This window comes from Hylobates moloch, unplaced genomic scaffold (assembly GCF_009828535.3).
Source record: "Hylobates moloch isolate HMO894 unplaced genomic scaffold, HMol_V3 SCAFFOLD_8, whole genome shotgun sequence".
In the NCBI taxonomy this organism is placed as follows: domain Eukaryota; kingdom Metazoa; phylum Chordata; class Mammalia; order Primates; family Hylobatidae; genus Hylobates; species Hylobates moloch.
Genome location: NW_026652283.1, coordinates 11,746,674 through 11,890,852, shown reverse-complemented (window position 1 = coordinate 11,890,852; position 144,179 = coordinate 11,746,674). Strand labels below are relative to the sequence as shown.

The window sequence follows — 144,179 nt, the reverse complement described above, 5'->3', positions numbered from 1 at the left end:
CCCCTTGCACCCCTTATTCCGTGTCTTTGCTTTCTCCTCCCTTGAATATGTCACCTCCAATCACCAAAGGCTCTTGAGCTTGTGCCCAGCCTCCTCACCCCAGAGGCACTGGGCTGCATTAACTGAGCTGAAATATGTAAGGTCACAGGAGCTGGTAATAATTAAAGAATACAGCAGACATCTGTGTCTTCAGACTAGAACACATATGTCTACTGTTCTTCATTTAAAACTAATAACAATGTCATGCTAATATAATTAATGCCTCATTTATTAGGTCTAGTGGGAAATAAGCTGTTCTACATAATTGATTCAGATTCCTGGAGCTTACAGTTTGGGGAATGAAGTCATTTAAACATTTTTAATTGTTATGGAAATCTTTCTAAATATATTATATTATTGTATTATTCTCCATTTTTCTAAAGTTTACTCAGCATAATTTATTACCTTCTATTAGGGCAGGACCATGTCTGTCATTACATACCCAGTGCCAGGTAGAGTATCCAGGCTTCCAATATATGTCTGTAAAAGAAATAATTATAACCTCCAATATTTAACTTTGATGAAGGAAAATAATGAACTCTTGGACTCATGAGTTCTGGAGAGCTGTTTGACCTTACCTCAAATTATTACATTTTCTGCATTCTTATTTGTGCTTTTGTAATTCTTCTGTCTCCTCCCTCACCATAAAACTGCTAACTTCTAGCTTCTGTTTCTAAAGTTTCCCCCTGCCCCATTAATATGCTGGTTCTAATCTGCTGTAGATCATAATTAAGCTTACTGGGTCATGCCTGAAATAAAAGTGAATAGTGTTGAAGAGATACAGAATCGTTTGAAGATTTTTTGATGTCCATGTTGGGGCCACCCAAAGGCCTTTTTTGCTTCCTGCTGGTTTCAGCTGTGTTTCAGATGGCTGTGTCTGCCATGTATGAATAATTACCAAATAAGTCAAATATTACTGCAAGAACTGCAGAAGAAATGCATAATAGATGCCTTCTGCATTGGTTAGAACATCTCACCATATGTCATCCAGGAAAAAGATTGCTTCTAATTATAGAATCCGACATCTAAATTAACCGGTTCCTCCACACTTGGGAGTCAAAGCCAACCAGGAATCCCAGCCCAGACAAGGGGGAGCCCCTGACACATCTAAAGGCTACAATATTCCTCAAAAGTCCAGGGTAAACTTCTCCCAGTATTCGGTAAATCTTCCATTTGCTGTTGCTTTGGATCCGACAGTAATTCCCTCCCAGGTTCCAGGAGTCTCCAAATTTATCACCATAATCAATCTAGTAGGATTGAGTGTCCCACAGTCCAATGAAATTGTAAGAATCTCTCCTTCATGCAAAAAGGATGCAATAATATATTCTGTCAAGCCACAAAGAGTTCAAAGAAGACAGCAATGGACTGGTCCAAAGTAGGGAGGGAAGAAGTAGAGAAATGAGATGGATTTAGAATTGGACCCACTGGTTCCCACCCTTGGTGTGGCCTCTAACACCACATTGGTTCCAATGCAAACTGGTTAAACCATGAATTTTCTTCCCCCTGCTTGGTCTGGTTTAGGGCCAGAGAGTTCTTTGTTGGTTGGAGTCAGGCAGGGCAGGGTCAGAAGGCAGAACTCTTAAGCTTCACCCCTGAGTCAGCAGCTGCCTCGCCAGATGACCTCAGACAGGTTGTCTGACCTCTTGGGGGTTCCAATTCAATATCTGTTAAACCAGCAATGAGTGTACCCCTCTGCTCATACCACGGTACAAGATTTGGTTAATTGGTATCTGGAAAAGCTTGTATCTTCGGATGAAAGGGTTTATAAGTTTTGAGCTCTGTTCTTAGCTGAGGTCTTTGTATAGTTGGGTTTTATGGCAATGAGGCTTCTATAATTTCCCTTTGGAGAGTTAATTCTATAAGCCTAAGAGTGTCATGGCAAATAGATGCATTTACAAACCTCTTCTATTTCCTTCTGACTGATTTTCCTTCTCATAGATGATCAACATAGACTCATTCAACTCTAAGAAAAATTCTTTGAATAATTTTAATTCTAAAAATATTTGGGGGCCGGGCGCAGTGGCACATGCCTATAATCCTGACACTTTGGGAAGCTGAGACAGGTGGATTGCCTGAGCTCAGGAGTTTGAGACCAGTCTGGGCAACATGGTGAAACCCCGTCTCTACCAAAACACAAAAAATAAGCCAGGTGTGGTGGCATGTACCTGTAGTTCCAGCTACTCAGGAGGCTGAGGCAGGAGAATCGTTTGAACCCAAGAGGCAGAGGTTGCAGTGAGCCAAGCTCGTGTCACTGCACTCCAGCCTGGGTGACAGAGCAAGACTTCATCTTAAAAAAAAAAATGGTATTAACTAAATTTTTCTAAATAAAATTGTGGATTAAACATAGTAGCAAATCTTGCTGGCTTAAAACATTTAATTTTGAATCATTTAGAAAAGATCATGTTTTTTAAAGTGAATAGATACCTTTTGAAATCATCTTTTTTAACAACTTAATTGGGATATAATTGACATACAATAATATACACTGTTTAAACTATACAATTTGAACAATTCTGACATACATAGACATCCATGCAACCATCAACATGTCAAGATAATGAACATATCCACTACACCTAAAACTGTTGGTGCACTTTTGTTAGGGCTCACTGTCTCCCTTCCTCCATGGTTTGTATTTTCTAGAATTCTAGGGAAATAGAATCATGAAGCATGTGCTCTCTCTCTTTTGTCCGGCTTCCTTCTTTTTTTTATTTTTTTTTTGAGACAGAGTCTCTGTCACCCAGGCTGGAGTGCAGTGGCATGATCTCGGCTCCCTGCAACTTCCGCCTCCCAAGTTGAAGCAACTCTCCTGCCTCAGCCTCCCGTGAGTAGCTGGAATTACAAGCAAGCACCACCATGCCCGGCTAATTTTTGTATTTTTAGTAGAGACAGGGTTTCACCATGTTGGCCAGGCTGGTCTCAAATTCCTGACCTCAAGTGATCCGCCCACCTCTGCCTCCCGAAGTGCTGGGATTACAGGCATGACCCACCGCGCCCGGCCAGGCTTCCTTCACTCCATATAATTATTTTGAGATTCACTCATGTTGTTGGGTGTATCATAGTTCCTTCCTTTTTATTGCTGACCAAGATTCCATTATGCAGATATTCCACAATGGTGTATCTATTCCCTTGTTGACAGACATTTAGGCTATTTCAGACACAGCCACTACACACACAGCTGCTGTGGACATTCATGTACTAGGCTCTATATGGATCTATCCTTTCATTTCTCTCAGGTAAATACTCAGGAGTGGAATGGCTGGGTCATATAGTACAGGAAGTCCTTGTTTAACATCACTGATAGCTTCTTGGAAATCGTGACTTTAAGCAAAACAACATATAACAAAATCAGTTTGAACATAGGCTAATTGATATACACCAGAGTTAAATTCCTACAGCATATTTCTGATCACAAAAACATCAACAAACTTTTAAATAAAGACAAAAGCAATTATAATATTAAACATTCAAATAAAAGTGGACACAGCATGGTGGCTTATGCCTGTAATCTCAACACTTTGGGAGGCCGAGGTGGGCAGATGTTGAGTCCAGGAATTCGAGAACAGCCTAGGCAACATGGCAAAACACTGTCTCTACAAAAAATACAAAAAAATTAGCTGGGTGTCGTGGCGCGTGCCTGTGGTCCCAGCTACTTGGGAGACTGAGGTGAGACAATCACTCGAGCTCGGGGAGTCGAGGTTGCAGTGAGCCACGATCATGCCACTGCACTGCAGCCTGAGCGACAGAGCAAGACCCTGTCTCAAAAAAATAAAATAAAATAAAAATGAGCTATGCATACATTTATGAAAGATTAATAAAAACAAGTAAGATAGTTATTTACCCAATTATTCCAGTTCACTGTCATGGGTGGCCAGAGCCTCTCCCAGCCTCTCAGGGCACAAGGCAGGCAAACATCCTGGACAGGAGGCCATTGCATCACAGGGCACACTCACTCACACACTCACACACACACAATCAGAATGGACAAATTAGACACGCCAATTCACCTAACATGCACAGCTCCGGGATGTGGAAGGAAACTGGAACACGTGGAGAAAATCCACACAGACAAGGGGAGAAGGAGTAAACTCCACACAGACAACAGCCCCAGCCAAGAAGCGATTATTTTTCCTCATCAGTAACATAACAAAACTACATTGAACGAAATGACATTATTCAAGGATGTGCTGTACAATATTCACTTTTTATTAGATCCAGAATAGTGTATTGTAGAAAGCATGACACATGTGAACCCTTATTTATAGTTCTTTGAACCCCTGCAAGTATTTATCATGGCAATAAAACATTGACACTTTCTTCTTCTTTCCTTATGTTGTGTTAATAATAGAAAGAATTTGCTTTTGTTTTGTGCAGTGCAATTGACAAAAATTCTTTTGCATTCCTTTTAACATGTCCTTATAAGTAATTTTTTCTTCTTCTGCTTCTCTGGTTCATTCCAACTGATTGTCTGCTAAACAACACTAATTAGCATTTCCAAGACTGGATGAGATAGTCTAGATGTGTTCTCAAAAGAAATATATATCCGTATTTCTTTTGTTCCCTTGTTTCTCAAATGGCAACATTGACCCTAGGTCATGCTCCCTTGCCAAAGGCTGCCTTGTCCCCTACCTCAAAAGTGAAACTGCAAAGTGTAGCCAGATCCTCCCTCTGACTGCTGTGCTCTGGGCTGCTGCCTTCTCTCTCTCTCCTTTCACATGTCCCCAGACTGATCGATCACTAATGCTGCAGTTGATATCTGGCAAATTGCACACCTTGACTCCAACGCTTTCACAGATAAGTCTTCACTAAAAAGATACAGAAACTGGTTTTTATATAATTCCCAAGCTCTGAATCACCTTATTATTCTGTCAAATAAAATTATGTGGGAGACATTGTTGAAGACAAAACTTGCGTTTTCACAGTTTTATGCAAAAAAGAACTTCGTTCAATTGTTGCAGAAAAATTTCGTGAGACTTTTAGAATCTTCACTCCGAAATCTCATTTTCTCCCCATCCCCTCTGCACTGCTTTCTCCTGCTTTCTTGCTGCCTCTTCTTCCTCCACTCTTCCAACTTCTTCTAAATTTTGGAGAAAATCATTCATCAAAGACTACAGCAGACAATTCTAAAAAGAGTCTTTGGCTTTGGGACAACAAAGTTAGGTTTTATCACTCCCTACACAAAAATATAATTTAATATGGATTTTTAAAATTAAAAATATAACTACCAAAACACTGAAAAAATTGAATTTTTAAAATAATATTGGGATGGGAGAAGTCATCCTAAGGAAGGTGCAAGCTCTAGAATCCATAAAGAAAATTATTGACAGATTGACTATGTAAATTTTGCAGTTCTGTGTGTGAATGATATCATAACAAAGTTAAAAGGTAAGTGCCAGATTTGAAGAAAATACTTGCAATATAAATAAAAAGGGACAATTACTACCCTTAACATATATATATAAAGCCCCCTACATTGAATTAAACTTTAAGATTTGTGCATTTTACTGTATATAAACATTACCATAAAAAATAAAAAGGACTGTAAACAAATATTGAATTCTGTTATTGATAAGAATCTGAAATAGTATACTGATATCTGCAACTTATTCTGAAATGCATAAAAAGAAGGTGGATTGATAAATGAATAAAAGGATGGACAGGTGAAAAGCTATGTGATAAAAGTCAAAACAGCAAAATGTTATTTATAAATTCTTGGTGGTGGATACATGGATGTTTACTATATATGCAATTCTTTTAATTTTTCTGTATGCTTAAAAATTCATCATAAAGTCTTGGAAAACAACCCCAAAAATTTAATAAGAAAATATGTACAATTCCTAAGAACAGTAAAAAAAAGCAAATGAACAGGCAATTTGAAATTTAAAAAAAAAAAACAAACAGACAGAAAGCAAGAGGCTCAATGTCACCTGGAATCAGCAAAAATTTGTGAAGTTTTATAACATCCACAAAAATATATACGAGAAAAAATATATGTGTAAGGATATTTATTGCTTTATTGTTCGAAATAGAAAAAGGAAAGAGAGAATAGGAATGATGCCATCCCAACAACCCTCCCTGGGAGAATGGTTAGGTAAAGGATATTATGCCTATGTTCCAGAACCCTCCACAGCAGCTAAAGAGGGAGATCATTCTGTATGTACTAACATGAAAGATCTCCAAGGTCTTTTTCAATGAAAAAATGAACACCACAGAATAAATTGTACACAATGACCATTTACGTGAAAGTAATAATAGAACCGAGTTGTGCAAATGCACAGGAAAAAAAATGTCCCAAAGCGCACATATTCAATCCATGAATTTGTCTCAGGAAAGAGTGAAATGGAGGGAGAGGAAGGAAGGCGGAAGGGACATTTAAGCTTCTGCTCTGTAGATTTCTATATTATTTGGACTTTTTACAGCAATCATGCAATAGTTTGCTAACTTTTTTAATTGTCTAAACTGACTCAAGATGCTAATAATGACTATTACCTAAATATCCCTAAAACACCCTGTGAAAATTGCAAAGTTCAGTCAAGAATCCACATTTTTCCTGCCTAACATTGAAAGCCTCAAGCCTTACAGACAAAACATCTGCTGATCTTTTACTGGATTTTTCTTTACTTTTCGTTTGAATGTCTCAGCAGTCATGTCTATAAGTCAAATGGTCACAAGCCTATAAATCATGTGAAAATTCTTTCTTCTCCCAACTTCATCCCCTTAGGGCTTAAACCAAATCTGGATGCAAGGTCTGGTCTTAATAGAAGCCCCATTGAGAGAAAAGTGTTCTTAGATATAATGGAATGCATTCTGAGCTAAATGCCAGGGATTATATGGGGTCAAGAAGGGGAGAATTTTACAAAAACACTGCAAGCCAAAGGAAAGAGGGAGGCAGAGATGAGAAGTAAGAAAATAACAGAAGGAAGGTAGCGGCAGAGGGAGAAGAGAGCAAGGAAAGGGTTTTGACTTAAGTTTGCCAGATTCTGACCCATGGAAGAATTCAGAAGGTATTTCACCACCCTGAGCACGCACATGCACACGCTCTTACAGCTCCATTCAGGAGACGAGACTTTGTGGAGGCAGACAGAACGGTAATTTTTCCTTCCCAGTGAGGATTCTAGCTAAATGATAAGCAGAAATGGAAAAACGAGTGGGAAGAGCTGAGTCGGGACACACTCTAGAAAATTATATGCAGGCGACAGACACGCTTCTTGCCTACGAAGACCCCCAGAGCAATTTACAAATGTATTTGCCCTGACTGGGGAGGAATTCGGCCTCTAATCACCCACTCCTTTTCCGGTGGGGAGGGACGGCTTACATCTGGGATCCATCAAAAATGCCTGTGTCCAGGCCGGGCGTGGTGGCTCACGCCTGTAATCCCAGCACTTTGGGAGGCCAAGATGGGTGGATCACCTGAGGTCAGCAGTTAGAGATCCGCCTGACCAACATGGCAAAACCCAGTCTCTACTAAAAATACAAAAATTAGCCAGGCGTGGTGGCTTGTGCCTGTAATCCCAGCTACTCAGGAGGCTGAGGCAGGAGAATCACTTAAACCTGGGAGGCAGAGGTTACAGTGAGCCAAGATGGCACCACTGCACTCCAGCCTGGGTGACAGAGCAAGATCCCATCAAAAAAACAGACTCCATCAAAAAAAAAAAAAAAAAAAAAAAAAGCCTGTTTCCAGGTAAGGATGTAACAGAAACAAGACCAAAAGACAGAGCATGCTTCTCACCACTTCTGCTAAAGGAAAACTCACCCAGTGCTTTTCAGGGAAGCAGGAGTTCCCTGCTCACTTGGGTCCTCATTTTACACCTTTAGCTCACTCGACACACATATACTACGACACACATTAGCTAGTGCCAGATACTATGCTGTGCTCCAGAAATGCAAAAACGAGTGGCATGTCCCTCTTCCCAAGCATGTTACCGTCTGATGGGTAAATATTTACAATACGATGGATATTTGTAAAAGGCACAGTAATGGCACAGAGTCAATAGTGATCAACTTCTGGAGACAGAAAGAGACAGTTCCAGTATCACAGAAGTTGAGTCCGAGCTGTGCTTTAAAAATGAGTAGGAGCTCTTCCAATCTGGGGAGTAGAAAAAAATAAATTAAAAAAAGAAAGAAAGAAAAATGAGTAGGAGCTCAAGAGAATGAGAAAACAAGCCACAGACTGAAAGAAAATGTTTGCAAAAGACATATCTTATAAAGGACTGTCATCCAAAATGCAGGCCGGGTGTGGTGGTTCATGCGTGTGATCCCAGCACTTTGGGAGGCCAAGGCAGGTGGATCATCTGAGGTCAAGAGTTCAAGACCAGCCTGGCCAACAAGGTGAACCCTCATCTCTACTAAAAATGCAAAAATTAGCTGGGCATGGTGGCAGATGCCTACAATCCCAGCTACTCGGGAGGCTGAGGCAGGAGAATCACTCGAACCCAGGAGGCAGAGGTTGCAGTGAGCAGAGATTGTGCCATTGCACTCCAGCCTGGGTGACAGAGCATATATATATATATATATATATACACACATATACATATACATCTGTATATATATGTATACATACAACTCTTCAAACTCAACAATTTGATTTTAAGATGGAGAAAAGATTTGAACAGACACCTCACCAAAGAAGATATACAGATGGCAAATAAGCGTATGACAAGGTGCTCAACATCATATGTCACTAGAGAATTGCAGATTAAAATAAGATACTACCATGCACTTATTATTTAATAGAATCGTCAAAATCCAAAACAGTGATAACATCAAGTGCTGACAAGAATGTGGAGCTAAAGAAACTCTCATTCATGGCTGGTGGAAATGCAAAACAGTACAACCACTTTGAAAGGCAGTTCAACGGTTTCTCAAAAAACAAAACATGCTCCTATCAAATGACTCAGCAACCATGTTCCTTGGTTGGTTTCAACCAAATGAGTTGAAAACTTATGTCCATGCCAAAACCTGCACACAGATGTTATGGCAGTTTTATTCATAATTGCCAAAACTTGGAAGCAACCAAAATGTCCTTCAGTTTTGTCCTTCAAAAACTGTTTTGCATTCAGACAATTGAATATTATTCAGGACTAAATAACAATGAGCTATTAAGCCATGAAAATACATGAAGGAAACTTAAATGCATGTTACTAAGTGAAAGAAGCTGCTCTGAAAAGGCTATGTACTATATGATTGCAACTACATGACATTTCAGAAAAGGCAAAACTATGGACATAATAAAAAGATCAGTGGTTGCCAGGGGTTGGAGGGAGGGATGAAGAGATGAAGCACAGAGGATTTGTAGGGCAGGGAAAGTACTCTGTCTCACTATAATAGTGGATACATGTTATTACACATGTGCCTAAACCCATAGAACGTACTACACCAAGAGGGAGCCCTAATGTAAACTAGGGACTTGGGGTGATACTCACGTGTTATTGTAGGTTCATCAATCATAACAAATGTATCACTCTGGCTTGGGATGCTGATAGTGAGGCTGAGGCAAGGGCTCAGAGGATATATCGGAACTCTGTGCTTTCTGCTCAATTTTGCTGTGAACCTAAAACTGCTCTAAAAACCAAAGTCTACTTTTTAAAATGAGTAGGAGGGCAGCACTGACTACCACGCATGCCAATGTGCGCTCAAATAAGGGCCCAGTAAAGTCAAGCCTTCTGTATTCCAGGTGAAGCACTCCCATAAACCAACACGATCTATTTCTAAAGATCATAATTCTATGGCCAGGCGCAGTGGCTCACGCCTGTAATCCCAGCACTTTGGGAGGCCGAGGCGGGCTGATGATGAGGTCAGGAGTCCAAGACCAGCCTGAACAACATGGTGAAACCCCGTCTCTACTAAAATTACAAAAATTAGCTGGGCGGGGTGGCACACGCCTCAGGAGGCTGAGGCAGGAGAATCGCTTGAACCTGGGAGGCGGAGGTTGCAGTGAGCCAAGATCACACCACTGCACTCCAGCCTGGGTGACAGAGCAAGATTCCATCTCAAAAAAGAAAAATCATAATTCTATTTGAGGAGTTCAGCAGGTAACCAAGGTTGGGGAAAGACAGATTATGAATGCAAAGCATTGAGCACAGAAAACGGTTATTGCTGTAAATCGCCAATGCATGTCAGCTGTTACTGTTACTCTCGGCCTCTTCCTCTTCATCATCATCATCAACAGCATTCCTAGAAAGTGGAACAACATGTCTAAGGCACAGAGACAGGAAATGCCGTGAAGCTGTTGAAAGTGCACAGAGAATGCCCTGTTGCTGGACACAGGAATTGTGATAGGAGCAGTAATGAGACAGGCTAGGTCTCTCAAAACCATGATTAATCCCAAAGAAATGCAGGCTTTATCCTGTAGATAAAAAGGGTACCAGTGGATAGTCTTAAGCAAGGAAGCAATGAGCTCAGATTTGCATTTCTGAACAACTGGGGCGGGGGCCAGCCTGAGGGTGCTGCCATTGTCCAAAATAGGAATGAGGCTGCTCTGGACCAAGTAGCTGGGCTAAGGTCGGCGGAAGGAGGGTAAGCTGGTAGAACTCATAGATTTTAGAGTCTGCTTAGATGCTGAAGTGAGGGAGGAGGAGAGAGAGAAGTCTAGAGTGACGTCTTGGTTTCTGGTTTTAGCAAATGAGATGGTGGGGACATGAAGGCAGTCACCTGTTCCGACAGGGCAATAAGGTGAGGAGGAGGAAACAGGAAAGAGCGCGTGAGTTCTCTGTCCATAAGACATCCTGGATGACCCAGGGCTTCCTGGAACCGTCGAAGATCAACACAGGCAGCATTTACGAAGCCCTGCCACTCTGCTGAGCCTTCCTGCTGCATTAGCTCATTTAATCCTTCCAACAACCATATAAAACAGATCTTGTTGTTGCTGTTGTTTTTATTCTTGTTTTACAGATGAGAAAACTGAGGCTTACAAACTTGCCAAAAGTCACACGGATAGTGGTGGGGGGCAAAGATCTAAACCTATGCATATCTTCCTGCAAAGCCCACATGCTCCAAATTAATCCACTCTACTGACTCCTTGGACGGCCATCACCTCCTGCCCTTTCTTCTTGGTGTGAACTAGAAACATGTGGCCTTGTCTCCCTAACAGACCCAGACCCCACTTGGGTACATAGCTTGGTGAGGCAGCCCACTCTTCCCTCAGCTGGGGACCCTTGGCAGGGTGCAACCTGCACCACTGTGCACTGGACAGTGTGAACTGACCTGGGAACTAAATAAGCCACCATGACAGGTAAGATTTTCCTTTAAAAAATAAAAAGTAGAGCTAGGGTAAAAATTAAGCCATGAAAAAATAAAAGAAGGATGTAGATTTGGTAAATTTGCCGTGGAAACCTTTGGGACTCAGAAATTTGCTTTCCTTAGCAATGTAGAGCAATGGCAATTGCTACAGCTAATTAACGGCTGTGACTTTTAGGAGAGCAGTTTCCAAATACCAGTCCTTGGACCAAGTGGTCCATGATGAAGTGTCACTGCAAGATAAACTGAGAAGCATAAGGGCAATGCAATGCCTGTTTCTGTGCCGGTAGGTAGAATACATACTACATCAATATGTACCTATCAGAATAATCTTCCTCATTGCCTTTCTTGGGAAGAAATACTCTAAGAGCTACTCCACTTTTAGTGTATTTTTTACATCTCAAGCAGCAACCCCAAAATTCTGGAACAACGATTGCAGTTAGCAAACCTCAATCAGTCATTTAACCAACATTCACTAAGCATCTACTCTCTGCCAGGCCCTGGGGACGTCCCAGTGAACAACACCAACCAACTTCCGCTCTTACAGAGAATCCCTAGTGGAAAAGGTGGGTACTGATGATGTCAGGAGAAGCACAGTGAAGGAAGAGCCCCAGGCATTAAGGGAGCAGATGACAGGCAACCTCACCTCACTGCTGGCATCTGGGAAGGCTTTTCTGGAAAAACAGCACTTACACTGAGACCTAAGAAAATGACTGGGAATTAGCTAAGTGAAGTGGCCCTAAGTGGCAGCAAAGGGTAGAGCAGTTTTGAGAAACTGAAGGAAGGCAGTGAGGCTGAAGGGCTGGTAGTCTGGCTACATTACAGAGGACTTCACTGGTTTACATCCAGATAGTCCATAGCTAAGAGAGGACAGTGCCCCCACTACAGGGCAAGCCATAACCAAACACATCACCTGTGTCTCCAGAGGATGCTGCTGTCTGTCTGCTGGCAGCGAGTCAGCAACCAATAAATGTCTGACTGCACACGATCAAGCCCTCGATAAGTAATCAGTGTTCAATGAGTAAGTTTCTGTCACCCCTGGCAAGGTTGAGTAAACAGGTCACTTAGCTGACTGCTCTGAGTTTCATTTCTTCTCATGTCTAAAATAAACAAGTTAGATTAAATATGCTGTAAGTTCCCTTCCAGGGCTAGCATTCCATCAGGATCAATCTATAACAGCTACCACTTATCGAGCATTTATAATTCAAAGTCACTGTGCTAAATATTGTATCTGTTTTATCAACAATCTTCATTACAGCCCCATTGGATAGGTATTATTACCACGGTTTTCTAGATGAGAAACTCTGAAACATAGAGTAAAAGTTCCAATGTCACACCTCATAGGTAGCAGATCCAGGAGTCAAACTCATCTCTACCCAATGCCCAAGCCACACTCTATCCACCAGTCCACACTACTATGAAGTCTCTTGTGATGTTTGATGATTCAGTCACTGAGTTCTATTTGCATTCTTCACCCTGGCATTGAAAGTCTCTATTCTCCCATTCTTTACCCTGGGTCAGATCAGACTGGCTTCCCAGTTGGTCCTATACACTCATTTCCCTGCAGCACTTTGCTTATGCTGCCCACCCTTGAAGCGCCCATCACCACCTCCCTCCCCTCAATGCAATGAAACCACATAAACAACTAGACAAATGACTGCTGGAAACTGAATGTTTGTGTCCCTCTAAAATCTATATGCTGAAATCCTAACCCCCAATATGATGGCAATAGCAGGTCAGGCCTTTAATAGGTGATTAGGTCTTGAATGGGATTAGTGCCCTTACAAAAAATAAATAAATAAATAAATAAATAAATAAATAAATAAATAAATAAAAACAGAAAGCTCCCTCACCCCTTCCACCGTGTGGTGACACAGTGAGAAGACAGCTGTCTTTGAACCAGAAAGTAAGCCCTCCCCAGACACAAAATCTTCTGGCTCCTTGATCTTGGACTTCCCATCCTCCAGAACTGTGAGAAATAAATTTCTGCTGTTTATAAGCCACGCAGGCTATGGTATTCTTTTACTGCTGCCTGAGTGCATCAAGACAATGATCCAGCAACAAAATATATGGTACAGGGTGAGACAAGCACATGGGAGTAGATGTTATAGAAGAAGATACTTGAAATCCAACAGAACCTGTGGAGCAGTCTCAGGTCAGCAGAGGAAGTGACAGGATAAAGGTCTCGGTGGGTAGGTCAACATGGAGGAGCTCCTGCAAGTGTGACAAGTGGCCCACATACAGCAGCACATCTGGGATAGAAGACACAAAGATCCAGGTATCATGCTGGCCAAGAGTGGCCTGGAACGTGGCAGCCGAATTCTTGGGATTGTGGGACTAGGTCAAGAACAAGGCAGGCATACATCCTGGGGAACTAGGAAAGAAACACCACAAAAGTGGAGTCCAGGATCTGGGCGTGGCCCCAAGGGACAAAGAAGGAGCATAATCACTGACACGGGGCTACCCCACACAAGCCAGGCTAGCAACATAAAGGCCGTGTTGCTTAAATGCCAAAATTGCCCAAACAGGAAGAGAGGTGGTCCCAGAAATTGGGATAGATTGGAGTTGATGATCTTCGACAGGGAGTCAGTGAGGTCATTAAATTTTCCTCAGCCTGCTTGGTTTCTAATCCTAGTCCAGATGCTTGCTGCTAGCTTGGGAACATTGAGCAAGTTGTTAGGAGAGAATTCTCCATAGGTCTCTCACATTTTTCCATGTTTTGTGAGAGAGGCACTGACTATCTTCTGTTCCAGATTACTTTTTCAAGGATGTTTGTACAGTAAGAAGCCTTGGAAGACACAGTAGAATTTTCCTTTGGAACAGAAGTCAAGCAGACTTACTGTCCATTATAAAAGAGTTGGGAAGCCAGGCATGGTGGCTCACACCTATAATCCTAGCATTTTGGGAGGCCAAGGCAAGAGGATCACTTGAGGTCAGGAGTTACAGACCAGCCTACGCAACATAGCAAAACCCCATCTCTACAATAATAAAAATAAGAAAGTTACAGGCATAGGGGTGCACACCTGTAGTCTCTGCTACTCAGGAGGCTGAGGTGGGAGGATCGCTTGAGCCTGGGAGGTCGAGGCTGCTGAGATCACACCACTGCACTCCGGTCTGGGCAATGGAGCGAGACCCCATCTCAAAAAAAAAAAAAGAGAGAGAGAGAGAGAGAAATGAAAGAACAAGAAAGAAAGAGAGAGAGAAAGAAAGAAAGAAAGAAAGAAAGAAAGAAAGAAAGAAAGAAAGAAAGAAAGAAAGAAGAAAGAAAGAGGAAAGAAAGAAAGAAAGAAGGAAAGAAAGAGGGAGGGAGGGAGGAAGGAAGGAAGAGAAAAAGAAAATAAGAGTTGGGTTCTGTAAGTTCTTAGAATGAACCCTGTTTCCTGAGCAGGTCTCATCTGGTCCACTTCGCATAGTTACTCAACAAATTGTCTTCCCTCCTTCTGTCACCTCTCTCAGAGGGATTATAAAAACAGCTCACTGTAAATGCTAATGTACTCCATTATAAGTAATTATTATTAATAATCCAAACCTTCTTCAAGGCCCTGCTCATCCCTTTGTCATCATGGTGACCTTTTCAAATACTCCAGGACAGAGATTAGTCACATCATTTATACATATTGTCAAAAATTTTATGCTTGCTTCTTGAGTGTTATTTTTAGCTCTCTGACTTGATGATTCATGTATGAGGGAGGCAGGGATCATATCTTTCACCTCTTCCGGATCAAGCATCTATGCTTAGCTTTATGGTGGGAACACACGAGATGCCAGTAAACACTTGTGTATGGACTGAATCTCATACATCACCATTCTACATACCTATTTCCAGGGGAAGCTTAAGAAAAGTCAATAGGAAAGAATGTTAATCATTTTTACTCAGTTTTACTGTCTCTATGATACAGGCTTTATATCGTGGAGAGGGGGCAGCCTGGTAAAAACTGTTTGTGGGATGGCAAGCCCATTGAACTTATCTGAGGCTGGTTTAGCAGTAAATGTGTTTGCAGGATATTTGCATCGAGTGTATTATTAAGCACAACTTAAGTATTTACGTATGCAAAGTCAACTGCAATAATTCATATTAGTTCTTTCCAGCAACTCATCATGTGTAACAGGCCATTTGCCCACCTACAGAAAACAGTCAGGGTCTAACCTCAGAAGCCACATCTTTGCCCCGTTCCTAGGATCCCTGAGCCACCAAGAATGTCATCTATTCCAAAAACATGTTAATGAAATTAAGGTCTAAGCTACTATGATCAGCAAGAAATAATTCTTGTGAGAAAAAGCAAAACTAAAGCAATAGGAACCAAAATCAGCTGATACTGCAAATGGTTATTATGCCATTGCCTGCATTTTTACAGATTGGCAGTAATACAAGCAGTTTATTTCCTCCTCCGAGATGTTTGGCCTGCAAGGTGAGAGAGATGCCTTGGTTATAGCCTCATGGTCTAACAGCTGTGATCCTCAGACATGTGGCTAACTAAGAGCTGAGGATGTTCTTCCAATGAGTTAGTCTAAAGATACTGATGTGTTTCTACAGAGACACTAACACAGATCCAAAATGCCACTGCCAATGGTATGATAGTCCAGAATGTAAATAAATCTATCATTTCAGGAACCTGCAAACAAGAATTTGTATAACCCCAGAAAGTACCCAAATGTGGAAGTATACCAATGCTAGAATCTGACAACATTTCCGCGCTTTCATCCCCTGTGAGCAGAAAGAATAGAGGAGGCCTTACAGGGGATCTCCCTGCCCTCTTATCTCCTGTGTTCTGGTCTAAATGTATATTAATATGTATATTACCCACTGTGTTCCTTAACTTGGATTTGCAAAAACACCACAGCTCTCAGGTCACATTGCAACCTGCAAAATTAATTGAACTCATGTATGTAATGCGTCTCATTCATTATAAGCACCCACTGAATGTTAATTCGCTTCTCTCTTTCCATCTCCCTTAAGAAACTAGAAATGAGGGATAAGAATGTGCCACCAAACCCAAGAGAGTGGTGACAGTGAGAGGCAACAGCCAGTTTCATTGAGTGCCACCTCCCTGCCTGCCAGCCATGCATTGAGCAGAGGACAAGAGGAACACCCATCGGTGCAGAGGACGAGGGCAGCAGGCAAGAGGAAAATCCAGTGGCAAGTGTTGCCACTGGAAATGGGAATCATATATATATGTGTGAGTGTGTGTGTGTTTGTGTGTGTGTGTATATATATATAAACATGATTATATAGACATACATATATATAGACATACATATATATATATGTATTTTTTTTTTTGAGATGAAGTCTCACTCTGTTGCCCAGGCTGGAGTACAGTGCCACGATCTCGGCTCACTGTAACCTCTGCCTTCCGGGTTCAAGCAATTCTTCTACCTTAGCCTCCCAAGTAGCTGGGATTACAGGTGCCCACCACCATGCCCGGCTAATTTTTTTATTTTTAGTAGAGACAGCGTTTTGCCACGTTGGCCAGGCTGGTCTCGAACTCCTGACCTCAAGTGATCCACCCACCTCGGCCTCCCAAAGTGCTGGGATTATAGGCATGAGCCACCACACCCAGCCCAGGAATGCATGTCTTTAAAAGCCTGTGTGGTGAACAGATCTGCCCTGATCAATGAACCCTAATCTTTCTGATTGATAGGTTCAGGTTATCTCTAGCAGATGGCACATCCTATTGAGACCGTTCACATGGGTGATCAGGAAATAAAATTTTGCCATCACTTTCTTTCACCAAAAATGAGGGATTTTCAATGCAATTGAGTGCTAGCGAGTTAGACTGAGTCAGCCTTGGACCATTCATAGCTGTGCATGTGCCAACCTCCAAATGACCCCCTATGTGGTCACTACAGTGCAGTCAGCCAGCCCAACCACGCAGCCCAGAACTGAGACTGCAGCAGATCTTTTGCACATCCTCAACTGATGAATGTTCCAGAGTTGATTAAAAATCAGGAACAATGGACTGATCTTTTCACAAGCCAACACATTACTGCTGCTGCTGTTTACACCTAAGAAGTGAAACTCTAACCTAGGTCAAGTCAGAAATTAAGCACAACTATGCCTAACAGCAGATATCAGACAGGTTGAGTATAAATAGATCTGAGATCTTCAGATGAAAGGCCCATTTCTCTCTGCTGCTGGTGGTGTTATTTTGTGGGGATCCAGTATGATTGCCCTCTCCCTCTTTTGTCCAAAGTGCTTTCCACTTTGCCCCATCTGAGAAAACAGAGCTGGAGGGGACCTTCAGACCAAGGCTTTGTCTCTGGTTTGCCAAGGGAGAGGGAAAGAAGGAACGGAAAGGAGATTCTGGGTTCAACTCTTCTGGTCACTGAAATTCAAAGATTACTTGGAATAAGCAAACCTCTTAAAACTGCTTCAATGATCCAGACAACGAGCATGTTTCATAATGGGCTGTATCGGGATGACTTGTTGTACCTGCCATGCAATTGTTAATGTTTTAATGAATGTTTTTGCTTCTTTTATTCGAGGGCCTTTGAATCTTTCAGGATGAAAGGCCTCAGGAGCCTGAAAGGCATTAATGACAGGCTTTAGGTGTTGTTCTCCTCCCCCAGAGACACCTGCAATCTAGAGGGCAGACGGTGACTTTTCAGCCTGAAGCACTCACGCAAGGTGCAGTTTTTGCTGCTCTGGAAAATATCCCCAAGAGTAACCAACAGCACCAAGAGAAAAGGGCAGGGAGAATAATAATGATAATATTTATAGCATGGGTTGAGATGTACCATGTTGCCAAATGCTGTTCTCAGTACTTTTAATTTGATCCTGTACGATTTTACATCTCCCAAAGGAGGAAACTGAGGCACCGAGGAATGAAGTAACTTGCTCAAATTTAAACATTGTTTAAGTGGGACAAGACAGGATTTGTATCCAAGTAGCCTGATTCTGGAAATGAAGCTCTTGACATAGCAAAAGAGACACAGGTATTGAATCATGCTCATTTCGTAAAGCCCTTGAGCAACTGAGATGTGAATAAAGCCCCCATACTGTTGCCCTTGTTCCTCCCCCTAATTCTGGTCTTGTCATTGATGAGCGCCAATCCCATCTGCTGTGCCCAAGAAAGTATATGAAAAGAAGCTCAAGGAAATGAGGGGGCTGAGCATCTACTCCCTGAGTCTAAGAAGCGGCTATGTCAGGTCAGGCTGAGAGACAGAAGAACTACAGGCTGAAGGAAGCTGCACCAAGCTCTGGCCAGACCCTGCAAAACACAGACCATAGGCAGCTCATGCAGAGGAGCAACCAGGCCAATGAAAGGTCAGAAAACTACCCCAAATAAGGGACTGCTGAAAGACCTAGAGATGTTTAGCCTGAATAAGAAAAGACTCAGGAGACGAGAGAGCTGTTCCCAAATAGCCCAGCTGTCCTCTTGGGAAGAGGGATAAGGCTTTCCCCGTCTGGTGATCCCAAGGGGAAGAAGTCACACAAAGGCAAAGATGCTAATTTCAGCAAATGCTCAGAGATATTCAAAGACAAATGAAGTTCTTGATCTCAGCAAAGTATTTAAGTACCATCTAGAAGCCTACTGGCATCCTCGTCAGTAACACACCTTTTCACTCTCAAAGGAGTCCTGGTTTGGGTCTCAATTACTGGTCACCAGAAAGAGGGTCCACAGCCCCTCAGCTCCCAAATGGCTTGTGTTGGCTTCACAACACTTCCAAGCTTGCAATTATTAAATTTGCATATACAAGACGTTTTGAGATAGCAATCTTTTTAAGGATTTGTAACTACATGGCTTATACTTTTTATCTACTTTTCATCATTTCCATTGTGATGATTGAACATATTCCTTCAAAGGTTTGCTCCATTTTCCTCTACCTATGAGCTGCATGCCAGCAGTGGAAACAAGCCCAGGAATGTTGTACGGAATGGAAAAGGCAGGAAAGCGCTGTTTGGCTTGGAATTCTGCGGCTGGGGCAGGCAGGGTGGAGGAGCGACAGAGCCTTCTGAACAGGGTGTTCTTTGGGGCGTAGGGGACCTGATGAAGGGATCTAAGTTCAAAACAAATGGGCAGCAACGGCAGGAGGGGCGTGAGAAGGGCCCAGGCTGGTGTCCCTGTGGGCCAGGTAGGAAACAGTGTCCAGGACACAGTTGTCCTTTCAGATTACAGCACTGTTCTGTTTTGCTAATTTATTTTTTGCATGCATCACATACCTCGTGGCTAAAACGGTAATTTTTTAGTTACAGTTTATAGGGATGGAGGAATTAAGAGAAAAAGCAAGCAAAAAAGAGAAAGAGAGAGAGGCTTGGAAGGGATCTCAGTAAAAGAAATCATCCAAGATGAAGTAATGCTGCCTCAGTTAAAGGAGTAGAGCAAGGATCTTTCAAGTTTCTTTCTAGTTTATGATTCTTTGATTATTCAGTCCAGTGCAGAATGGGAGTCTCTCTTGCCCGGCTCAGCTGAGGGACTTTAAATCATCTCGCCTCTTTGAGCTTCAGGGTCCACATGTGCTCACATGAAGTCTTTAGGATAGACATTTCCAAGGCCCCTACTTACTCTGAAGTTCAGTGATGCTGTGATTTAAGCTTAAAGGAGTTTGTAACTGCCCTGGAAACACCTTCCTCCGGGTAAAGCAATGAAATGGACAACGTGGCAAGAAGGGAATTTGTTCATGAGCTGCTTAAAGAGTTTGTAAATATTAATAGGAACACATATGATGAGAAATGTAAGCAAGGAAGCCCCTAGACTTTTCCAGGGGACCAACCACCTCTGTCTTTCTCTGTGTCTTATAGTTACCAACAGGAGGGGCAAAAGCAAGCTCAGATGCCCGTTGTCTTTTGGAAATCTCCCAGAAAAATGAGGTGGTGGGTGTAATGTTGAGAGCTGATGGTGTCCCCTTCCCGAGGGACCTGAGGAGGCATGGATAGGAGACCTATCTGGCATCAGCAACTGACTTTGTCACTAGGCAAGTCAGGCTTAAAGCTCCATGGGCCAGGTGTACCAGTTGCTTATCGTTCTTTTACCCCATACCATAAGTTAAAGTAGAGACACTCAAAGGAGAAATCTGGCAAAATGTGGAGTAGACAAGGGATGTGTCAGGGTAGAAATACTAGCAGAAGACCCAGAAAACACCAGGAACCCTGAACCACTAGGGGCTGGTTACCTTCCCAGGGGGAAATTCTGCTCTGGGGTCCTCAAAAGCACCCCACTCACAGCCAGCCATTTCCTAAATGCCTGCCAGTGCTCCCAGGGGCCCTGCGTGAAACAGTGGCTAGTCCGTGTGAACACACGAGTGTTGGAATGGGGGAATATATTCATGCACATCTCCTTTACTTCTGAAGGACAGACAGGTTTGCATCTGTGCTGTTTGGGGGCAATCGAAGCACAGTCTGTGCACTGGAGAACTAGGGCCACCAAGGGGCTCAGCCCCCAGAGTGCTCTGTACAGCCATCCCTCCTAGAAGCCAAGGAAGCATGTAAAGCTTTGAACACAGCTGATTGCCGTCTCTGAGGAAGGAAGCCACCAATAAAGACCAAGGCCCTAGCTGATGACATCATAATAGTATCTTCCATGTGTATCATGCCTGACCACGTGCATAGCTTGTCTGTATACTATCTCATCGGATGCTGATGACAACCCCGTGAAGTAAACGGAACTGATATTATCACTCCTGTTTTAAAAATAAAAAAACTGAAGCTCAAAGTGACCTAATGACATACTCAAGCTCCCACGGCTAGGGAGTGGCGAGGCATGGACTTCGGTGTCTAAATTAATGAAAGGCAGCACTTCAAAAGAGAACTAAAGGAGGCAGAACCAATCCTCTCTGCTTTATAGAATGTACTTTCATTCACGCCACTGTCGATGGACGCCCTGGGGAGAGAACCGCTCAAGCATTCCTTTGTAAGCGGCCCTGAATTCCTGGCAAATTATTAGGCTTTCTAGAGCCCGCTCCCCGTGTGCACCACACTCAGCTCCCCAGAACCATATTGGGTGGAAAAGTTTATAACAATCTCAGCTTTCCTCTGGCACCAATTAGTACTTAATATATTGAACACCCACTCAGTCCTCGCCAAGCCCTTCAGGGCTTTATGGCCACAGAGGAAATGCTGTCATTATGCTCAAGGAATTTACAGTCTCAGGAGGAAATAGAAGAAGATGCATATCAAGTTAACAGGACATAAAATGCTTCACCAAATTCCAGTACATGAAGTCTAAATATAGGTGTGCTATGTCCCCACCAAGGAAAACTCAATAGAGTTTGGTCATACTCCTACATCTGAAGCCAATCACTGGAACAAGCAATATTCACCTTGCTTACTGTCATTAGTAAATCAAAACACACTTGCATAGATTCAGACGCATGCTTTAATTTCGCAAGCCTTGCATGTTCTACTACTACTACAACTAATATACCGTATAATTCTTTTTCACCTTTTTTTTTTTTTTTCTGGAGTGCAGTGGCGCAATCTCGGCTCACTGCAAGCTCCGCCTCCCAGGTTCACGCCATTCTCCTGCCTCAGCCTCTCCAAGTAGCTGGGACTACAGGCGCCCGCCACCACGCCCGGCTAATTTTTTGTATTTTTTTTAGTAGAGACGGGGTTTCATCATGGTCTCGATCTCCTGACCTCGTGATCTGCCCACCTCTTTTTCACCTTTTAATTCCTTTTATATAAACATATAAACTGTGAACATTAATAATAATAGTTTCCATTAAATGTTTACTCTGTGCACATGTGAATGCTTTATAATTGTTATCTCATTAAATTCCCTCTAAGACTCTATGAAGTAGCTTTTATTATCCCCACTCTTTGCATATAGAAACTGAGGACTAAATGTATTCAAAATAGAGATTTTGAATAAATTTCCCCAAAGTCAGATAGCATAGAAGTGGAAAAGGCAGAATTTAAACCAAGATCGGTCTAAATCCAAAGCTCTTAAGAAGTTTATATTTCCTTATTTTAACCTTATGAGGTCTTTATGCAGTGAGTAGGGAAGGTTGTATCAATTCACTTTTTAAAGGGGCAACACCCAAAATGTTCCACGACTTACCCAAGAATTCTGCCACAAACTCTGCAACTCAGTTCTACTTACAATCCATCTCATCATCTTTCTAAGGTAACAGCAACTACTTGCATTTAGAGGAAAAGCAAGAGTGTCATAACTAGCCTTGAGACTGAAATGTAAACAGGAGTGAAATTTGTGCATTTTTTAATTGTTCTTTGCTTCATGGATAGTATCACAACCAAAGGTTAAAAACTCTACCTTTTCCTCAATAGAGAATGCAGATGGTTTGGAATCTTCAAAGCCACACTGGAAATGACCTACATTTGAGAAAAGTCCTGCCCTGGCCGCTTCTCAAAGCTGCATGATGCCAGAGGTGGTTGGATAATCGAGCAGACTCCCCTGAGCAATATCCAATTTGAAATAGCAGTTATGTCTGGGTCCCTGATGACTCAGCAGAGTCCAAACTCCATTGGAAATTCTCTCCATACATCCTGCCCACTCTGGGTTTGCCTCCATGGAGAGTCACCCTCTCTGAAACTCTGACATATTTGCTAATCACCATAGCAAGTTGGACAAAATGTGTATCTCAGCCATAGTACTCCCGCTCGCATGAATCCCCATAAAAACTGTGGTCCTGCTGTAATTGATCAGAAAGTCACATGTCACCATCAATAAAGCCACATCCTCAGGTTCCTCTTCAGTAAAATAATATTAATAGGACCTACCTTACTGCACCATGGAGATTAAATGAGACAATAAGCAAAAAAGTTTATAGCATAGTACCTGGTACATTTTAAGTAGTCCATAAATATTAGCCAGTCAACATTATATTATTATTATTATGGATGAGGAGTTGAAGTCTGTTCAATTTCATTAAGGAGAGTATGACTAATCAGAACACGCAATGGGATTTTTTTTTTTAAGTCTGAGTTGGATCCTTTCTCAGACTAACAACGCTTTAACAAAGAAAAGGCAAGAGGTAGAATTATTCATATGGTCACTCTGGGTCATGTTGTGGTCCATAATACTAGAATGGGTCAAGGAAAGAAGGTAAGGATGGGAACCACTTGCTTTTATCTATTAGAGGGAGGAGAGGTTTGCATGAAGAAGTTGTGTTTTTCATACTTGTGCTCCTTTATGCACTATATCTTTATGTGTTCAATTTTTCTATGTCATAAATTAAAACAAGAAGGCTCAGAGAGAACATGCCTTCCTGAAAGTATGCGTATGAGTTACTAGTAGAACTGGAATTGAAGCAATTTCCATTTTACCACTGTATTACTTTCCTAAGTCTGCTGTAATAAATTGCCACTAACTTCATGGCTCAAAGCAACAGAAATTTATTCTCTCAAAATTCTGGAGGCCAAGAGTCTACAATCTGTTTCCTTGGGCCAAAATCAAGGTATCAGCAGGACTGCACTTTCTCTGGAGGCTCAGGAGCAAATCCTTCCTTGCCTCTTCTGATGTCATGTGGCTGCCAGCATTCCTTGGCTTGTGGCTGCATCCTCTGCCTCCACAATCGTGTTGCCTGCTCCTCTTCGGTATGTGTCAAATCTCCCTCTGCCTCCCTCTCATAAGGATACATGTGATCATATTTAGGGCCCACCCTGATGATCCAGGATAATCTCCACCTCAAAATCCTTAACTTAATCACATCTGCAAAGTCCTTTTTTGGCAAATAAGATAACAGTCCCAGGATATGGATATCTTTTGGGTCAGGGGGTCGCAGGGAGTATTTTCAGCCTACCACAACCACTTTTTCTGCTAAACTCGTTATCCAGCTTTGCTTATACCTCTTTCACCAGATCCAAAAAAAGGAGATCTTGGAAATACTGCTGATTAGACTACACTCCTTGATTTTGAAGCGGTTTTTCCCCCAGACCTCCAGACAAAAATTCTGATGCTAGAACAATCTGGATTCATCCAATCCATTTCAGGTCAGCAAATGTTAACTGAGCATGCACCTGTGTTTCGGGCACTGTGGGAATTTCAGAGATGAGTGAGATATGTTCTCTGCCCCCAGGAATGAACCAGGTGGAACTAGAAAAAACAGCGTTCCACTGCCCTATATGAAAAATAAGAGGGTAAACAAGAAATCAACAGCAATGAACACCTGGAAGCCACAGTGGGACCTGAGCCTATAGTCCCAAAAGGATCTAATGTCAGATGTTCCAGATGTATTCACATTTACCCCTAGAAAATAGTTGAGAACTGTATAGGGGGTCCCTAGATGCTTTTAATATTGTCTTGATGTTGACATTTTTGAAGAATACAAATCCAACTTTTAAAAATGGAGTATTTACTCATTTTGAATTTGTATGATGATTTCTTGCATTTAGACTCAGGTTATACAGTCACTGCCTGAATACTACATAAATACATTGTGCTCTTCTCAGGAGACACACAATGGCCATCTGCCTCCTCAAGCTGAAGTCAATTTTAATTACCTGGTCAAGCTGTTATTAGATTTCTTGACTGTGTAAAGTGTTATCTCGGTTCCCTATTGTAGGGCTACTTTTTCCCTTACAACTAATAAGCAATCTGTGGGGAGACAGTTTAAGACCATGCAACTGGCCTGTTCCTCATTAAAATGTTCCTCTGTATTTAGCATCCATTGATGATCGTGTCTAAATTCATATTTAATAGAATAGTTGCAAAATCACAATTTTCCAACTTCAGCACACCCTCCGTATTCACCAGTCAGCTCCTTGCTTTATACAGTAAGCAAGAGTCTTCTCTTCTCATTCATTTATGTGTATATTTATCTGCCTATCTATTTATCATCCATATGGACTCACGAAGTCCTGTTTTTTTTCCAGTGGCTTATAATTCAATACTGTGTTTAATTATTTTGGTGCTTAAATTCTACCAGATTTAGCCAGTAGGAATCCCTTCAGGGGGCTGGAGTATCCCTGGGAAATGTCCCCATCATTTTTTCATAGGCATTTCTTTACTTTTTGGCATATCAAGATGTTCCAGGTTCATCTTCTACCTGCCCTATCCGGGCTCTGGAATTGGACATTTATTTGAGGAGCTCTGGTTCCTCTTAGTATTAGAGACCAAGATTTGAGTGCTAGTTTTTCATTGCTACTGGAGAGTCTTTCTTTCTAAGTCCTTTTAGTAAATAAAATTAGAAAAAAATACTCATTTATTTACACATATATATGCAAATATAATACACATATATACATAGACAAATATACATGCATACATGTTTATGTGTACATGCATGTATGTATATGTGTGTATTTCATATATAAATAGAAGAAATCATGACTTCATACCGATGCCCCTAATTCCAATCGAACCCATAGGTTCCTTCTTGCCTTCCTCCATTCCATATGTTGATGTTCCTTTCCCATAATGAGAACTCTGGCTCTCAACAGCATTTATTCATGTGCCCAATCCCACAATACATCCAAAATAGTTCCACAATTGTTTTGCAATCTACCCCAAGATGAATAAGGTATATACACTAAAAATAGTTCAGCAGACCAAGAATGAGTAATTAAATAGAATCAATAATAAAAAAATCGACAACCACAAAAAGCCCTGAACCAGATGGATTCACAGCCAAATTCTACCAGACATACAAAGAAGAGCTGGTACCAATCCTACTGAGACTACTCCAAAATATCAAGGAGGAGGGACTCCCCAGTAGCTCATTCTACAAAACCAGTATCATCCTGACACCCAAATCTGACAAAGACACAACAAAAAAAGAAAACTACAGACCAATATCCCTGATTAACATGGATACAAAAATCCTTAAAAAAAATACTAGCAAACTGAATCCAGCAGTACATCAAAAAGTTAATTCATCACAATCAAGTGGGCTTTATTCCTGGGATGCAAGGATGGCTCAACATACGCAAATCAATAAATGTGATACACCATGTAAACATACTTAAAAACAAAAAACATGTGATATGATCATCTCGATAAATTCAGAAAAAGCATTTGATAAAATCCAGCATCCCTTCATGATAAAAACCTTCAACAAACTAGGCATCGAAGGAACATACCTCAAAATAATAACAGCCACTTAAAACAAACCCACAGCCAACATAATACTGAATGGGAAACCCCTAAGAATGGGAACAAGACAAGAATATCCACTCTCACCATTCATATTCAACACATTAGTCGAAGTCCCAGTCAGAGCAATCAGGCAAGAGAAAGAAATAAAAGGCATCCAACTAGGAAAAGAAGTTGTCAAACTATCTCTTTGCTGATAATACGAAACTATACCCAGAAAACCTTAAAGATTCCACCAAAAATCTCCTAGTCTTGGTAAACTTCTGCAAAGTCTTAGGATATAAAATCAATGCACAGCCTGGGCGTGGTGACTCATGCCTGTAATCCCAACACTTTGGTAGGCTCAGGTGGGCAGATCACTTGAGGTCAGGAGTTCAAGACCAGCCTCGCCAACATGGTGAAACCCTGTATCTACTAAAAACACAAAAATGAGCCGGGCATGGTGGTGCATGCTTGTAATCCCAGCTACGTGCAGGAGGCCGAGGCAGGAGAATAGCTTGAACCCAGGAGGCACAGGTTGCAGTGAGCCGAGATCATGCCACTGCACTCCAGCCTGGGCGACAGAGCGAGACTCCATCTCAAAAAAAAAAAAAAATCAACGCACAAAAATCAGTAACATTTCTATACACTGATAACATTCAAATTGAGAACCAAATCAAAAAATCAAAAACACAATCCCATTTACAATAGCCATGCACACACACACACACACACACACACACAAATCTAGGAATACATCCAACCAAGGAGGTGAAAGAGCTCTACAAGGAGAATTATAGAACACTGCTAAAATAAATTATAGACAACATAAACAAATGGGAAAGCATGCAGTGCTCATGGATTGGAAGAATCAATATCATTAAAATCACCATACTGCCTAAAGCAGACTACAGATTCAATTCCCTATCAAACTACAACATTAATTTTTTCAGAATTAGAAAAAAACTTTTCAAACTTCACATGGAATTTAAAAAGGCCCAAATAGCCAAGGCAATCCTAAGCAAAAAGAATAAAGCCAGAGACATCATATTTCCCAACTTCAAACTATACTACAAGGCTACAGTAACCAAAACAGCATGGTACCTGGTACAAAACATGAACACATAGCAATGGAACAGAATAGAGACCCCTGAAACCAAGGTACATACCTACGACCAACTGATCTTCAACAAAGTCAACAGAATTAAACAATGGGGAAAGAATAACGTACTCAGTAAGTGGTGCTGGGAAACTGGCTAGCCATATGCAGAAGAATGAAACCAGACCCCTATTTCTCACCATATACAAAAATTAACTCAAGATGGATTAAAGACTTAAATGTAAGACCTCGAGCTATAAAAATCCTAGAAAACCTAGGAAGTACTCTTCTAGACATTGGACTAGGCAAATAATTTATGGCTAAGTCCTCAAAATCAAATGCCACAGAAACAAAAATTGACAATTGGGACCTAACCAAACTAAAGAGCTTCTGCACAGCAAAAGCAACTATCAACAGAGTAAACAGACAACCTACATAATGAGAGAAAATATTTGCAAACTATGCATCTGACAAACACCTAATATCCAGAATCTATAAGGAACTTCAACAAATCAACAAGAAAAAAAATAATAATAATCCCATTAAAAAGTGGGCAAAAGGCATGAACAGACACTTCTCAAAAGAAGACATACAAGCCACCAACCAACATATGAAAAAATTATAAAACACTAATTATCAGAGAGATGCAAATCAAAATCACAATGAGATACCATCTCACACCAATCAGAATGGCTACTACTAAAAAATCAAACAATAACAGATGTTGGCAAGGTTGTAGAGAAAAGAGAACGCCTATACACTGTTGCTGGGAATGCAAATTAGTTCAGCCCCTGTGGAAAGCAGTTTGGAAATTTCTCAAAGAACTAAAATTAGAGATACTATTCAACCCAGCAATCTCATTACTGGGTATACACTCAAAGGAAAATAAATCATTCTATCAAAACGACACCTGCACTTGTATGTTTTTTGGGTTTTTTTTTTTTTTTTTTTTTTTAAGAGAGTCTTGCTCTGATACCCAGGCTGGAATGTAGTGGCATGATCATAGCTCACTGCAGCCTCAAACTCTTGGGCTCAAGCCATCCTCCTTCAGCTTCTCATATAGCTGGGATTACAGGCAAGGGCCACTATGCACAGCTGACTTGAGGGGTTTGTTTATTTTTTTCAGAGAGAGAGTCTCACTTTTCTGCCCAGGCTGGTTTTGAACTCTTGGCTTCAAGCAATCCTCCTGCGTCAGCCTCCCAAAGTGCTAGGATTACAGCTGTGAGCCACCTCACTCAGCCGGTACTTATGTGTTTATCACAGCACTATTCACAATAGCAAACATATAGAATCAACCCAGGTGCCCATCAAGGGTGGGTTAGATTCTTAAAATGTGGTACATATACACCGTGGAATACTATTAATACACAGCCATAAACAAGAAGGAAATCATGTCCTTTGCAGCAACATGGATGCGGGTAGAGGCCATTATTCTAAGCAAGTTAATGCAGAAACAGAAAACGAAATACAGCATATTTATAAGTGGGAGCTAAACATCGGGTACACATGGACACAAAAATGGGAACAATAAACACTGGGAATCCTAAAGGGGGATAGGGAGAGAGGGCAGCAGGTATTGAAAAACTATCTATCAGCTGCCATGTTCACTTATGTTCACTACTTGAGTGAAGAAATCATTAGCAGCCCAAACCTCAGCATCACACAGTATACTCATGTAACAAGCCTGCACATGTACCCACTGAATCTAAAATAAAATAAATTTTTTACAGTTATAAATAAATAAAAAGCATTCAGGAGTTGTTTGCAATTCTCCCCCACTCAACTTTACCCAAGACTGACCGGTAGATAGTCAAGCACTGTATTCAAGAGTTCCTTGGATTTGTTCTTCCTTTTGTTTTTTCCCTTTCTGCGTGGTTATAGTATTTATCTGAAATATAACTGAGGTCACTTGTTTCCATTTGCTTTGGGTTTCAGGCTTTTCTTTTCCTTCTCAACTTGTTATAGTTTTATTTTCAAACATGTGGAACATTAACATGCTCCCAAAAGTCAAAACTATATCATAAAAACTTCTCAAAGAAGTGTTACTCCTTCCAGAATCATTTCCATTCCCTGCCTCCAGTAAATAACCAGCTTTATTGTTTTCTGGTTTATCCTTCCTGAATTTCGTTTGGTAACAATAAGCAGATAGATGTACATTTTGTTTCCCCTCTTTTCTTTTTTACACAAAAGATAGTATACTATATATTCTCTTATGTACTTAGCATTCCATATCAGTTCATAGGAATCTCCCTTGTTTGCTTTGTTTTTTATAGCTGCATAGTACCTCATTGTGTGTATGAACCATATTTAATTCCACCAATTTCCTGTTTAGGTAGTTTCCATATTTTACAATTACAAATATTTTGTAATGAATAGCCTATTGTTGGAGGTGTATCTTCAGAGTAAATTTCTGGAAGTAGGATTTCTGGGTGATGGGATGCACATGCAGTTGTGTTAGATATCAACAAATTCACCAAAGGGGTACACCATTTGGGATTCCCACCAGCAGTGAGAGCGTCTGTTCCCCACAGCATCATCAACAGATTGCACTGTCAAACTTTATAATTTTGTCAGTCTGATGGATGAGAAGTGATAATTCATTCTAGTTTTAAATTGCATTATGTTTACTATATGTGAAGTTGAACATTTTTTCATATATTTTAGGGTCGTTCATATGTCTCTCTCTCTCTCTCTCTTTTTTTTTTTTTTTTTTTTTGAGGCTGTCTTGCTCTGTCACCCAGCATCACCCAGGCTGGAGTTCAGTGGCAGGATCATGGCTCACTGCAGCCTCAACTTCCCGGGCTCAAGCAATCCTCCCACCTCAGTCTCCCAAGTAGCTGGGACTACAAGCACTCACAACCTCGCCCAGCTGATTTTTGTACTTTTCGTAGCAACAAGGTTTCACTGTGTTGCCCAGGCTGGTCTTGAACTCCTGGGCTCAAGTTATCCTCCTGCCTCAGCTCCTGATGTGCTGGGATTATGCAACCGGCCATAATTTCATTTTTAAAATTCAGATCTCTAGTCCATCTAGAGTTTATTCTTGTATATGATTTTTAAATAAATATAATTTATATTTTCCTAAATGGCTATCTAGTTTATCCCAACAACATTTCTTAAAAAGATCCTCTGTGCCCCAGTGATTACAGATATCACCTTTGTCCTATAATGGAAGTCTGTACATAGCTGTGTTTATCTCTAGACTTTCTGTTCTCTTCCATTGGCCTATTTGTCTAGTCATGCGCCAGTACCACATTGTTTTTTGGGTTTTTTTTTTATATATATATACTTTAAATTCTAAGGTACATGTGCACAACGTGCAGGTTTGTTACATATGTATACATGTGCCATGTTGTTTTAATCATAGAGGCTTCGTAGTACGCTTTATATCTATTAGGGCTAGCACCACCTCAGAGCTCTTCCTTTTCAGGGTTTTCCTAGCTAGTCTTGTGTATTTTTTTCCCATGTGAACTTTAATATCAACTTGTGTTGGTCTTTAAAAATATTCATGGTTATTTGCATTAAATTTATAAATTAACTTATAACGGACATCTTGATCAAGTTAAGATGGGCCAAAAATAAGGCATGTTGTTCCATTGGTCAAGTTATTGGCACTTCAAGATCCGATGTTCTCTCTGAGATACTTCCTTAGGTAGTTTAGGTCATTAAATAAAATAATAAATATTTCTTGAGCAGCTACTATGCCCTTGGCACTATATTGAGCACGATAGAAGTAAAAAAGCAGATTCTGTCCTCAAGCAGCTTAGAATTTCATGAGAGAAACAGACTAACACACCAAAAGCAAAGCAGGCATGCTGTATGAGCACAGAGGAAATGGGGAGTAAGGAGGGCTAGAGCCACAAGGTATTGAGAATGGAATCACATGCCCTGAGGTTGTATAAGATTTAGGCAGGGCAGCAAGGAGGAGGAAGGGATCCCAGTGAGGGGAACCCTGGCAAAAGCTCAGAGAAGGACTGAGTGTGACAGGTTTCACAGGGCAGAGGGCCCCATCCAGACTGTTAGCTGGAATCCTGGGTGAAGCCCTCTTCCAGTCTCCGAGAGTTATGCCTCCATATTAACAGTCCCCAAACACTAATTATGTATTCATTAAAATGATGTTAGTGAATGTTTGCTGGGTTTCCAGATACTAGTCCTTTAGAATGGTAATTTCTGTACATTGTTACCTTTTCAGGGAATGGCCTTGAGGTGTGCCATCCAATATGGTAGCTACTTGCCATGTGTGGCTGTGATATGGATAGCACAACTGAGCAACTGAATTTCTAATTTTATGTAATTTGACTTCATTAAATTTTAATTTTAAAATGAAAGTAGTATAAAATATTTTTCATTAAACCCAACTTTATTGTTTGGGGAGGGCTACATTTTAAACATAGTATTGTATAACATATGATTGCTGTATCACAGTATGTGTGTCCAACGTACTTTTTTTAACGTGGCTACTAGAAAATTTTAAATGACATATGCTGCCCACATTGCATTTTGCTTCGACAGCACTGGTCTAGAGTCTCACGACTCAGTGTGGTCTGGCTGGACTCACGTGAGAGCCATCCCAGACCTTCAGGATCTGCACTTGACTAAGTTCCCCAGGTGAACCTTATGCACAATAAGATAAGCACTGATCTGGACGACCTCAGAAGACATCCAGCCACTGGTAGGTACCCAGTGTGACCCCCCCCAACCCTTCTGGGGCTGGAAAGAGGAGGAGGCTGAGGGAGCAACAGGGAGACCCCTGACTGCCGTTGTGACATCACAGAGTAAACCCCACGGGTCACCCAGCCCTGCCCTGGCTGGTGTCCTGCCCTCAGGACATCCTCTCCAATCCACCATACACCACCTTACCCCTCTGCTGGCAAGAGGGGACCTGATTCATCCTCACGCTAAACACTCATTCTACCCAACTGATTGAGACAGAACAGAAGATAAACTGAAACTTCTCTGTCTTCCCACTGCAAGAGTGAATGAGCGATCCCTCTCAACTGACTCAAAATGTTTGCCTCACCCAGGAGGTAGGTACATTGATGTTGAAATCTCATGAACATCTCATATACATACACTTACTGCTGGATTTGTAACCCAGGTTACACTAATTCATCAATTTCATGTATTTCACATGGTCACAGTAAAAAGCTTAGAAATGCACTACAGGGTTCTACAAAATGGAATGAAAATGTGTTACTTAGCCCAGTTTTCATAGATAAAACTGGTATGTCTCTACCTTGGCCTATTACCTTTTCATCTTCCTTCATTAAAACTTCCATTTCTTCTTCCCTTGCCTCATCATCTTCCTTCTCCTCTCTGTTCCCAGGGCTCCCTATGCCTCTCCTTTTTTCCTTTCATCTGTATTATTCCTGTTGCCAAAATCTGGAGCCTGGTAAAGGCCCAGTAGTGGTGGCAGTAATAGAGCTGTGTGTCACCCCAGTGAGCTGAAAGAGCAGACATCAAGCTCTATGCCAGAGAACAGTAGGGCATCCCCAAGGTCCTGCTGGAAGCCAGCTCTGATCTGGAACTGGGAAGGACAACACACAGTCCAGCTCTTTCTGGTCTCAGAGAATCCAAGAGAGTCTTCCGGGATCCTTCCAGACCCAGGAAAACTCTCACACTCTGCAGAGAAGTTGCGGCTTGTTTAGCATTTGACCTACATTCAGAAACGACCAGCCTCCCAACTTTCAGCTCTAAGGATTACTTAAAAAAAAAAATGGTATTCATTCTCAAATATCTTGCCTTTCTCAGGAGAGAAAAATGAAGCTTGCAATTAGCCAGCAAACTAGCACATACACACACACACACGTACATACACACACTCCAACACAGGGAGCAACGTGGTGTGTTGTTGACCAGCTGGAAGTTAGGATCTCAAAGGAAAGAACAGGATAACTTAAGAGGCACTTCTGGGACTGCAGAGCTGAGTTGGTGGTTCTGAAGAGCCATTGGAGTGTGGGCTCAGGCAGCTTCCCTAATTCAGAAGCAGCCCAAAGTGAACAGATGAATAGATGATAAAGAAGTGGATGTGAACATAACAGAAAAAGCCAGTCATGGCTTAGAATAAATTTTATTATTGTTCTTTATCAGTGGTTTTCTAGGAGAGACACAGAGGGAATATGGGAGCGTCTGGTTGCTAATATGTACCTGAGAAGTATAAAGTACACTTAATCCATTGCCTCAATCTGCAGGAGGTCCCATAAATCTGGCCTGCAATCTGTACATTTTGTTAAAGGTGACTGTGCCTTGGCTTTTACTGAGTGGCAGCCTGGTGATGAGTCAGGTGAACAGTCCTCAAAGATTGCCAATGTTGACTTTACCATTTACTAGCTTTGTGGCCTTGAGCAAGTCAAACCCTCCGAATCGGAACCTCACTTGTAGAATGGGGATGCCACGTGTCTTTCAGGCTGGTTGTGACGATTAAGGAAGATGTCTGAAGGGTCTAGCAAGGTGTCTCCTGGTAGCACAGGTGCCCTTCCCCTTCGTTTCTGCTTAGAGGCACACTTCTTCTACCTGTTTTCGATTTTCACAGAACTAAGAAGGCCAACTCTTTGCCCTCATTTACCCGAGGATAAATTTAACCCTCTGGGAGGTTAAGTAACTTGACCAAAATCCTCAGTGCCGTCGTGCATAGGGTCGTAAACAGAACTCGGATCTGCTGAGGGGTCTGGGTGGCGAAGTCTCGCCCCTCGGGTCCTCCCAATGAGACGCAGACATCCCCTTCCCTCAGAACGGGAGCCTGGGACCCATAGTTTTACGGGGCAGAGGCAGGGAAATGCCTGACTTTGGACTCCCAGCAGCCCGACACATCCCAAGCCCTGGCCCACCGGCCTGGGTGTAAGGAATCCCTCCGACTACCCCGTCTCTCCCGCCCTCCCGCGCAGCCTCGCCAGGCAGCAGAGGCGCCGCGCTTCAGGTGGCCTAGAGCCCCGGCCCAGATCCCGGACACACGTGGCCCCGCCCACCGCGGCTCGCCGGGTCCGTGGCCTGCCCTGGCAGTCCCTGCTGTCTGGGAGGGCCCGCGGGACACCGTTCTCAACCGACGCAGGAAGACCCAGAGGCAGAAACAGCCCGGGTCCCCCCGCCCCACCCGGTCAGGAAGCCCTGGGTAGTTGGCGACCGCGGGGCGGGGCCTCGCAAACAATGCCAAACACGCCCGGCCTGTCGCCGCGGCAACGCGCCCCGTTGCTAGGCGACCGGGCGCCGTAGTAAACGGGAGGCGGCGCGTTACTCATCGGGGTGGGAGGGAGCGCTCGGAAGTGGAGAAGGCGCGGCCCAGGCACCCCCGAGAGGCCCCACCCGTTACGCCCCCGCCCCGCCCCGCGGTCCCCAAGAGACCCCGGCCCCAGCCGGCCCGCGGACGCCGTCACCCGCGCGTGAGCGATTGCCCCACAGGATGTGCAGATGTGGCTGCCCCTCTGATTCACTCCAGCTGCTTGGGGCCTGGAAGAAAGGCGGCTTCCTCTCCTGGAAATGACTGCATTAGCAAAAGTCCTCAAACAATTCCATTAAAAGGCGGAAAGGGAAAGATGAGAACGAGGCCCCGAAACGCTTTTCCAGGGTCCTTCCCACTGAATTGAAGTGTTCTCAAAACTCGGGACCTACGTTAGGAAGACTAGAGTCATTTGATTGTGCGACCATTTGAGGTGATGTAGCCCCTTAAACGTGGTTACAGCTGAGAATAAATCCCGGAGCTAAGTGTCCTACAGTGATGTAGTCACTTTGAACACTAAGCACGGGCATTTTGGTGGCATTACTCTTCCCTTCTGGGCTGGGAAACAAATGTGAAAATGTCCCGTGTGAAGACCTTCTTTATCTTTATCAGCGAAGGAGGAGAAGGTCAGGCACTGATGGAAACATTGCAGTTAGAGCAGCAAAAGCTCAGAAGTTTGGAGATACATCATCCAAAATGGCTCTAATCAGTAGGGGACCACCCAGCTTGGAAAAGGACATAACATTTCCAATCTGTCACTGGTTTTTGAGCAATCTGTTTGTCCCCTGATCTCTGTGCACTAAAAATAATATACTATTTCATGAGATCATCACTGTTTTCTGGGCTTTGCTCATTTAAAAGCAGGAATGTTTCCACAGGTGAGAGGAAATGGATTGGCAGAGAATCTGTTTGATGAAACTCTGGGTGCATCTGCGTAGAAAGGCTTAGGGTGTGCCTGTGGACCCAGGGCTTCCTTTGTAGCTTCTCACTGCTCTTACATATGTGAATCCGGAAGCATCCTGTTTCCTTTAGCAACAGAAGGCTGTTTGGACACATTCTTTATTCACATCTTCACTCAGCATTCCTAATTGTATCCATAAGCCTTCTTGCATTACAAATCTCATTCATTCATTCATTCATTCATTCATTCATAGATGTTAAAACACTGCTAGGCTCTGAGGATCAACAATGAATAAAACATAGCTGCTACTATATCAAGCAACTTAAAGTCAAATGAGCATGACAGACAAGCCATGTGATGAGTTACACGAGAGAGGCACATGCTAGGACATGCAGGAGCAGAGAACAGGGCCAGGGGCATGCATGGTCATCAGACCGGTGATAGCCAAAACATTTACACCCGACTCTAGCCTTTGTCTACTGAGTAACAGAAAGGAGCTAATGGCGCGTGGGTCAGAAATCTAGCTCCTGGGAGGACAGAGATACTCCTGCCAGGGAGGGCAAACAAACCTTTCCGGGAAGATGCCAGTATGGATGACATGAAGAAAAATCAAACAAACAAACAAAAATAACCGGATCCCTCAGCCCCAGGCCTTGGCATTAGAGAAGTGGTGTGGTATATAACCTGCTCTCTGGCTCAGCATTCACGCTTGTCATTTCATCACCTCTAACCTGCAGTGAACTCACAAAACAATAAATTGCATTCCCATTTACAAAGTATGTGTAGGTGTCCCAACACCACTGTTTTCTCTTGATGCACAGCCTAGTAAATGTGGTTTTGTCCAGTACAGGGAACAGTGACTGCGGACCTCAGCAAATATGGGTTAGTCCCCACCGTTGGCCTTGTGGTGTCATAAATGGTGACGTGCATATCTATTCCTGCGGAGGTCATCTTGGAATAGTCACAGTCCAACATGCCAGAGCTAAATACTGTTTTTAGGTGTGGAATCTTCGTGTCTGTGCTGAGTCATGAGCTTCTGAACCGAACCTAATTATATTTATGTTGCATTGACTAGCAATTACTTCTTCTGTTCTAAGAGAGGAAAGGGAAGAAAAAAATATTAACATGCCCAAATTACAATGAAAGGAAGTGAGTGGGATGCTGGGCTCTGATGTTTGTGGCCAGGCAGAGAAACTCATGTTTTGTCAAAAAGAGGAAATTAGACGTTGTGGCCCAGGGTCCTTGGGGAGGGGGAGATCAAGACTGGTCACATTCAGCAGCCAGGCAGTCAAGTACACACACAAAATGCACAGCTTCCTAAGGGGTGGACCCAGGCTTTGTGGAGGCCTAAAATAATATAATTTTGGAGGCCCTCTTTAAGAAAAAGAGTACACAATTACAAGTGTAAATTAGGTAACAAGGTTTTAGAAGAGGTGGAGTGAGTAGGGGACATGGAAGCTGAAGTTTCATTAGCTTCACTCTAAATCCACCCCTAAGCCTCCTCATATAACACACTTAATAGTCTGCCACTCCCATCCCCATTTCCCTGGAGAAGGGAACTTCAGGCTATTAAGGCACAGGGGGTGCGGTTTATGAGCAGAGGCAATAAAAACCAAAGACATAAGGCCGTGCCAAACAGTGACTCAAGCGGGCTATGAGAAGTGTCTGCAAGTATTTGAAGGGTGTAAGCACAGAGAGGGGAAAATAATTGTTCACTGTTCTGGGATGGAAAGGGAATGAAGATACAATTAAGAAAAATGTGCACAAAACTCATCAGGAAACATTGGCTAACTGTATTTTCTGATACCGTGGAGCTGTATTTCCCATGGGAAGTATTTGAGGATCTACTGAGTCACTGAAGCTGGAACTGGCCGCACACACACAAAAAGTGCTACAGGAAAACAATCCTACAAGACTCCTATAGGGAGTGGCTGGATGCCCCAGAGTTCAGCCTGAGCTCTGAATTCCATAGAGCTGACACACGGCATTCTGTAGATTAGCAGGCAGGGAAGATGCCAAATTAAAAAAAAAAAAAAGGATCCTATGGGGAGGAACAGCCACCTCCACCCACATTTTGCCGACTGGTGGGGGAAGCACGTGACGGAAGCGGAAACGATGAGGAGATAGCGCCACCCAGCGTTGTGATGAAACTACTAGCCAGGAAACCAACAGCCAATGCAACTGTAAAAAAAAAAATAAAGAACACAAAATTCCTGCTTCTCCTCCCAAAGGAGAGTGAGTTCTGTCACAACAAATAAAGGGTTGTTTGGGTGATGCAGAAAATGTACCTGAACATGGCACATGTTTATCAAATTTGCTTGTTAACATCAGTCTGAGAGCAGACATTACAGGTGACAAAAGCAGGATCCAAAGCAACTCATTTGGCTAGAACGTGGACTAATTCAAACAATTAAGTTCAGAAGAACCTGCCTTTGATTCCCTAAACGAACTGCACAAATATAGAATGGGAAAAACATGACCTCATGGCTAGTCTGGAAGAGAGGGAGGAAGGGCCGGGTGGGATACAGAGGGTTTTATTAAATGTAAGCCCAAAATGAGTCGAACAGGTGCCATTTTACATGAATTCCCTGGGTATATATTAAGAACTTTCTAAAATTACCAATTCCTGGGCCTCACCCAGAACTACTATGAAATCTCAGGGTGGGTCCAGGAATCGGCATATTTGCCAAACTTCCAAAGATTGTTCTGGTAGTCCATCAGAACTAAGAACGACTGCTCTAAAATGAAAGTGAGACCCTTGAGGAAGTTACATTTAAGACAAATGCAGTAGTTATAATGGAATATAGAAAGTGTTGTGAGAAGGCCGGGGGCAGTGGCTCATGCCTGTAATCCCAGCACTTTGGGAGGCCAAGGTGGGAGGATTGCTTGAGCCCAGGAGTTCTAGACCAGCCTGGACAACATAGTGAGACCCTGTCTCTACTAAAATTAAAAAAAAAAAAATTAAGTGTTGCAAGAGAGGTATAGTGTGACCAGGATCATGAGGAGGGAGCTGTCTGTCCTAGGGAGAAAAGAAACATTTTCAAAGAGTGGATGACTTTTTAGACTAATTTCATTAAGAGGCAGGCAGTTCACCAGGTAAAAAGAGATTGAAGGCATTCCAGCAGAAGGAAGAGCATCAGCAAAGGCTTGGAGGATGAAAGTCCATGCAGGGTTTAGGGACTCACAAACAGCGGCAGAATCTCTTTCAACGTTGGTGTCCCAATTAATTTGCATTTTTTTTTTTTTTTTGACATGGAGTCTCGTTCTGTGGCCCAGGTTGGAGTGCAGTGGCACAACCTCCATCTCCCGGGTTCAAGAGATTCTCCTGCCTCAGCCTCCCAAGTAGTTGGGATTACAGGTGCCTGCCACAATGCCTGGCTAATTTTTTTGTATTTTTAAGTAGAGACAGGGTGTCACTAAGTTGACCAAGCTGGTCTCGAACTCCTGACCTCAAGTGATCCACCTGCCTCGGCCTCCCAAAGTGCTGGGATTGCAGGCATGAACCATCGCGCCCAGCTATTTGTACAATTTTGAGGAGAGAAAGAACAACTTGTACTTCTGGCTGACTGGTGGCAAGAAGATATGCAAACGACTCCTTACTGGTTTGTTAGATTACTTTTTCAACGTTTTAGAAACTCTTTTTTGAAATATAAAATATTGTCATTCCTTTGCCTGAAGGTTGGGAGAGGAATGGTAAATAGCCATGGCATTCCAGATCCTGGAATTCATTGATCTCCAATCCTATTCTATCTGCATCTTTGCCCCATCCCCAGCCAACATTCTCACTCAGCATTCCATGTGTAGAGGGAGATACTTAATAGTACTTTTTTTTTTTTTTGAGACGGATTCTCGCTCTGTTGCCCAGGCTGGAGTGCAGTGGCGCAGTCTCGGCTCACTGCAAGCTCTACCTCCCAGGTTCATGCTATTCTCCTGCCTCAGCCTCCCGAGTAGCTGGGACTACAGGCACCCGCCACCACGCCCGGCTAATTTTTTTGTGTTTTTAGTAGAGATGGGATTTCACCATGTTAGCAGGATGGTTTCAATCTCCTGACCTTGTGATCCACCTGCCTTGGCCTCCCAAAGTGCTGGGATTACAGGTGTGAGCCACTGCGCCCGGCAACAGTACTTATTCTAATGTTCTTTTTTTTTTTTTTGAGACGGAGTCTTGCTCTGTCGCCCAGGCTGGAGTGCAGTGGCGCAATCTCGGCTCACTGCAAGCTCCGCCTCCCGGGTTCACGCCATTCTCCTGCCTCAGCCTCCCGAGTAGCTGGGACTACAGGCGCCCACCACCACGCCCGGCTAATTTTTTTGTATTTTTAGTAGAGACGGGGTTTCACCGTGGTCTCGATCTCCTGACCTCGTGATCCGCCCGCCTCGGCCTCCCAAAGTGCTGGGATTACAAGCGTGAGCCACCGCGCCCGGCCTACTTATTCTAATGTTCGAACTGGAAGGTGGAGACCACCCATGGAACAAGGAAGCTATTTCCTGTTCATGGCTCCATGAGGCCCCGACATTGCAGAGAACAGAGTTTCTTCAAAGAGAAGGGAAACCCTACTCGAGGGAAGGTAAACTTCTGCAGTGATGGTGATCTGCCATATCTTCATGTCTGCCATAAATTCAAGCCCAATCCATTCACACCAGTTACCTAGGGAATGACAGGCAGTGGAAACTAAACCATCATTTACTTTTTAAAGAAAATTTCCTCTGCAAATTGCAGGTCCTTGCGTCTTTGTGCTTAATCCCAGATCCCCATTGGCAAGCTCTCTGGTGTAATCTCCCAGAACAGCTGGGCCCTGATTGCCTTGTCAATTATTAAATGCCCGTGTTCCCTGTAAGGCAGCATTTAATCATGAGGCACTCCAAAGAATATGAGATAGAAGGGGAGGGGTAGGAGGAGAGGGAGGAGGGTAGGAAGACAGTTTGCATTCTTGCAACATTAAACCAAAGGGACTTGGAGTGCAGATGGCATCCTTCGGTCCTTCCAGACAAGCTGCAAGACGCTGACCATGGCCAAGGTAACCGGCTTCCCCTCTTATTCCTCAAAGGATGCAGTCTACAGCTATTTTGTACCTGGCTCTTTTAAGAAGTGCACCTGCCTCATCGATCTGTTGTCCTTCCTAGCCTGTGCTAATTCTGGGTTACTCTGTTAATATATGTTGATGTAAGGGTTACTGATTATACATTGGCGCCTACGCACTTCCTAATGATCTAAGGGCCCAAGTGTTAGAGAAACCACTCTGTCCCTTTTCTAGAGAGTAAAGAGTCACCTTGTCATGGGATCTGTTGCATACACAAAGATAGTTGTTCTTATGGCCATTACTTCTTCAGGATCACTTTACGGAAACCATTGCAAAATTAGATTTGTTCTTCCAATTCAAGAGGTATCCGGATCCTAGCAGGAAAAGGCATGTTTGGGGAAAGGAGTAAAGTATGTGACAAAGGGCATGGTACTATAGGTGTTGGAGATAATTCTTGAAAATTCTCGAATGAGATTATCATTCGATATCAAGAAGATGATTTTTGAATGAGGTTCCTTGTGTCTCTCCCTGGTGGATGCTCCTTCTGGAAGGAATCTCTTTGAGCTTCAGTCCAAGCTCTTTTTTATTCTTTGTTTCTCAAATTGCCTCTGCCTTAAATTGGTTGTCACTTTGGTGCCACAAAGTGGGTGTATCTTAGTATGGGGTTCGTTATTCTTTCTTATTTCTGAATCACCCCGAGAATAACTTGCAAATATATATAACTTGAAGTGGATTGAATGTGGAGTAAAAATCTTGCAAGCATAACTTGAAATGGATTGAGAGTGGAGTTAAAATCTGACGTGATAATAGACAAATTTCCAAACCAGACTGAAAATGATTGTTGAAAATTGAATGCTGAGGTCACAAAAGTTAGAATGCCTGTCTTTAGGTCAGTCTTCACACCAAATAGTTAGTGAAGATGTTTTACCTGGAAGTCCATTTCTTATTCAAGCAGTGTAAGAATTATTAGGAAGGATGACTCACAGTAAGAGAATGATGACTAAAACCAATAGGATTTTCATAACTAAAACCAAGATGAAAACATTTTAGGAAAGGGGAACTGGGCAGCATACGACTTCAGTGTCTAGCAACAGAAAATCTTTCCTCCCCCCAGATGCTGCGGATTTTTTGTCCTTAGTCAAGGTCACCCAGAGTCTTGCAAGAACTGACAATTCTTGGCAGAGTTAATTTGTTGAGTGCTTTTAAAAGTAAAATCATATTAGCAGATTGCTTTTCAGAAGTTGTCTTTATCATGTTTTATATATTGGTTTTACATACATATGATCTTTGTGTATTTCTTATTGCCATAAATAATAAGCACTTTGTGATATGCACTGTCTTAGTCCCTGGAAATTCTGAAGAACAACCATTTCATTTCTAAGGTAAAGTTCTCTGTTAAATGTAGAAACATTAAGCTGGGTGTGATAAGGGAGGGAAATTTATGGGCCTGTCCATTTAGCTATGGTTTTATTTATGGCTCTTAAGCTAAGCAGATTTAAGTGTGATTAATTCTGATACGAAGGATCCCTTGGAAAGCTCAAGGAGGTTTACTTTAAGAAGCGTCTGTCAGCGACTAACCATAGGCTTCTTTTCTGTTCAGTGTGCATTAATATAACTGTATAAACTGCTCTAACACAAAGTGAGAGACTTACTTCTCTAAATCAAATTAAATCTGGCTCCAAGCCACCACTCAACAAAGTTGGCAGTCTAATACCAGTCATATTTTAGCTTGCCCTCCTCTTCTCTTAGGCTGAAAATGACATGGAGAGTAGGGGCTCCCGCCAGAGCCATCCCGGGCTTCAGTTCTTTCGGCAGCCTCCCCTATGTCCCCACTGTGAGGCAGACACTTCTGCACCAGACTGGAAGACATGGCCCTCCGGGTTCCTCTCCACCAACCAAGGGCTTGGCTGCTGACACCCTACCCATGGCTCTGTGGACACCAAACCTGGTGTCCAGCCTACACAGGCACCACACAGCCACTTCACATTTGAAACTCTGTTGTCTCCGTGGCAGTGGATGGAAGCTGGGCCCGACTGCTACCTCTCCCAGAACCATAAGCCCCATCTCCTCTCCAAAGGTTTCAATAGCCCCACATCCCAGTAGGTTCACTGCCCTCTTTTATCCTCCAGGCCCCAAAGCATCCATCTGCTTCCCCTGGAGACTTCCAGTTTAATATTCATTGCTATGACTCCCTTCAGAGGAATCTGTAATTCAGGGAAGAGGACACCAATAGCTCACTTTGTTAAAATAGTAAATGCTTCGGCAAGTCAGTGCTACTACCTGTCAGTGAAGACAAAGCCAAAAACGATTACCACAAAGAGCCTTTGGAATGCTCCCAATTCCTTTTTCTAAACTTTCATATAAAGTTTAGACTTTATATAAAACTTTCCAGAAGTTATCAATTGCCTTGTCAATTATTAATTATATAATTTTCATATGTATTCATATCATTTTATATAAAGTTAAAAGTTTATATAACCGGCCAGGCGTGGTGGCTTACGCCTGCAATCCCAACACTTTGGGAGGCCAAGGCGGGCAGATCACCTGAGATCAGGAGTTCAAGACCAGCCTGGCCAACATGGTGAAACCCTGTCTCTACTAAAAATACAAAAAAAAATTAACCAGGCATGGTGGCAGCCGCCTGTAATCCCAGCTACTCGGGAGGCTGAGGCAAGAGAATCTCTTGAACCCGGGAGGTGGAGGTTGCAGTGAGCTGAGATTGTGCCATTGCACTCCAGCCTGGGCAACAAGAGTGACACTCTGTCTTGAAAAAAAAAAAAGAAGAGAAAAAGTTTATATATCCTCTGCCTGAGGTTATTGCTATCTGATGCTTATTCAGAACACCCTCAATTTACGCAGCAGTTTAGTATTGAGTGCCTAATGTGTAAAATACTGTGCTAGTTGCTGTGGGAAAGATAAAAATCACAGACACATTTGCTACCTAATGGCAGCTTGAAATCTTGGAGGGAAGATAAGACATGACCAAAAATAAATGTGAAAAGAGTACTATTAAGAAGGCACACACCACAGTCCTTGAAGCCCTTCCAAGCCTCACTTTCCATGGAAGGTGCTGGTTAGGGGACCTCCCTGAAGCAGTTGGGACTTGGGGTGAGCCTCAGAAGGGGCAGGACTTCAGTAGACAGGGCCTGGCCAGCAGTGGTATGAAATTTGCAGCAATCCACCTTCTCTCTCTCTCGCTCAATCTACTGGTCCAAGAACTCCAGGTAGTGGCTGCTGGTAGATCCATCACTGCTACTCAGAATGATCCCCCTGCTGTTTGTTGGTGGGGTCATTACAGCACTCACCATAAAGGTACACACACACACACACACACACACACACACACACACACATACATCCTCCCTAGGATTTGCCAGCTGGAGGCTATGTTGATTCCACTCTCACCATTTGAGGCAGAAATGGAAGATTTTAACATGTTCACGTCCAATTCATTCTGACTTCTGCATTCCTCATTCTAATTTGTCCTATCTGGTGGATCACCTTTATCCTACTTCTGTGTATTGCTGCATATCATGCCCAGAGGCCAGCCCCTGTCATTCAATCTATGCAAATCACCGCTTTTCTGTAGTTGGATCTGTGTAAGGTTCAACATAAGGAAGCATCATCCCTGCGTTGCGTAGAGGCCAGGGGAAAACTTTCCCTTTGCCCTCTGAAGGTTCACTGAAAATCACTGACAAGAGGCAGATTAATAGGAGAAAAAACACACAAGTTTATTTGATCGTAGTTTCACATGACGTGGGAACCTTCAGAATGAAGACCCAAAGATGCAGGGAAAATTGTCTATTTTTATGCTTAGGTTCAACAAAGTATGGACAGTCACGTAGAAATATGATTAGACATCAAGGGCATGATCTACTGTTTTTTTATTTACTGTTATTTATTTTTTAGAGACAGATAGCCCTGTTGCCCAGACTGGAGTGCAGTGGCATGATCATGGCTTACTGCAGCCTCAACCTCCTGGGCTCAGGTGATCCTCCCACCTCAGCCTCAAAAGTAGCTGGGACTACAGGCGTGCGCCACCATGCCCGGCTAATTTTTTTTTTCATAGAGACAGGGTCTCACTGTGTTACCCAAGCTGGTCATGAATTCCTGAACTCAAGCGATCCTCCCACCTCTGGAAGGGATTACGGTGCTAGGATTACACGCATGAGCCACTGCATCTGGCCTGATCTAATAACATCAATAGACTGAGTGGGGAGCCCAGCAATGCCTGCTTCTCCTTGGCCTCTCTGAGCGTGCATTTCTTCCTTCTGGGTGTGGGGCAGGACCCTCTCTGGAATGGGAGTCTTATGACCTACAGTCACACAGGCTAGGCCAGATAACTTCTTCAGGGCCAGTTTGGACATGGGAAGGCAGAGGGAGTCAGAGTAATATTTTTAGGTTTTATGGCTGGCTCTGGGGAAAGGGGCTCCGGTTTCTACAACCCACCTTGAGAAAGAGGGATTCTAGTTTCTGTGGCTAGCCTTGGGAAAGAGTGGGACTGAGACAGGAGGACAGGAGAAGGTCAGAGAGAGTTGCTTCTGAGGCCCCCATTTGGGCGTATGGTTTTCTGACACCCTCCGGGTGCTTGCTGCAGACCACTCCTGAAGCCGAGCTTCCACGCGGCCCCTGGAGAAAACTGTCAGAGGCGGGTTGTGCCTATCCACCTTGGAGGAGTATGGCTTGAGCGGAGGGAGCGCAGGGAAGGATGGCCACATCTCCGAGGCGGCTCTGAGTCAAGCTCCCCTGCTCCCTTCCCTTCCACTTGTGCTTATCTATTACAGATGGAGCTCGCGAAGGCCCTCTCTGGCCAGCGGACACTCCTGTCTGCCATCCTCAGCATGCTATCACTCAGCTTCTCCACAACATCCCTGCTCAGCAACTACTGGTTTGTGGGTACACAGAAGGTGCCCAAGCCCCTGTGCGAGAAAGGTCTGGCAGCCAAGTGCTTTGACATGCCAGTGTCCCTGGATGGGGATACCACCAACACATCCACCCAGGAGGTGGTACAATACAACTGGGAGACTGGGGATGACCGGTTCTCCTTCCGGAGCTTCCGGAGTGGCATGTGGCTATCCTGTGAGGAAACTGTGGAAGAACCAGGTAGCCTACATTCTGGGATATAAGAGCAACGGGGTCAGGGCGGGCAAGGGATCTAATGCAGGCATGGAAATCAGGTAGGCCCGCTTAGGGCTGGGGTTGCCCTGGAAGTGCAGCACTGCCCACACCCCAGTGGGCCTCACTCTCTTCTCCCAGCACAGAACCTTCCACCTCTGTCCAGTGTCCTTCTCTATAGTAGCCCCTTTTTAATAAGGTTGAAAGTCCTCTGGCTTTTCACTTCCTCCCTCTGTAGTAGACTTATTGGTTCAAAATAGCATGTTAAAAATAGAATTAACCTTAAAAGTTTCATTTAGACCTTTCACATTATGGGAATTTCCGGTCTAGGGAGCTAGAATTGCTGTTTAGAAACAAAATGAACGGAGAGGAATATTGTAGGAAAGCCCTAGCTCTGCTCAACCGTGACCTCATACAAATAACTTCATTTTTTTTTCTTTTTTTTGAGATGGAGTTTCGCTCCTGTTGCCCAGGCTGGAGTGCAATGGTGTGATCTTGGCTCACCACAACCTCTGCCTCGCAGGTTCAAGCGATTCTATTGCCTCAGCCTCCCAAGTAGCTGGGATTACAGGCATGTGCCACCATATCCAGCTAATTTTGTATTTTTAGCAGAGACAGGGTTTCTCCATGTTGGTCAGGCTGGTCTCGAACTCCCGACCTCAAGTGATCTGCCCACCTCGGCCTCCCAAAGTGCTGAGATTACAGGCATGAGCCACCATGCCCAGCCTATAACTTCGTTTCTATAGGCCTTGATTTGCTCATTTGTGAGATGAAAGCATCACAGCAGATCATCTTACAGCCTCTTCCTGGCCTCACAGTGTTTTCTCATTCTGAGTATTACCGCTACCATTTAAAAGTGGGGGAACCGAAGCCAGCTGGCCAGGGTAACTAGATCACGTAAGAGAGCCCTCAAGGAGCTGAAGGCAGATCTGCCAGGTCTCCTGCCCCTCAGTGCGCACTGGCAACGCAGGCAGGCGCTGGTCGATGTGTGTTCCTCAGGTTTGGAGGAATGAGCTGAAGACACCTCCTCTTCCCTGCCCAAGAGCACTGAAAGGTGACTCTGTGGCCTGGGAAGAAAGCACCTGGTAGTGAAGCTTTTCTAATGCCCAGAATCATGAACAATTTGATATCTGCTACTTCTCCCTATCTGAGCTAAAAGGGAAATGGAAGAGGAATTTTAAAAATGTGTGTATTTACATTTATATTTATTATTGTGCCACTTAGCACTGCTCCATCCCCAGTCCTGGAAACAATTTAGAGCCCTTCGGTCCAGTGGTACAGCGGCAGCAAAAGGTATTAGTTAACACTAAGATCATTAACTCTTCTGGACACGGGAAATGGGAACATTAAGCTATGTAGGTGCTCTCAGGGAAACATCTTCTGCATTAGCAGAGATTGAAGAGAGAGAAACTCACCTGGGCTGACTCTTGGCTGTGCCATTCATTCACCCAGGCGTTCTTTCCTGCTTTCCTGCTGTATGCGGGGCAGGTGCTGTCAGAGCAGAGGGAGCAGTGCCAGTTATGGGGTGGGGAAGGTTTTCATTCCAACCATCCCAGGGAATAGCTCCATGACGTTGTACCTTGTATGTTTCAGGGGAGAGGTGCCGAAGTTTCATTGAACTTACACCACCAACCGAGAGAGGTGAGAAAGGACTACTGGAATTTGCCACGTTGCAAGGCCCATGTCACCCCACTCTCCGATCTGGAGGGAAGCGGTTGATGGAGAAGGCTTCCCTCCCCTCCCCTCCCCTCCCTTGGGGCTTTGTGGCAAGTATGTGTCTGATAAGGAATTTACAGTAGTTACCACTGACTTGGGCCTCTCCGGATCTAAACTGCACTGTGATCTCCCACTTTTCTGAGCCCCGCAGGGTGACACAAATTCCTCCTTGAGCTGACTTTTATTCACATGCAGGAATGCAAAAATGGAACAGCAGGGATAAATACCATTCACAAATAGAAAACCACCAACAGCGCTAACCTACTCTTGTTGCCAAGTAACCGTGTAGGAAGGCTTAGCTTTTTCCTCCTTTTTCTCCACGATTATTATTATTATTATTTGGTAAAATGAAAGGAAAGGAGTGAAGAAGGGAGGCAGGGAGGGAACCATCCCAAAATTAAATGAGGAAAAAGAGAGACAAAAAATGATAACTAGAGCAACATTAGTTCCCTGCAGGATTTATGAAAATTCGATGATTTCTTCTCAAATCTCCCCAACAGTATTTACAGTCAGTCAAGCTTACTTGGGTATATACTGGTTATGGAGTGGGAGCTGTGAGTGACGTCAAAGGACTAGAAATGAAGTAATGTTCCTCCCTGGTTTCAGCTGTGCCTCGTTCTCCCCTTCTCGGATGCAGCTAGGGTCTTAACTCCTAATAGGCATCCTATGCTCACCGCTTGTTCAGTTTTTTAACTGTCAGGGTGAGCGCTCCCTCTTCCTCTGGTTTCTGGCAGAAATCCTATGGTTATCCCTGGGAACGCAGATCACCTACATCGGACTTCAATTCATCAGCTTCCTCCTGCTACTAACAGACTTGCTGCTCACTGGGAACCCTGCCTGTGGGCTCAAACTGAGCGCCTTTGCTGCTGTTTCCTCTGTCCTGTCAGGTGAGTTGCTCCTGGAGGGGGAGAGGGTGGTTGGCCCTGGCCACTTTTGAAGTCCTAGCTGGAGGGCTTGAGTCTTTGCCCTGAAGGGGAGAAGGAGCCCAAAGGCAGTACAAAGAATGGAGGTAGGCATCTTTAATTTTAAATTGAAGTAACATACGAAATTGTATATTGGATCACCATGTACTTTACAAAATGATTTACCTCTAGGTTCCTTTATTTGCAAGCTTTCTCAATAGGTAAAATCTATTGTTTGGGTTACTTTTCAGCTGTGACATATACACAGCTTTTCAAGACCGGTCTCCATTGGATAAAGTGAGAGATGCACATATAAGATGAAGAATTAAGCCAACATTGGGGTGTGGGTGGGAAGGAGTAGGGGTGGGGTGCAGTGGCCTTGGGTGCAGCCTTGACTCAGAGACTTTTTCCATAGCTCTCAGCCTACAGTCTGGGGTCACCTATTGCAAAGATGTGCATTTAAGGAGAAGCCCCCATTGTGAATTAGTCTTCGGGAAATGTGGTGGCATGGGGTAATGGGCTACTCCAACAGAGGCTGCGCCTGACTGTAAGAAGGGTGATCCAAAATCGTACTCCTGGCAGATGGCATGAAAGCCTTTCTCTAAGGACTCTGCCTTCCTGTTTCCTCCGTAGGTCTCTTGGGGATGGTGGCCCACATGATGTATTCACAAGTCTTCCAGGCGACTGCCAACTTGGGTCCAGAAGACTGGAGACCACATGTTTGGAATTATGGCTGGGCCTTCTAGTAAGTGCTGTCATCTCCTGAACCTTTGTAGCCCCAGCCAACCTTCATGAGCTTTTTCTGCCCTCAGCTAGATGCTTATTCGGTGAAGCCCTGCCTTCTCTTCATCCCTCATCCCGAGCCTGTCAACCACACAGGGCTGCATCATCAGGACACATCCATTCTTCCCTGCCTTCTGAGGGAGTACAGGGAGGATTCCTCGAGTGTGTCTTGGGAGGATGTTATTTTGTCCAGTTTTCCTGCTCATCAGCTGTGGCAGTTGCCTCTTCACCTGGTATATTTGTCACCCTGGGGAAACAAGACTGATTCTGTAGGCCTTATGGAAATGTGCTTTTTTATTTTTTTAATGATTCAAGGTATTAGAGAACAGAGAAATAGAGAAATTGCTTTGAAATTTGGATTGAACTGCATTCTCTGTAAATGGCTTATTCCTCTCCTCTTCACTTCCTTCTATATCCATTCTTTTTCTACTGAACCATGTTGGAAATAAAACTTCACTACCACAGTCATTCTCTAACCCTTAAAGAATTAAGGGGTCAGTCATTTTAGAGTTCTCTTAAAAAGAGAGCGACAGCAACCATCACAAAGCATCACATACAAGTTAAATATTACCTTTGAGAGCTCTTACTTTCTCCCTTAAGGAGCACTCTTTATTCACAGCAAGTTGCCAACTTGTACTGATATTTACTGTCTAAGTGCTAAGTACTTTGAGAGCACTGAAAAGACACAGTGATAGGCTCAAGTTTCCATTCAGGGAAGGAAGCCTGCACGTCTGTTGTGAGGCCCTATCCCCTTTCCTGTGGTACAATCTGTGCTAATAATTTGGGAGTCTGAGCCTACTACACCAGCCAGGGCATCAGCTCAATGCAGTTCCCAGATCCAGCATTTCTCACCTTTTGTCTGTCTTCAGGCCATTCTTGGCATTAACGGCTGTGGAGCTCAGGCTAGGCAACGCCCATCAATCAACTCCCAGAAGCATCCCAGACTGAACCTACTGCATTTGTCAGAGGCAGCAGATATGAACACACAGGGCCCGCCTGCGACCTGGCTTTAACCATCACTTGGCCTCATGAAATCTCTCCCTAACCTCACAAAACTTCCTATTTCCTGAGCTTCCCAGAACCACAGGGAGATTTAGGGATTTGACTTTCCAAGTTTTCAGGAATGTGTTTAATATGGTTCCCTAGTGTCTTCTTTTCCTTTCTTGAATCCATCCACATTCTCTTAATCTCCAGCTCCTCTCCCATCCATTACAAACTCCCTTAAGCCAAAACCACACTGTTTCCATATGAAGCAAATTCCACTAGTACAACCTATAATACCTCCTGATTTGTAGTAAATGTTTTCCTGAATGACTTTCAGAGGCTCAACTTTGTGGACCCTAAGACTGCTAAGTTCAAAACAAAGGAAGATGGAAGAGGGATGATTCCTCCCAGCATCTGAGCGGGGGGACATCTTTGGCAGGGCGTGTGTGTGTGTGTTGGGGTGGGAGAGGGAGGGTATGCAGTAGGTTATGTCCACTGCATACAGCTCAGCTTCAGGCCTGGGGAATCTTGGAGATTTTACAAGGGTCAATGCAGCTTGAGAAACAGGAGTCCAAATATGCACAGACACACACACAAAATAGGCACACCAGATAGAAAAGCGCGTGGCACCAACAACTCAACAATTCAGTGAAAACAAATCCATTAAGCTCCTTGTCTGATACTATGACTATATGAGTCATTCTCTTTTTAGAAACCGGTAAGTTCTCTTCCCACAGTTCTTTACCTGAAACATGGTGGAAAGTCCCTAAATCCCCACAAGGCATTAAGCTAGTCCACTAGTAGGAAGAGGTCATGGCATTTTTCTCTCAAGAAAGTCCTGTTCTTACTGTCCAATCTTTTTGTGCATTTGTCCCTAGCATGGCCTGGCTCTCCTTCACCTGCTGCATGGCATCGGCTGTCACCACCTTCAACACGTACACCAGGATGGTGCTGGAGTTCAAGTGCAAGCATAGTAAGAGCTTCAAGGAAAACCCAAACTGCCTACCACATCACCACCAGTGTTTCCCTCGGCAGCTGTCAAGTGCAGCCCCCACCGCGGGTCCTTTGACCAGCTACCACCAGTATCATAATCAGCCCATCCACTCTGTCTCTGAGGGAGTCGACTTCTACTCTGAGCTGCGGAACAAGGGATTTCAACGAGGGGCCAGCCAGGAGCTGAAAGAAGCAGTTAGATCATCTGTAGAGGAAGAGCAGTGTTAGGAGTTAAGCGGGTTTGGGGAGTAGGCTTGAGCCCTACCTTACACGTCTGCTGATTATCAACATGTGCTTAAGCCAACGTCTGTCTCTGAGCATGGTTTTTAGAGGCTATGAATAAGGCTATGAATAAGGGTTATCTTTAAGTCCTAAGGGATTCCCGGGTGCCACTGCTCTCTTTTCCTCTACAACTCCATCTTGTTTCACCCACCCCACATCTTACACATCCAGAATTCCCTTCTTTACTGATAGTTTCTGTGCCAGATTCTGGGCTAAACTGTGGAGATAAAAAGAAGAGTAAAATATACTTCCTGACCTTAAGGGTCTGATACATCTAGTTATTGGTCTGGAAATTGGAGAAATGGAGGAGAGCAAATTAGCGGTAGTGTGACTGTGGCTCAACTTTCCATGGTACACGCGAATTGTTCTGGAAGTCACAGATGGGAAGACAGAAGCACCCGAATGCTTTATCATATAGCACAGAGGTCCTCCACACTGCCTGGGACAGTGTCCTGCATACACACAGTAGGTACCCGGTAAAAGTGTTATTAAATATTGTCCCAGGAGCCCTTAGGAGAGTGGTTTAACATGAGAAGGCACCAACAGCACACAGGGTCAGGGTCACTTCTATAAATAGCCCACCAAGGCTATTCAGATGGGACTGTGGTTCCCTTCTGGACAGTCATACCAGGGACTTCCCAGTGAACAAGGGAGCATAGGCTCCTCTCTGGATCCCACCTTTTCATCTCTTCTGAGAAATGTACCCTATTATTTCCTCCATAAAGAGTGCCACCTATCCAATTCCTCAAGGATCTAGAACTAGAAATACCATTTGACCCAGCCATCCCATTACTGGGTAGATACCCAAAGGATTACAAATCATGCTGCTATAAAGACACATGCACACGTATGTTTACTGCGGCACTATTTATAATAGCAAAGACTTGGAGCCAACCCAAATGTCCATCAGTGATAGAACTGGATTAAGAAAATGTGGCACATACACACCATGGAATACTATGCAGCCATAAAAAAAGATGAGTTCATGTCCTTTGTGGGACATGGATGAAGCTGGAAACCATCATTCTGAGCAAACTATCACAAGGATAGAAAACCAAACACCGCATGTTCTCACTCACAGGTGGGAACTGAACAATAAAAACACTTGGACACAGGGTGGGGAACATCACACACCGGGCCTGTCACGGGGTGGGGGGAGGGGGGAGGGATAGCATTAGGAGATATACCTAATGTAAATGACGAGTTAACGGGTGCAGCGCACCAACATGGCACATGTATACCTATGTAACAAACCTGCACATTGTGCACATGTACCCTAGAACTTACATTAAAAAAAAAAAAAAGAATGCCACCCATCTATTTGCCTGTCCTCTTTTCCATATGGGGAAACAAACCATCCTTGATGACTAAGACGAATGAGAATGGCACACAAGTATATTCCCGTAGAGTATTTATTTATTTACTCTGTAACAGTTCACATTTTAAATAGTGCTTCCTGACAATATACCAGCTGGCTCTTCTTTAATAAGGGCAATAAGGATAGCAATTCACATTCGGGGGATTAGTTTCACCATACCACACATTTGGGGGATGGCAAAAACAGGGTCTAAGGAAAAGGGAGGGTGTTTAAGGGAAAGAGGAGGGTAAGACCCTTGCATTTGTAGAAGTCATTACTATTTCTCAGTAGTGGTCATATTGGCTTTGCCGGCAACCTCAAGATGGGATTAAAGAAAGAAAGGAGCATGTCCTATCTTAGACACCTGGGTGGGTGGCTGCCTGCAAGGAGAAGGAGGCTTAGGGACACATTTCACAAGAAACCAGCACCCACATTGGTCAGATGAAGCTTCCTCAATTTTCAGCCACCACTTACACCTTTCTGTACCGGCTGCAAGAGGAAGAAGAAAACCAAACTTATAATGTTGTTTGGCAAGGAGAGACTCAAACTTATCATAGTCAAAAGAATCTATGTTAAGTTTGTAAATACACCATGAAGAATTCAGGTACATTAAGTTTCTCTAGCTTCCTCTCATCTCTTTCTGGGATTTGCCCTGCATAAACACAGTCCCCTGCCCAAACAATCCCACCAAAACAGGTCCTCAGTAAACAACTTCATGTTTCACTCCTGCATAGAGTGGCTGGCTTCCCAGAGAGCCTTAACATGACAGAGAACCAGGTTATGCCTGGACAGCTCAGCCAGACCACAGGACCACCACCCAAGTTTTGGGTATTCAGCTGCCTATAAATTAATCCTTCAAATTCTATACTAAACCAAACTAGGTCCCAGACCCTTAAACTCAAGTAGATTCAAATCCATCAGTGATAGACTGGATTAAGAAAATGTGGCACATGCACACCATGGAATATTATCTGGAATCATTCCCATACTCTTAATCTTCTTAATCCTCCAAAGTCAAGCTGGACCCACAGATGACTTCCAAACTGTTGAAACAAAATTTGCCTTCAGGATCTTAAGGCAGAGGCACCCAGAAACCTGATAAGGCCAGTCTGCAGGCCAGGAAACATGTCGGTTTGGATCTACTGCTATCAACCTCCTGTTACGTCATAACGCCTGTCAGTGGGTAATTAACAGAGATCCCTTTAAATCTGGACTTCATAATTTTCTAGAATCCTTTTACTAACACAAGCTAAAAGATACAAGCCCGGCCAGGCATGGTGGCTCACGCCTGTAATCCCAGCACTTTGGGAGGCAGAGGCGGGTGGATCATCTGAGGTCAGGAGTTCGTGACCAGCCTGGCCAACATGGTGAAACTCCGTCTCTACTAAAAATACAAAAAAAAAAAAAAAATTAGCCAGGCGTGGTAGCGGGCACCTGTAGTCCCAGCTACTTGGGAGGCTAAGGCTGGAGAATAACTTGAATCCAGGAGGCGAAGGTTGCAGTGAGCTGAGATTGCACCATTGCACTCCAGCCTGGGCAACAAGAGCAAAACCCTGTCTCAAAAAAAAAAAAAAAGATACAAGCCCAGATAAAGAGAGAACCTGAGTTGCACTCAGGGATGACCTATCAAGGTTATTCAAGAAGCAGTTTTCTATCCGCTAACATTGAATTTTCTGCTATATAAACAATGACCTAAAAGTTTAGAGAAGAACTTAATTGAAGTAGCAGATTTATACAGAAGAAGGAAGTAAGCACTGGAGATAATTCTAAATAACTTAACCATTTATAAAAGTTATAGTATTTACAGAAGAATTTTCCCAAAATACAATGCTTCAAAGGCTCTACAGGAAAGGAGAGATGCCGGACAAAATGGTTGCATCCTGGACTCAAGTAGCAGAAGCAAAAGTCCAGAAACATATCCCTGAATAGAAGAGAAAGCAGAGTGAGGGGAGTTAAGGAGGATGCCCTATAGAAAAAGATGCAGAGAAGAGATACAGCACGATAAGGACATCAAAGGCTCCTGACTTCCAGTTCTCTTCTAAATTGAAGACAGCATGCAAGCATACACTTCTGATGTCGCCACAGAAAAAAGATCATGACTGGCAGAACCATCAGAGCCACATATAACACAATATGTGGACTTGGTCAGAGATGGGTCACTGAGACTACATCCTCTTGCTCCCCTTGTGATAGCAATATAGTTATTCTTGTGGTCACTTAATAGACATGGATAGAAAATCTAAGGAAATAGGATATAAAACAAAAGAGATGAAAATGCTTGGATGGCTAACTCAGTCTTCCACTATAAATCTTTCTCATTCTGTCTACAATTTTGAAGTAGCCAAGGTACAGGTGGGAAAGAATAAGGAGAGAAATAAGTGGCCCTCAAAATCAGAGGTAGGGCATCTGGAAGTCTCAAAATGACCAAACAAACCAGATATATTTCAGAAGGACAAGAAACTGGATCCCTGAAGCTTAGGACATACCTGGAAAATAACTTCAACACAACACTAAAAAATACACACGTACAACAAAATGTTTCCTAGTCATAGACTTCACTGGCTTTCCCAGCAAGACTTCATAAATTAGACATACCAAAAAAATTAAATACTTAAGAGATTCACATTTCCACATGATCCACGCAGAGTTCCTAGAGGGGGTTAATGCAGGGAATGAAAAGGTAGGTAAGACGCCCCAGCCAAATAGATCATGCTGCTGTCAAAGACTCCAACATGCCTTCCCAAGCCTTTGCAACCATCAGGGAGGTGGTAAATGAGGATGAAGAAGTCTTCTCTCCATAGAACTGATTTTACAGTGACAGGAGAGTAGAGAGGGTATCCACTCTGTTCACTTCTTCTGCAACTGAAGATTCCATCAGATTAGATCTACGGAAAAAGAGTTATCAGTGACTTTATTGTTTTTCATGGTAGAGATGTTCAAAGAAAAGCAGGAAAACTAAAGGTCAGAATATTCCTCTATTTTCCTGTCCTTTTCTTTAGCCCCAATAGTCTGTAAACATCTTCTCCTTCCAGAAAGGCCCAGAAACTGTTATTTTCCATGATAAGCTTTTGAACTTTGAATGAGACTATAATATTTCTTGGGAGTGGGGGTGGGGAGGGAACATTAGCATTTGGAGCAAGATGATTCTTTGTAGTATGTAACTGCTACAAGCCCTACATGATGTTAGCATCACTAGCCCCAACACAGAAAATACCAGTCGTAGCCACCCGTCAGTCATTGGGACAATAAAAACCACGACCCCACATTGTCAAATGTCCCCTAAGGAAGATGCTATTATTTCCAGCTGAAAACAACTGAGAATCATTTCTTCATGTCAGAAGGCATCCACAGGAAATAGTGTTGGTCCAAAACAACTGTCTTGATACACGTCTACTCAAGAAAGCTCCCCATTCTGCCTACTTTCTAAAGGACAAAGCTGGAATTGGCAGTACTTGTCCTAAACCCTCGAGGAACAGTATTTCAGCAGCCACTCACCTCGTAGGGAGCTTCAACAAACTTTATCCTAGAAAGAAATCTTCGCAGCTCCCCACGGCCAATTTTGGGGGTGGACTCCTGTAGCTGAGCCATCTGGCCCTCCATTAGTGCCCACCGTAGACTAAGCTTGCTGACCACCAGGGCTGCTGGATGGCCTTCGGAGCTTGGCCCTGTTGTCCTGGTAACATAAAAGGCATCTTTCCAGAGGTCGTTAATTCCAACTGAGGAAGGACAAAAACAAGAGCAGTTAACATGGACACATACTGTCTACTAACAGGAGAGGGGTTTGGTTCAACAATACATTTATTTACTCACTAGTTCACACAGGAAATGTACTGAGCACTGAATAAACAGAAGGCAGTGAGCTAGCCCATGGGTGCAAACTAGGGAAGGACTGGACACCAGTAAGGCAGCACATTCTTCCTGGTCTTTGCACCTTTACTTCTCTGAAGCTATTTCCAAAAAAGCCCAACTCAGGAACTGAGAGAACGTGCCCCTTGTGTCAAGAATTCAGTAGAAAAGCATGCTGTTTTGATTACTGTAGCCTTGTAGTATAGTTTGAAGTCAGGTAGCATGATGCTTCCAGCTTTGTTCTTTTGGCTTAGGATTGACTTGGCGATGCGTGCTCTTTTTTGGTTCCATATGAACTTTAAAGTAGTTTTTTCCAATTCTGTGAAGAAAGTCATTGGTAGCTTGATGGGGATGGCACTGAATCTATAAATTACCTTGGGCAGTATGGCCATTTTCACGATATTGATTCTTCCAACCCATGAGCATGGAATGTTCTTCCATTTGTTTGTATCCTCTTTTATTTCATTGAGCAGTGGTTTGTAGTTCTCCTTGAAGAGGTCCTTCACGTCCCTTGTAAGTTGGATTCCTAGGTATTTTATTCTCTTTGAAGCAATTGTGAATGGGAGTTCACTCATGATTTGGCTCTCTGTTTGTCCGTTATTGGTGTATAAGAATGCTTGTGATTTTTGTACATTGATTTTGTATCCTGAGACTTTGCTGAAGTTGCTTATCAGCTTGAGGAGATTTTGGGCCGAGACAATGGGGTTTTCTAGATATACAATCATGTCATCTGCAAACAGGGACAATTTGACTTCCTCTTTTCCTAGTTGAATACGCTTTATTTCCTTCTCATGCCTAATTGCCCTGGCCAGAACTTCCAACACTATGTTGAATAGGAGTGGTGAGAGAGAGCATTCCTGTCTTGTGCCAGTTTTCAAAGGGAATGCCAAAACAGAGATATAGATCAATGGAACAAAACAGAGCCCTCAGAAATAATGCCACATATCTACAACTATCTGATCTTTGACAAACCTGACAAAAACAAGAAATGGGGAAAGGATTCCCTATTTAATAAATGGTGCTGGGAAAACTGGCTAGCCATATGTAGAAAGCTGAAACTGGATCCCTTCCTTACACCTTATACAAGATCGATTAAAGACTTACATGTTAGACCTAAAACCATAAAAACCCTAGAAGAAAACCTAGGCAATACCATTCAGGACATAGGCATGGGCAAGGACTTCATGTCTAAAACACCAAAAGCAATGGCAACAAAAGCCAAAATTGACAAATGGGATCTAATTAAACTAAAGAGCTTCTGCACAGCAAAAGAAACTACCATCAGAGTGAACAGGCAACTTACAAAATGGGAGAACATTTTCGCAACCTACTCATCTGACAAAGGGCTAATATCCAGAATCTACAATGAACTCAAACAAATTTACAAGAAAAAAACAAACAACCCCAACAAAAAGTGGGCAAAGGACATGAACAGACACTTCTCAAAAGAAGACATTTATGCAGCCAAAACACACATGAAAAAATGCTCATCATCACTGGCCATCAGAGAAATGCAAATCAAAACCACAATGAGCTGCCACCTCATACCAGTTAGAATGGCCATCATTAAAAAATCAGGAAACAACAGGTGCTGGAGAGGATGTGGAGAAATAGGAACACTTTTACACTGTTGGTGGGACTGTAAACTAGTTCAACCATTGTGGAAGTCAGTGTGGCGATTCCTCAGGGATCTAGAACTAGAAATACCATTTGACCCAGCAATCCCATTACTGGGTATATGCCCAAAAGACTATAAATCATGCTGCTATAAAGACACATGCACACGTATGTTTATTGCGGCACTATTCACAATAGCAAAGACTTGGAACCAACCCAAATGTCCAACAACGATAGAATAGATTAAGAAAATGTGGCACATATACACCATGGAATACTATGCAGCCATAAAAAATGATGAGTTCATGTCCTTTGTAGGGACATGGATGAAACTGGAAATCATCATTCTCAGTAAACTATCGCAAGGACAAAAAACCAAACACTGCATGTTCTCACTCATAGATGAGAATTGAACAACGAAACACATGGACACAGGAAGGGGAACATCACAATCCGGGGTCTGTTGTGGAGTGGTGGGAGGGGGTAGGGATAGCATTAGGAGATATACCTAATGCTAAATGACGAGTTAATGGTTGCAGCACACCAACATGGCACATGTATACATACGTAACAAACCTGCACATTGTGCACATGTACCCTAAAACTTAAAGTATAATAATAATAAAACAAAATTAAAAAAAAAAGAATTCAGTAGAAAAGCAAGCCCGAAACGCTAGGGAGCCTGAGAATTCCCAGACTGTCAGTGTGCAGTCACAGAGGCGATTTACCTTGCCAGTGTTTATTTTGCCTCATCTTTAAAATACAAGTTATAATAAAAATGGTGTCAAGATTCTTAATTACCATTATTTGATGTTCACTGAATATTTTATGCTACTGTTGAAAAAAACAGCTCAGTCAGATCTGATCACAGGATTTTCCAAGCTCACATCTCCCTGCCCCCAGCCCCCAATCAGTGGACAGGTGTGCCTGCAAGTTCCAGGTAAGTTGTTCTTCCCCATGTATCCCAACAAATCGAGAGAGCTACAAACACCAGCTGCAACCCAAGGCCAATGAGTTTGTAAGTAGACAGCCAAGTCCATAAGTAGCCAGAGAATGTGGAAAGAAAGAAAGGAGATGTGACCATCTGGTCCTCTCCCACTCCTGCACTCCCTGACCTCCCAACAGGAACAGCAAATTCCATGAGGGAAGGAATCGCTGAGAAGGAGATCACCAGACAACCTAGACTAGCAGGCAGCAGAGGCTGCAATCCCAATGCTTTGGTTTCCTGAGTTGAAGGTCTCCCACATAGGATCCCATTTTATTTACAGTATTATTTAGACAGATATGTGAAGTAGAAGAACACTTCCAAAACGTTAAGTGGTTATGAGTGGCCAGATTATGGCCAATTTTTCTTCCTTCCTTTGATTTTTCTTCTTTCTCCAATTTCTATGCAAGGGGCATAGTTATATTCAAAAAAAGGTTTTCTAAATCAATGCCCCAGCAAAACACATTCTATCTCCATCATGTCCTTCACAGCTAATTCCAAATCCTAATCTCTGAGTGGGTCAAGAAACTAGTCTTATTTGTAGTCCCAGCACCTGGCACAGTGCCTGGCATACAGTTGATGCTCATTAAATGTCTGCTGAAGGAGTGGCTGGATGAATCATCACCTTACAGACCCTTTGGAATGGGATGTACTTTCACCTCCACATTCAGAGCATACGGGTTCTCACCCTGTGAGTCCAGGGCTTCCACCCAGAGGAGCATTCCAGCAAAGCCCGAGGCACCAGGGACACCAGGGAAAGTGCCCTGCTGTCGTCTGAGAAGCACACATCCTTCCCTGGGTGGGGCAATGGTCTCATCACACACAGCCAGCATATACTCTCCCACCATCTGTATACACAGACCCCCGCTGGCACTGGGACTCACCCTCTGAAGCCGTCACTGTGCCGGTGGTGTTGGCCAGATCCAGAAGGATGGAGGGGAACGCAGGATGCAGGAGGTAAAGGTGGTGAAGGCTGGGCGGCTCAGTTCCTAGGATGATATCCTGACAATGAGCCGCAAAAAGGAAGAGCAAAGGTAACTCTACATTCCCACACACGACAGTCTTCAGGTGAAAAGGCAGAGTAGAAAATGGTGATTACTCATTGCTCTCAGATGCTGATGCCTGATCCTAACTACAAGAACGTGTTTGAAAGAAAGTCCCCTGTATAAGAGACATACTTCAAAGAGCTCAAAATACTAATCACTAACTCTTTCAAACCACAATCTACAGCTGGAAAATGCTTTCTCCCTTGTAAGAAAAAAAAGTAAAGCAGGCCAGGTGCGGTGGCTCATGCCTGTAATCCCAGCATTTTAGGAGGCCGAGGTGGGCAGATGACCTGAGGTCAGGAGTTCGAGACCAGCCTGGCCAACATGCAGAAACCCTGTCTCTACTGAAAATACAAAAAAAAAAAAAAAAAGCTGGGCATGGTGGCATGTGCCTGTAGCCCTAGCTACTCGGGAGGCTGAGGCAGGAGAATCACTTGAACCTGGGAGGCAGAGGTTGCAGTGAGCCAAGATCATGCCACTGCACTCCAGCCTGGGTGACAGAGAGAGACTCTGTCTCAAAAAAAAAAAAAAAAAAGGAAAAGAAAAGGCAATGTGCAGACCCCAAGAGAGGAATGTGACAAGATGTCCCAGTCTTCTGCCCATGGAAGTACTAGAATACTGGTTCATCCCTTGCAGCAGATGGGGCTTTGTGGAGATGAAATCTATTTATGAAAACACAGTAAGCCAAAGATATTTCCTTTCACTGGGTGTCAAAGCCAATTGCAAGCATCAGGCTAAAAATTACAAAAATCTTATCTGTTCCTGAAATGAGTGGAATGTCGACCAGACAGAGGCAAATCATCAATTATAAAACAAAAGTTCCAAGGCCTGAGTGTCAGTCTTCAAACTCTCTACAGCAGAAGAAATGCACATTGGGACTATCTTTATCAGTATGACTTCTATGTGGGGATGGGACTTGAGACTTGGCAGGTACATGAGTGTGTGGCCATGCAGTTGTTAAAACACAGAAGTACACCCATGTGAGTTAGTAAGTGGCTGCTCTCCAGAGCTTCCCAAGTGCCTCTCCTCCCTTGGGACTACCTTGGGCCTCCTGCAGTAGAGGAAATGGAAGCTCTGAGGGATGAATATTACCCCTGCTTCCATATCGCTGCATGGGAAGAAGTCCCCAAGTGAGGAGAAGTGTGAGCAGGAAGCTTGCAACCTCACTCTCAACACATGCCCACAAAGCAGAAGAGGGCATTTTCCACACACCCTTAGGATCCCAGGTATGAAGGGACAGATCTCCGGCTCAGCTAACATGAGAAGAAAACAGCCAAACACCTTCCTCACTGCCTACAGAATGAAGCACAAATTCCTTAGCATGAAAACCAGTCTTACACCATTTAACCAAAATATGCCTCTTCCAGACTGAGCTGCTATGACTCACCTGCCCACCCCATGCCGCACAAATGTCTGATCATCACCCTCAATCCATGCTTCACCTTACTCTGCCTAACTGTTGCCAATCTTATTTGCCTCTTAGACTGTCTAACCATCCTCTCTACCCCATTTCTACACTTCTCATCCTTAGGTGCCCACCTTGAACGCCCCCTCTGAGGAAAAGCTCCCTTATTACCCTAGGCAAAGTTAACACCTCCCTTCTTTTGTGCTTCCATGTAAACTTCTTACTTGTACCTCTATTAAAGCATTTTAACATGGCTCTTTTTTTTTTGTAGTTATTTATAGAAGACTACATTTGAGACTTATCTTGTCCAGTACCCTCATTTTATTATAGGAGGGGTCTTCAAAAAGTTCATGGAAATGCAGATTATGAAAAAACTATGCATGGACTTCAAAATTTTTTTTGCACCAAAGGAAACTCATACTAACTTGTTATAACATGCCTGAAAAGGAGCTACTCTGAGGCACCAAGAAGGGTAAGATATCAGTTTGAAAACAGCCCCTATCAAAGTAACACAAATTCTGCCAAAAAGTTGAAGCAAGAACACACATCAAATTTATGGTGAATTTTGGGTGGAAGAATGGTGAAATCACTGATGCTTTCTGAAAAATTTATGATGACAATGCCCCAGAGAGATCAGCAGCTAAGACGTGGATAGCTCATTTTAACGACGGACAAAATGATGTCAGAGATTAAACCCACAATGGCAGACCATCCTCATCAATTTGTAAGGAAAAAATTAATCTTGTTCATGCCCTAACTGAAAAGAACCAATGATTAACAGCACAAACAATAGCCACCATTGAAGACACCTCAATTGGTTCAGTTTACATAATTCTGGTTGAAAAATTAAAGTTGAGCAAACTTGCCACTGGATGGGTGGCAAAACTGTTGGCACATATTAGCTGCAGACAAGAGCAGGGCTTTCAATGGAAATTTTAAACAAGTGGGATCAAGATCCTGGAAGCATTTCTTTGAAGATCTCTAGCAGGAGATGAAACATGGCTTTACCAGTGTGCTCCTGAAGGCAAAGCACAATGAAAGCAATGACTACAAGAGGTGGAAGTGGTCCAGTCAAAGAAAAAGTGGAAAGGTCAACAGCAAAAGTCATGGCAGTATTTTGGAGGGATGCCCAAGGCATTTTGCTTGTTGACTTTAGGGCTAAAGAATGATAACATTGGCCGGGTGCGGTGGCTCACGCCTGTAATCCCAGCTCTTAGGGAAGCAGAGGCAGGATGACAGCTTGAGCCCAGGAGTTCGAGGCCTGCCTGGGCAATATAGCGAGACCCCATTCTCCACAAAAAGGAAAAAAAAAAGACAAAAAAAGAATGATAACAACTGCTTAAAATGAGAGTGTTTGGGAAAGCCAAAGCTTTAGCAGAAAAACACCTGGGAAAGCTTCACCAGAGAGTTCTTCTCCACCACAACAACATTCCTACTCATTCCTCTCATCAAATGAGCAATTTTGTGAGTTTCAATGGGAAATCATGAGGCATCTACCTTATAGTTCTGAGTTAGTTCCTTGTGACTTTCTTTAGTTTCCTAATCTTAAAAAATCTTTCGCAAGGACAAAAAACCAAACACCGCATGTTCTCACTCATAGGTGGGAATTGAACAATGAGAACTCATGGACACAGGAAGGGGAACATCACACTCCGGGGAATGTTGTGGGGTGGGGGGAGGGGGGAGGGACAGCATTAGGAGATACACCTAATGCTAAATGACGAGTTAATGGGTGCAGGAAATCAACATGGCACATGGATACATATGTAACAAACCTGCACATTGTGCACATGTACCCTAAAACCCTAAAGTATAATAAAAAAAAAAAAAAAAAAGAAAGGGAACAATGAATCTAAGGTAGAAACCAGTGAGACCAGTTGATTGTATTGAAGTAAGTCCAACTGCAGCAAATATATTATCAAACTTGAAATAAAAAAATTAAAATATTTGAAAGAAAAAAAAAAAATCTTTAAAGGGCTCCCATTTTTCTTCAGTTTATAATGTAAAAAAAGACTGCATTGACATGGTGAAATTCCCAGGACCCTCAGTTCTTTAGGGATGGACTAAATGGCTGGTATCAATGCTTACAAACTGTCTTGAACTTGATGGAGCTTATGTTAAGAAATAAAGTTCTTTTTTTTTTTTTTTTGAGATGAAGTCTTGCACTGTCACCTGGGCTGGAGTACAATGGCATGATCTCAGCTCACTGCAACCTCCGCCTCGCAGGTTCAAGCAATTCTGCCTCAGCCTCCCGGATAGCTGGAATTACAGGTGCCCACCACCATGCCTGGCTAATTTTTTGTATTTTTAGTAGAGATGAGGTTTCACTATGTTGGCCAGGCTGGTATCAAACTCCTGACCTCGTGATTCTCCCACCTCGGCCTCCCAAAGTGCTGGGATTACAGGCATGAGCCACTGCGCCCAGCTGACATTTTTTTTTTTTATATTTTAATTACATTTTTCCATGAACTTTCTGAAGTCCCCTCATATGCGGGGAGGAAGTTGAAATGTTAGGTAAATTGCCCATGGTCACACTGTTAGGGCATGTCAGAGTTCGAAATACAATCTAGATTTTAGGTAAATCTGATCCTCAAAATGAGTAAATATATTAGCATCTTCATTAACCATTAATGGATAAAGATAATGAGGTTCAGAGGAGCTGAGTGACTTGTTGACTGAGGCTGGTTGATGAATTCGGGATCCTGCCTCCATCAGGCTCCCCCATTATCTGTGGACCATCTGTCTTCTCTAAAGGGCCAAGATTTTTTCAGTTTATCCTTAGTCCCTACAGAGATCACAGTGCCTGGCACACAGAAAGTACTGAGTCAAGATGTGTTTCATTGAACTAAGGCAGGGTGGGTCTTACTAAAAACTCCCCAGTACCTAAAACAGGTAGCACCCTGCCTCATCAACCCCATGAAAATACTGCAGTGTAACATTTAAGACTTTCTAAAATCTGCCTTCTAGGTGTCAGACCTTCTCTCCCATAGTTCCTCAAATGACCTCTCAGTTCTATCTGGTCAATGTCCCTCTCCACCTGCTGGCCACCCTCCCCCATCCCCGTTCCTTCAGTCTCAGGGCATGCGCCTCAAAGCCCAGCCTTACTCCTCCTTGAAATTCTCTCTGCCCACTTCAGACCAGTCATAATGATTTCTCCTCTTCAACAACTGTAGCATATGTGAATTATCTGTAAATTTGGATCTAGTGTCTTGCGAGGACTTTTTATTCTTTATTCAGCCTCCCACTGTCTGTAGCCAGCAGTTAGGGGCTGTTGTCAGCTTGCACATTCTCTGCTAAAAGGCAAAGGTGTGGCTCAGGAGGACACAGGGTTCCTGCTTTTCTCCAGCGAGCGCTGACTTGTTTCTACTCCAACCCCTTGGAAAGTGATGGGTCAAATAACATCTCCAGATCACAGTCAGCCCTGCACAGCAGCTGCCATCTGACAAAGTAAAAAAAGGACCCTCCCAGGCCCACTCACAGAATTGGGAGATGCAGCTGACAGCCCTTCGGCCCAGAAGAGGAAGACAGACTTCTGGTCTGAAGTAACTGCTGAGGTGGCTGGCGTTTCTTTCATGTGACACGGAGCACGGTAACTCCAAACAATGGAGCCAGAGTCACCATCCACAACCATCATCTACAAAAGAGAAGACAGAGAGTAAACATGGCCAGGCCTCAAAAAAGCAGCAGGCCCAGAAAATGCACACACAAAAATGCACAGGTATTCAAATAACACAAATATTAACACGTTGCGCTTTTAAGATGCAAGCAAACTGGGTGTTCAGAGAGCATGAATAATGGCTAAGGACCAGGACCCAAGCTTCTGCAGCCCTTTTTCGCATTTAATAGATTTCAAGAACTGCAAAGTTCTCAAGTGGGAAAGGGACATTCAAATCATGTAGTCCACCCCATTTTACAGGTGAGAAAAGGAGGATCTGAGAGACAGGAAGTGATGTGGACACAGGGATTGTCCACGTTTAGGACAGTCCTCAGACAGAGAGAGCAGCCACTCTGCAAATGCCAACAGCAGCACCTCATTCCCCACAACACGCAGTCACTCAGAAAACAATGGCCCAGTGAACACTGTCCTGGGGCATGGTGTTCCCAGCTTTATGGATCTGACTCTTGGTGTCGTGGCATATGGACCTTGGGAAGTCTCAAATTTAAAGCAGCGCTGTTGAAACAGGCAAAAAAATAATCCAAGAGGGGATTCATTGCTTAGCTGCATTTCTCAAAGGATAATGACGAAGGGGTTCAAATTCATAATCCTGGCATATGTCTGCTCTTCATCCTAAATGCCTCACAAATCTGGGGCCTCTCATTTACCAAAATCCCCAAGAAGTTCCCCAATTTCCTCCAGCCCAAGTGTCTTCACTCCCTCCTGCCCAGCGTCTCCACACTTCTGTAGGTGGAGGACCCGACCTCTGTGGACAACCGCTTGCCCTATTCTTCCAGGCTCCTGAGCCCTGCCTTTCTCTGCCTATGCTCAGACTGCATCACACCAGGTCCTGGAACCAACCCAGCAGAGACAAAATCTTCTCAACCAGCAGCGAAAGAAAAACAGACAAGCATTTTAAGATTCCCTTTGGCAATCTTGGGGAAAAAAGAAGTCTAGAGACACTGCACTAGAAACTTGTATCCACTCAAACACATATTTCATTTTATATATATATTTTTTTTTATTATACTTTAAGTTCGTTTAACTGTCACAATGATCCTATGAAGGCAGGCAATATTATTACCCCTGTTTTATAAATGCAGAAACTGCAGCGAGGCAAGACTAGGTAATATGCCCAAGGTCTCCAGTAAGTAATGGTGTCAGGATTAAAACCCAGGGCTGAAACTCAGCATCTCCACCTTCAACCTACTATACCTACTACGCACCCTTCTTCCATTATCCTGCCAGCACCAATGTATCAGAAATTCCTTTGAATTACACGCAGGCACTGGCTTTTCCTATATAGCACTGCTGGAAGTCTCTCCCTAACATGATGTTTTTATCAATGTATCTGTCCTCTGCCCATAACCAAATAGCCCTATGGCCTCCAACGCCTCCTCCAGATTCTGCAGCTGTGCTTTCAGGGCCCTCTGTAAGCTGACCTCATTCTCATCTCTCTGGTGGGAGCGCACCTCAGCCCACCCTTATATATTCAGCAAACCTTTTCTCTGCTCTCATGATTCTGCACATACAACCCCTGACCAACATGAGGCATCTCGTGCCTCCCTGGCCCTCCAGCTCGCCTGCACTCCATCTGCTCCCTGTGTTCCCAGTGGACCCCAGTGCAAACCTCCACAACAGCACTTTCCACCACGTAGTAGAGCTATGTAGTGACTCTGTCTTCATTAATTTTGTGTCTCCAGCATTCAGCATAGAAGGTGGCATACATTAGAGGTGACGATAAAGGGTTTGTTGAATTCTTTTTCTCTCTCAGGGAACAATGTGCAATGTATAGAAATAGATACATATTTCACAGTGAAAATAAACCAAAATGCAAGGTCGATAATAAAAAAAAATTTGTAACTCTGTAATTCTGCTGTAATGTTAAAGAAATGAAAGTCATCCATCCAATCATTATATCCTCACAATATGCAACTTCATGTAATATCAAAGATCTATTCAGTGTCCTTGGAACATGCTCTATCCTTTCTGTCTCTGGGCCTCTGCTCTTGGCACCCCTGACCTGGCATGTTTTCCTGTCCACATAAATACGATTCAGCTTTAAAAAGCCCTGCTTATATTTCCCTCCTTTACAAGATCTTCCATAAAACCCCAGTCACCACAGACTTCTCTGAAATCTTAGGTATAGCTGTGTGTTAAAGCATTACATTTCTTTATACCTGTCTTTCCCCACCAAGAGATTTCAGAAGGCTCCCACTGCCTAACTGTAAGCTAGGGATCCAGAACAAGAAACTCCTATATAGGAAGGAGATTATCCTAGAAAGGCTTCCAGTGCTACAGATTTTAGCAATGAATTGTGAGTTTTCATTTTATCCACTCAGTGAGAGTTTGAGTTCTTTGAAGGTAGAGATCATATTTTAGGTTATTTTTATTCCCTGCTGTGCCTAGCACAGGGTTGGACACAAAGTATATACTTTACATATGCTTTGATTGATCTGAAGCCCAAAGTTTTACCTTTTTCATCCCAACTCCATCCTGTATCTGTAGAAGGAAGTCTAATGTCTGATCATCAGTGAAATATCCAGGAGTAGGCTGGCTGCAAAGAAGGACAAAGTAAGCAATCAATAGTGAACAAGAAAAACAGGAAAACTAAGAACTCTCCTTCCCTTCTCTTGCACTGGCCCCAGATATAAGAATTGCAAGCAATTCGTCTGGACAATTTTTAAACATGGGAAAGTGGATCAAAACAGCAAACACAAGAAGGAACACAATGCAAACCTGCGCAGGCCTTGAAGTCTCAATGCCCAGTAAGGTGTCAGATTTTGCCCCCGAAGCAGCACAAGGCTTTGTCTGGTTGTAATCAGAAGGTTGCTGCAGTTGGAATCTGGTGCCTTCACCATCTGGAGTAGCTCAACACCATCACTGGGTTAAATAAGACCCTAACAGTTAGTCTCTGGCTTGGATGAGATTTCTGAGCCATTTATTTTGGCTTTTTCTCTCAGTATACGTACACCTGTACACACTCTTGTATTCACGCCCCACCATTATCTCATCAAGTGGGACACACTGTTGTTTCAGTTGAATCTCATTTTCTTGACCTTAGAAACCAAGGATCCCCAGAAAATTCCATACAAGTTCAAAAGGAACTCACAGGAAAAGTGCTACAGTGCAATATCTCTCACACTGGATACTCTGGGAAAGGCAACAGAGCCAAGGATAATCACAGGGAAGGCAGACAGATATCTGGACAGGAGACCAGAGGCTGCCAATGAGCTTGGGCAGCAGCCCATGGCATACATTTCACTGAATTAGTTCTTGCTCGGTGCCACTGGGACCATTCTATTTCATACCTGTCAAATTCACCAAAACACCATGATACTGCCCAAGAAAATGCTAGAAAATGATTTGGAACTTCTGGTAGGAAAGAATGAAACAATTATTAGCCAGGCTTAGGGTTAAATGGGTAAAATCCCCTGCATGTGACAAACTACATGCTTCTAGTTAGGAAATAAATAAAAATAAAAAATAAGATTTCATGGACGCTATCCTTGCTTCTGTCAAAATGCTTCAACTAAGAGAAAAATACAGAAAAGAGTAGGTCAGATCCTTCAGCACAGTTTCACAAACAGTTAGATAAGTCTATCTCCCTCCCTACTCTGACTCAGAGCCCTAAGTATCCTTCCTTGCATCCTACCTGAGGAGTGATCACATGTGGTCACCAACACAGATATCAACGCATTACGTTACCAAGAGAAGAAAATTTCTAACTCATGTTAACCAGATCAGAAGACGGTAAATTAAGATAAGCACTGTTTCCCCTAAACCTCTACCCACATATTCACCAGCCCAACCAAACTTAGAGACTCAAAGGCACGTGAGTTCACAAGAGATCTCACTGTGACCAAGGACAGACATCTGCCCTACCTGTAAACATCAATGAGCTCAGACAGGTTGATGGATCTTCGCTTTTCCCATTCTGGCTCTTCTATCTGCAGAGAAGGTGGTGAGCTGTCTCGATTTTGGGCTTGAACAAAAATGTCCCGCAGGGCGACAGCTTGTATATTTCCTAGCACCACAGGAAGAAGCAACACTGAGAAGTTGAATTTAACAGAACTGTCCCATGGTGAGGATCTGAGCAAGAGACACAGAGCCTGACCAGATGGGTCTAACAGAGCCCGCCCAGACTGGACAACATGGAACAAGTGGGGAGGTGATTAAGTGGGTGCTGGACAAGAGTTTTCCCTTTAGAGGAGGCAGCAAGGGAAGGCAGAGTAAATAGCCTGTGATCAGTGGGGGACAGTAAGAGGCCCCTGCATTAGAAGGCTACGGGAAGGTTGGTGTCAGGAGTTCCTGAGCTTTCACCCTGTCTCACAAGGAAGGCCGCATCACATACGCCAGTGGGGAACAGGGGCAAAAACTAGCCTTGCTTCTTACCAAAGCCAAACAGGATGTAGACAGCCCCGTTTGTGGTGATGTAAACCTGAGGACCAATCAGATTCCCAACTCCCACGATGTTGTACTTCACAGGTCGACCCACTGGATTTCCGGTCCGGCCAGACACCAGCAGAAAGCATAGATCTGGCTGAGGAAGTAAGAGAGGGGGGTGGAGTCAATAGAAGCCCTATCGTTTCCTAATTAAATGGCTTCTCCAGACAGTCACTGCCTCCTCATAAGCCACGGGCTCAGAAACACTCCCCCAAGTTGGAAAGCACAAAGCCAAACCTGCTTCGCTTTATTTCCCTGCAAGTAAGCAAGTAAAGCAAATGTCCCATTGCCTCACTAGAGCCAGGCAAAGGGCATCTTCAAAGCACCTCAGACAGTTTCTCTGAAGCAGAATTGTTGCTTGCTGAGTAGTCTCCTGAGGCACAGAATTCTAGCCTACAGCTAAACATAGGATGGCTGGCCCCTGGGTCTTTACCTCAATACCAGAAATCCCCAGTAATATCTGGTTCTAGCTAGAGTTAATCCAGGCAGTGCTCTCCCATCGGAACACTAGATGTCTGGCCTGGACACCATCAACTTTATTCTCAAAGAGAGAACAGCAAACTTTTTCTGTGAAGGGCCAAATAGTATATATTTTAGGCTTTGCCAGCTAGATGATCTCTGTAGCAACTATTCTACTCTGCTATTCTTGTGTGAAAGCAGTCATAAACAACACATAAATGAATGGGTGTGAGTATGTTCCAATAAAGCTCTATTTATAAAAACAAGTCGTGGGCCAAATTTAACCGACAAGCCACAGTTGCCAACTTCAGCTCTAGAGGATTTCTTTTGGGGATAGAGTCACCAGTTAAGAAATATGAGGATTTTACTGGTATCTTGACTTCAGTAAAGCTTTTGACAAAGTTTATCATCATGAACTCTATGGACAAGATAAAGAAATGTGGTTTGCCACGTACCAGGAAAAGGTACTTACGGGATCAATACTAGCCTAGAGGGAGGTTTTTAGAGGAATGTCATAGCACTCTGCTATTGCCCCATTCCTATTAAACATTCTTGTCAAAGACTTGAAAGAATAGAATTCAAGTTTATCACAAAGCTGAGAGGGATAGCTAATATGGCATATGACAAACTCAAAATTCAAAAAAACCTTAGGCTGGAAGATGAGTCAAAATCTGCCAGAAAAAAATAAACTGGTCTATTAATAATTAATCATTAAAAGATATAGGTACTTTAGCTGATTACAAACAGAAAGCAAATCTTAGAAAAAATATTATGATCTTTGGCTGCAAAAACAGACATACAGAGTCTACATCAAAATAAGTAACAATTCCCTTAGGTTGCTATATTAATTATACTACAAATAAAATGCTGTTTTTAGATATATGTACCACATTTTAAAAGAGATTTGGACAAACTAGAATGCAAAGGGAAAGAAATCAAGAAAAAGAGGAGTTTGGACTTCCTGGTTGCATGAGGAACAGTATGAAAAATGGGGATATTTGGTCCTGAGTAGCAAGCTTAGAGGGACTAGGCTAATGGTTAAAGGGCTTTCCTATAGAAAGGGGATTAGACTCATTCACAGTAGCTCTATGGGAATGAAGCTGGAACAATGAGTGGAAGCTATGAGAAAGCAGATTTCTTTCTGCTTAGGACAGAATTTTCTGGAGCTGGCCCAAAAATGAAATGGACCACCTCACAAATTAATGTTATTCCCATCAGCCTGAGTGCACCAAGAGAGTAGGGGTGCCAACATGTCTGTAATGCTGAACCAGAGATCATAGCACGTGTGAGAAAGTTAACCAAATGGTCTTCAAGGTCCCTTCCCACTAACGTTCTAGACCTTATCGGTTCCTGTAATCAAAAACCAGGTCCAGTTCTCCAAGCCCACTTCACTCTAAACCCAGATCAACAAATGCAATCACTATAAGTCACAGACTTAGGTTTCCTTCCTTGTGAAGAGAGAGTCTTCCATCTCAGGAGCTTATACAGGTTCCTGGGGTCCCTTGTTGCTGGCAGAGAGGTCAAAAGAGGTCAGTACAAGGATGAAGCTGCTGCGCTATATACCTAGTGCCTCTACAAGGTTTTCCTAGAACTGTCTACCACTTTTCAAGCAGAACTGAGACTATGCCCTAGCTGTACCCTATTGTGAAAACAAGTAAATTCTGTAGGGCAAGATGGGCAATACACTGAGTAGAGACTAACACAAAGGGCACAGAGTAAGAGTGGGCAAGAAGCCGCTTCCTCCAGTGGAGACCTCCTTACTATGGAGGGTCCCCAAGGGCCTGAGCCACTATCTCGCCAACCACCACCAGCTAATAAGTGGCCAGACGCGATGGTTAGACCAAGATTTCTAAATTCAATCATGACATAAAAACTTGTTCAATGGCTTGCCGTGCCTCCCCATATGTTCCCTTTCAAAGAATTGCTCCCTGATGGAAGTAATAATTCAAATTTTCCCTAGTCCCCCATCACTTTATTCACAATGGCTAGGATAAAAAAGATTACAGGAATAATTCCTGTATTCTTGGTTCGGGTCCACTTTTAGACCAACTGGCTAGCTGAAGAAAACGAACATAAAGTACCCTTAAAGCTTAAAACCCTTCAAACTAAGTAGGCTTCAGAAATTTAGCTCATTCTGGATCTTGCCTTTATCTTGCAAATGTAAGGGAGAGTTTAGTGTGCTAGAGCAGTGCTCCTCAAAACTCATGACTAATGGGGCACTCTTAAGTTTGGGGGACTCTTGGCAGAAAGCCACAAAATCTTAACAGATTTCATTCCATTCTACATAATTTCACCCCCAGAATTTACAACTCTACTCCATATGTGCAATACAAAGATCACAACAGCAAACACTAGGTCTATTAAAATTAAAATAGGTTATCAAATGAGGCAAAATTAGCCATACCCACATTTTTCCACAAACATTCTTTGCTGATTGTTTGACTCTTCTGTGCACAAGCATTTCCTTGGCAGACACACTAGGAAGTCTGAGAAAAAGTCTTAGAGAAACTTTGACAAACGCTCTGAAAAACACTTCCAGAATAAAAACTTAAAATTGAGATCATCCTGTTCATTAATTTATTCCTTCCTGTGATTTGGGGGAAAGACTACTCTTATTTTATCTGTGTGCAGAGTAACCAGTACACCGAAGTTCCTGCCAATCATAATTTAGGACCATAATTCAAGGGCCACTGTCCTGAATCAAAGTCTGCCTTGTCACAGCCTAGATTACAACACTCCTTTCTTTGGTCATTGTTGTTATTATTGCTTGACTTAGATTTTTTCCTATGTATCTTTCACGAACTTTGTATCAGCCTGTTCTATTGTTTTATAATTGACATAAAATGTACATATATATAATATAGTAAAACTTAAAATACATATACACAGTAAAAATTAGGCACTACTCTAGGCACTTTAAATATGTTAGCTATAATTGTCATAACAATGATGTAAGTAGATATAACATGCCTTTTTTACATATGAAGAAACCAGAGCTTGGACAGGATCCACGGCTTGCCCAAGGCCACAAAGATATAAAGTGGTAGAGGTGGAATTCACATACAGACCTATCTAACTCTAAAGCTCCACTACACCCCAGTCCATGGAGCCATAAGGCTGCCAGAGAAAATGGGTTCATAATGGTCATGTATTCACTTAACCTCACAAGGAGAATTTACTTAAACCTAAACCCTTGTAAAAAGAACATTTCAAGCAGCATTTATAATGCAACACTAGGAGCTGAGACAACTAAAATAGAAGCATTCCCTATAAGAAACAAAAACCATTTATTAGAGATCATACCTGCAATTCCCCGATGGCCAGAACCACAAGGTCTCGAACACCGTCTTCATCCAAGTCTGGCAGCACCACAACTGGGGCAGCCAAGGTACCGTTGGACAAGTAGTTTGGGTTTAAAGTCCAGATGGCTTTCCCTAAGGAAGGACACATAGGCTGGTCACTATGACAGCTTCTTGCCTTTGGAAAAGGCAGATGCAATGTTCCCAGGCCAGAAAAGAAAGACTCAATGGGCTGAACAACAGACAGCAACTCCTACCTACTAATTGCCTTTCGTTTTTGTCTTACTGAGGAGGAGGGAGCAGGGAGTGTAATCTGAATCCTCAAGTATCTGGCTAACAAACCATGCAATAATTTCTCACCTGGATTTTTTTAGATGAAATGGAGACGCTAACAAACTTTAGATAAAATGGAGATGCTTTCCAACAAAGAAGGGCTCACTCGCCTGGGGTGAGGGAACTGATCTGTTAGAGATTATAACAACTATTAAGGAACCATCCGGGGCAGCCGACCAGACCACTCTGCTTCCTTCCCCCACAAGGTCACATAAGTAAGCACCACAGCATCATAGGAAGTTTTCAAGATGGCTTCAGTTCTACAGTTAACTCAAATCCCAGTTTTTTTTTCACTCAGAAGCACCCCGCGACCAAACTCCAACCTCTAAACCTGGGAAGGATGTTATTTATTCCACTCCACGTGAGCACACGGCCCAGCAGTACTAAGCCTATGGGCCGTATACTTAGGATTCTGTAAGAGCCTTCAGGACATGTGATTCTTTTTCATTCCCTTTGTCATGTATGTCTGAATGCAATAAGAAGCTAAAAGGCCAGTCAACAAGCCTCAGCAAACCTTAATTTCTTCACTGACGTATTTTTTTAAGTAGTTAATGCCGAGTTTACACATGGACCCCATGTATATCAAATATGAAAAATCAAAGTTCAGTCATCTTTTGTACAAAGAACAGAGTCGGGAGACTATTTACACACCAAAGGCCTCAGGGTAGTTTCTGTTTGGGTAATTCAGTTCCAGCCCCATCCTGTCACCAAACAGGTTGAACCATGGATCTGTTTACTCAATCTGCCCAAACCTTTTCTCTCATTTCTCTTAATAACCATATTCCAGAGCAGTAAATCAGACATTCCACCATGTGAGAGTCAAAAGGTCCCCTACCCAACAGATTATTCTAATCCAAAAATATGGCTCATAGGAGCGAAGTTCTTTTGTGGTTAAATGGTATTTACCTGACGTTGCATTGAATGCGCTGAGCATCTTGTGTGTCCCTGTCACAAGGCAGGTGGTTTCAGCCAGGCTTCCTGGCATCAGCTCCAAACATATGATATCTCGAACCTCCTCAGGGAGAAGACTAGACCACAGTGTGCTGCCATTCATCCCCGAAAGGCATACAAGATTAGCAGCTGGCCTTGAGACACCTAGAAGCACACAAGAGAGACAAAAAAGGAAAGCAGGCAGAGGAGATAAGAGGCAGAGATGAACAAGAGGCCAGAAAACTGCAAATGGATGGTGGTAAGGCAGCAGCCACAATTGTGTATTCAGCTCCCTTGCACACTTCTGGCAGCAAGGTGTAAACACAGAGTGCCTGTCATCTTTGCTCAACACGCTTCTCATGTAAGACAAGAGCTGTGGCCTCCTCTACACTGTCGAATGCATCTCCACTTCTGCACCTTTCCCAACACTTCTCTTTACATGTCTGCCACCTCGGCCCCAACTAAATGGTGATATCCTTAAGGAGAAAGACTGTCTCACTAATCTCTGCACCTATAGCAACCAACTGTTTGCCTAATAAGAGACAGGAGCAAAATCAAGAATACGAAAAAGTAGTTAAGAACAAAAAACCAGGAGGAAAAGATATGCTCAGAAACATGAGACCGATCTAGAACGTGTGCAGAGCAGGGAGCAAAATACCTGAATTCTAATCATCACTAACAAATGCTTCCTGAGAGCAGAAAAATATTTTCTTTTTTGAAAAAATAAACTTGAAGATTACATATAGCAATGATGAGTGGGTCTTGCTAGTCTAGAGTTCTATGGAATCAATTGATCTGGTCCCAGTCAGGAAAAAATATTTGGGAAGACCTAATACCTAGGTCCAAGGACACCTGGTAAGGGATTACAGTAGCCATGTCCTTAGTAAATAAGCCTTTATGTCACTTAATTACTACATCAGACTCAGAACTTTCTCCCTTGTCAGTTTCACATTCACTCTTAGGATAGGGACAAATGACTCATTTCATACAGTTCCCACTTTCAGCAACAACTAATACAGATAAGGAGACAAAACTTTTAGAGCTTCCTTCTACCTATTCCTCAGTACGATTAATTAAATATACAAACTAAAAACAAGTGACAAACAATGGCTGGCTGTTTCAGACCTTGTTTCCAGAAGACATAGATGACAAACAGAGGTGGTATATGGTAACTTCCAGGCTTCTCAAAGGTGCTAGGATCCCTATCCTGTGCAGTTCTTCCTACTGGAGGACCCTATTCCATCCTACAATGCTCTGACTCATCTTTTCCCAGGTGGTGATGGATTACCCCTTCCTGCTAGACCATGACTCCTCGAGGCCAAGGCCAGGCTCCTCTTGTTCGACAGTCTGTGTGTAACCAGCAGAACTCTAGAGAAGGTGCACAGTGGCTGCCACACTGTCAGTATCAACACACAGTTGCTGAATGAAGGAACAAGTGAACAGACAAAAAACTCAATCCCTCTGTGTCCAGTAGCACACAGCTTTGTGGGTTATGGGCACAGCAGCTTGGCATGAGGGTCAAGGACATGAACTCCAGAGCCAGACTCCTTGGATCTGAATCCCCAGCTCTATCATTTACCAGTGGCAGGACTTTGGGCAAGTTCTTTAACCTAATGATGTCTCACCTTCCTCCTGTGCAAAAGGGGGATAATAATGAGTCTACTTCACAGGACTGTGTGGAAGGATAAATTCCTTCATATGTTACATGCTGACGATGGTGCATTAACACATAGAAAGCATCATATGTTCGCTATATCCTTATTTGTACAGTCTGTGGCCAAATCATCCTGGTCCATATTGTGTCCAAACCCACGGCCTTGCCATTATGAGTCTTGATATGAAGCAAACCACGTAAGATACCAAATGACTAAAAACATCTCTAAATCTAAGTAGATGGGGAAGATTTTTACTTCAGAAGTCACGGGCAGGAAAAGTGTAATCAAGTTTTAATTGCACGGAAATCTACTCCTAGGCTGGAGATGCTCTCTACAGCAGATCTCCACCCAGATTGCTTCCACATCTCACATGGGCCTCAGAAAGCCACTCCTACTAATGTAAGAGATGTGGTTTACAATTCTCTAAAACACACCTAGACATGTATTCCAAGGCCTAGATGACTTAAAAGCAGTCATTAGGGCACCCTCAGCATCAAACTAGGTCCCTGCATCAGCTCACAGGCTGCAGTTCGACTCCACTGTAGTGGAGGCTGCAGGACCAACCAAAAGCCTTGTGTACTTAAGTTGAAATCAGAAAGCATTTTTTCTTTTTCTACAGCTGACATGTGTAAAAGCTGGGATCCCAGAAACAGCACCCTAAATTAGGGTAAGTTGTGGACGGTTTCATAAGGAGACTATTCACAAAGATGTGGCCAGCATGTAGAAACACCACAAGTCATAGTGCAGACCCTCAGAACTGTTAGGCTCCCCAACGAAGACACAAGGAGAGGATGCAATTACTGGAATCCAGAAAAGAAAGTCCTATAGGAGGGCCACCTTGAAACGAGCTGTGACCCAGGGTCAAGGCTGTAGCAGCCATCCTGCGGTGACCCCAGAGGGGAGAGAGCCAGGGGAGTGAATACCTCCCCTCACACTCTTCCTCCCCTACCATTCCTGAGCTGTGCTCCCCATTGAAAGGAGACCAGCAGGCAAGGAAGCCTGTTGATACCATCCACACAGCTCAGCTTCCCCATGCAGACAGCAGGATGGACAGCAGGTCTACAAGTGTAAACTGAAGGAGGAAAGGAAAATACCCAGCCAAGAGGTATTTGTGTAAAGACGTGTAAGTCTATGAACAAAAGTTTTCTGCCAGGGATAGGAGGGTAGCATAAAGTCATTGTTCACTATAATCTAAGACGCAGTGGAAAACCAGGAGAAAACCCATGAAACCCGAGGACTAACACTGTTCGTTGCAAAGTGTGTGGACAAGTCACCTCCTCTCTGCATCACAGTTTCTTCACTGGCCTGGTCACCACTAAAAATTCCTTCCAGCTATAACTCCCTCCGATTTCTTAGACTGAGCTTTATTTATATGTGGAAGCTTTCTGATGAGGGTTTTCATGTATGCCAGAACCATGATAACTTTCTGTTCACTGCAGATCCTTCTTGGGACACAGCTCTGATGTTGTCTCCTAGCTGACAGTGCCCCTGTAGCAGCCTTGAAAAAACATGTCTCTTACCTACTGCACTCCCGTTCCTTGACATCACAAAGGAGAGAAGCACATCACGCAGGCCATCTCCATTCACATCAGCCAATTCCAATGGAGACAGGTCCCCACCTGTTATACACATAAAAAACCAAAAAGGTCCTGAGCAAGTTACCACAAACCAGTTCTCTGTTGCCAGTAGCTCTATAAACACCAAGCAGACTCCAGTTCCTTGACTAGGTATAGTAGACACACCTCTCCCTACGCCCCCTGCTAAGTGCATGGAAAAGCCCTGGACACTATATATAAAACAAACATAAGACAACTCTAAAAGGCAGAGAGAAGGAAGCAGACCAGCTAGGGACTGCAAGACCCAAGGAATGACAAGTTGATGAGTCCCCTGGGTTTTCTTTTGGCCTCATAATACCCAGATAGGGTGCTGGAAAAGCCAGCAACCCAGAAACACCACAGGTACAGACAAAAAAGCCCCAGAAAAGGCTGGCTTCCCTAGCCAAAAGCCCAGGAAAGGTGCAGTACAGCAAGACAGGAAAGTTTTAGATAATAACTGCTCTACTCCAACCAAACACCCCAGATAAAATTATGGGCCCAGCTCCACCCACCCATATAGCAAAGGCTGAATGTGGAGCCTGGCTCCCACCCTCTCCTAGATGTAACAAGGCACCCCACCACCACCACCACCATCAGGGTCATGTCAGAGAAAGCCAGATGGGGGCCAGGACTGTCATCCTCGCCAAAGGAGGATGGCAGGACCAAAGGAGTTCCACCCCAACTAGCATCAATAAGGTAGCCCTCTCCCTCCTCTCCACGGAGGTGGTGTCAGCAGAGGCCTAGTGAGGAGTCTGGACTTCCATCCCCCCACCACCCAACAGTGTGGACTCAAAGGATGCCCACCAAATTTGGAGAGAATTCACACATTGCTAGTGGAAATGTAAATTGGTACAACCATGTTGGAAAATAATTTAACATAAACTACTAATAATGAACATGCACACACCCTATGGTATGATCCAGCAATTTTACTCCTAGGTTTATGCCTTAGAGAAATTCTTATACACTGCAATAGGAAACATATACAAAAATGTTCTTAGCAGCACCATTTATTTATTAAAACAAAAAAAAGACTGGAAGCACTACTTAAAGGTTCATCAACAGTAAAATGGATAAATCATGGGATATTCATACCATGGAAAATCAGACAGTAGTGAAAATGAATAAACTCCAGGTAGAATGCATCAATATAGATGAATCTCAATAAATTGTTTTCAAAAAATTAAGTGGCACAAAAAAGTAGGTCACAGGCTGGGTGCAGTGGCTCACACCTATAATCCCAGCACTTTGGGAGGCCGAGGTGGGTGGATCACCTGAGGTCAGGAGTTCAAGATCAGCATGGCCAAAAGGGCAAAATCCTGTCTCTACTGAAAATACAAAAATTAACAGGCATGGTGGCGAGCTCCTGCAATCCCAGCTACATGGGAGGCTAAGGCACAAAAATCACTTGAACCTGGGAGGCGGAGCCTGCAGTGAGCCAAGTTCACACCACTGCACTCCAGCCTGGATGACAGAGCAAGACTCTGTCGCAAAAAAAAAAAAAAAAAAAAAAAGGCAGTTCACACAAGACTGCATGATTAAATTCATGTAAAATTTTAAAACCAGCAAAAGTAATGAATATATAGTTTAGGGGTACATATTGACATGGCAAAACTTTACAGAAAAAGGAATAATCAACACAAAATTCAGGATAGCAGAGGCCTTTGGTGGGCAGAGGAGGATGTGGTCAGGAGGGACACACAAGAGATTGTGAAGGTCTCAATGATGTTCTATTTCTAAAGCTGGGTGGTAAACACACCAACAATTTGTTACCTTTAAACTGCATATAAATATATGTAAATGAAACTTGCCTTCAGAGAAACTAAAGATGAGAACACAGAACTCATCAGAAGCTAATTCAACTGGGATCAGAGAAGTGGCAGAGATAAACATTTCTAGATCAAGAGGACGCCAGGGGTCTGAGGATAGCTTAATCCAGCTCACAAGAGACAGGACTACTCAACACAGGTGAGACATAAGTCCTAATCCAGAGCAAGAGGTTTTAAAGAAGCCTGCTCCAAAAGGAGACAGAATAGCTGGAATTACTCGGACAGCACCACCGTAACCATGAGGAGCAAGAAAGAAAAGATAGCAACTATCTTTTATAGGAAATGAAATTATTTTATAATTTAAATTAGATCAGACCTCTATCATCAAAGAATGTTGAAGGGTTCTACAACAGCCCTATCCCTGGTGCAGCCAGGCCTTCAACCTTGCTTTTCTCTGTAAATAGCCCTTCCTACAGCTTTGCATTCCCCTGATACAGTGCTGGCTCCACAGCAGGAACCCAGCAAACCAGCCCTGTCCTCTGTGGATCTAATAAAGACCAATGCCAACAGACACAACAGAGCAGTGATTCCCAGGTTTTTGGAGGTGTTTGTTTTCTTTCAAATCTTAATCTCCTTGCCACCTCCACACAGCGGGGACGGCAAGGTGGGGAACGCTGCATGACACATATTAAGTTTTAACATTTGGAGGAAAATTTAAATGTAACCAGACATAGCATGAGGTTTCACAGGATTAGGGCTGAAGATTCTGCAGCTCACCTCCCTGGGAGCCCAAGTGGCGGCTCCAGGTGCTGTGCAGATCTCTGGGAGGACAGGGGATCAGGAAAGCACACAGGAGCACCAGGATCATCGAGATCCCCAAAGTCAGCAGGAAGACAGACGTGCGCACATATGACACCAGGGAGGAGGTCCCCTTCTGTTCCAGGCCCCCAAGGGGTTCCGAGGGGTAGCCCTCCGTGGTGACTTCTGAAAGATGTGGCTTTGCAGCCTCTGCAACCTCAGCATCTGAGTCGGGTTCTGGCGCTTCTCCCAAAGGACTCTTCCCATTTTTGACCCCTCCATTCTTCTGCAGGTTAAGCACCAGATCGTCCTCGCTCTCATCACTGTCAGCCTGGGTGAGTGGATCATACTCCCCTAGGTCTGGGCTCTTCTTCCCTGAAAAAACAGAAAAACAGAGAGTCAAGGGGAATTGGGAAGGAGACACCCTCACCAAATATATGGCAACTGTAAATACCCAAGAGAACACGGAAAACTAAAACAAAAACACCCAGGTTTACATCAAGTTTAAACTTTGGTGGCTATCTGTAAAATAAAAGCCAGTGAAGCAGGGGTTAGGAATGGAATGAAAAACAAAAGCACTGTGCTCCAGGATCACTGCCTGCATGAGTTTAAGACAATGGAAAAGGAGGCAGAAGTTAGCAAATTAAAAATGTCTCTAGTTTAAAAAGAAAGCTCTCTTAATGTGTTTGAATCTCACTCAAGAAAAAGATCATGGCTCCACATCAACTCTCCATGTGCCTAATGTGTATATTGCCTCAGATTTTGTTAGATCTGTGACGTCCTAATCTTTCCTGGTAAACTTTTAGAACAATTCTTGTCCATACGCTGCTTCTCACAGCCCAATATCTGTGGCTTCCCAACTGTTTCTATGGAAACAACTTAGAAAGTTGAACACTGAACGTTCATCTGAAGATGTATTGAAATCTCTCTTCTAAGAACCATCCTGTGATTTGAATGCCCTTTCAGTCTATCTTTTAGTAAACGGTGTTTACCCCAAAAACTGCTCTTCTGAGCAAGTATTCTGGGAGGGGTGGTGATCTAGCCAGTATACAGAGGTAGGGGACTTGTCTTGAAGCTGCTTTGCATGGCAAGCACTTTGTTTTTACTTAGCCTGCAGTGTTGATTTGGGATAGCTGAGAGAGAAATTACAGAAGGGCCTAGGTACACCTCCTCCCAAGCCACCCACCCCTTGGCCTCACTGCCAATGACTGAATGATTTTATGCCTTTATTTCATATTACCACCAAGTAACAACCAAGAAAATGTTTCTTTTGGGGAGACTTTATGTGGTAATCTATCACTAATGTAAACTCTATCGTTAAATCTTTTGTTCAGAAGAAATATAAAAAAGACCACATAACCCAGCTAATTAAAAAGGGGAAAAGAATAATTATTAATGCTAGTGTCTACCTCTGGGTCACTATGGCCTTGGTGATGTCATTTCGTACATTATATCTCAGTTTGTTCAATTAATAAAATGAAAGAATAAAACACTATATAGAGACCAGATTGTTGCAGGAAGGCAGGGACCCCAAATGGAGGGACCGGCTGGAACCGCGGCAGAAGAACATAAATTGTGAAGATTTCATGGACACTTATCAGTTCCCAAAATTAATACTTTTTAATTTCTTACGCCTGTCTTTATTGCAATCTCTGACCACAGTTGTGAAGATTTCATGGACATTTATCACTTCCCTATTAATACTCTTATAATTTCTTATGCCTGTCTTTACTTTAATCTCTTAATCCCATTATCTTCATAAGCTAAGAATGTACGTCACCTCAGGACCACTATTGTACAAACTGATTGTAAAATGTGTGTGTTTGAACAATATGAAATCAGTGCACCTTGAAAAAGAACAGAGTAACAGCGATTTTCAGGGAACAAGGGAAGATAACCATAAGGTCTGACCGCCTGCAGGGTCGGGCAGAAGAGAGCCATATTTTCCTTCTTGCAGAGAGCCTATGAACAGATGTGCAAGTAGGGAAGATATCGCTGAATTATTTTCCCAGCAAGGAATACCCTGGGGAAGGAATGCATTCCTGGGGGGGAGGTCTACAAATGGCCACTCTGGGAGTGTCTATCTTTAGTTGAGATAAGGACTGAAATACGCCCTGGTCTCCTGCAGCACCCTCAGGCTTACTAGGATTGGGAAATTCCAGCCTGGTAAATTTTGGTCAGACTGGTTCTCTGCTCTCCAACCCTGTTTTCTGTTAAGATGTTTATCAAGACAACACATGCACAGCGGGACATAGACCCTCATCAGTAATTCTAATTTTGCCTTTGCCTTGTGATCTTTATTGCCCTTTGAAGCATGTGATCTTTGTGACCTACTCCCTGTTCCTACACCCCCTCCCCTTTTAAAATCCCAAATAAAAACTTGCTGGTTTTGTGGCTCAGGGGACATTATGGACCTACTGATATGTGATGTTACCCCTGGAGGCCCAGCTATAAAATTCCTCTCTTTGTACTCTTTCTCTTTATTTCTCAGACCGGCCGACACTTAAGGAAAATAGAAAGAACCTACATTGAAATATTGGGGGCTGGTTCCCCCAATACCAGATGTTGCAAGTAAAACCTTTGATGTTTAAAGTTTAGTATCTGGTACATTAAAAAAATCAATAAATTTTAGATTTTTAAAAATGAACATTCCACAGAATTATAACATTAAGTACTTTTTAAAAAAATCCAAAGAAAATACTGAATAATCTGTCATCCTAATAGCTAGAAATTATTTCTATTTATTTTTATTTTCAAAGCTATACACTTTGCCCAATAAATATTAGATTTGATTTTTAAAGGCACAAATTACAAGAAAATAAATCAATTATTAGAAACTTAATTAAAAATAGTACTTTCAGAATATGCCATGGGGTCAGTACAGGTTCCAGATAATCTCCTACAATTTGTATTTCTACTCCATGAACCAAATTATTTGGTTAATTAGGGCACACCATTCCCTAACCATCCCAGGTAACTCTACACATAATAATTTGCACACAGAGCCATGGGTTGTTAGAATAATATTAACTCTATTACTTTTTAAAGTGATTGCTTGTTCTTGTTTTGTTTTTTAGCTAAAATACACCTGACATGATAAACAAAATGTGATATGTACATACCATGGAATATTATTCAGCTCTAAAAAGGAAGGAACTTCTGACACTTGCTACAAAATGGATGAACTTTGAGGATATTATGCTAAATGAAATGAGCCACACACAAAATGACAATACTGTGTAATTCCACTTATATGAGTTATCTAGAGTAGTCACATTCACAGAAACAGAAAGTAGAATGGTTGTTGCCTAGGTCTGGAGGTAAAAGGAAAAGTTGTTACTGAGTAAGTATACAGTTTCAGTTTTGCAAGATGAAAAAGTACTAGAGATTGGGTGTATATACAGTTAATAATGAACTGTATACTTAAAATGGTTAAGATAGTAACTTTTATGGTGTATGTATTTTTTGACAATTTAAAATGTTTAAATATATATATTTCCGAAAAACAGGAAAGCACACAGAGTTCTCAACTCTAGAGTTACTTGAGAAAGCACAGCAAGAGACTTTAAAGACCACATAATCTATCCCCATCCCTATCCCAAACTTACAACTAGCTACTTACAAAGACCTACCAACCAGTTACTTAGCAAACACCTGAATGTAACCTGTATTAGGGAATCCACTGGCCTCCAATCTAGAAACCAATTCTTTACACTGATTCAAAAATTTTTTTCTGGGAAGTTGCCAATTATCTGTCCTAGTTTTAATTTCTGGGATCGCTCTCTCACATGTAAGTCCTTCAAACACTCAAAGGTATCAATCATAAGAGACATATGATATGGTATTTAAGAGCTCAAGTCTTCACAATCAAACATCAAGCCAAATCCTAGCTGTATCTCTTATGAACTATGTAATCTCAAATTTCTTAATTTTATTGAGCATCAATTTCCCTATTATGAAATGGAATAATTATTCCTTTTTAGCTCATATGATTGTGATGAGAATCAAATAATATATGTCTGGTTCTTAGTGCCTGGCTTATAGTCACACAATAAATTTTAGCTTCTATTATTATCATTACCATCACTGGTGCTAGCATTGTATCTCCCAGTGCCCTCCCCTACTCTTCTCATCTCCAAGTTAAACACCTTCACCTCTTTCAACCCATTACTTGAAGTATTGTTTCAGGTGTCCTCAACATCCTGGTCATTCTCCTCTGGACACAATGTGATATGTCTGTGCTTTTTAAAGTATGGTTCTTGGAACTAGATACAATCCCATGTACAGTCTGATCAGAGAAAGGGAGGACAGAGCTATTTCCTACCTACTCCAGATAGCAAACAACAATTCAATTTCTATAACATAAGATCTTGAGAGCTTTCTTGGCATTCACATCACCTACTGATTCAATTAAAACTTCCAAGCATTTTGAACACATACTTAAGCCACCCTATAATTGTGCAATTGGATTTTTAGCACCAAGTGAAAAATTTAGCATCAACATCAAATTCAATCTTGCTAGTCAGTCTCCACCTTGCAACAAACATATCAGGCTAAAACAGCACCTTTGTCAAAGTGAAATCATTAATAAAATACTGCCCAACAAAACAGTTTAAAGGAAATTCATTTTTATCATGCTATGTACTATCACAGGCAGGGAGGAAGAGAAGCATATGCTACAGGAACTTATAAAATCTGTAAGAAATTTATAATAACAATTTGCAAGCATTCTTTGAGAAAAAAGCTGCTATCAAATTGGTCCGTTTAGCAAGATTACATGCTTCTAGTTAATGACGGCAAAAGTGGGCATTTCTGTCCCACAATCTTTCCTAAAACCAGGAAAACAAATAAAGAAAAGCTGGGCGTGGTGGCTCACGCTTGTAATCCCAGCACTTTGGGAGGCCAAGGCAGTGGATCACGAGGTCAGGAGATCGAGATCACGGTGAAACTCCGTCTCTACTAAAAATACAAAAAAAAAAAAAAATTAGCCGGGCGTGGTGGCAGGTGCCTGTAGTCCCAGCTACTCGGAGGCTGAGGCAGGAGAACGGCGTGAACCCGGGAGGCGGAGCTTGCAGTGAGCCGAGACTGCGCCACTGCACTCTAGCCTGGGCGACAGAGCGAGACTCCGTCTCAAAAAAAAAAAAAAAAAAGAAAAAGAAAAAGAAAAATAGAACACAAAATAGGAAACAGCCGCATTCCCAAACCACAATTTATGAACTAAATGCACTGAAACTTGTACTCAATTGAGAAAGCTCAGTAAGAGCAGGCAAATACATCTTGCAGATATATATTGCACATATATTGCAGATCTTCAGCAATGAGCAGAGTTCACAGAATTAATAGTCATGACAACATAACATGATGACGATGATGACAACTGGAAGTGTATTGAGTACCTACTGTCCCAGGCACTGATCTAAGCATTTTGCATATGTTAATTCATTTAATCCTCCCATCAACCTTATATGGTAGATATTATTATTATTATCTCCCATTTTGTCAACAAGAAAAATAAAATTTAAGGGGTAAAATGACTAAGATCACAGAACTAGCCAAAAGAAAAGCCAGGATTCAAACCCAGGCATCTGACTGCAGAGTCCACTTGTTGTTCTAACCAACAAGTTATACTACCTCCCTTGTTCCACAAATAGAGCCAAACCAGTAATTGCTTGCTTGGAAAGACAAAGTCTGGGGTCACAGAAGCACCAATGAGCCCAATTCAACACCACAGAGTCAAAGGGAAGTAGGACCGAATGAGGAAAAGTACAAGCTGACATCTTCACAAAAAGCACACTGTCAGGATGGCAGGTTAGAAAAGTAACTGGGCATAATCACTCTGACTGGGCCCAGTCAGGAGACAGAAGCCAAACAGCAGTTCAAAGAGGACAAGTTTAACATAAAAAAAATTCTAAGCAATGACAGGAGAGTAAACATAAAGATGAGAAGAGAACTCTAAAATGTCCCCTAGGACTAAGAGACAATATCCAAGGCAGGACAAACTTGGTATTTAAAAGGGCTCAGACCCGCTTTCACAGATCAGTCAACAAAGGTGAATTTGGAGTTCAGAGGCAGTAAATTGATAACTGGCACAACAAAGTCAGTGAAGGAAATGCCAAACCAGCAGCCTACAGTCCTGTGAAAAGCCTCCTCCTAGCCAGGATAGAGACATCCACACAGGAAGAGTGCTGGTGCGAAGCCAGCTGACTTAACAGGCCTGGATTACATTCTTGCTTCCAATGGCCCTAGATCACCCCTTTGGCAATAGCCAGGCTGTCAAACAACTGCCCCATTTAAATATAAGTAATAATCAGAAAGGAGCCATGTTTAGTACTCATTCCACAAGATACCACAAAGCTCTACAAATATTCAAGAAAGAAGTAACAACAAAACATAACAAACAATTAGCTAAAGAACAAATGCTGGACAAATCACACCACAAGGTGGAAGAAATAATGAACATATACTTCCCCATGGAGTCTGAGAAATTTAGGAAAATCGTCTTCTCTGAAATAAGCACTCAGGAAAACAATGGAAAAAATAACAAACCAATTTTAGAAAAGAAATCCTCATTGGAATCAGCTAAAGGAACAGATATTGCTGAAAACAGAGTCAGAGACATAAAAAGAATAGACTAGTGAAAATCAAGCAAAATGTAATGGCAATAACTACAGCTGGCAGTTCTGAACACTCATCCTACATTCTTCCAAGCCCTTTTAATGTCTTATGTCAGGCCAGGGGTGCTGGCTCCCGCCTGTAATCCCAGCACTTTGGGAGGCCAAGGCGAGTGGATCACTTGAGGCCAGGACTTCAAGACCAGCCTGGACAACATGGCGAGACCCCGTTTCTACTGAAAATACAAAAATTAGCCACGTGTGGTGGCAGGTGCCTGTAACCCCAGCTACTCAGGAGGCTGAGGCATTAAAATTGCTTGAACCTGGGAGGCAGAGGTTAGAGTGAGTCGAGACCATGCCACTGCACTCCAGCCTGGGCGACAGACTCAAAAAAAATTCTTATCTCAGTAAATCTTCATAACAACTATGTGAGCTAGACACATTACTGTCTTCACTTTCAAGATGAGGAAGCTGAGGCTCGTTAGTTTAAGTAATTAGTGGATGTGGTTTGGCTCTGTGTCCCCACCCAAATCTCAACTTTAATTGTACTCCCATAATTCCCATGTGTTGTAGGAGGGACCCAGTGGGAGATAATTGCATCATGAGGGCAGTTTCTCCCATACTGCTCTTATGGTAGTGAATAAGTCTCATGAGATCTGATGGTTTTACAAGGGGAACCCTGTTTCACTTGGTTCTCATTCTCTCTCTTGCCGCCACCATGTAAGATGTGCCTTTTACCTTCCACCATGATTGTGAGGCCTCCCTAGGCACATGGAACTGTAAAACCATTAAACCTCTTTCTTTTGTAAATTGCCTCGTCTCAAGTATGTCTTTATCAGCAGTGTGAAAACAGACCAATACAATGGCCCACAGTTAAACAGCAAGTGATGTAACAATTCAAAACCAGTCTGGCTTCAAAGTCTGTACAGGCTACATATGATCCCATGGAAAAAAATCAAGGCCTTTAAAAAGACTAGAAACAACGTGATAGATACTGACAACAAAAGTGAGCCAATATATGCATGACCGAAGAGGATAACAGAAAAGAAAATGGAACCAAAAGCGGTATTTTAAAGAGTTGCAAAAAAAAAAAAAACTTCCTACAATAAAGACCTAAAACTGCAGAGTAATGAGTACACAGAGTCCCCAGAAAAACTGATTCAGAAGAATCAATACTGAAAAATATCCTAGTAAAGGCACAGGACTTCAAGGACAAAGAAGGAATCCTATAAGCAGCCAGGCCAAAGGAAAAAGAATCAAGTCACTAATGACAGGAACAAAAATCAGGCAAAGATTTCTCCATAGTAACATACACTATTAAAAGATAGCAGGGCAATATCTAAAAAGTCCTCAGAGAAAGAACATGCAATTTGATGTCCAAGCATTCTGACCCAGCCATGACATCACCGAAATATAAAGACAAGCACACAAGCGCTCTGAGTTATCATACTCCTATGCTTTCTTTACATCACAGAAGACCAGGGGCCAGTTCTTGGTCAGCCTTTTGAGAGGAATAAATACTTTTATACTAATTTTTTTTTCAGATAGTGCAAAAACAAACCTCCGCTTAAGGATTACAGACTGCAAGTTTTGATTAGAGAAGTCTTTAATAATATTTTTTCTATCTATTTACAGAAAGACAATAAGAGAGAGAGAAGTAAAAGAAGTCCACCAACTTGCCTTAAGAGAAGTCCACCAACCTGCCTTAAGTCCTACTCAGGCTGAGGAGCTAGGCGTCAAATCCAGCTTCCAAGCTTAGGGCACTTAGCACTCACTCGCTTCGTTGCTACTTTCAGCCACCACCCAAATTTTTAATGAATGAAAGGTTTTCAAAGAATAAGAGAGAGGGCACTGATTTCATAACAAATCATTATAAATGAGCTTTCCACAGCTATTGCTTTTCCTCTTAGGAAGACTGAAGATGCTGCTTAAATATAATAGGATTTCCAAAATGGTAAGAGAGGAAAACACAAATAGGAAAGTGATGCAATTATACCATACCCAAATGTTTTCAGGAAATATACTAAAACATACAATATTCCATAACATATACTATACTATAGTATACACTATACTGGGCATATACTATACAATAGACTCTACTGCAACTAAAGGTAAATAATTCATATCATGGGTTAGTTTACTCAAGAGCATATAAAGACTCTGAAGTTACACAAATAAATCATAAAAAATCATTTTGCTCTGATATTCCCTCCAGTGTTTGACCTGCAAACTTTAAAATGGCCTAAGGAAAAAAAAAAAAACATAGGAGATAAGCTGTCCTACAGGCTTTATGAATGTCATATTGGCCTTCTGCTACTAATTAACCTCATTTTATGCATGTGAGCCAAACATCTTTCCTTCCTGAGCTTAGCGAAACTGCTCTTTCATAAAAACGCTGCTGAGATCTGTCAATAGCGCACTATTACATCAAGCCTTCCTTCAGGTATCACATTCATAAATGAGCACAGTGCTGATGACAACAGCCAACACTTACTGACTAACATATGTCAGAGGTTACTAGACCTCCTAAGTATATCCATCTCCTTTACTATTTCAGATAACCCTAGGAGGTAAATATGTAGTAGAATGTGTGGCATAGAGTGAATGCTCCATAATAATGTTATTGTTATAGATGAGGAAACTAAAGCTTAAAGAGATTAAGTAACTAATTAGGTAAAGACTGGATTTGAACCTGAGCCTGTCTCATGCTCTCAGCTACCACTCCATCCTGACTTCCTCAGACATGAAAACAGTAGGGATGTTGGGGCCAGCCGCAGTGGCTCACGCCTGTAATCCCAGCACTTTGGGAGGCCAAGGCAGGCGATCACCTGAGGTCGGGAGTTCCAGACCAGCCTGACCAACATGGAGAAACCCTGTCTCTCCTAAAAATACAAAATTAGCCGGGCGTTGTGGCGCATGCCTGTAATCCCAGCTACTCGGGAGGCTGAGGCAGGAGAATTGCTTGAACCCAGGAGGCGGAGGTTGCGATGAGCCAAGATCACACAATTGCACTCCAGCCTGGGCAAGAAGAGCGAAACTCCATCTCAAAAAAACAAACAAACAAACAAAAACAAACAAACAAAACAGTGGGGATGTTAACTACGAGAACATAACACAGTAGCCCAAACAGGACAGCAGTCTCAGGACCCCAATTACAGGGGAGCCAAAAAGAGCTATACAAAACAACTTGTACCTAATGCAAAAACTAAAAATAGTATTTTGGGTGGAGGGAAGAAGGGGCAAGAAGGAAACAAGGAAAAATGCAAGTGAACATTTTCTTAAAACCCACATCACATGAAAGAACATATGCCTACTATATCTGGGCCTAAAAAAGCATCAAGCATACCTCAGGGCTCAGGGCCAAGCTGCCTGCCAAACAGGCCCACGGACTAGGCTATGGGAACCCCAACCAGTTCCTACAACTAATACCCCAGGGAGTGATAACACCACAGCCTTGGGGCATAAGAACACAAAAGAGCTCAAGAGTTGCTCAAGCAAGATTTTCATGCATTCTCATTCTTAGAGAATAACAATGACCTACACTGAAATAAAAAAAAAGGACTCTAAAAGAAAAAAAAAAGAAATAAAGCTAAATGTGTCTGACATCTTATTACCCCTCTGGGAGGATATCATTCTACACAAAGGATATACAAAGTAAAAAAGTAAAAAATTAATCCTGCAGGTAAAGGGCCACATCTCTCATTTAATTCCGGTGTTATGCACACATTCCAAGGCAGATACTATCAGTGTTCCTTCCAATGTTCCAATGAGCCCATATTAAAAAAAAAAAATCTGTCTGAGGTCATGAAGTCTGGGGACAGAAATGCAAACTAATATCCAACCTAGCGTCATCCAAATGGCAAGGTTCACTTCAGGGTAGCATACTGGAAGCTCCTTGAGAACAAGGACCCTGTAATCCCCCTGCAACCTCAAACTAGCTATCCAACCAAAACCCAAATAGCCCTCTCTAGAGATAACTATGAAAGCAACTGCTTTTCCCTCTAATACAAATTATCAGCAAATAAATGTTTATAGCTTAATGCTTAAAACTTATCTAGGTAGAGCCATTAATTTTTCTAAAGCCTAATGTTTAAAATTTACTTGCGTGGAATAAATATACTTTTATTAAAATATCAAGTTTCTAACAGTACAATCCTACCCTGGAGGTTTAGCAGGAAAAAAAAAGAAAAGGAAAAAAAACTTGGAGCTGCTGCCCGAAGTACTGAATCAGCTCTGGAAGTTGTCATCACCCCTAATGCTGCCTTAAAGAAGATTCCATACATTATCTTCAATTTATAGGTGCCAAATCATTTCCCATGCTTAATGTCGGCAGCTGGAGACTGACCAAGTGGAATCAAAAGCTCAGGATTTAGAGTGAAAAGACCCCTGACGTTCAAGGCCGAGCTTTCCCAATACTTGTGAGATGCTGGACAATTCAATTAGCCAAATAACTCTCATTTTCTCTTCTGTAAACTAGGAAGGGACGTAAATACCTGTCCCACCTGCCTCATGGATGCGTCGTTGCTGTCATTAGGTGAAAGGAATGATCCACAGAGGGCCACTCGCCTTCCCGCCGCCCCCGCCCAGGTCCGGCCAAGACAGAAGGCGCCGGAGTCCCCGCGGTGCCTGGTCCGCGGCGCTCGGGAAGGATGCTCCTCTCGCCAGCCTCCCCTCGGGACAGCGGCGACCGGCGTTCTGACACTCCCCGCCGCAACACCTGCTCGGCGCCCTCTCCCCCCGCGTCTCCGGGTTCGCCCCGCGCCCGCGACCCCTGCCCCGCTGGGAGCCCCTCTCGCCCTCTGGTGGCACAGGGACCCCAGCCCCAAGGGACTGCACCCTCCTCGCCACCGGGCGTCTGCAGCTGAGTCTGCGTTGAGGCCAGGGCCCGACCGGCCTCGCCCCCGGAGTCTCGCCTCCCCTTATTCCAACACCGGCGGGGACAGGGTGGTCGCAAGGCTGCGACTCCTTACCCGGCAGCTTGAGCGCCCTGGACAGCACGGTCGCCATGGCGGAGGCCCCGGTGCGCGTGCGCGCGCCCGCGTTCTGCCGGGAAGTGTAGTTCCGGGCGGGCGGTGCGTGGGGCTGGGACCGGGAAAGGTGGGACCCGCTTGCTGGAGACAGAGCCGCGGGAGGCCAAGCCAGAGTACACGCCCCGCAGGCTTTTCTCCCACCCTACCTATGCAGGTCACCTCACCACTCTGAGTCTCACTTGCCTCGTCAGTGAAATGGGGAGAAAATACCCCGTAAGCTTGCAGTGAAAATGATTCGAACGAGATATTTAAGGAGGTGTGGATTGTGCAATGTGCATGGGCTTTGTAATCAGGCAAACTGGATTTGAATCCTGCCTGAATCACTTACTAGCTGGGCCATCTTGGGCAAGTCCCTTGGGGCGTCTGAGCTGCAGCTGCTTTTTTTTAATTAAAGACATACTACCTACTTCACAAGCTTGCAGTGAGAATTAAATGATATGACCTGTTTAAAACACACAGCACACAGTAGGCACCTAGTAAGAGTGTTTCTGTTATGCTTCTTAGGTAGAAGTTGAAGTTTCCTGGAGCTCGAACCCTCCCAGTTCTTTACAGCTGTCTACTCAGCACGCTACGCTGCAGCTTCTAGTTGAAGGGTGTAGAAGGAGGAACTGACTGTGTACACACATCCAATAGATGCAGCATCTCCAGCTCCTCAGATTTCAACGCTTGACCTTTAAGGCATCTGCACGCTCCCCATAATCACCCCAGCTTTGCCCGAATGATTTTTTGCGGAGAGGCTGATGCCCAGGAATTCCTCCTTCCTTGGCTCCCTGAGCTTTGCCCCCTTTGTCTTCCTTGTCCCTCTGGAAATCTCTTTCATCCCTCCACAACTTTTTTCCATTTTAACATAGGAACTGCAGCTTAGAATAGTATTTCTCAAATTTAATGTACTTTTTTTTCAATTAAAGAAAAACATTCAAAGCAGCTGCCAAATGAATCAGCCTCCTTGCCTTTTACATAGAGAATACCTGTGAGTTCCTCTCTAGCTACCGAGTGGAATGTGAATACTTCTGCTGCCCAAACACCCACTGAGGTCACTGTGGAAAATGCAGACACCCAGGCCCTCTCTGACTTCTGAACTTGGCTTGCCTCAGGATCAGGCACAGTGGTGTAGAAGGGAGAACTGACTTGCTTCTTTCCCACACGCAAGTGATCAGCATTTTAGTGCAGGAATGCTAATACTATGTTATCTTAGAACTGGAACAGATCCTAGAGGCTATCTAGTCCCACTGTCCTTGTTTTGTTTAAAAGAAAGCTGAGAAATAGAAAGGTAATGTAACTTCTGAGTGTCACAATAAAAGCTCCAAGATACATCTCATTTGCAGGCTGCCTAATTCCCGTGAGAAACTGCAGACAGGACTATCCTGTGGGAGTAATCTGAGAGTCTCCAGCAATCAGTCTCACCTCCTTTCTTCCCACGGAAAAAAAAATGTCATTGTCTCTGATAGAGCACAGGCTGTGGAGCCAGGAGCCAGGCCTCCCGAGATCAAATCCTGACTCCATCATTTCCTAGATGCCCGGCAGAGGATTAGTTGCTTAATTTGTCCCCACCTCAATTTTCTCATCTGCAAAATGGGGACAAAACAGTTCCTAGTTTATAGTTCTCCTGAGAATTAAATGTATACGTAGAAAGCACTTACAACAGTGCCCGGCACTTAGTGTTTTCTAAGTATTCACTCTTCTTTTATCAATAATTTCTTAATGTTTTAACAATTTAAAATTTGTAACTTAATAACAAATAATACATTTCGTAGTAATTGAATGGTTTCGTAATGTATTTATTTATTAATTCTTTCAGCATTCTACAATACCCAAAATTTCTACTGCTTGCCACATGTCTGGAAGCATGATTAAAAAACACATTTTACATCTATGTAGGTCATCTAAGAGGAGCAACACTACAAGTCACAATGAGCCAGTAGTAGCTTGCCTGGTATCAGTTTAAATGGAACACATTCCTGAAATATGAAGACTGAGAAAAATAACCTGTGAATGTGACAGGGATGTAGAAAAATGTTCATTTTAGTTGCAGAACAAGAACTTGAGTTTCTAGGAGAAAGTTTGGGTGGAAAGGAATAGCCAAGTCACACAGGATAGGAAGAAAGAAGAAAAATCTGTCTCCTTTTCTTAGTAAAAAGGTATATTCCTGGAGAGTAACTTCTTCTCTGATATAAAGAAAATAAAGATGTATAATTTAAAGTTTTATTTAAAAATTTTGCCTCAGGACCAGGCACAGTGGCTTGTGCCTGCAATCCCAGCACTTTGAGAGGCTGAGGCGGGAGGATTACTAGAGTTGAGGAGTTGGAAGCTGCAGTGAACTGTGATTGAACCACTGCACTCCAACCTGAGCAACAGGATGAGACCCCTGTCTCAAAACAAAACAAAAAAAACTTTGCTTCAAACTGTGTAGCTACCCAAAGTGCCCATGTGCATGCACACACTTACATGTGTACATATAAACATGTGTCAGTGTACACACATCCAATAGATGCAGCATCTCCAGCTCCTCAGATTTCAATGCTTGACCTTTAAGGCATCTGCACGCTCCCCATAATCACCCCAGCTTTGCCCGAATGATTTTTGCGGAGAGGCCGATGCCCAGGAATTCCTCCTTCCTTGGCTCCCTGAGCTTTGCCCCCTTTGTCTTCCTTGTCCCTCTGGAAATCTCCTTCATCCCTCCACAACTTTTTTCCATTTTAACATAGGAACTGCAGCTCAGAATAGTATTTCTCAAATTTAATGTACTTTTTTTTCAATTAAAGAAAAAAATTCAAAGCAGCTGCCAAATGAATCAGGATCCTTGCCTTTTACATAGAGAATACCTGTGAGTTACTTTCTAGCTACCTAGTGGAATGTGAATACCTTTGTTGCCCAAACACCCACTGAGGTCACCGTGCAAAATGCAAACACCCAGGCCCTCCCTGACTTCTGAACTTGGCTTGCCTCCCTGACAAGTACAAGAGTGACAGGGGCAGGATGCCTATGAACAGCCTAACCTGCCTGGCGGCCGTGCCTTCTTGAAGAAATTACTTTTCTGAAAAATCACAACTGAAGTCAGAAAATCAGCTTCTATTTTTCCTACATTGATCTACAGTGAGAATGTTCTTCCCCAACCTTCTCAAGTTCCCATAACTCATAGAGGGAACCTATATTGCTGGTTATTACCTTTGTAATACTCCAAGCACTGCTCAAAATCTCTAAGTGTCCTGCATGGACTTCTGATCAAATCTGGCCCTCTAATGCTTGCCTTCCCCTGGGCAGCGTGGCCACTTCTGCTGGTCCTGACTACCCCCACTAGGTTTCACCACCTCCTCTTGGAACCAATGCCGCCGTATCTACCAGCAGCCGCCTCCCTTCCCCCTTGGTTCCACTGCGCTGCCAGGCCCCTCAAAAACTGCCTCCTCTCAAAAACTGCTGCCTCTTCCTGTATCTCCCACTAAATGCCACCTCGTATTTTAGTGCTCCTAAAATGTCAGAGCTGTGAAGGGCAAAGGAAACTAGGGAATACTGCCTCTCTCTCCTTTTTATGTTACACTTTATTAGGAAATTGCCAGTGCTATGCTGCTACTCCTTCAGGTCGAATGCAGTATTTTCGTTAGACAGAGCTTCTATTTTTACTTAGCGGGTCAACCAGAGCAAGATAATTGCCGTAACAAACAACCTCAAGATTTCAGTGATTTTAGAGTGTAAAAGTTTATTTCTGCCAATGTCACAGTCAAGGTGGGGGTGCAAGTAGACTGCACTGGGGCTGTATTCCTCCCAGCCATTCAGGGACCCGGGCCCTTCTGTCTCCAGCTGCTTCATCCTTAGGGCCTCGGAGGCCTCCACTGGATCGTTTGCATCCCAGATCATGCAGGAAGTTTTATGGGCCAGGCCTGGAGCTGGTGTACGTGACTTCTGCCCACATTTATTAAGCTAGAACTCAGACAGAGAATATGTGTGCCGGGAAGAATATGAGCCCAGGAAGAAAAGGAGACGAGTTTGGGGAGCATCTAGCCAGTGTCTGTGACACTGGTCACCCCATGCTTTTGTAAATTACAGACCTGAGTTCTTGAGTTACTGATGGTGGGAAAGGGTTCAGGCGCTGCTCTCCTTAGGACTGCCTTTCTCCTGTAGGGATTAAGGCTTTGTTCCTGAGCTAAGTTTCTTGTAATGACTTATGGGTCTAAGCTGAAGCTCTCCCAGGAGGCTCCTCACTCCCTCTGCAGAGAGATTTCTGGAAGCCATTCCTACATCTATCAGCAGAGGATAGACAAATCTGAACTCCACTGACTTATCTGAAGCTGAGGGTAGTACCCTCTGCTACACTGGTGCCAACTGTAGCCAAGCCTCTGCTATACTTCCTGACAAGAGTCAGGAAGCAGTAATTAGTATGAGATTAAAAAGCAAAAAGAAAATGTCATAGCAAATAGCAATGAGGGCAGTGAGATTGAGAAAAGCGAAAGAGGTGCACAGCAGAGGACATTTGGGGGTTAAATGCAGATATCAAGGAGCTTGTGAAATCAGTCTTGCGTGGGGATCAGGAAGTTTGAAACGCATGTGTACCGGTGGCATACTCACTTCTCTTCACAGAGAACTGAACTCTGCCCAGGAGTTACATGGCTTGTCATGAAAACAAACAGGTTTATGTTCCCAGAATGTCCTTTGATAAAACACAAGGGCTCATCTCACTCAGATCATACAGACTTCCAGCCTATAAAACTTTCTAGAATCTAGACTATAAAATGCTTTGTGGGCCCTGAAATTTAAACAAAGGCTTCTTCTTAAAAAGCCTCTGGCTGGAACATATGTTTGAGAACAGTGTAATTAAGGACAGACACACCCAAGCCAAACGAGCTCTTGGTCCTCCCATCCCTCACTCTAGCATGTTCATGTGGACCGAAGGACCTGTAGTAGCAGTGTAGATGGTAACAGCCCCCATTCACTGAGCACTCATCACCTAGAAGAGAAGACAGTGTTTTGGAGCCTTGCCAGTCTTGATCAGCCCCTTCACTGGCTTCCAAAAAAAAATTGCAATGGGCCAAGCATATTGTGACTTGGGGAGTTTTCCTGAAGATTCAAGGGGCAAGGGAGAGGGATCAAGGCACGTAGCATTCCCCCCACCCCCGCCCCCCCAAAAAAGCTCTGTTAGATGCATCTCTTCTCCCAGGTCTCTGCTCTTGGCCTCATCACTTCATCTTCCCCACCACTAAGACCTCTTGGGTCAGTTCCACTCTCAGGCTTTCTCCTCCTCCCTTATTTTCTGCCTTCTGCTGCCGTTAGCTTCAACATGAGGCTATAGTCTCACCTCCATCCTATGGGCAGAACCTTTCCATGGAAGGTAAACTCAGATGGATAAAGCCATTTGCCCAAAGTTACACAATTCCCAAGGACTTGAAGAAGGATTCGAATGCAGGTTTTTCTGTCTTTTAATCACAAGCAGTGACGTCAGATGCATGGCATGTGTGCTCCAATTTGTCTTTTGTGCTTCCAGGGCACATGCCAATCACCACACTCTGACAGTGGGCCCAGACATAGCTTCAGAATCCCTCACTCCACTATCCAGGGGGCCACTACCTATCAATTGGATTCAGCTCAAAAATTGAAAACTATTTGTAATCCCTGCCTCACTTATAGCATTGTAACCAAACTGTAAACTCCTTTATGACAGTACTTGATTCATGACAGATTTCAGTGTTGAATGTAGCTGATATTTGGCCAACATTTGTTCTCATTGGTTGGGAGTGCTAGCTGATTAGTCAGACGTGTTCTGGTTAGTCAGGACCTATGCAGTACTGTGTTTTTCTTTTCTTCTTTTTTTTTTTTAATATAACCAAGATTTTTTTCTTTTTTGAGACAAGGTCTTGTTCCGTAGTGTTTTTCATGTTTAGATCACATCCCTGTTGAGTCTTCTCAGTTCTGCATGTCTAGCAGCTCACTGGTTAACTCCTAAGTAATCCTCTAAAAGTCAGTAAATCAGGTTACCACTGGCTATGTGACTGAAGTTCTTGGAACACTTCATTTTTCTGCACATCTTAAAGTATGTATTATAGGCAGCTGTGTGTTGTAATATGAATATATATACCATATTAAATTTGAATATCTAATATTAAATTTGAATATATGTCTATTATATTAAAACTCTCATACTAAATGTTGAGTTCTTAAAGAATGGAAGTGAAATTTTGTATCTTTTTAGCCCTACATAATGCAAAGCATATGGCCCCAGATGTGTATTGGATAAATGTGAATGTAAGAATCAATAGCCATCACATTATGAGAAAAGAATAAAATCAATTTAGGAAAAAAAGAGGGGGAGGACCTTATTCATTTTATTTATTTATTTATTTTGAGACAAGGTCTGGCTCTGTTGCCCAGGCTGGAGTGCGGTGGCACAATCTCAGCCCACTGCAACCTCTGCTCCCCAGGCTCAAGCAATCCTTCCCACTTCAGCCTCCCGAGTGCTGGGACTATAGGTAGGCACCACCACACCCGGCTAATTTTTGTATTTTTTTGTAGAGATGGGGGTTTTGCCATGTTGCCCATGGTGGTCTTGAACTTGCGAGCTCAAGTGATCTGCCCACCTTGGCCTCCCAAAGTGCTAGAATTACAAGCGTTAGCCACCTTGCCCAGCTGGACTTTATAATTAATAAAACTTTTTTCCTACGCTCATATTCCCTGCTTTGGATAATGCAAATATTCTCATGTTCTTTCACCACTCTTCTCCATACCAACGTCATAGTCCAAGCACCCAGGCTGCATGACTTGGGGAAACGCCGTCCCTCTGCCTGTGAATCTCAGCAGTGTGCACATGCTCCACGTATGCCTCGTGGCTGTCACTTCTCCCTATCCCTCCTGTTAGGTGGACTCAGCATTTCTAGTAATTACCTCTGCCCATTTCATCTCTGCACATCTGTAAAGAATTATAAGGCCGGGTGCGGTGGCTCACGCCTGTAATCCCAGCACTTTGGGAGGCTGAGGCGGGCAGATCACCTGAGATCAGGAGTTCAAGACCAGCCTGGCCAACACGGTGAAACCCCATCTCTACTAAAAATACAAAATTAGCTGGGCATGGTGGCACACGCCTGTAATCCCAGATACTCGGGGGCCGAAGCAGGAGCATCACTTGAACCCAAGAGGAGGAAGTTGCAGTGAGCCGAGATCGCCCCATTGCACTCCAGCCTGGGCAAAAAGAGTGAAACTCCATCTCAAAACAAAACAAAAAAAGGAATGGTAACACAAAATAGGAAAAGTTGACACTTAGTATCAAGTTACTGCTCTTGGAGTCCACTGACTATAGCCTTCTCATGAGGCCATTCCTAGCCAATGCTTTCAGGGAGCTGGATATAAAATAGTAAACAAATCGTGTAAGCTCCTTCAAAGGCCTTGCAATCTAGGGGAGAGACAGACATTAAGCAAGCAATAAATAAATATATCATTACAAAGTGTGGCAAGCACAATGAAGGAAAAGAACCTAGTACTGTGAGAAAGAATCACGGGGACATCATAGATTAGTTTGGGGAGTGAGGAAATGAATGGCTCTCTGAGAAACCGATACTTAAGCTGACGCCTGAAGAATGGGTAGACGTTGTTCACGTAAAGGCTGAAGAACAGGACATGTAAAGGTCGAGTCAGAAAAAAGCTTCGTTCAGCCGGGCACGGTGGCTCACGCCTGTAATCCCAGCACTTTGGAAGGCCGAAGCGGGCGGATCACTTGAGATCAGGAGTTCGAGACCAGCCTGGCCAACATGGTGAAACCCTGTGCCTACTAAAAATAAAAAAAATTAGCCAGGCGTGGTGGCACATGCCTGTAATCCCAGCTACTCAGGAGGCTGAGGCACAAGAATTGCTTGAACCTGGGAGGCAGAGGTTGCAGTGAGCCAAGACTCTACCACTGCACTCCAGCCTGGGTGACAGAGACTCCATCTCAAAAAAAAAAGAAAGAAAGACAAAAGCTTGATTCTGTGGAGGAAACCAGTGTGCCTGAGGATAGTTTCAATGTGAGAAGCAAGAGGCAGACAGGAACCTGATCATGCAGGTGCCTTGACACTGAAGGACTTTAATTAGCAAAGTTGATGTGATCCAACTGGCTGCTATGCAGGGAATAAACTGGAGGAGAACAAGAATGGAGACAGGAAGACCAGCTAGTTACAAGCAAAAGGTCCTGGTGGTGGATTCAGTTACTTATGCTTTGTCTCCCAGACACAACGTGTGCACAAATTCTCACTTTTCACCTGTTTTCTTGTTCTGACAAGAAAGAAAATATGGGTCCTGTTTATTTTTCTCTTATTACACAAACTATTAAGACTAACAGAAGTCCTGTTTCTTCTCCTGCAAGCCTGACTGCAAATGAGACAGTCACCCATACCCACCCTGACACATTCCTGCCACCCCAGCAGCTGGTCTTCCTGCAGCCTCCGTCAGCTTTCACCTGGGGACTGAACCAAATTGTATAGACACCGAGGCTTCCTGGCTGTCTTCTCCCCTGAGAGATGCCACGGCTATCTAGAACCATTGCATTAGGTGACAGCCCAATACATAGTATATGGAAATAAACTCCCTCTAAATTGAGCTATCATGAAGGGAAGGTAAACAGCCATCAGTTGAGATATACTATATAAAAGTAAATTATCAGTCAGCTGTGGTGGCTGACACCTATAATCCCAGCACTCTGAGAGGCTGAGATGGGAGGATCGCTTGAGGCCAGAAGTTCAACACCAGCCTGGAAAACATAGGGAGATTTCCATCTCTACAAAAAATTTAAAAATTAGCTGGGCATGGTAGTACACACCTGTAGCCCCAGGCTGAGGCAGGAGAATTGATTGAGCCCGGGAGGTCAAGGCTGCAGTGAGCCATGATTGCACCACTGCACTCCAGCCTGGGCAACAGAGCAAGAACCCGTCTCAAAATAAATAATAAATAAATAGGCCAGGCGCGATGGCTCATGCCTATAATCCCAGCACTTTGGGAGGCCAAGGCAGGTGGATCATTTGAGATCAGGAGTTGGAGACCAGCCTGGCCAACATGGTGAAACCCTGTCTCTACTAAAAATACAAAAATTAACTGGGCATGATGGCGGGTGCCTGTAATCCCAGCTACTTGGAAGGCTGAGATAGGAGAATTGCTTGAGTACAGGAGGTGAAGGTTGCAGTGAGCCGAGATCGTGCCACTGCACTCCAGCCTGGGCCACAGAGGAAGAATCCGTCTCAAAAAATAATAAAGAAAGAAAGAAATATAAAAATAAATTCTCCCTAACACACAGTCATGCTAAATACTATCCATAGTCTCACTCCTACACAGTTAACACTTTCAGCTTTCTTTATTTGAAGCACATTGTTTAATGTAATTTTATGACTGACCTAAGAATTACTTTTTTTTTTTTTTTTTTTGAGACGGAGTCTCGCTCTGTCGCCCAGGCTGGAGTGCAGTGGCACCATGTCGGCTCACTGCAAGCTCCACCTTCCAGGTTCACGCCATTCTCCTGCCTCAGCCTCCCAAGTAACTGGGACTACAGGCACCTGCCACCACACCCAGCTAATTTTTTGTATTTTTAGTAGAGACAGGATTTCACCATGTTAGCCAGCATGGTCTCGATCTCCTGACCTCGTGTTCTGCCCACCTCAGCCTCCCAAAGTGCTGGGATTACAGGCATGAGCCATCGCACCCAGCCAAGAAATACTTCTTAAGTATTTTTTATTATAATCTTGCCTCCAAGATAATCTAATAAAACCTGATCATCTTTAACTTCTGGCCGCTTTCTGGGTTTGGAAGCAAGCTTGGTTTGTCAACCTGGGGTTTCATGTGAGGCTTAATTTCTCTCTAGGATGACATTTGAGGGTTTTTTGTATTTGTTTTGTTTTGGTTGTTGTTGTTGTTTGTTTTTGAGATGGGGTTTAATTATGTTGCCCAGGCTGGAGTGCAGTGGCACGATCACAGCTCACTGCAGCCTCGACCTTCCTGGCTCAAGCAATTCTCCCGCCTCAGCCTCCCAAGTAGCTGGGACTACAAGTGTGAGCCACCACGTCTGACCCAGTTGAGGTTCTGAGAGGAATAATCACAATGGCAGAGCTAAAAGTATGCATGTAACCACAGACTAAAGAGAGTTGTGAGACAAATAAATCTACTGTACCTTTGCCACTGCAAATATTTTTATTTCTTCTTTTATGTTTTATTCCTTCCAAGAGTTTATCTTTAAGGAACTAAAGGCTCTGGAAAATTTTTCAAGGACCTCTGTACAAAAAGCTACTTTTTACTTGTGCAGTTCATAAAATCTCACTCACTTCTTTTTCTTCTTTCTTACCATAAATATTCTCCTTTTATATTTTAGTCTTCAAGATCTGGGAATTTTATTCTTTAATCAAATGATTAATTTTTGGTCTCTTACCCCAGCCTTAATGACCAAAGGAGGATTGTTTAGATTTTGCTGAAAGGTATTTCCTAACACAAATCATTTTCTTTCTTTCTCTGACTCAGTTTTTAAAACCCTAGTTTTATTCTTCTCCTGAGAGGTTTTGCATGAAGCTAATCTTTTTTCCCCTTCCGCAATCTTAAAGAGCAACACTGGTCTGATTTGAAGAGACATTTTGTGATAAATTTTTCCCCATCATTTTTTAGGGGAACACTTATTCCCCAACCCTCAGATTCCCATGTGGAGGAGTTTTCACTAGAGCATCTTGTGAGTCTTCTGACTAGTGTTCAAAGGAAGGAAGAAAGTCATGCTTAGCATAGCTGCTTCCCCTTGAGATTCATTCATTGATTCATTTTTCAAATTATTCAGGCTGAGCGCAGTGGCTCACGCCTGTAATCCCAGCACTTTGGGAGGCCAAGGCAGGCAGATCACTTGAGGCCAGGAGTTTGAGACCAGCCTAGTCAATGTGGTGAAACCCCATCCCTACTAAAAATACAAAAATTAGTCAGGCATGGTGGCGTGCACCTGTAATCCCAGCTATTCAGGAGGCTGAAGCAGAAGAATTGGTCAAACCCGGGACGCAGAGGTTGTAGAGAGCACCACTGCACTCCAGCCTGGGCAACAGAGTGAGTGACACTCCATCTCTAAAATAAAATCATATAATATAAAAAATAAAATTATTTATTCAACAAATATTTGAGCGGTCATTACTGGAAGGCCCTGTTCTAGATGCTGGGGATGTCAGACCAGACAAAACAGACAAAAGTCCTTGTCCACATCATGTATGTTTGTGGGAGCTATGAGGTCAAGCAGAGGAGAAGGGAAATAGTTAAGTAAAATATATGCTGTGTCAGATGGTGATAAGTATTACAGAAAAATAGAATAGAGAAGGGGAGATGCAATGCGGAAGTTGCAGGGAGTGGTGGGCAGATGTCCAGTTTTAAATAGGATGGTTAGGGAATGCTTCAGTAAGAGGATGATGTTGGAAGAAAGATCTAATAGAGGCATCATGAATAACAAGAACTTGGAGGCAGAAGCATACCTGTTCTGTTTGAAGACCAGCCAAAAGGTTGCCAGAAAGGATAGTTCTTCTTTTTTTTTTTTTTTTCCTTTTTTTTCTGAGACAGAGTCTCACTCTGTTTTCCCATGCTGGAGTGTGGTGGTGCTATCTCCGCTCACTGCAACCTCCAACTACCAGGTTCAAGAGATTCTCCTGCCTCAGCCTCCCGAGTAACTGGGATTACAGGCACCCACCACCACACCTGGCTAATTTTTGTATTTTTGTATTTTTAGTAGAGATGAGGTTTCACCACGTTGGCCTGGCTGGTCTCAAACTTCTGGCCTCAAGTGATCCACCCGCCTTGGCCTCCCAAAGTGCTGGGATTACAGGTGGGAGCCACCACGCCCAGCCAGGAAAGGATGGTTCTAGGGAGAGATTAGAGATCAGATGAGGTCAGATATGGCCAGAGTAGGAACAGATTCTGTAGACTTGTTAGGGAAAAGTAAAGACTTTGGCTTTTAGTCTAGATTAAATAGGCAGACTTTGAAAGCTTTGAGGTACAGAAGTGTTTCTTTGACTTAGATTTTAAAAGTGTCCCTTGAGATCACTTTGCTGTTTTGAGAACAGACTGCGGGGGTACTGGGAGTGATAAATCACTTTTGACTATTACAATGACCCAAGCCAGAACTGATGGTGGTTTAGACTAGAGTAGTATCTTTGAGGGTGGGGAGAAGTGGTAGGATTCTTAACTTAATTTGAAGGTAGAGCCCACAGGATTTGTTGAAGAACTGAATGTATGGCATGAGAGAAAAAGGTGTCAGGGACCGTGGTGAGTCTTTTGGCCTAGCAACCAGAAGACTAGAGAAGGGGAAAACAGAGAGAGGAGTGGCATGGGAAGCAGACATCAGGGGTTGGTTTTGGATGTGTCAAATTCAACATCCAACTGGGCATGCAAGTGGAAATGTTGACTAGGCAGTTGCATGTATGAATCTCAGGAGTTCAGGGAGAAGTGCTAGGTAGAGATATAAATTGGGTAGTCATTTGGTAGATTTGATAGTAAATTCGGTAGCTAATGCACATAACCCATATTTAAAGTTGGGAAATGGAATAATATCACAAAAAGCATGTGTGGTGCAGGAGGGGAGGGCAGAGTGAACGCTGCAGCATTTCACCATTCACAGTTCAGGGAGAAGAGGAGAAAACAGCCAGAGAAAGCAGCAGGCATAGCCAGTACGATCAGAGGATAACCAGGAGAGTTTGGTGTCCCTGAAACCAAGCAAAAAAAGTGTTTTTGGGAAAAGCATAGTCAATTATTTTAAATGCCACAGAGAGATCAAGGAAGAAAAAGGTTGAAGAGTAACGTGCCTGCCTGCAGAGAGCACACATTTTGTTCTACTCTGCTGTGGTTTAAGGGTCTGCAGTTGTCCCGCTGTGCTAGCCAGGGTACACCTCTCTAATTCAAAGAAAGAATTTGCAAGCCCCTTTTACAACAGATCTAAGCCATGTCATTCAGGGTAGCTTTCTTTCAATAGTGAAGCTGATATTTTATCTCCATCTGTCCATCTCTTCAGTCTATTCACAGATCAATCAGAGCTATGCAGAGAAGATGGGTATTAATTTACTGAGTCCCCTGAACCTTCAGTAATCGTAAGTATTCCTTTTATTTATCTCTGCTTAGTAGATGTGAAGTTTTGTTCTCTTACACAGTAGATTTTCTCAGTAGTATTATCTTATCTACTTCTTGCTCTATCTTAGAGAGATTCTCTCTAAGGCAACTTTCTTCTTCTCTAGTCAAGCTTTTAACATCTATTATGAGAGTCTTTGCAGATGTCCCTACGGAGGATTGGAGAGAGGCCCTAATCCATCCCTGTAGTGACTCTTTCTCCTTCTGGGAAGCAGATGGGATTGACAGACCGTTACTAATTATTGTTCTTAAACAAGGCACTGCAAGATTTATAAACCTCTTCCCAAAAGCCAGGCTGCACATCTGACACAAAGAGGAAAATGTCGACTTTTTTTTTTTTTTAACAACTTCACCATGAGGAGTCCCTCTTTGCTGAGAAATTGTGCTTTGTATTTTTTCCTGTTTCTAAGAGGACAGGCATACACTTGTCCTTCGGTGAACCAAATGAAGTAGAGGATAAGATGTGATATCCGTAAGCCCACAGGATCTGCTCTGAACAAAGTAATATATTTGAAGCGAAAAGCAATCCTTCTTGAAATAGTCACGAGGTCGTGCCTGCAGACACTTAATTGCAAGGGGTCGGCAACCTGTCTTTCATCCATGTCCTGAAGAACAAAGACACACTACACGTGAGCCAAAGACCACTGGAAACTTCAAAAAGGCCTCTTCAGGCAGAGGACAGGAGCCACGAGGGTCATACTTGGTACTGTATGATGAGGATAAAGGTGATAAGAAATTCTCTAATGGCCTCTGTCCCTCCGTGTCTGAAATTTCTATCTCAAGATCAAAAGAACCAAGGTACAGCCTAGGTAAGAAAGGGCTCTTGTCCTAATTTTGGAAGAGCCTAAAAATGAAACCCAGGAGAATTTCTTAGAGAGATGATATTGCCTGGAGTTACCTTTCCATGAAATTAGACATTTCATTTTCATTCTTTCTTTTACCCTGGAGTTAAAGACTTGTTTGGTTTTTTGGCTGTTTGTTTGTTCTGCCTTGTCAATACCTTAAAGATTTTTAAGTAGGATTCTTAGAGAGATTCACATGAAGCTATTTTCTTATTACCATCACAAATACTTTATTTTCATCCTACCCCCCATCACCCTCCACCTCAAAAATATGAGATTTTATTCTTTTATTCAGGAGATTGTGCATAAAGTTACTCATTTCAGTGAGAAAAAAAATTTTATTTCTGTATTTCTTTTTATGCCTTGGCCTGAAAGTCATGAAACTCTGTTGTCTTATTCCAGAGATTTTATTTACCTAAAGCTACTCCCTCCTTCACTAATAGAGGTTCTAAGACAAATAGATTTCTCATAAAGAACTTTCATGTGACCTAAACTTGTTCTTTAAGACTACAAATTTTTTTCTCAGCTGTAAAAACTTATAATTGAGTTTTCTTATTGAGAAAATCTGTATACATCTTTTCTCTTTCACCTTGAAACGGGGGCTAAAATATTAGACACTGAAGAATTGTATTACCCTTTAGTTTCCTATTACATAATTCTTTCCAAGTAGAATAACAATTTAACTTTCAATCTATCTTCCATTACATCATTACTCAGGTTTTAAAATATTCATCTCATTGGTGATCTATCATCTCTCCCAGTTTCTGGTACTCAAAAAACTACATGTTCTTCAGTTTTAATTTAAGTGAAAAATGAAGGAGAAAATTTGGTAAACATTTAGTTTAATATGGAATAAGAAACAAAAAAACTTCTTTACTCCTAAATACAATGTATTTGCCAGAGGTATTGTTCACCTACCAACTTTAATTTCATGCCTTCCCAGTAAATCCAGAATGACAATTTCAGAGTGAAGATCAAGCAGTACAGCCCTCACAAAAAAGGGGCCCTAATTCTGAGCATTATGCCTCAGAGAATGCCACGCTATGGGGTGTCTTCCTTGAAATCTAAGTCCCCTCCAGTGGCTGCAATGCCAATTGACTGAAGCATGCCCCTACTATTCCCTGTTTCTCTCCTTGGGGAACCTGCCCCAACCACATGCTGGTGAATTTAGCCATGCATTTGAAACCAAACTGTTTCTATTGATGAGGCTGTACTAGAAACACTTCCCCAGGTCTTCCCCCATCCCTGCCATCTTCCCACCCCACATAGCCACCCCACCTCACCCCTACCCACGTCCCATTTCAGCCCTGCTGAAAGGGATTTGTGTGTATGTGTGGTTGTTTCTTTTAATAACATTTTATCTCAATGTTGGAAGGGATCTCAGAGGTCTGCAAATCTAATCCCCAGCGAGTAGCAACTGCTTCTTTAATCTTCAGTCATGTTATCTCTGCTGGGACATTCTCAGCTCCCCCGAGCTCAGGGCACGTGGCAGATAGCCACGTTGTAGGGCTTGGAGACTACACCTGTGACTGCCTCCAGGAGAACTGATGCTGTCTTCTGAAGCCAGAGGGAGCAAGGCCAAATCCCTGCTCCATACATCAACCCTGAAAATGCCTGAAATATTGATGCAGGGTTCTTAGGAAATTTTGCTTGTGGTTGTTTTCTTCTTTTTATCAAAAATACAGCCTGGACAGCATGGCAAGACCCCATCTCTACAAAAGAAAAAAATTAGCCAGACATGGTGTGGCACATGTCTGTGATCGTAGCTACTCAGGAGGCTGAGGTGGGAGAATTGCTTGAGATGGGAGGTTGAGGCTGCAGTGAGCTATGATCACACCCCTGCACTCCAACCTGAGCGACTCCAGCCTGAGCAAGACTCTGTCTCAAGACAAAAAAGAAATTCCCCTTCCCTTTGCCATAAGTACATGAAGTTTTGTCATTTTACTGCAAAAGGTTTTCCTTTGAGGCTAATATTTACTTCTGCAATCAAGCCTTACCTTCCCTAGAGAGGTATTTCTTTATGGAGTTAATTCCTCCTGCCTCTCACAAATGTTTTCTCTCTCACTGCATGGGCTTTAAGTCTTTAAAGACCTTAGATATGGACTCTAAAAGCTGAGAAAACTTCCATTTCCACTAGTAGAGGCTTAAAGACCAAGAATGGCAATTTTCATTATTTTTCTATAGCTATTTCGTCATGAAAGAAATGGCTATTTTTAGAGAAGTGAATGTACTGGGGGTTACTTCAACCTATCTCATCACAGAACTCACTTGTTGTTTTTCTACGTTGGTTGGCCTGAAAAACCTGAAGTGTGTTCTCATTTCTAAGAATGAAGCTATTTTCTTCCTTACAAGGCCAACCTTAAATAACAGTAAACATTTTAAAGAAAGGATTTTTGCATGAAGTTTTTCTGCCTGTCTCATATAATTGCTTTCAAATTCTCTTTTTGACCTTAATTTTAATCCTCCATCTCTGTTCTCTTGTCTGATAAATTTTTGAATATATTTTCCTCCACTCACCAGTCTTAAAGACCAGGCATTCAAGAGTTTATTGGCTTCTGTTACGAATGTATTCCTTTTTACACCTTAGCCTTACAGATCTGTGGATTTCTTCTCTCTTTTAGTGAATGTGCAAAAAATACAAACTGGCAACATAGAAAAGAAGTGATACAACTGGGACCAATGACCAGATACTACTTTTTCAGATTATTTTTATAATGTTTTAATTTAAAAAGGAATAAAAAGATATGGTTCATTTTATTCTATTTTATTTTTATTTTATTATTTTATTTTATTTTATTTTTGAGACAGGGTCTTGCCCTGTGACCCAAGCTGGAGTGCAGTGGTACAATCTTGGCTCACTGCAACCTCCACCTCCCAGGCCCAAGCCTCCCACCTCTACCTCCAGGGTAGTTGGGACCACAGGCAGGTTTATTTTAATTTTCTCTTTTTGTGTGTATTTTTCAATGAAATAAAATATAATTTATTAATATATGTGCAAAATGAATTTCAGCTATTTCAAATAATGACATAGATCTAAATGTACTAATAATATATAAACATACCAATCATAACTTTCAGATATATAGAGATGTAATTATCTCTCTACATATATCTGAAATATGTATGCATTCAATATATGTGTGTATATGTAGAAATGTTAATTTGTGCTTTTAAAGTCTGGAAAGATAAATATTAAACTGTCAAGAGCAGTTATCTCTGGGAGGTATGTTGCCTTGCACGAAGGGAAGGTTCTGCTATCATAGGGGAACTTTCACTTTTGACTCCTTTTTCAACTGTGTTGGCAGATAATAAACATATTTCTTGTAAAAATTGTTTAAAAGCCACCAGTACAAAAATAGAAAACAAAATACAGAGTATACTAAGGACATAGTCAATCAAGAGAAACTATATAAAAATGTAGATATTAATTTTCATCAGAAAACTTTTCTAAGATCTATTTAAGTTGTATTAACTTCCAATTATGTCATCTAGTTTAATTGTATAAACTACCTCTCCTGTTTATTTTAATGTTCACCGTATTTAACTTTGATTGTAGGTTTTTATGCTTGACTTTATAATATTAAAACACTTTCTCTACATAACTGTAGTGAATCATACAAGATTGAAGAGAAGTAATCTGTGATGAACTTGATATCTTTCCCCTTGTTTACCGTAGGCTGGGGAAATGTAGCTCTTGAGGAAATATTGTACATGTTTACCCAAGGTAGAATTTTAGAAAAGTTTTAGAGTTAAAGCATGTCTTCACATAGAACACTTTTTGTTTCCTGGCAAGTAGTCAGTTCTTTATTTTCTTACCCAGTATGCAGTTCCCAGCTTTGCTGAATCCATATTTTCCCCAGTCTGAGTCTAATCAGAATCAATCTCCTTGGAATAGTTTCACAGAACATTTGAAAGAATGATAAATCAGTTTCCCCATCTTTTTTCTCTTAAAAAAATATTCTTTCCTCTTGTTTAATTTTTAAAATCTAATAGAACTTCGAGTTCCTGCAAAGATGGAAAACTGGCATGGGTTACTGGCTTCCTTCCCCAGAATCAAACAACGAGAAGCTCAGAAGGAAACATAGATTCCAGGAACTAATTACATCAACAGTAAGAAACCCTGGGAGACGGAAGTTCTGCACCTGAAGAGGGTGGGGGAAGAAGAGTTGACTATAGCCCAGAAGAGAAGACTGGCAGGGGACATAGGTTAGCGAGAACAAGATTGCATTTTCCTCTGCCTCTTTCCTTCTCTGCTTGGAGACAATGATTGCATACCTGTTCACCATGGAAATCAGTGAAAACAGGAGTCCAGGGGCTCAAAACAGGCAACCCAAATCTCCTACATTTAGGAGTTAATAAAATCAGGGGAGAAATGACCAGCTTAGAGCGTTTACTCTTCCATTCCTTCACCAAACTCCCTGGCTATTAACTTCCAAATTATATGTCTAGCCTGGACCTCACCCTTGAATTCTAGACTAGGTATCCAAAACTGTCTATTTGTAGTTCTTCTTGCATGTCTAATAGACATCTCAAGCAAAATATGTCCACTAAATTTCTGATATTTCTCCCAAAATTTGTTCCTTTTGCAGTCTTCCACATTGCAATGAGCAATAAATCTATCCTTCTAGTTAAGGACTCCATTACTTTCCAAATCTGCTTGCACCATCTTCAATTTATATCTCAATAAATTCACAAAAATGAGAATTGTGAAGCTCTAGAAAGGAATACAATCTCTAAGCATCATTACAAAGTGAATTCCGTGAAGTACGATTAAGTGAAAAAAAGCAAGGTGCAGATTGAGGTGTATAGTATTCCACCTTTTATTTAAGACAGGAAGGAATGCGAATATATCTATCTATACATATATAAAGATTTTTTTTAATGGAAGAATAATGGGCTAGGTACAGTGACTCACATCTGTAATCCCAACACTTTGGGAGGCCGAGGTGGGAGGATTGCTTGAGCCCAGGGGTTCGTTCAAGGTTACAGGGAGCTGTGATTGTGCCATTGCACTCTATCCTGGGTGACAGAGCAAGACCCTGTGTCTACAAAAACAAACAAACAAAAAACTGGAAGAATAATTTAAACTCTAATGAAAAATGGAAGGAAAAAACAAGTTAGAGGGAATAGGGTTAGAAGTTAGTTAAACTTCTCTGAATATACTTTGTTTTAGAGCTTTTGACTTACAAACCACATAAATGGTTTACATAATTAAAAAATAAAATTAAATCAAGGTGGGAAAATATCAGTTCCTAAAAATTGAAAACAAAATAAATACCAAGTTGATGGTTTAACTATTAACATACAGAGAATGTGATATCTAATTAATTCAATAACTTCAAAACATATTAATTTGACTGTACCCTCCTAGCGGGATATATTCTAAGGGAAAAATAGAATTGCAAAGAAATCTTAAATTGTATTCAGGGATCATATTGTTAATAACAATATTGATATGGTGAGTATGAAACTATTATACACACATATATCATAGGGTATAGCAAATAAGTAATTTTGTAATGATGTTTGAAACAATTATATATACAAATAGAACAAGTTAAACTGTGTTAAATTAAGTTAAAGCTGCCTCCTTACATATTTTAAGTTTGACCTAAAGGTTTCTTCTTATATAGTGAACTGTAACCTAACTGGATATGTAAACAGACTGTAACCTATCACAGGTCGCCAACTGTTGAAACCATGTTCAAACAAGGCAAACACTGAACTGTAACCAATCCAGTTGTTTCCATACCTCACTTCTGTTTTCTGTCCACCATTTTCCTTTCTCTGTCCATAAATATCCAACCACGTGACAGCTCCACAGTTGCTCCAAATCTATTCTGGCTCCAGGAGATGGGAACGCTGCCTGATTTGTGCATCCCTCTTTGCTCAACTAAACTGTTTAATATGTCTAAAGTTTTTCTTTTAACAAGCAAATCAGTAATTATGTTAATTAGTAAGAGTAAAGAAGTGCAAATATAAAATCAAAGAAGGTAGGTAAAGAAAAACTGTAATATTTTATTTGAATTAGAAATATGAGTACTAACTCATGAGGTAGTTCTCTTTTTCATTAAACAAAAACATATTTCTAGCTCTGTCCAGGGAACAGGCCTTCATACATTGACCAACCCAACAGCAACGAGGACCTCTAGTGCCAGATCGTGATCTCTGAAGGGCTCCTTGGGAATGGATGATTTCGTGTCTGGAGCAGGAATGAGCCTAGAAGACCTTGTCATACTAGAAAACAAGAAAGCTACTAAAGTCTGCTGGATTCATGTTAAAAGGTCACAGGAACCAATTTGAAGGCACTCACAATAGCCAAAATGGGACATTATCAATAAGAATAATGATTACAACAGAGAGACTTAAATATGTTAAAATCCATAAGTTCATAATGATACTTTAAAAAAAGTCTCATTGATCATCTCTAAAGGATAAAAAAGAACCAAATACTTTTTCCAAAAATGGAAATGTGAGAGTTATGTCCCATGGGACAATCCTCGGCCAGCAACGTATAGGAGTCAGCGGTAAATATTCCCTTCTTCCCCTTCAAGTAGATGATTCTTAAGTGCGCTGCACATGACTTCCCAGAGCGTCTCTAACAAAGATTAATCTCCAGTTCTCCACAGTGCCATCCACTCAGTAAGGTGCTCTTAAGTTATCTTTCCCTCCTTTCCTGCTTCATTCTTCCCTCATTCTTCTTTGGAGAATCATTTTCCAAAATAATGACCATCACACAAGCCTTGTCTCAGGCTCAGCATTTTGAAGAAACCTAAGCTAAACAGTTGATACTAGAAGTAGCTCTACATAATGGAATACTAGTCAGCCTTGAAAACAGAACAAGGAAATCCTGTCATTTGCGATAACATGGATGAACCTGGATGACATTTTGTTAAATGAAATCAGCCAGATCCAGAAAGACAAATACCACATGAACTCACTTACATGTGAAATCTAAAAAAATCAAACTCATTGAAGCAGAGTAGAATGGTGAGGGGTAGGTGGATCATTAAGGAGGATGTCAGTCAAAAGATATAAAATTTCTATTTCATAAGAGGAATAAGTTTAAGAGATCTATCATAGAATATGATGATGTTAGTTGGTGATTGTGGAACATGATTATGGTTACAACAACGTGTGGTGTACTTGAAAATTGCTAAGAGTAGATTTGATGTGTTCTTGCCACAAAAAAATAAGTATATGAGATAAAACATATATTAATTCACTTGGAACTTAATGTCCTGATAAGGACACTTGGAGTCAGTCCTAAAATGCTGTTGAGATGACTCCTCGAGGCTTGGATACAGTGTCAGTCTCCCGTGAGATAGAGATGCTGGAATTGCCTCAACAGAATGTTGAGAAAGGTGTCAACAAGTCCAGAAAAGTATAAATATTGAAATCCTTTGTGATGTGAATCAGAGAACCTACCACCTGACTAGGTCCCCCAGGAAGGCCCAAGTAATAACTGGTACAGAAAGTAATAACAGGCCGGGCGCGGTGGCTCACGCTTGTAATCCTAGCACTTTGGGAGGCCGAGGCGGGCGGATCACGAGGTCAGGAGATCGAGACCACGGTGAAAACCCGTCTCTACTAAAAATACAAAAAATTAGCCGGGCGTGGTGGCAGGTGCCTGTAGTCCCAGCTACTCAGAGAGGCTGAGGCAGGAGAATGGTGTGAACCCGGGAGGCGGAGCTTGCAGTGAGCCGAGATTGCGCCACTGCACTCCAGCCTGGGCGACAGAGCGAGACTCCGTCTCAGAAAAAAAAAAGAAAGTAATAACAGTGGTGGTGAGGCGCCAGCATCTTTTGAGGTCAGCCATAAGTGTCCCTCAGTACGTCTGTAGATCACATTTGAGAGCAAGAGATTCTGCAATGGAATTGTGCTGTTATCAATAGGGATGATAAGATTCAAGAATAGCAGACAGCAGATGGTGGTGTCTAATCTTAAGAGTCAAGAGGAACATAATTACTGCATTATAGACCAAAGCTAGAGTGACAGTCAAGGTTTCTTGACCTACTAGGATCTGTGGCAATGGCTAATAAGAGCAATACAGAAGGGCAACCAATTAGACTACTACTTGGTTTATATGACCACACAAAAATTGAAAGCTAGTGAGCAAAAGGCTGATGTCAGTCACCAAATGGGTAATTGCAATCCTTTGTTTCAGATCTTAGGCCAGTTCTCAGAACCAAAGCCTACTGATTGAAAAGGAAGTCTAACCTCCTTAATAAGGAATCCTGCAATGCCACTGCAAATACATACAATAAGCATGCCCCTATTCCCTCCCCAAAGGGACCTGCAGCCTTTTCCCAGATACACTAGGAAAAACGGAAATACCCAGATTTTTGAGGGCTATTAGACACACAGTCTTAGCTGATAATTCTCCCAGGGGGCCTGAAATGCCAGCATAGTCCCCAAGTTAGAGCGGAAGCTTATGAAAGCCAGGGGATATATGGAGTCCCAGTCCAAGTCTATTTCACATGGGCTGCATAAACCTACCAGTGATGGTTACGCCCCGAGTGCATAATTGGGATGGTTATAATTAAAAACTGGAAAAGTCCTCAGATTTCTCTCTTGACCTGTTGAATAAGAGTTATTATGGTAAAAATGGCCAAGTGGAAGCCTCTAAGCTCACCCATGTCTTCTCTTCCAGCCATGATGGTATATCAGAAAGAAAGCCACATCTTGGAAAGAATTACAGAAATTAGCACCACCTTTAAAAAAGGAAAGGAGGCAGGGATAGTGGTCTCCATCACATTCCAGTTTAATTTGCTTTTCTGGCCCTGAAAGAAAGAAAAAGAAAAAAAATAACTGGCTGCTGGACTACTACTATGAACTTATAGAAATTGAACAGTTATTGTAGTCCCATACACAGCTGCTATACCATTGCCATTGCAACCCAGATACATTGCAATATGGCACATATTACTGAAATAGACAACACAGCTCTATGTTGCTTGGTCTACATTACTGAGTTGGCAAGGGCATTCTTTTCAATCCTCAGCAAGAAAGAGGGCCAAATGTTGTTCAGGTTTTTGCTTTTAATGTGAGATGAGCAGCAATACTCCTTTACTGTTTTGCCCCAGGGCTCTGTTAACTATCCTACTCTTTGGCATATTTCACCACGGAGCAGCACTTTCACCTGACCCAAAACTCAAAGAGGTCCATCAAGAGCTGAAGGAGTCTCCAGTCTGTACCTCCAAGATGACAAAGAAAAGAAGGAACAATGGTCGTGCCAAAATGGGCCATGGCCACATGCAGCTTATTTGCTGCACGAACTGTGCCCAATGCGTGCCCAAGGACAAGGCCATTAAGAAATTCGTCATTTGAAACATAGTGGAGGCTGCAACAGTCAGGCGCATTTCTGAAATCAGCATCTTTGATGCCTATGTGCTTCCCAAGCTATATGTGAAGCTGCATTACTGTGTGAGTTGTGTAATTCAGAGCAAAGTGGTCAGGAATTGACCTCATGAAGCCCATAATGACCAAACACCCCCACCCAGATTTAGACCTGTGGATGCTGCCCCACGACCCCCACGAAGCCCATGTAAGGAGCTGAGTTCTTAAAGAATGAAGACAGACTATTCCCTGGAGAAAAATAAAATGGGAATTATACTTTAAAAAAAATGAGCTGAAGGAGCTGCAGATCCATGCCAACAAGGTAAATCAGCAGATCAGTGATAATGTGTCTGGGTTGCAATGGCAACTGATGCCCTACACTGTCCTTTAGAGCATTAAAGGTGACTGCTTCTTCATTTCCACCCTTAAAATCTTGAAGAAATTTCTTTTGTGGCCAGCTCCAACCTGGAACCACACAAGGAAGGAAATTCTGAGAATTGTTTGACTTTAGCTAGGTTAAAACAGCATACAACCATGACGTCAACTTTTTTGAGTACAGTGAAAATTATCTCAGACAGTAGTTTTCAAATTTTATTGTGCAAAAGATTCACCAGACATTCTGATTGTCTGTTGCTGTATAATAATCCTCCTTCACACGAATGCCATAAAACAGCCATTTTATTATGCCTAAGGATTCTGTGGGTCAAGAATTCCGACAGAGCGCAGTGAGGATAGCATGTCTCTGCTTCACAATGTCTGGGGGACGCCACTGGAAAGGTTTAAGCAGTTGGGGATGTCTCAAATGTCTGCGGATGAAGTCTTCTTCACTGACATGTCTGGTACCTGGGCAAGGATGACTCAAATGCTGGGCTTAACTGGGATTATCAACCAAGCTTTTTCATGTGGCCTAGGCATTCTCACAGTATGGCAGCCTTCTTACATGATGGCTCAGGGCTCCAAGGGCAAGTGTACTGGCAAATAATGCAGTAGCCGCACGGCCTCTCTGACTTAACCCAAAAGTCATGCTCTGTCATTTCTGCCACCATCTATTAGTTATATAAGTGAGTGGCTGAAGCAAGTCCAGATTCAAGGGGAAGTGGAGGTAGACCCCACCTCTCGATGGAAAGAACATCAAAGAACTTGAGGTCATCTATCACACTGAAACCTTCAAAATGCAGATTCCATCTTTTCAATTAAATATGGTGGTATAAAAGCAGAATTTCTCTATTGCCTCTTAGAAAATTATCCAAAAATAGCAAGGAGAAGGAGAAACGCAAATACAAACATAATACTTAACAGTTAAAACCTTGAACCTCAAAGTATGCAAAAGAATGCCAAAAGTAGAGAAGATTAAGCAGGGATTCAAAAAAATTCAGAGAGGGAGCAATCACTCAGGATTGTACATCTCAGAAAGAAGTGGCAAAGACATTTCACCAAGGTTAAGGGCATGCACTGAAGTACAAAATCAAAATCACTTGTTTGCACCAATGGGAGCTGGGATGCACAGGTTGATTTTTAAAAATTATGTAGGTTTAAAAGAAGAATTCCTTGATGCAGCCATATTCACTTCCTCCACATTCTCTCTTCCTCTTCTCCTCCTTCTCATCATCTGTCCATGGGGTATTAAGAAAAGAGACAATTTACATTGTGAATAGATTTTATCTGGTTGGGTGTGGGGAAGGCTAAATAAACTGCCATATAAACCTGAGAATTGTTTCTTAAAATTTCCCTAGCTTGAAACACATTTTTGCACCTTCTCCACATTGACTTACCATGAATCGCTGATACAGTAAACACTGTATTTACTTAAAACTAAGTATTCAAGGGCTGGGCACAGTGGCTCACGCCTGTAATCCCAGCACTTTGGGAGGCAGAGGTGGGTGGATCACTTAAGGTCAGGAGTTTGAGACCAGCTTGGCCAACATGGTAAAACCCCATCTCTACTAAAAACACAACAATTATCCAGGCGTGATGGTGCATGCCTGTAATTCCAGCTACTTGGAAGGCTGAGGCAGGAGAATCGCTTGAACCCGGGAGGCGGAGGTTGCAGTGAGCCAAGATCACACCACTGCACTCCAGCCTGGGCAACAGAGCGAGATTCAGTCTCAAAAAAACAAGTATTCAAAATAGAACCAACACAGGAGCTGTCCAGAAATACAAGAGGAAAAAAAGAATCGAGAAAAAGAGCAGAAAAAGAATGAATCAAAAAACACCAGAAAAATATCCCTGTGTAGAGCAGATGGAAATTTAGGCCAAATATTTTGTCACGAATTATAAAAATTTAATGAAACAATTATCACTGTAGAACAAAACTAAAAAGCAGAAATACAAAAACTCGAGAGAGCTCAGAAAGAAGCAGAAATAAAAATATCAGAGAAATGAAAAAAATGAGGGAAAGAATAGACTGCGGAAACTGAAAAAGAAGGCAGGAATGAGAAAGGCAAGCAAAGCCGAACAAACGTGGAAATAATAGAGTAAAATGTGAATGTTATGAAGCTCTACAGTGTAGAAACGATATAATCAGCAAAAATTGAGTGGCGACCAAGAGGGAAGATAGAAAGTAGTAAGTAATTTGATTTCTTCATCATTTAGAGTCAAAAGTAAAAAATATAACTTAAAAATAATAAATCAATAATAAAACCATAGTACATTTACTAGTTCAAAGCTAAACACTAGGAAGTGAGCAATATGGCTAAAATCTAGCAGTAGAAGAGTATTATAGTTTGAATGGTGTTCCTCCAAAAAAGATGTTGAAATCCTAACCCCCAGAGCCTATGAATGTAGCCTTATTTAGAAATAGGGTGTTTCCACATGGTTAAGCTAAGATGAGGTTATTAGGGTGGGCCCTAATCCAGTGTGACTGCCCTCTTATAAAAAAAAAAAAAAAAAGGTGGAAATTTGGACTCAGAGACAGCCACATGCAGAGTGAAGACAATGTGAAGACACAGGGAGAATGCCATCTGCAAGCCAAGGAATACCTGAGACCACTAGAAGCTGAGAGAGTGACATGGAACAGGTCCTTCCCTCCCAGCCCTCAGGAGAAACTAACCCTGCTGACACTTGATCTTGAACTTCTAGTCTCCAGAACTGTGAGATAATAATTTCCGTTGCTTAAACCACCCTCATCTAGGTACTTTGTTATAGCACTCCTTACAAACTAACACCAGGAGGGAGGTGGAAGAACAAAGATGCTAATTTTATTGCTGCTCATTGTAGGAAATTAATTGGCCTTATCTCAAGAAATGCAGGGGAATAGGGTGTTATAAATAACATAATTATAAATGAAATAATTCATACACAAATACAAATTCTTTAGTGTTGGCACAGGAAACATAAAAAAACAAAGAGGTTACAAATTGCAAAAATAGAGAGTATAACTTGAAATTTTATGACAAAAACCAAACATTTGTCTTGGAATTAATGTGAAATAGCTAAATACACTTTTTAAAAAATCTTCAAATTGGATTGCAAAGCAAAGCTCTGTTTGGGGCACACCTAAAAGAGATTTTCTATTGTCTATTGCTTTGTTCATTTAAAAACAAATCTTTAGTGGCGAGGTAGGGGCTGAGTCAACAGGAGTATGATATCCCTGAAGATAACTCCAGTACTATATTACCTTTGAATACACATTCTCATGCATCACAAATAAATTTGGAAACTTCTCTGGTAAAGATCATATGCATATGAATGCATCTCTGCACAAGAAAAGTGTGATTTCAGATGTAGACTGCATTATAGAGCATATAGGCAGAGGTGGAATTCTTTGTCCATAGTCAAATATGTGTGCTCAAAATTCAAAAAAATTAAAAATAAAAGGATAGCAAGAGTGTGTCTGAAAAGTCTAACTGTAAAAATGCTGGGGATATGATCTTAATATCAGAGTTAAGAGCAAAAAACATTAACAAGATTTTTAAAGCACTTTATAATGATAAAGGATTTATGCATAATAAAGATATGAGTTACATGTATCTGTGCACCAAATCACATAGCATCAAAAAGTGATAAAAACAAACGTTTAGGTGATACAGGGAGAAGTAGACAGTCTGGGACTCCTTAACCTCTTTTTCCACCCATGAAAGATAAGGTAGATTATTCCGTCCTCCACACATTTATCTCTAAAACCCTTCAGACTTGCTTAAGATTACAGCCTAAAGAGAGTATCTGCACTACGTGTGAAATGGTATAGTGTTATTTGAAGATAGACTTAGATTAGTCAAAAATTTATACTGAAACTAAGGAAAATACTTAAAAAATTTTAAGAAATATAATTGATAAACTAAGAGAGCAGATAAAATGAAATCATATAAAATGCTCAACTGAAACCAGAGAAGGCAGAAAGAGAAGCCTCTGGCAATAAATAGAAAATAGTTGCAAATAGTTGATATTCATCCAACTATATCAGTAAATATACCAATTAAAAGACAGAGGCTGAGCACAGTGGCTAAAGCCTGTAATTCCAGCACTTTGGGAGGGCAAAGTAGGCAGACTGCCTGAGCCCAGGAGTTCAAGACCACCTGGGCAACATGGCAAGACTCCATCTCTACAAAAAATAAACAAAATTAGCCAGGCATGGTGGCATGTGTCTGTAGTCTCAGCTTACTCAGGAGGCTGAGGTGAGAGGATCACTTTATCCCAGGAGGTTAAGGCTGCAGTAAGCAGTGATCATGCCACTGCACTCCAGTCTGGGTGACAGAGCAAGACCCTGTCTCAAAAAAAAAAAAAGACACTGTCAGAGTGGATAAGGAAAGCAAGACTATACATTACCTACAAGAAAACCATTCTTATTATAAAGACAGATAGATTAAAAATAAAGGAATAGAAAAAGAAAGAGAGATAAAAATAGAGATGGATAAATCATTCTAACACTAATCAAAAGAATACTGGAGGAGCCATATTAATTTCAGACAAACAGACTTCAGAATGAGGAAAATTTTCTGGGATTGAGAGGCACTCTGTAATGATAAAGGGGTCAATTCTCCAAGAAGATGTAACAATCCTAAATGTGCCCAAGTCCAAGCTGAATGGAGAAACAGACAAATCCACTATTTATAGTTAGAAACTTCAACAACTTTTTGTTAGTAATTGATAAATCAAGCAGGCAGAAAATCAGTAAGGATATAGTTGACCTGAGCAGCACTATCGATCACTTGATCTAATTAACATTATAGATTATTCCATTCGACAACAGCAGAATACGCGTTATTCTTAAGCTCACACAGGACATTCATCAAGATAAACCACATTCTGGGCCATAAGACACACCTTAGCAAATTTAGAAGAATAGAAATCATACAAAGGAATTTATCAGACCACAGTGGGATTAAACTAGAAATCAATAACAGAAAGATAGCTAGGAAATCCCCCTAATATTTGGAAATTAAACAACACACTTCTAACTAACACATGGGTCAAAGAATAAGGCTCAAGAGAAACTCAAAAGATATTATTGTTTTTTCATTTGTTTATTTTAAAAGGTATATTTTGATTATTTAAAAGCACTTTCTTATAGCCATTAATCAGAAAATATGAGCTGGGCTTGGTGGCTCATGCCTGTTATCCCAGCACTTTGGGAGGCTGAGGCGGGTGGATCACCCGAGGTCAGGAGTTCGAGACTAGCCTGGCCAACATGGTGAAACCCCGTCTCTACTAAAAATACAAAAAATTAGCCGGGTGTGGTGGCACGTGCCTGTAGTCCCAGCTACTCAGGAGGCTGAGACAGGAGAATCGCTTGAACCCAGGAGGCAAAGGCTGCAGTGAGCCGAAATCGCGCCATTGCACTCCAGCCTGGGTGAGACAGAGCGAGACTCCATCTCAAAAAAGAAAAAAGAAAATATTATTACGAATACCCGTAATCGCATGTTAAATTGGTAATTTTGTTGTGTATTTTATATATTTAAAATAAAATGCTTTCCAAATAGAGATTCTCCCAATAGGCATTACTGTCTGAACTCTTCCCTGGAATTCTCTCTCACCTTTCCCTGTAACCTAAAACCTGCTCCATTTTCTTGGTTCACAAGCTCTGTTGTTTCCACACCTTCGGCCTCACATTGCTCTCTGCGTTTTTCTCTAAGCACAGGTAGTCAGCAAATATGTCAGTTTTTAAGTTATGTAGGCTCAACAACTTATCTTTTATGGGAAGTTTATAATATCTTGAACTAAATGAAAATGGAAATACAACTTATCAAAACTTGTGAGGTGCAGCAAAAACAGTGATTAAAGGGAAATTTAGTGCATGTATTAGAAAAACAGAATGATGTAAAACCAATAACCTAAGCAGAAATCAATGAAGTTAAGCACAGAAAAACAATAGAGGAAATCAAGAAAACCAAAGACTGGTTCTTTGGAAAGAACAATAAAATTGATAAAGCTTCACCCAAACTAACCAAGAAAAAAAGAGGAGACATAAATTACCAATGTCAGAAATAAAAGAAGGGTTATCACTACTGATTACACAGATATTAAAAGGAGAAAAAAAGAATACTATAAACAACTCTATGCCAACAAATTTGATAATTTAGATGAAATGGACCAATTCCTTGAAAGACACAAACTACCAAAATTCACACAAGTATAAATAATCTGAATAGCCTTAGCTCTATTAAATAAATTGAATCAATAATTAATAGCCTTCCAAGAAAGAAATCTGAAGGCCCAGATGTTTTCACTGGTGAGTTTGCCAACCTATACAGAAAGTAATTTAGCAATATCTGTCAAAATTTTAAATGTACATATCCTTTGGCTCAGGAAAATTTTCTTCAGGTATATTTATACATGTGGGATATGATATATGTCGGAGGTTATTCATTGCAATATTGTTCCTGTTATCAAAGGATTGAAAACAATGTGAACCTCCATTGATAGGCTCCTTGTTAAGTATTTATGGCACATCCATACATGAAAATCCATACCGCTGGGAAAAACGTGAATCATTACTCATATCACTATGGATGATTTCCAAAATATATTGGCACATGACAACAAAAGAACAATTTACAGAAACCATAAGTATAGTCTATTATCATTTGTGTAATGAGAAAGTAGAGAAAAAAATATATGCATGTATTTGTATGTCTATGCACAAAAAAACTCTGGAAAAATATATACGAAAGTAATATAACAATGCATACTTTTAGGCTGGGCGTGGTGGCTCACACCTGTAATCCCAGCATTTTGGGAGGCTGAGGCAGGTGGTTTCTTAAGGTCGAGAGTTTGAGACCAGCCTGGCCAACATGGTGAAATCCGTCTCTACTAAAAATACAAAAATTAGCTGGGTATGGTGGCGTGCACCTGTAATCCCCAGCTACTTGGGAGGCTAAGGCTCAAAAATCACTTGAACCCAGGAGGCGGAGGTTGCAGTGAGCTGAGATCATGCCACTGCACTCCAGGCCTGGGTGGAGGAGTGTAACCCTCCCTCAAAAAAAAAAAAAAAAAAAAAATGCAACAATGCATACTTCTAAGAAAGGGGAAAGGGTAGCTGAGAAACAGAGTCTAGGAGAAAAATTCTTTATCTCATATCCTTTAATATATTTTGAATTTTTGAAATGTATATTTTACTTAAAAAAAATGAAAAATTTTAAAAGTTAACAGTTTCCCTGCTGACCCCTCCCAGAGATTCTGATTTGGGGCCAAGGAATCTGCATGATTAACAGGCTCTCCAAGTGATACAGCAGATGCAAGGAGCACACTGAGAAACACTGACCCACATCATAGGTCCACATGGGAGAGTAATAAAAGAGAAGAATCACAAAGAACTGAGGATTTAGGGGGGAAAAAAGAAAATGTAAGGATGAAGAGAGCCAAAGACAACATCCAGGTGCTGATCCCAAGAGTGGGAAACTTACAATATTGTCCTAAACAAGATGGAAGGGGAATTTTCCAAAATAAAGGACAATACACCCATGTGCATGTCATTGGAGACTGGCTCCTCTTACTGTTCTAGATACAATTTTAATGTGGATTATGTCATCAAAAAGAAATAGCCGACATTAGGTTGAGTGTGGTGGCTCACGTCTGTAATCTCAGCACTTTGGGAGGCTGAAGGGGGTGGATCACCTGAGGTCAGGAGTTCGAGACCAGCCTGGACAATATGATGAAACCCTGTTTCTACTAAAAATACAAAAATTAGCCAGGGGTGGTCGTGAGCACCTATAATCCCAGCTACTCAGGAGGCTGAGGCAGGAGAATCACTTGAACTCTGGGAGGCGGAAGCTGCAGTGAGCCAATTTTGAGCTACTTCACTCCAGCCTGGGTGAAAGAGCAAAACTCTGGCAAAAAAAAAAAAAAAAAAAAGGAAAGAAGTAGCTGACATTACAATTGTTTTGGACATGTCAACAAAGTTTCTCTCCTTTGATTCCTCTTTTTCTCTAAAATTGCTGATTATGATCAACCTCTAAGTTTCAAATAAGCATATCTTATACTTTTTTCCTCTTTGTGCTTTCTCTCTCTTTCTCCTCCCAACCTCTTTTAAACATATCTCCCTTCTTAAAAAGTTATACCTGTAGTAGGATGGAATGATAGACACTAATGCACACACAGTCTCTCCAATAACTGTGTTCGTGCTGCCGACCTTCCTCCTAGAGTCTTCTATCCCAACACCAACCCACCCCTATCCCATCCCATTCATTCAACAAATACATATTGAGAGCTTATGTTTCTGACACTATTCTAGGCAGTGAAGATAGAGTTGTGATCTAGAAGATCTCTCCTCTTATGACATGCACAATTTAGTGGGAAGAAAAAGACAAAAAGGAAAAGAAGCATAGAAACGAATTAATTATTTTCAGATAATTATAAGTGCTCTAGGGAGAGGGGACACTTTAGGTTGGGGAGTCGAGGAAGCTCTCCCTGAAAGGGGGATTTGAGACCCGAATGATGAAAAGAAGCCATTCAAGTCAATTTCTGGGAGCAGAAATTCTAAGCAAAGAAACAGCGAATACCTACACCCTGATCTAGAACATACTTGTATTCTTAAGGAATACCAAGGAGATCAATGTGGCTACGGCACAGGAAATGAGGAGAAGGATACTAATATATTAGGTTAAAGAAGTAGGCTCTCTGTGTGTGTGTGTGTCACAGCTTATCTCTACACCATTTGATAGTAGGTTGCATATATCATGTCCCCTTATCCCCTTAATACCCCTGTGTGTATTTCTTAAGAACAAGGATATTCTCTTACACAACCACAATATAGTTATCAATGTCAGGAACTTTAATATTGATATAATACTTTAATCTACAGTCTGTATTCTAATTTAATCAATTTAATTCTACTAATGTTCTTTAGAGTATGTTTTCCTGGCAGAGGGTCCAGCCCATAACCACAGATGACGTTTAGTTGTAGTGTCTCTCTAGTCTCCTTTAATTTGAATCAATTCTTCAGCCTTTTCTTGTCTTTTAAGACATTGACATTTTAAAAGAATATAGATTAGTAATTTTATGATATTGAAATAGTTGCTTCAATTTGGATTTTTCATCATTCTTCTCCTTTTTTAGGTTAAGATTCACTTATAGAGCACTTACTATGTGCCAGGCCCTGTTCTAAGTGCTTTGCAATTATTCATCCTCATAACAAGCCTCTGAGGTACATATTATCATTATTTCCATTTTTCAGCTGAGAGCCCTGAGGCAAAGAGAGAGTAAATAAGTTGCCCAAGGTCACCCGACTTGTAAGCAGGGGTTTGAACCGAGGCAGCCTGGTTCTGGAGCCCTCCCTTGCCTGTAACCTTCTTCCTTCTCAGTAAACTCCAGCCACACTGGCCTCCTTGCTTTCTTCAACATGCCAGGTACTCTCCCACCTCAGGGCCTTTGCATGTGCCTTTCCCACTGACTTGAAAACTTCTCCCCTAGCTATCTTCTCAGTGATGCCGTCACTTTATGGGGAGTCTCTGTTGAAATGTCACCACCCTATCTAAAGTGGCACACACTGACGTACGTCGGCCTTCAACACACACCACCTGACCTATTACATATTTATGAATGTGTTTATTTACTGCCTGTCTCCCACGCCGAAATGTAAACTCCAGTAAAGCAGGGGTTTTCGTCTGTTTTGTTCACTGCTACGGTTTAGAACTCCGTAGACTACCTGGGAACTGGGTAGGTAATAAATAAACAGTGGTGAATAAATTTAACACAAATCAGTAAATTTAAATCTATAAATTGTTTATAAATTTAAACAAATCAGACATTTAGAAATGTTGAACATTAAAGAAGATGACTTTTCATTTTATAATTTAGAAAGAAAGATGAAAGGAAACAATTTCTTAGTGAGTAAATATTGCTGGTACCCTATGTTCTGATGGGAGACAGAAGAAAAAGCACACCACCGTGGGCAGGGAGTGGGCCTGCCCTGAAGAGGGGAGCATGTCCACAGTCAGACACCCTGGGAGGGGCCCTGTCCTGGATGAGAAATGCTGGTGGAAGCACAGGCAACAAAAGCAAAACAGACAAATGGGATTATATCAAACTAAAAAGCTTCTGCAGGGCAAACAATTAACAGAGTGAAGAGACAGCCTACAAAAGGGGAAAATACTTACAAACTATACATCTGATAAGGGGTTAATACCAAAAAAATGTATAAAGAACTCAAATAACTCAATAGCAATACAACAAATAATCTTATTTTTAAAATATGGCTGGGCGCAGTCGCTCACGCCTAAAATCCCCGCACTTTGGGAGGCCAAGGTGGGCAGATCACTTGAGGCCAAGAGTTCGAGATCAGCCTGGCCAACATGGTGAAACCTGTCTGTACTCAAAATACGAAAATTAGCCAGGCATGGCGGCGCATGCCTGTAATCCCAGCTACTCAACTGGCTGAGGCAGGAAAATCACTTGAACCCGGGAGGTGGAGGTTGCAGTGAGCCAAGATTGTGCCACTGCACTCCAGCCTGGGTGACACAGTGAGATTGTCTGAAAAAATAAAAATAAATTAAAAAGTTTAAAAAATTTTAAAGGCAGGCCAGGCATGGTATCTCACGCCTGCAATCCCAGCATTTGGGGAGGCCAAGGCGGGCAGAACACCTGAGGTCAAGAGTTCGAGGCCAGCCTGGCCAACATGGTGAAACTCTGTCTCTACTAAAAATACAAGTTAGCTGGGCATGATGGTATGCACCTGTAATTCCAGATACTCGGGGGCTGAGGCAGAAGAATCACTCGAACCCGGGAGGCGGAAGTTGCAGTGAACTGAGATCACACCAGTGCACTCCAGCCTGGGCAACAGAGCGAGACTCTGTCTCAAAAAAAAAAAACAGACAAAGGACCTGACTAGACATTTCTCGAAAGAAGGCACAAATGGCCAACAGGTTTATGAAAAAGTCTCAACATCACTAATCGTCAGAGCAATGCCAATTAAAACCACAGTAAGATGTTACCTCCTATGTCATAGAAAGGTTATTATCAAAAAGACAAAAGACAAGCAGTGTTGGCAAGGATGCGAAGAAAGGAACCCTTGCACACTGCTGGTGGGAATGTAAATTAGTACAGCCATTAATTTCCATCCTTTGTGTATTTGGAAAATAGTATGGAGGTTCCTCATGGAATTAAAATTAGAACTACCATGTGATCCAACAATCCCACTTCTGGGTATATATTCAAAGAAAATGAAATCAGTGTTGAAGAGATATCTGCACATCCATGTTCATTGCAGCACTATTCCTAGTACTTGACTTGAATCAAAGCTATTGGCTTTGCTTAATGAACAGTACTTCAAGTAAGTAGCCAAGATATGAAATCAACCTAAGTGTTCATCAACAGATGAACGGATAAAGAAAATGTAGTATATATACACAATGGAATACTATTAAGCCATAAAAACGTAAGAAAATCCTCTCATGTGCAACAACAGGGATGAAACTGGAGGATACTATGTCATGTGAAATAAGCCAGGTTCAGAAAAATAAATACTGCATAATCTCATTCATGTGGACGCTATAAAACTTGATCTCATAGAAGTAGAGAGTAGAATGGTGGTTAGCAGGGGCTGGGGCAGTTGGGAGGGGTGGGTATTGGGATCATGCTTGTTAAATGATACAAAATTTCAGTTAGATAGAAAGGAGAAGTTCAAGAGATCTATTGTACAACATGGACACTATATTTACAACAAAATATTCTTGAAAACTGCTAAAAGAGTGAATGTTAAGCTTTCTCACCACAAAAATGATAACTATGAGGGAATGAATACATGAAGTAGCTAGATTTAGTCATCCACAATGTGTATATACTTCAAAACATCATGCTGTACATGATAAATATATACAATTTTGAATGTCACTTAAAAATAAAATATAGGAATGCAAAAATTTAAAAAGCTGACTGGGGGCCAGGCACAGTGGCTCACGCCTGTAATCCCAGCACTTTTGGAGGCCGAGGCAGGCAGATCACGAGGTCAGGAGATCAAGACCATCCTGGCTAATGTGGTGAAACCCCATCTCTACTAAAATACAAAAAATTCGCCGTGCATAGTGTCACGCGCCTGTAATCCCAGCTACTCGGGGGGCTGAGGCAGGGGAATCACTTGAACCCGGGAGGCAGAGGTTGCAGTGAGCCAAGATCGCGCCACTGCACTCCAGCCTGGGCGACAGAGCCAGATTCTGTCTCAAAAAAAAAAAAAAAATGCTGACTGGGAAGGCAGTCTTTGTGCAGACTACACAAAGGAAAAAGGGGATAATGTGGAGGAAATACCCCCTCTCTGTGAGCCTTATACTCTTGGGCCAGGACTCAGAAGAGTCTCAGGTGCACCAGAAAATACTACTGCTAAACTGAGGCAGAAACACTAATTATTTAGCCACCGTATGTAAAAATCTTAATGGAATAGATCCTCGTTACCTTGAGAATAAATTCCAGCTACTTTATTACATGCAACTGTGTGTTGATGCCTTATTGCCAAATATTGTTTGATTTGCCCATGTCTTACCTATAAGGAAAGAATGATGGTAGCTATTCTCTCCTGCTTCCTGTTCCATCATTCTCATAACCTATTTCACAGAGAAAATGAAAGCCTTCTGACAGGAGCTCCCACAACTTGCCACCTCCAACCTCCGTAAGTACATAGGCAGACACCCACCTTTTCCTCCCTCTCTCCTCCTATGATGGGAGAGATGTCTAACCACCCATGTTCTTATTCATATCTGATTTTGTTTTTTGTTTTTTGGGTTTTTTTTAAGACAGAGTCTCACTCTGTTGCCCAGGCTGGAGTGCAGTGATGCAATCTCGGCTCACTGCAACCTCCGCCTCCTGGGTTCAAGCAATTATCGTGCCTCAGCCTCCTGAGTAGCTGCGATTACAGGAATGAGCCACGACACTGGACTAATTTTTGTATTTTCAGTACAGACGGGGTTTCGCCATGTTGGCCAGACTGGTCTTGAACTCCCGACCTCAGGCAATCCACCTGCCTTGGCCTCCCAAAGTGCTGGGATTACAGGCATGAGCCACTGCGCCCGGCATCTAAAATATTTTTATTTCTTTCAGAGCTGCTATCTGTCATATGATACTATACAAGGTTACAATTTGGTATCTTATTGCTACAAAGAGTCTGTGTTTTCAGCCTTAAGATTTAATGTTAATGCTGGTCAGTTGTGCCTGAATTCCAAAAGGAGGAAAGTGTAATGAGGCATGATGGGACCCCCACTTCCCATCATGGCCTGAACTAGTTTTTCAGGTTTCTTTGGAATCCCATTGGCTGAGACGAGGGGTCCATTCAGTCGAGTGGGGGGCTTAGAATTTTTCTTTCACTTTATACACACTCAACAGTATTCAATCATAATACCTAATAAATTGCAAAGGAAAATTTCTCACAGCATACCGAATTCTTCAGATAAAGAAAGACACTAAATAGCTGGGCGTGGTGACTCATGCCTATAATCCCAGCACTTTGAGAAGCTGAGGTGGGCGGATCACCTGAGGTCAGGAGTTTGAGACCAGCCTGGCCAACATGGTGAAACCCTGTCTCTACTAAAAATACAAAAATTAGCTGGGTGTGCGCCTGTAATCCCAGCTACTTGGGAGGCTGAGGCAGGAGAATCACTTGAACCTGGGAGGCGGAGGTTGCAGTGAGCCGAGTTCATGCCTGGGAGACAAAGCAAGATTCCATCTCAAAAAAAAAAAGCAAGATACCAAATAATCTGGACTTTAAAATGATGCTTCCCCACAATGCTCTTGAAGCAGCAATGTTCAGCCCTTGGTAGCAGGACAAACTTGACCATGGGTGTGGGGAGAATCTAGCCCTTAACAATGTATACAGTGTTGTTTATTGCCTGGACTCCTTTACTCCTCCGACAGCACTGTGAGCTGGCATTATTACCCCGGTGTTGCAGATGTAGAAAGTGAGTTCTGAGGCCAGGTGCAGTGGCTCACACCTGTAATCCCAGCACTGTGGAAGGCCAAGATGGGAAGATCACTTGAGCCCAGGAGTTTGAGACCAACCTGGGCAACATAGCAAGACCCTGTCTCTAAATTTAAAAAAAGAAAGAAAGTGAGTTCTGCAGAGGTTAGGAAATTTGCAGAAGAAATATTCATTACACTGGTAGGACAGAGCTAGATTGGAATCCCCATCTTTTGACCCGATGTTTTCTGATTCCCAAATGCTTTTGCTACTTGACCATACTGAGTAATAGAGCCCATTGCACTGTATCTAGTTTAGTAACTAAAATAGATGACTAGATCTAATATCAAGAATGTTTTAAATCATTCCACACTTACTGAGCATCCTCTGAGTGTGGCTAGTGAGGGAAGTGCTAAAGAAAAATAGATCTTGCCTTTTGAAACATTCGTTTGTTATAAAGGAGGTATGGTTGTGAGCAGACAAAAATACTCAGAGACCCTTACAAAGCAACCTAAGAATCTCTTATGAATTCCAAGCTGCATCCTATTTCACATTTTAATGTCTCTGGATGCATTTAAAATCAATTGAATGTCATAGTTTATTTAGCAGCATTTGTTTTCTTTCTTGGTGGCACATAAAATAACAGGGCCCGTCTTATAATCAATAGCATCTTAGAGTCAAGGAACTATGAAATAATTAAATGGCAATTTACTTTATAGCAATGAACAATATTTGTCAAAGGGCAAATCTTTTTTGTCTGGAGTTAATAAAGTTAATATCTTTTACCACAAAGCTAGAGGTCAACAGTACCACTATTATTGATTGCCACTACCTGGCTCCGGCTCAACTTCCCCTTGCTCAGGATGAAAGCACAGCAGGCGATCCGTCAGCTCTGGTTTAGGGCAGCTGCCACAAATTAGTCTGACAATTAGGTTAACAATTTCAAATGACAATGCAACCAATGGGTAAAACATGCATAAAGAATCCTCATAAAGGCGAGGCAGGTTGGCTTAATTTAACCACTTTGGGAGGCCAATGGAGGAGGGTCAATTGAGGCAGGAGTTTGAGACCAGCATGGGTAACATAGTGAGATTCCCTTCTCTGAAAAAATGTATTAAAAATTCGCTGGCAGTAGTGGTGCACACCTGTAGTCCCAGGTATTCGTGAGGCTGAGGTGGCAGGATCACTTGAGCCCAGGAGTTCTAGGCTGCAGTGAGCTACAATCGCACCACTGCTCCCCCGCCTGGGCAACAGAGCAAGATCCTCTCTCAAAAAAAGAAAAATAGGCTGGGCAAAGTGGCTCATGCCTGTAATCCCAGCACTTCGACAGGCCAAGGCGGACGAATTGCTTGAGCCCAGGAGTTTGAGACCAGCCCGGGCAATATGGAGAAACCTTGTCTCTACAAAAGATAGAAAAATTAGGTGTGCACCTGCAGTCCCAGCTACTCGGGAGGCTAAGGTGGGAGGATCACTTGAGCCAGGGAGTTCAAAGCTGCAGTGAGCCAAGATCGTACCACTGCACTCCAGCCTGGGCAACAGAGTGAGATCTTGTATCAAAAAAAGAAAAGAGAAAGAATCCTTATGTAGGCAGAATATTAGAACAAATGAGATGACAAGAGAGTTCAAACAGAAGGACCACACAGTGTTCATGGACACAGTGTCTGAGGGACACTTTCAGGGAAGTCAGTTTCAAGGAGTGAGTCCAAGGGGGAAGCTGAACATTCAGAGAGTTTTTGGAAAGCAGTGCCGTATGTAGATGTAGACACAGATAGGAAAAGCCAGGGTGACAGAATACAAAGCATTATGGACGCTGACACCACAGACATGAGTTCAAATCCTCACCAAGCCGCATATTAGTTGTTGCCTGGGAAAGTTACTTAATTATTTTGAGCTTCAGTTTCCTCCTTTTTATTATTTTTAATTTTTTCAGCTACAAATATACTTTATTTGATGTAATGTAATAAACATTTTCAAGTTTAACAATATGTATCTGACCATAAATAATCACTTAAATTATGAATATAAGTATATGCAGTCACATTAGCAAATCTGCAGTTCAGGAATTTGTATAAGCTTTGTCTGAAAGGACAGTGCCTTCTTCCCCTCTCAGGAAAGGCAGCCCTTCCCCATGTATGGTAAGAAGCAACGTCAATGGGAGTTGGAAGAAGTCCATAATCCATGTTGAAATTCCACTTTATCCTGAGAGAACAGCTTGCTTTATTGTAGAAAAACAATATTCTCTTTCAGCTCTCTCTTATCAAATGAAGGATTGCATTCATTTTTCCCCTTGTAGGTACAGGTACTCTTCTCATCTACTGTCCTTCTGTCTCCTTAGCTCATACTTATTACACAGTTGGTTTAAAATGTATATATCTGCAAAGAGACCTTTTCTGTTCCCTTACCTGCCCTTCATATCTACCATTTTTTGCTGGGTAGGGGTGGGAGTCAGGGGACAGAACTGCTTTGGCACACAGTTGATTTAAGATGCAGAGAACAGGCTGTGCACAGTGGCTCACACCTGTAATCTCAGCACTTTGGGAGGCCAAGGCAGGTGGATCACCTGAGGTCAGGAGTGCGAGACCAGCCTGGCCAACATGGTGAAACCCCTTCTCTACTAAAAATACAAAAATTAGCCAGGTGTGGTGGCAGGCGCCTGTAATCTCAGCTACTTAGGAGGCAGAGGCAGGAGAATTGCTTAAACTCAGGAGGTGGAGGTTGCAGTGAGCCGAGATCACACCACTGTACTCCAGCCTCGGAGACAGGGTGGGTGAGACACTGCCTCAAAATAAAAAATAAAAATAAATACAGAGAACAAATTATCTACAAGGAAGAGATTGGTGTTCTGGAGCATTTCCCAGAAGTGGTCCAGGTGACCTCCGCTTCACACAATTTGGTTAAATACAATGCTGCTCAACAAGAATGAACATGTTTATGCCCCCATCTCCAGAAGCATCACAACCTTTCATGGAAAACCCATTATTCTCACACTATTTCCATATAACATACAGTTATGGACCATCCCACAGGATGGTCCGTGGCCCCACTGCACCCTTGTGAAAAATGAGAGTCAAAAACCTGCCAATAATCATGTTAATGACAATACAGTTGGGTACCACTCGCACTTCTCTGAGATAAAAATCCTCAGGGAAGGCATCCCCCTCACGTCTCAGGACCCTTCAGAGCACAAGAAAAAGCTTTGCTCAGGTTGTATGCTGCTCTCCATCGTGAGACCTGTTCCTGAGCTACACCATAATAATAAGTGAATTAACAAAGAATTACATTAGTGGGGAAGTTACAGGGACCCTGCAGAAAAGCCAAACTATTTGACAGAAGCTTGAAACAAACAACTGCTCTGGGAAATCATTTGTATTAGCTGATGACTGGGTTCTGTTTTCTAACATGGACATGCAACATATTCAATACTATGCTTACCACAGTTTGCTTGGTAAACCCTTCTGTCATAGGCTAAACAACAAAATACATTCATATACATTTCTGTCAACAAAATACATTCTGTCTTATGAATGATTACTGAATATTCACCACGAGACCTAGACTCGGAAGCATGGAAAGTGTGCATTGGAACTTTCTCCCACTTGCATGGATTTGGATATGTGCTAAGAACCTGAAACTGCTTCCTTTCTGGAACTCAATTCTGTCAGTGTGCTTACTGCTGAGATGATCTGCTATCTTAAACTGAGAACACACAATAACACTGATCCACAGAAAAAAGGAGAGGTCACCATTTCCCTCATGAGATATGTTGCACATCAGGTCGCGCTGTTTGTCACGTTTTAGAGCCATCCTAAGAAAGGACAGAAGCCGCATTCCATTCTGCAGTCTTGGCAAATGACTTTCTTCTACTTCCACCTCTATTTTGCCAAGTTTATTTCATCTCCATTATCCCGCTTTCAGTCACGAATCATGATTTTGTTTTCTACAGTGGTCAGAGTTTTGTAGGACAGACTCAGGTCTCTCTGGCCCCTCAGCAAGCTTCAGGGCTTCATGCATGCCTGCAGCTGGGAGTGTCCGGTTGATATTCTGGTACTGGCACTGGAGCCGGCTGCGATAGGTGGTCCTCATGTCCCAGTTGAAGAAGGCATATATAAAAGGGTTAATGAGAGAGTTTACATAGCCCAGCCATGGAAATATCCTCTCCACCCACAGTGGGATGCAGCTCCAGGCAGTGCCACAGACCGAAGGGTCTGGCTGTCAAGAGGAGGAAAAAGGGCAGCCAGCACATGGTGAAGGCCCAGACGATGATCCCCAGGGTAGTCGCTGCTTTCTGTTCCCGCTTAAAGATGGAGATATTTTTTCCTTTCATGCTTGAGGAGTCTCGAAAGGTTTGCACACTCTTCCACCTCCTGGAACTTCACTGTGCCATTCAGGGTGACTACTGCTGTCTGGCTCCACTCGAGGGAAGCTGGGGAACCTGTGTTAGGCCGCGCTTTTCCTGGCGGCCTTGTAAATCTGGTAGTACATGAAAAGCATGACGGACATGAGGATTAGGATGCCACTGCGGTGGAGTAAATCGTGTAGCCGAAGTCTTGACTGACCAAGCACACCTTATCATCATTTACATTCTGAGCCCAACCAAAGAGTGGGAGGTAAAGTGACAGAGGCGGAGAGAAGGCAGACAGAAAGAATCATCTTCGCCATGCATTTCCCATTCTGCCTCATAGGCTACGTGAGAGGCCTCGTGATCCCAAGGTACCTGTCGATGCAGATCACGTACAAGGTCAAGATCCAGGCCGTGCAGCACATGACATTCATGGAGAAGACGTTGCAGAAAAAGTGTCCAAAGATCCACTTGCCCCCGATGAGGTCGGTGACATTGATGAAGAGCATGACCGCCACGGCCACCGAGAGGTTGGCCAGCGCCATGGACACGATCAGGTAGTTGGAGGGCTGGCGGAGCTTCTTGACGAAACACAAGGAGATACCACCAGGCAGTTGCCCGCGATCGTCAGCAGCGAGATGAGCGTCAGAGTTGTGATCGGAGCCGATCACAACTTTCTCGGCCTTTTCTTGATTTGCTCCCCGCGGCCGGAGGCATTGCCCGCGGTTGCGTCCCAGGTGGGCGCCGGGCTAGCTGTCACCTCGGGGGCCCCGCTCAGCAGATGCGGCGTCCCGGATCCCGCGACCGGTTCCGCGCCACCGTCGGGGCTCAGGTCGGGCAGTCTGCCCCCCACCTCTGGCAGGAGGAAAGAGCAGAGGCGCCCGTAGAAGTCCAGGTGGCCGCTGCTGTTAACATCCATCACCGCGCCGCCGTGTGGCACTGTCCAAGAAGCCGCCGCACCTCCCCCCAACCCCCCACCCCTCACCCCCCACCCCGGCCGCCACAGGCTCCGGCTTTCGACCCGGGGCTTCAACTCGCCGGTTCCCTCCCCTCCGCCCGGCCCAGCTTGAGGCCTGCGCCGGCCGCCGGGCAGCGCCATGCTCGGCCTCGGGACCCCGCCGTCCCAGACCCCCGGCCGCTGCGTGAAACGCGAGAGCGCTGCCGAGCGGGGACTTCCTACGAGAGGGACCTCGGACCCCGACGGACGCCCGGGACGCGCGGGCTCGCGGGCGCTCCGGCGGGACTCGGCCGGCGGCTCCACAGCCCGCAGCAGTCGCCAGGCTCGGAGCAATGGAAGATCAGGCAGCGGCAGAAGTTTCCGTTTCCTCCTTTTTAAATGGCTCCAAAATATTTCTTGTCGGTGGTGTGTGGAGTAGAGATATATTTGTAAAACACTTGACAGAAAGCAGGCACTCAGCTCAGTAAATGGTGACAAAATTGGTGAGAAGATTTTTGAATAGGAGTGAACGAGAAAAGCCATGCTTAGAAAAGTCACCTGGAAACCGTGATTTAGAGGGATGGTAGGAAAGAGTGGCAGCAGGAAAGTGGTTTGGATGCTCTTTCAATGGTCTAGAAGAGGTCATGGGGCGGGGGTAGAAGGACGGCTACTAAGACAGGGAACCTGGCCGCCGCTGTACCAGCGGGATCGAGCCTTCGGGTAGAGGACCGGAGAAGCGTGAGCAACCCAGGGCTCGGAGGTTGGAGCCCAGGCACCTGAGAGAGGACGTTCCCCACCACCGCTGCCTAAAGCCACTCCAGGCGAGAATCGCTTTCCAGGGCCCTAGCGGATAGGTTAGACTCAGAATAAGAGGAGGGGTCGGCGGAGGGGGAAGGCCTGAGGCCCGCTGCCGGGTTCCCTCCCCAGACACCCGCGGAAAGCCCGAAAGGAGGCGGAACACCGCCCAGCCGCTCGCCACGCCGGACCCACCCCTTGCTTCGCCGCCTCGCGCTCTCGCCTCACTGCACAGCTGCCCTGCTGCCCTGCTTCCCGCCCTTCGCATCACTGCCCCGCCCTCTCTCCGCCCTCTCTCCGCCCCCTCCCCGCCCCTTCACCTCGCCCTCCCGCCGCCTTGCCTCACCGCCCTGCTGAATTGCAGCCCCGCCCTCTAGCCACGCCCTCTGGCCCCTGCCTCTAGCCCCGCCTCTCGCCTCGCCGCCTCGCCGCCCTGCCACCCTGCCTGCCGCCCTGCCGCCGGTGGTCGCTGCCCGTGGTGCTCCGTCGCCCCCGCTACCTCACGTCCTCCCGTGCGTCGGGAGCGTCTCGGCTACAACATGTTGGGCATGATCAAGAACTCGCTGTTCGGAAGCGTAGAGACGTGGCCTTGGCAGGTCCTAAGCAAAGGGGACAAGGTAGGCCCGCAGGGCTGCCGAGGACCTGAAGGGTTGCTGCCTCCCACCCCCACCCTCGTCGGGGCTGCAGCGGGTGCTGAGGGGCAGGTGGGGCAGGAATGTGCTATCGAAGGTGCGTTCTGGTGTCTGTCGCGAGTGCGGCTCTCCACCGCCCAGCATTTGGACTGGGAAGGAAAGGAGTGAGAGGTCCCCCTGCAGCCGGTGGTGAGAGGAGGCGGGGTAAACAGGAGAGACTGATCCAAGGAGAGAATCCCAACTTGGGGAGTTGGGCACTGCCTGTTGAATGCATTCTTTCGTTTAAATATTCCAAACATTCCAAACAGTTTGATTTGTTGAGAGACACTCCGTTGCAGAAATGAGTGTCGCAAGAAACCCCCAAGTACTAGAGAATTGAGGACAGTAGCCCCCTTTATCCGCGATTTCAGTTACCCGTGGTCAGCTGCTGTCCATAACTATTAAATGGAAAATTCCAGAAATACAGAAGTCCTAAGTTTTAAGTTTCCGGCCATTCTGCGTAGCAGGATGAAATCTTGATTCCCTGGGACCGGAATGCCCCTTTGTCCAAGGTCAGCCTCCTATCTCTAGTACCCGCCCTTAGTCACTTAGTAGCTAGCTTGGTGATCGGATCGACCGTGGCGGTATTCAAGTAACCCTTATTTTACTTAGTAATGGCCCCAAAGTGCAAACTTAGCAATGCTGGCATATTGTTATAATTGCTGTATTTTATTATTGTTGTTCATCTCTTACTGTGCCTAACTGATAGGTTAAACGTTATCACAGGTATGTACGTATAGGAAAACACATAGTAGATACGGGGTTCAGTTCTGTCCACCGTTTCAGGTATCCACTGGGGGGTTTGGAAGGTATCTGCTACAGATAAGGGGGACTACTGTGTAAAAGAACAAGATCTGTGCAGAATAGACATAAATGCACTAGGCAGGGAGCACGGGGCAGTCAGTTCTGCCAGGGGGCTATGATGGGGCCTTCAGTGGAGTGTCCTGAGCTGCGCCTCAGGGATGTGTAGGAGTGCACACAACAGAGAAGAGCATGCACGAAGGCCCAGAGCTGTACCATTGCTTTTGGCCAATTAGATCCCTGGAGTTGGCTACCTAGAATACAGAATGAGTGAGGAGAGCATAATTGCTGTCTTCCCCCAAATTTATATCAGTGCTAACATGGGCTAACTGGACTGCACCCCTGAAAACAAGGAGAGTGCTGCTAGATTATAATCTCCTGGTGGACAGGTAGTTTAAACAGGGGGCCAAGTTCTGATACCTAGTACAGTGATCTTCATATCACGAAAGCCCTCAATTAGACTCTAATCTGAACTCTTTGAGCAACCAAAGACCTTTCACCTGTTCTTATCTCCGTTTCCCCAGCTCTATGTAGAATAAACAGTTTAGCCCTGATCAGAGGTCCCACATTTGAATACCTGCAGCAGCCAGGCAGGTAATGGAAATGGGTGAAGCTGGCTGTTTTAAGCTATAAGGCATGGTGGGGACTGAGGCAAATCAGAGAGTGAACTCAGGTCCCCATCTATAAAGGGCAGTTCCAGCCACTTGTTGCTATGCAGTGATATATGAAACAGTGTTGCCAAATTCTTAGGGAAAACCATATATCCAGATTCTTATGCGAAATCACCCAATTTAAAATTAATTCAACAAAAACTGTTTTTTGAGTGCTATGTGCCAGGCACTCTTCTAGGCAATGGGATAAAAGATTAAAACCAGCAAAAGTCTCTGCCCTCATGGAACTTATGTCTTATTGGCTAATGAACAAATAAAATGTATCATGGATCAGATAGTGATCAGTGCTGTGAAGAAAAGCAAGCAGGGAAGGGGAGTGAGGAATAGGGAGTATTCGGAGTGAGGCTGTGATTTTGAGTAGGGAAACTGACATAGTTGTACATAGGCTAGACACAAATGCAATAAGGATGCCAGTTATTAATATCAGTCCTGCCGTGAGCATCCAAAGGACCCACCCAAGCCAACACAGAGAGCTGTCTATCCGCCTCCCTGGGCAATGAAAAAGGCACCTGATAAGGTCTGCAGCATCACTGGCCTCCCCATCAAGTAGTTGCCCTACTCAAAACCCCAGCCTTTCTCCTAACAGCCCTGATGAAGGTTCCTGTGGTTCTAACACTTTAAGAATCCACGTGTTCTTGCTTTTTGTCATAGAATGGGGCTCACTTTGTCTTTTTGGGTTAATGATGATGGCCCACACAGGCGGAGAGGGTCTGGGCTGGTTCGTGGCCTGTGCCCTCAGATTCCTTCCTCACCCATTCCCTGCTCTGCTGTCTCCCTGTGGAGTGGAAGCTGACCCATTCGGCCTGTTTCCCAGGCCAGATGTCAGCCGGCGCCCAGCTACGTTTGCTCAGCGGGAGTCTCTACTGGGAGACAAGAAGGGAGAAACCAGAGTATGTCTCCTCCTTCTCCACCGCATCAGATCCATACTACTAGGAACTTCTCTGTGGCTTTGGCTTCAGCTACACAGGCCACCATGGTTCTAGCTTCTACCCAGTAACCTAGGTATCTGAACTTAGGTAACAGGTAATCCCTCCTCTATGTCTCCTAGGGTGCTTACTAACCTCTAGGTTGCCTCTCTGTCCCCTGCTGGCATCTCAGCCCCTCTGTTATCTGTGTAACCATTTCCTTGCGTCGAGGTGCCTCTGCTCTAAATACTCTAGTAGTTTCTGTTTCCTGTTTGACTCTTATTGATACAGTGTCACTTGCCATTAATCTGGGGCCTCTGGGATAAGGAGAACTCCCTAATAAGCATCTTCTCTCAGTGTTTGATGGGAATATGGGGCCATATGGCATATTGGTACCAGGCTAAAGCAAATCATTTAACCCAAATGAACCTCAGTTTCTACAGCTATAAAATGAGTATAAAAATATCTTTTCCATCTATTTCCAGAGTTACTATAAGTATTAAATTCTTTAAAACCATGAAAACATTTTGTAAAGTAGTATACATACTCTACAAATATGGCATTATATCAGTGCTCATCTCAGCTTCATTCTTTCTAGCTGTGTGGTCACAGGCCAACTTAGCCCCTCTGAAGCTAATTGTGGGAGAAAATAATAGTTCATATCTTAGTAGATTGTTTTGAAGTTCAAATGAGATAACCAATTATAAAATTGTTTAACACTAGTACTTGGTTGGAGATGGTAATGGTTAGCTTCCCCCTAGTCTTACAGTAAAGTTTGGGTAAGTTACTTATCATCCCGTGAGCCCTTGAATTCCTCAACTCTAAGATGAGAATAACAATGCCAATGTGAAATTAATTAATTATGCATAGATACTTGTAAACCTTTTTAAAAAAATATACAAACTTAAGGTTATTATTTTTGAAGAGAACCTCTCCCTGAAATTATCTTTATCCTGGAAACAGCCGGGGTCAGAAACTATTGTCCACTCTCCTGGGCAAATGATGGCATACCATGTTCCCCATATAGCATGGGCTTCAGGCTCACCAGATGTTCGGGACTGATTCCAAGTACTTGGCAGGGAGGCCAGTGCTGCTGCAGACCTTATCAGGTGCCTTCTTAATTGCTGAGGGAGGGAGAAGGGTAGACAGCTGTCTGTGTTGGATTGGGTGGGCCTTTGGATGCTCACAGCAGGACTGACATTAGTAACTGACATCCTTATCAGATCTGTGTTCAGCCTGTGTACACAGGTTAGGACCTGATAGCCTGGCTTTGAGTCCTGGCTCCACTATTCACCCACTGCAGTTTGGGCATGTTACTTAACCTCTTGTTCCCCAGTTTCATCTGAAAATGAAGATTAAAGCACTAACTTCTTTTTTTTTTTTTTTGAGACGGAGTCTCGCTCTGTCACCCAGGTTGGAGTGCAGTGGCGCAATCTCGGCTCACTGCAAGCTCCGCCTCCCGCGTTCACGCCATTCTCCTGCCTCAGCCTCTCCGAGTAGCTGGGACTACAGGCGCCCGCCACCATGCCCGGCTAATTTTTTTGTATTTTTAGTAGAGACGAGGTTTCACCGTGGTCTCGATCTCCTGACCTCGTGATCCGCCCACCTCGGCCTCCCAAAGTGCTGGGATTACAAGCATGAGTAAAGGACTAACTTCTTCACAGGGTTATTGGAGGAACTGAATGAATGAATCCAGGTAAAGCATTTAAAATAACACCAGACAAATAGAAAGTACTCTGTTAGGTTAATTGTTGTGATCAGTATTTTCTTGTAATGAGAAAGCAGATTTCCAACATTAGCATGTATACCCACTACATGAAGTGGCAAGAAAAAAACTGACCTTTCAAAGGACTTGCAAATCCCATAGCCAGAGGCATTCTTGTTAGACCTTTGTCTGGGACTTGAATTGACCAAGGTTCCCACTGAATGTTGAAAATTGGTTTTTGTAGCCACAGGCCAAAATCTCCATCTAGGAACTGATTGGGAGCGTAGACTAATGGAGATGGGGTGAAGGAGGGCTATTATTGTGTTCCATGTCACAAGCAAATGCACTAAAGATGTTAAATTTTAAGAATCAAGACTGTATTAACTTAGCTGCCTTATTCTCTACAGCAGTAGAGAATTCTGGTTAAATACATTTAAATAGAGCTCCCTGGAGAACTAGAATAGTTTTACAATTCCATCTCTCAAGCCTGAATTTTCACAGTGGTCCCATGGTTCAAATGAGTGGTTATGGATACAGATGCTATGAAAACAAGCGGTCCCTGCACTAGAACTAGTTTAATACATTGTGGCCCAGCTTTTCTCCAGGAGATCCCATTAGACGAGGTCCTCATCTCTCTGCCCACCTATTATGGCTCTTGTATTTCTTGTCATTAGAGTAAAACTAGGTTTTACTCTGCATCTCTCCTTTCTCACAAATACTTGTAGAGTGGCTACAATATGCAAGGCGTGGTACATCTAGATACAGAGAGATACAGTGGTGAACAAGAGAAACAGTCCTCGCCCTGTGGGGCTTGTGGGTGGAGGTGGGAGTTTAACACATCATTTAATTGTAATTACAATAAGTATTGTGTTATGAAAGTACAGGGTGGGTAAGAATATCACGGGGAACCTATTTTAAGTCAGGATCCTCTCTGAGGAAGTAACTTTTAGGATGGAGCCTGTTACATGAATAGGGAGACACCAGGCAAAGGCAGGAGGAGAATGCTCCAGGGAGAGGGAGCAGCAGACACAGAGGCCCTAGCGTGGAAATGACCATGGGATCAAAGGAAACAGCAGAAAGCGGCAGGGCAGGTGCTGTGAGTGTGGCTGGCAATGTAGGTAGAAGCTCAGTGGTGCCTGCATCATCAAGGGCAGGTTAAGAACTTGGTGAATGAATGCCTTTAGGCAGGGGATTAATTAACACAATTAGATTGGTGTAGAGTGCCCTATGTATTGCCCAATATATATATTGTCCAGAGTGCTCTCTGGACAATCCCAACCTCATTCACAGCTCTAGTCTCCCCTTATGCTGATGACTCCCAAATTTACACCTCTATGCCAGTCCCCTGCTGAGTTCCAGACCTGTGTGTCCAACTGCCCAATGGACAGTTTGCTCATCTGTATCAGGAGGAGATGAACTGATGGACACATAAGACCCCTTCCAGCTCTAGAGTTATCTGACTTTAGGGGTTCCTAGAAAGAAGGGATCACTCAGGAGGAGGTGGTGATGGAGTTGAGGCAAGCCTTAAAGGATGATAGGTGTATCATAGGGGACTCGGTTCTCAGAGTCAAGCTGGAGTCCCTTCTTGGCAGCCTTTCTTTCCTTGCTGTGGACTTTGTGCCTGGAAAACAGGCCAAGAGCCCAGGTCACTCATGCCATTTTCTAGATCTCTTTTCTTCTGCAGAGACCCTCCATTCAAGACCCGGACATCCTTGCAAAATCCTATGTTTAGGTCACAAATGTCAGTTGAAGTAATTTAGGGTAGATGAACTGGCTTGCTATCAAATCACCATCACTGGACTAACGGTTACAAAATCCAAATCCCACAACAGCCTCTGAGTTCTTCTGAGATCTGGCCCCTGCCAGAACACCTTTTTTGTGTCCTGCTTGACAGTCTTTGCTCCAGCCACAACTATTTGTAATATTTGTACTCACAGTCGTCATACTGTTCTTGACCCCTCCTCATTTACTCCTATGGTACCCACTACCTGGAATCTCCTCCCCAAATGATCACAGCATTTACTGCATTGTACAATAATTTGTGTAATTCTCCTCACCACCCTCCTGATTATCCCTATCATTTTAATCTCCACATCTGTAGCACCTGGCAAAGGTTTTCGATAATGTTTATTCCATGAATTAATGAAGTAGTGACTGAAGTCCAGTTGGGTGATCTGTAACCACCTCAAAGTCAGCTTGACCTCTCCAAACATTATCACATACATCCATGCCCCTTAAACTAACCTAAGTGGTCCTTTCCTGTGTTCCCATACTGCCCTGGCACTCCTTGCCCCCTAAAAATATCATCAGATGATAACCTTCTGTTTTCCTGGCATCTTCCCTTATTAGGCCATGCTGATCCTGATAATCAGGAACCAAGTCTTTCATCTCTGTCTTGTAGCACCTGGAACAATGTTCAGCACATGGTAGATGCCCAGTAGTTGTTGGTTAAATGAATAAAAGAAGAAAAAGACCAAAGGAAACAGCCAGTTAGCTCCTTCTCCAGTGAGATCTTGTTTTTGGTTTTCCCATTTGTAAAAGAAGTAACCGCATAAAATGACTTCTGATACCTCTATTCTGAATTTGATATGGGCATACAACTGTCCGCCCAAAGTATCTAACACAGTGGCTAAAGAGAGAGGTTACAGACTGGGCAACTTTGCAAGACCCCATCTGAAAGAGAGAGAGAGAGGAAAAGAAAAAAGAAAAAAAGCAAAGACACTTTGGGAGGCTGACATAGGTGGATCGCATGAGCTCAGAAGTTTGAGACCAGCTTGGGCAACATGGTGAAACCCTGTCTCTACAAAAGAAGACAGAGAAAACAAAATACCAAAAAATTAGCTGGGCATGGTGGCACACACCTGTAGTCCCAGCTACTTGGGAGGATGAGGTGGGAGAATCACGTGAGCCCAGGAGGCTGAAGTTACAGTGAGCCAAGATTGTGCCAATGCACTCCAGCTTGAGCAACCATGAGACCCTGTAAGAAAGAGAAAGAAAGAGAGAGAGAGAGAGGGAGGGAGGGAGAAAGAAAACGAAAGAAAGAGAGAGAGAAAAGAAAGGAGGATAAAGAAAAGAAAGAGAGGTTTAAATGATCACTTCATCCCCCCCTCCCCCATAGCTTTAGAGAACCTTGCAACAAGTATTAGACTGGAGTAGACTAGAGTTTGGGAACTGGAATTTCTGTTTCAGTTTCATCATTCAGTAGTTACATCACTTTGAGCAACTTAGTCTCTCTGGTTCTTCATTTTCTCCTTGATAAAATTAGTTAGATTAGGTAAACTTTAAAACCATTTTAGGTTCTGAACTTCTGTGATTCACAGGATACTGTTTCTGGAATTTAAAACATTACAAGTGCCAAGGGTAGGTGCGCTCTCAAATGAAAGGGGAGTTCTGGAATTCTCTGCAGCAACAGAAAGAGCAAAACACCCTAAGTTTACTTAACAGTTTGCTACTGAAGGCTCTTTGGAAGTGTCAGATTCACCAGATGAAGGGCTTCACAGCAGCCTCAGAATGATTCAGCATGGTGCCCCACAGTCAAGGCTGACTTGCTGCCTCATGATTCCTGGTCTGGCGCAATTTCCTCTACCCCATGTGAAGGGGGATTTAAGTACGAACTTGGCACTCAGGGTTAAAATTACAAAATTAAGGCCGGGCACACTGGCTCATACCTGTAATCCCAGCACTTTGGGAGGCCGAGGTGG

General features: G+C 42.9%; 3 protein-coding genes and 2 pseudogenes across 7 annotated transcripts in view; 3 read left to right on the top strand and 2 right to left on the bottom strand.

Annotated features, from left to right (window-relative positions):
• Positions 1–32,157: 32,157 nt before the first annotated feature.
• GSG1 (germ cell associated 1) lies at positions 32,158–51,271 on the top strand. 5 transcript variants are annotated; one of them, XM_032159667.2, is made up of 7 exons: positions 32,161–32,369; positions 45,259–45,577; positions 46,814–46,882; positions 47,183–47,359; positions 48,040–48,192; positions 48,841–48,952; positions 50,853–51,271. In XM_032159667.2, exons 1-7 carry the CDS (start codon positions 32,322–32,324, stop codon positions 51,193–51,195), a joined length of 1,221 nt encoding a protein of 406 aa, XP_032015558.1. In that variant the 5' UTR covers positions 32,161–32,321; the 3' UTR covers positions 51,196–51,271. The 5 variants fall into 5 exon arrangements, with proteins under 5 accessions (XP_032015573.1, XP_032015566.1, XP_032015559.1 ...); XM_032159671.2 differs by having other exon boundaries at positions 32,162–32,369; positions 47,183–47,230; XM_032159675.2 differs by lacking the exon at positions 46,814–46,882 and having other exon boundaries at positions 32,160–32,369; positions 47,183–47,230.
• Positions 51,272–52,294: 1,023 nt separating this feature from the next.
• On the bottom strand, positions 52,295–92,083 carry FAM234B (family with sequence similarity 234 member B). Its single transcript, XM_032159666.2, has 13 exons — positions 92,029–92,083; positions 80,424–80,819; positions 77,803–77,901; positions 74,604–74,792; positions 73,369–73,499; positions 69,556–69,703; positions 69,046–69,187; positions 67,900–68,043; positions 67,636–67,717; positions 64,984–65,139; positions 59,939–60,056; positions 56,102–56,322; positions 52,295–55,491 (listed from the first exon to the last, which is right to left on the bottom strand). Exons 1-13 carry the CDS (start codon positions 92,063–92,065, stop codon positions 55,486–55,488), a joined length of 1,869 nt encoding a protein of 622 aa, XP_032015557.1. The 5' UTR covers positions 92,066–92,083; the 3' UTR covers positions 52,295–55,485.
• Positions 92,084–115,205: 23,122 nt separating this feature from the next.
• On the top strand, positions 115,206–115,568 carry LOC116472193 (small ribosomal subunit protein eS26-like; annotated as a pseudogene).
• Positions 115,569–131,561: 15,993 nt separating this feature from the next.
• On the bottom strand, positions 131,562–134,912 carry LOC116472192 (5-hydroxytryptamine receptor 7-like; annotated as a pseudogene).
• A 1,211-nt stretch (positions 134,913–136,123) lies between these two features.
• Positions 136,124–144,179, top strand: part of HEBP1 (heme binding protein 1) — a 25,581-nt gene continuing 17,525 nt past the window's right edge. The window contains exon 1 of the mRNA XM_032159665.2: positions 136,124–136,342. Coding sequence (XP_032015556.1) covers positions 136,265–136,342 — 78 coding nt within the window. The 5' untranslated portion in view covers positions 136,124–136,264. The remainder of the gene's footprint in view (positions 136,343–144,179) is intronic.

Bases quoted from the DNA above. Each gene is read 5' to 3' on its own strand.
- GSG1 (XM_032159667.2), top strand. From the start codon at position 32,322: ATGAGCGATCCCTCTCAACTGACTCAAAATGTTTGCCTCACCCAGGAG. The intron at 32,370-45,258 runs GTAGGTACATTG...TATCTATTACAG, and splicing joins ATGTTTGCCTCACCCAGGAG to ATGGAGCTCGCGAAGGCCCT. The intron at 46,883-47,182 runs GTATTAGTTAAC...TGTATGTTTCAG, and splicing joins TGGTACAGCGGCAGCAAAAG to GGGAGAGGTGCCGAAGTTTC.
- FAM234B (XM_032159666.2), bottom strand. From the start codon at position 92,065: ATGGCGACCGTGCTGTCCAGGGCGCTCAAGCTGCCGG. The intron at 68,044-69,045 runs GTAGGGCAGATG...TATTTAACCCAG, and splicing joins GAGCTCATTGATGTTTACAG to TGATGGTGTTGAGCTACTCC. The intron at 60,057-64,983 runs GTGAGTGGGCCT...GCTCATTGTCAG, and splicing joins CAGCTGCATCTCCCAATTCT to GATATCATCCTAGGAACTGA.